This window comes from Lycium barbarum, chromosome 2 (genome assembly GCF_019175385.1).
Source record: "Lycium barbarum isolate Lr01 chromosome 2, ASM1917538v2, whole genome shotgun sequence".
Classification (NCBI taxonomy): domain Eukaryota; kingdom Viridiplantae; phylum Streptophyta; class Magnoliopsida; order Solanales; family Solanaceae; genus Lycium; species Lycium barbarum.
Genome location: NC_083338.1, coordinates 14476860 through 14604030, shown reverse-complemented (window position 1 = coordinate 14604030; position 127171 = coordinate 14476860). Strand labels below are relative to the sequence as shown.

Below are 127171 nucleotides of genomic sequence, written 5' to 3'. Positions count from 1 at the left end.
TCCGAGGAGTGATCCCTCTCTTATTTTCCCTTTTTTGTTGATAAGAAAGGAGACAATAAGCCCGTCAACATTGAAGCTTCCGCTTTTGGCAGCTGTTAGGCAAGTGATACCGTACGCAAGTCCGCACCTATATAGTGAGGGTGCGTTAAGGCGAGTTGATGAGCTAATACGGCTGGCTTACTTTTCATATGTATGTGGAAGTTTGCATTCCCTTTTTTTTTTGGGGGGTTCTTTTATAAATATTTAGTCACGCTCCGTCTTCCGTTCCAATTTGTATGACACTTTTGACTTTTCGAGAGTCAAGAGTTGTTCTTTGATCGAAATTTTTTTATATGTATTTTAAATATTTTAAATTATCTAGGGTGCATATAGTGCTTTTAGTTTCCAAATATTTTAAATTTTATTCTATGTTCAAACACTCGGTTAAAATTAAAAAGCTTGACAGAAAACGCTTTGAGAAAAGTTTCAAACAAATTGGGACAGAGAAAGTAATACCTTATTTTTTTTTTTATTCTGACTATGTATGGAACATATTAAAAAATTTTAAAAAAAAGTTTTTTAAATATATTTTGAAAAAAATTCTCATGGACCAATTTGGTCTCATATTGGACCTATTTTTAGGTGCGAAATGGGATGGGCGGGTCAATAAACGGACGGGTAATAAACAGACGGGTAATGTTTTCATGAATTAATTCTACCACGCTACCTGAAATCACATCAGAAAGTGCCTTTCCTGTTTCTGCAGTACTTCCCACAGTTTTATCTTTCTGTCCTGAAAGTGTGCCTGAAATAACCTCGGAGAGTGCCTTATCTTCATCTCGGGGCTTGAATTTCTCCGCTATGTATTCCTTCATTTTTGACACTCCTCTATCAGTTGATTTAGTACTCATCTTTCCCTCTTGGACTTCCCCTGCTCCTTTCTCTGGTTTTGTTTCTTCGTTTACATTCATTTTCTCGAATGATTGAACTAGTGGAGTAGTTCCCGCCTCCTCGTTATCTGTTACACACACATCTTATTTAATTTCAAGGAGTTTAATTTGAATGATTTCAAATTTTATATATCCTTGGTTCAAAATAATATTTTACTCCATCAGGTCATACAAGGTATACCTACAAATAATTTTCTCAAAATGTGAAATCTAGAATCTTGAACATAAAATATGTTATGTAAAGATAAACATGACCTGATGATGTAAAAGTTATGTAACACTGCATATCACTTAAAACTCAATTAGAATATACCAGTAGTGTAACCGAAAGGTCACTCATTCTCCATAAAAAAATAAGATCTACAATCTTGAAAATAAAAGAGATTACTCATAGAGGTAACATGATGGTGTACAAAAAAGAACAAAAAAAGGAATTTGGAATTGAAACTTAAAAGAGTCTTAACCATGCTATATATACTATATGGGTTATGAAAAACTCTCGAGTAAAATAAATAATTCAAAATTAAATTATTTTTTAATATATGAATAGTTTTAAAATTGCACTGATAAAAAGCATACTGTGTGCATTTTTAACATCATATTCTGGCACGGAGGAAGAAGTTCAACTCTATTTCAAATTTCTCAAAGTTTATGGACACTGTAACATGTAGTAATAGGAATTTTAGTCAACTAAGTATCAAATTTGAGAAATGACTTACTGACGCCTGATGGGTCAGTGACTTTGCTCTGATAATTAGAAGATGCCTTCTCATCTTTTGGTGCATTTGGGTCATCATCCAACGCTGTTGTTAATCCAACTTTGTCAACCAGCACTTCTTCATAAGCATGACCCTGTGGACGGTGCTGTTGAGCCTCCATAGTTAAAAAGGTTAAAAAGAAGTAAACACTGTTTTTGTTACAGAAATATAAGAGAACTATTTGGTTGCTTAGTTAATTATTGTTTGCATAAGATAAACTTGCAGTCTTATTATAGAGTGATGATAAGGCATAAGAGTATGGTTTAAGGGTAAAGGTGGCGCTCTGTGAGAGAAACACGTTATGACTATACAGGGGACACAACTATAGACGTGGCCTCTCTATACCGAAGTTATCGGCCTTTCCAAATGAAACTGGAAAATGGTTTCGGCCTTCTTATCTTTCCATGACCAATTCAGATCTTTTTTCTTTTTCTGGTTTTTCACTTTTTTTTCATATTGGGCTTCGATTTTGAAATTTCTGGTTAGGGGTGGATGACGTAGGGGTGTCAATGTGACGGTTCGGTCGGTTATTTTAAAAAATTAAATCATTTCAATTTCTCGGTTATTTTATTTCGTATAATCAAAATTAGACTTTTCGAGATCGTCCTATCATCTCGGTTTTTCTTCGGTATCAATACGGTTCGGTTAATTTTCAGTTATTTTAGTTTTAAAGTGTCACCTAAGAATACACCGACATTAAAATGTAACGATACAGACTTCTACAAACCTATTTGTTTCTTATGAAATATTTAATGTAAAAGCTATTAAAAAAACTACACAGAGTAATTAAACTGAAATGTGTTATATCTAGTAGCAAGACAACAACGATGACATCATCGCGACGTGAATCCTCACTGATTGACCAACGAGAAGAATAACTTGTCAAAGACAACAATGTTGAATTGAGCCAAAACAAACATTAGCTTGTACGCCACAGAAATCACAGCTTGAATTTGATACATATACGTCAAGCAACATAGTGGAGGAGACCAAGATGGAGGTAAACTTCTGTTGGCGCTAACTATAACCAAAAATGACTACTTGAATCATCTAAATCTATGACTGGATGACTATGTATATGAGGTATCCTTTTGAAACTAAATCCAATCAACCAAAGGCCCAAAATTTAGCAGCCAAAATTCTTTTTTATGTTTGAAACAGAACTTATAAAATATATTTTATATATTCAATTTAACATATTTGTAATATATTTCATACATGTAAGGCTATTCGATTCGGTTCAGAAATTTTTTGATTTTTTGTATAAATTAAAAAGACCACCCTAATTGTTCGGGACGGTTATAAGCTTAAATAAAAATCCACGGTTTTATTAAAAAAAACACCATAAATCATTTCGCTATGATTAGGTTCGGTCGGTTTTTTATATTTTTTGACACCCCTACCTATCAATTTTTTTTTGTGCGGATTGCCCTTTATTTGGGTTGGTCTTTAATTTTTGCACTTTAAATTAGTGGTCTTTAAGTTTTACCCCTCGCCTAACATCCCGAGGTTGTGGGTTTGAACCCCCAGCTCAGTAAAAAAAAAAAATCGCAGGGCAGAATTTCGCAAGGTAGACTTTGCAAAATTCTACCTCAAGGCAGAATTTTGAAAATCTGCTCAGCGAAGGCAGAATTTGGGCCGCACATGCAGAAAATTCTGCCTGTGCCATGTAAATTCTGCCTGAAGGGCAAAATTTAAAGACCACCATTTTGAGGGGTAAAAATTAAAGACCACCCCCAGCGAAGGGTAATCCTGCAAATTTCCCACTTATCAACCCCACCACAATTTATGTTGGTGAAATATTTAAGAAACAATGACATAGGGTACCTACTTAAGACTCTTTATTACAAAATATATAGATAACTTTCCTTATTTACAAAACATAACGATTTTTTACGGAACATGACTGATTTTCATATATTTTTCATTTTTTATTTTTTCTAGAAAATAATTGTCACGACCCGACTAGGGGGCCAAGACGGGTACCCGAAACTGACTACCGAGCACTGTATACCCTTCTAGCTATCATACTCATCTCACGCAAACATAATTCTCGAAGTTAACTTACTATGAAATGATCACCAACATCTCCCAAATTATACATATAATGTGTGTAGGCCCACAAGGCTACAAAAATGATATACAGAATATACACTGATGAGACCCCATAGGATAGGACCCCGCCATGCCCTCAATATGTACACAAAAGAATGTACCAATAAGCGGCGACTCCGGAGTAATGGAGTGCTCCTGTACAGCTGCTGGTAAGGCTCCTAGGTGTCCGGGACGTCTCCCTGTCTACCTGTGGGCATGAACACAGCGTCCATAAAAGAAAGGACGTTAGTACGACAATCTACCGAGTATGTAAGGCATACATGATAACATAATAAGGAAGTATAGAAAGCATGAGAAGAAAGGATAACTGCAACTGCATAAGAAGAAAGAATAGCTGTAACTGCTTGCCTCTTGGGGCGGAATCATGCATGCTCACTTTTACCTTTAAAACAAATCACACATACATACATAACTGTCTGAATCAATAATATCATTAGCCCGCGTTCGAGCCTCCCGAGCCCGGGGAAATCATCGCACGCCACCCACTAGTGGTGCTGTGATCATCATCCATGAGCCGCCCGTCTTAGCGGTGCTGCTCGTGCCATATAGACACGGTGTAATCATCATCATATACTTAACATGAAGCATGCATAGGAGCTCAAGTAAAATTTGTACTCCATCGGAGTGACATAAGGTCGGTAACCTCCGATTACATTATGGAACATCATGGTCGTCATGTCTCACCTAGAAGGAACTAGCATTATAAGGTGAGGTCATCAACAATGAATAGCATCAAGGAATCATGTAAAGATCATTAACATCATAATAGGATCATATCATAAGCTTTAAAATCTCTGGATATAGAATCATCATTATCATAACCCATCTCTTATCCGTATCTCGTGAGAAGCTCTTAATGATCATGGACTTGTAACTTTCGGAATGTAAGAAAGTCATGAAAAGATAGGGGAAATCATGTTAAAGGAATCATTCCTTAGAAAAGAAGGGATTAGCCTTACATACCTTTACGTCTCCTCCACAACTAACGTTCTCCTTCCAAGCTTACGATTTTACATTCAAGAGAATTCGTACGAATATTAGATAACCGGAAACATACTTAGGCCTCAACTAAAACAACTAAGGGCTAACGAAAATTAGGCAGCGTTTCCTTTGGTTCTACAACTTTCTCCATATGATAAACAACTCCCAAACATCATAATCAATAAACTTCATCAAGTTAAACATTATTCAATTCTCACAATTCCCCTTCAAGGGTATCCATAACCATAATTACAACACAACGTCATATTCATTTACATATAATGCTTCTTCAACATCCTTAATTATCATTCATAACAAGATTATGCTCATGGTACGTCAAGAGCTATGACTCAAGTCAAGTTACCATTCAAGAATCCCACTATTTCCATGTTTGAACTTCATACTCTACTTTCTTCCACAATTCAAGTCTTTCAACCACTCAATATTCTTAATAACATGAAATAAACATAAAACTCACCTTTGATTATGTAGGAATGGTCTTCGGATGAAAATACTCCACTTGAGAAGAACCCCAACTTCAATACTAAAGAAGTTCTTGACTTGTATCAACCCTAGTGAGCATCCACACACTTGGTTTTCTTGATCCTTGGTGCTTGGTCTTTGATTTTTCCTTGGATATGTGTTGATATGGTTTGGAGAGGGTTCTAGAGGTCTTGAGAGAGTTGGAGAAGATGAAAAATGAGAGAAATGAATTTGGAGGTCCTCTCTTATAAAATTAAAAAGCTGCCCGACGAGGATTATACGGTCCGTATAAGTGACCATATAATACCTCCAGTGAAAGAACCCTCTCTGGACAGGTTATATGGTCCCTTATACGGACCGTATAAGTGGTCGTATAACTCACAATTTCCGAAGTTGATCCCGTTGTTTCGTTTAACTTCCAATCCTTATGGAACCTTCTTGACACTTGTATACTACTTCATTAACCATCTAAGGAGCCTTATAACTTCTCCTTAAGCATTCTAAATCGACATTAGTTCGGTTGTTACGAAATCTTTCCGAACACAACTTATAGTTAACCTTCCTTTGACGAACTTAGTTTCACTAATTCATATAACTTCAAAATCTTATCGTACACACTTTAAAGCCACCAAATACCCTTCTTATAATCATAAGAGCCTTATGTTCACCTTAAGCTCGCGTCAGTCTATTTGCAACACAACGACATGAAATTTCCGAGGTGTAACAATAATTTTTAAAAAAAAATTAAACTTTTTTTTGGCTCAAAGGCTTACAAAATTACCTCAATTTTTGAGTATGAAAGTTATATGAAATGTGTAAGTGTGACCGAAATTTTTAATATAATTTTCAGACACAAAATTGTGAGCGAAAACTTTAAGTCTTGAATATTATATGAAAGTTGTTACAATGTTGTTGTAGTTGTATTAATTTTCCAGAAAGCTAATATGAACATTAATGTGAATGAAATTCTAAGTCTTGAGCGAGATATACACATTTCATACTATTCTCATACATAAAATTTTGAGCGTAATGTTTAAGCCTTGATCGAGATATACATATTTCATACGTTTTTCATACATAAAATTTGAGCGAACTTTATAAGCCTTGAGCAAGATATACACATTTCATGCACAAAAATTTGAGCAACTATTTTAAGTCTTGAATGTTGTATCAAAGTTGTATACAATGTTGTTGTAGTTGTATTAATTTTACAGAAATCTAACTTGAACTTTATATAAGAAAATGTGAGTGAAATTTTAAGCCTTGAGCGAGATACAAATTTCATACTGTTTTCATATACACAATTTTGAGCGGATTTTTTTAAGATTTGAACGAGATATACACATCTTATACATCTTTCATACCGTTTTCATACACTAAATTATGAGCGAACTTTTTAAGCCTTGAGCGAGATATACATATTTCATACAACTTTCATACATAAATTTTTTAGCGAAAAAAGTATTTTTTTTTTAAATAAAAATAAAAAATTTATTATTATTATTATTTTAAAATAAAAGCATGTTTTGTATAGGGTTTGTAATGTTATGTTTTGTAAATAGGAAACTATCGTCAAGTTTTGCTATGAACTATGACTAGCTCATTTGGTAAGATTGTTTAAGAATTGAGAATATTTTGATAATTTTCACAACTTGTGGGATTTTTATGTCTATAAGAAAAAATACAGCTTAAGAAATTCAAATTGCACGTCCAAATATGATTTCAAATCATGGTTTCATCTCATGGTTCAAACCATGTCCAAACGACTCCTAAATATGTATATATACACTTTTCCCTTATCTAAAAGATAAATTCAAACTATATGATTTTGAAATTTTATACTTTGATATGTTCCTCTTAGGGGTTATTTGGTACCAGACGCAACTGTATATAATTGATACCAGACACAACTATATATAATTGAAAATTTTCATTCGACTCAATCTTCTGTTCTATATGTCGTCAAGCTATTCTTCTCACTAGTTTATCCTATGTACTGAAATTATTATTATTATTATTATTATTATTATTATTACTACGGAAAAGGATTAAAATTATATTTGTACTAACACACATAGATTACTTTTGCCCTTCATTAATAGTTGAGTATTCTTTTGTCCTTGCCGTTACAAAAGTGGCACACATTTGCCTTATTTTTTTTTCTAGAATCACTTTTGTTCATATTTTCAAATCGAGCAAACGAAATCTTAAAATCGACTTTCCATTTGAATTTTCAAAAAGGACATTTTTACTTTTATTAACAAGCTCTAGATTTCCATAACGAGCAAACTAAATCTTAAAATCGACTTTCCATTTGAATTTTCAAAAAGGACATTTTTACTTTTATTAACGAGCTCTAGATTTCCATAACACTTCCCCTTTGATAGTGCACTCCACATATATTGGTCAATAGAAACTTGACTCGTCAAAAAAAAAAAAAAAATTAAAGATTAGAGATCAGAAATCAAATTTAGCATGTTGGTCATCTCATATATAGTCGTCAGGTACTTTAATAAGCAAGGAGGGGATTTTGAAACAAGATATAAACAAAAGCTAGTGGAAAAAATTTAGATAAAAATTTTAGGGCCCAACCGGGTTCGAACCGGTGACCTCTTGATCTGCAGTCAAATGCTCTACCACTGAGCTATGGACCCTGGTTTGTACTCGCTGATTCAAAGAGTTTTATTATTTTTAACATTGTTCCTCCTCTGGTCAAATGATGACACTAACAAAAAGCCGAAGCTCTTTACAGGCACAGAACATCAGACTCGTATTTTATCATTTGCCAAACTTACCGATATGTGCAGTTCGGCTAAACTTATTTATCAATATGGCCGAAATATACAAAACTTGCGCACTAATAATGTATATTATATGTATATTATATATATAAATATATGATACCTATACAATTTGTCATATTTCATAAACTGGATCACCTAAAAGCATTGTGCTGTAATTTTTCCTTTATCTTATGCCCTTGTACTTCTACAATCTCAACGTGGTAATACACCGGCAAATTGAGAAAGAGAGAAGAAAACAAGCTGCCGTCTTTATTCTTAAGAATAAGTAAAGTTATTACCAAAAAAAGAAGAATAAGTGAAGTTGTACCATAGGAACTTGGCTACTGAGGACTACCAACATAGAAAGTTTTGAACACCCTTAATAAGAAAATCATGTTGTACATATAAAAAATTATACTTTGTATGTATGTTTAAAATCTTTTTTATACATATATATTAAATCATGAACCCCCATAATAAAATACTGGTTCCATCACTGCTTCGCTAACAAAAGTCACTAGTCACTACAGGACTAATTGAAAGAACCTAAAGTGCAATAAGCTCTAGCTGCTTACAAGAACATTTAAATAAGTCCTACTCCTACTAGAGCTTCAAAATTTAAGTTTATAACTAGCAAAGTTGGAAAATTTAATTTATTACATTTAGTTATAAATTCAATTTACACTTCCTAGCAGAACCTTTTTTTTTACCCCCAATAACCAAATCCTATTTTGAACTCCCAATCGCATAAAAACAGAAATTTCAATCAATAATCCACACCGTAACAAAATATAATATTCCACTACCCCGTCACCCCCACCAACCCACTCTTATCCCCCAACCCCAAAAAATTAAAAATCCCAAATGGTACATTAATGTATGTATATAAACAGAATATGGTATATTTAAACGTATTTTGATGGTATATAATAGTAGAAACAATGGTATATTAGTGGTATATTCAGAGAAACATATCAAATATGTAATGTATTACGTATAGGTATACTTAATATACACCTTTAATATATTCTCACATGGTATATATGGTATATTATAGTATATAAAAAATTGTCACATAAATATTATATACGTACAACATAAATATACTATATACTATAAAACCGAAAATAAGGATCACATTCAACAAATTAATGGATTCTACAATACATTTAGCGGGTAAATTTCACAGATAGTCACTTAACTATCACTTTTTTTCCACAAAAGTCACTTAACTATCATTTCTAACACATAAGTCACTTAACTATCACTTTTTTTCACAAAAGTCACTTAACTATCGTTTCCAACACAAAAGTCACTTAACTTTGAGTATACTAACACAAAAGTCACTAAACCACTTTACGGTGAATAACTCATGTTTTACTCTCTTTTTTTTAAAAAAAAATCTAATAAATTAAAAATTACTTAAAAAGGCTCAACCCAACCCAAAAAATTTACTCCCTCACTCCCATTTTATGTGACACCTTTTGGATTTCGAGATTCAAACAAGTGTTTCTTTGACCGTAATTTTTTTTATATATCTTTTAAATATTTTGAATTGTCAATTATCGTGACTTAAAGTATTTTTTTACGTAGTTTTCAAATATATACCTTTTATTTTAAAAAAAAACTTAAAGATCACATGCCTAAATTCACGGTCAAAATTAAACTGTTTTGACTCAAAATCTGAACCGTATCATATAAATTGGGACAGAGGGAGTAATAATTAATTTTGGGTCGGGTTGGGTTGAACCTTTTTAAGCATTTTTTAATTTATTATTTTTCAAAAAAAAAAAAAAGAGTAAAAGATGAGTTATTCACCATAACGTGGTTTAGTGACACCGGAAAGTAGTTTAATAACTTTTGTGTTAGTAACTTAGTTTACTCAAAGTTAAGTGACTTTTGTGTTAGAAATGATAGTTAAGTGACTTTTGTGGAAAAAAACAAGTGATAGTTAAGTGATTTTTGTGTTAGAAACGATAGTTAAGTGACTTTTGTGAAAAAAAGTGATAGTTAAGTAATTTTTGTGTTATTTACCCTACATGAAAAGTTCAGGATGTGCATCAAGTTTACTCTTGTTTGTCAAGCTCGAGTTGAAAAAGCAAAGTTGTGGGAATTTTGTGAATAAATAAGGAGTAAAAAATCTTGTTTGTTAACTTAGGAGGAATGTAGGGAGACAAAAATGTTAAAATCTTGTAAAAAGAAGAGAAAAAAGTCGTGGTTAGCGTTCACGGAAGGAAGGAGGCAGAAATATTGGAGAAAAAGAAAAGAAAAATATAAAAATAAAATGCTTAAGACATAAAAATGAATAAGTTAAATAGGTAAATAAGAAAATAAATAAGGAAATGGATGACAGATGATATCTCCAATAGATGAAAAGGAAATTGGTGGTTTGCAGGCGATATGGGGTAGGCCTGTGCACGAATCGGTTCGGTTCGGTTTTGGCCATCATCGAGTTAAAATTTTGAATTTCGACTTTCTAAAATTCTCAACCAAACTCGATCCATTCTAGGTTCAATTTGATTCGTTTTTATTGTTTCGGTTCGGTTACACAAATCGATTTGTTCGGTTTATTCGAAATTTAAACAAGCAACTATTTCATTTCAGTTTTAGAGTAAATATAACAAAAAATAATGAGATCCTAAACTTGCAGCCTTATAACCAAGACATTAACCAAGAAAAAATCATAAACTTGCAAGCATAATAGCATATAAATAGCAAAACAAGAGTTTGACAACTTGTGCAAGCATACAAATCTGCCAACACCACATTACATATACCAAATTAGTCATATTAGTCACTAGTGGCATATATATTCGGTTTGTTCGGATCGGTTCGGTTGATAATTGAAGCAAACCGTATCCGAACCGTTAAACCGTAATATTTTACAATTGCATTTGTAAATCGAAATCGAATTGTATTATCCAAATTAAATTATCCGAATTGTTTCGAATCGGTTCGAAAATTCGGATTGAACCGATTTGTGCACAGGCCTAATATGGGGGAAGTATAGGTGAGAAAGTACTAGTGATTTGACTTTTGAGATGGTTTTAATAGAGGTGAAGCACCGGAGAAAGTAATGTAGGAAAACATATAGGGTGCGGGTAGGCCTGGGTGTCGAGTTAAGCCAACTGACCCAACTGAACTAAGTTTAATCGAGCTTTTTACTATACAGAATCGAGACGAGCTCAATCGAGCTTTTCTAAAATATAAACGTGCTCGAGACGAGCCGAGCCCCAATTGGCTCTTCAATGTTTAGCTTTGCATAGTGATATGCTATTAAAAAAAATTAAATTTATAATAAATTGATTAATTAAATAAAATATAAGCATTACTAGTTTAAAGTAGTAATTGCATTCAAGGGCAATTGCATTACGTGCATTATTAGTCTAAATTAGAATTCAAGTTTAGATGATGTTAACTTAATATTGAACATACAATTAACTTTCAGATGAAAGGCAAAAAACAAAAAAATAAAAATAAAGCAACAATAAATTCAAAATTACTATACAATATAATTTTTTTAAAACTTGGAATTCTTCAATTTATATATTAATTACATTTCGAATCACTCATAAAGTAGTAAGTAATGATGTCAATAAAAAGTTTAACTACATCATATTAATTAAAGAAGTACAAAATTTTAAATTTATCTGATAAATAATAATTATTGAATTGACATATTGCTAACTTAATTAAGATTAATGGATGAATTTTAATTTTTAAGTAATTATTGTTTGACCAAAGCGAGCAATCAGAGCCCAAGCTTTACTGACCTAAGCTAATTTTTGACCAAAATCAAGTCAAGTCGAGCCCTGAACCGGCTCAACTTGTTGCCCAAGTCTAGGTGTAGGAGGTGGATGATGGGGTTGAGGGATGGGGTAGAGAGGTTGTGAGGCTATGGAGGTGGGATCGGGGGCGGGGTGTTGCAGGGTTGACAATTAATGTGAAATGTTATTTATAAAACTTGTTTCTCTAATTCTATTAAGGAAGTCATTTCCTCATTTAAAAAAAAATATATTTTCCTAAAAAAAGATGATTTTTTACATTTGAAGATGGACCTAATCTGAATTGTGACGAGAGAAGCTCTGACATCAACAAATGTTCTTGAATCTTCTCCGACGAAGCTCCGGTGGCAATGGAAAGTTTGAGACATAGGAGAGAATCTAGGGCTTAGTTTGGTTGATGTCTCATATGAGAATTAGGAAAGTGACTTTACGCTTTCCTATTTACTTTTGTTGCTTCACTTTTTTCCCTTTGTATATTATTTATTTTAATAAAATAAGCCACTAACGGCTACTTAGTGGTAATTAAATTTTAAAAATAATTTTGACAACCAATTATGAAAAAAATTTATAATATTTTCTGCCATACCAAACACAGCTTAAATCCCTTGATTTTTTTTTTTTTTGCTTTCACAAACCTAGAGCCCATTTAGATTAGCTGAATAAAAGTGGCTTTTAAGCACAAATGCTTAAAGTTATTTTATAAATAAGCAGTTACGTGTTTGGATAAAAGTGATTAAAGGGTTTTTAGAAATAAGGGTAGTATTGGAATTAACAGAAAATATAAGGGATAAAAAGGTAAAGTTATTGGTCAAACTAAAATGGCTTTAAAGCCAAAAAAAAAAGGGGGGGGGGGGGGGGGGGGATTAAGCAACTTCCTAGTTTTGACTTATTTTAAGCACTTTTTAACTTAATTTAAATTACTTTTTAATTTTACCAAATACTCAAATAAATTTAAAATGGTTTATAACCTGATTTGACCAACGTATAAGCCTGCTCCTAATCACAAGTTGACTATCAACTCACTGGGAGAAGCGTAACCACAATATTATAACTTTATACTAGTGACATTTGGCTTACATAAAAGTTTATATTTGCAATTTCTTCGTGGCTACTCTTGCTTTTTGTTTTGTTTTTGTAACATTGTATTAGTGTTAAAAGTAGTTCGCCAATTTTTGAATATTTCTAAAATATTAAATTATATAAAAAGTTTTTATAAGTTAAAAAGTAATATTTTTCTTAGAATATATTTTAGACTATCCTTTTATTTTAAAACAAATGCAAGCACCATAGCTTTTCTACTAGTATTTATTTTAGTGAGATTTTTTGAAATTAAAGTCTTTAATGATCCAAATTGAGTTTTACTATACGTTGGATTAACCTTATCATTTTTTCTCAATTAAACTCATGTTGGCTAACCCATTTTTGCAAAAAATAATACTCACGTTTTCAAGTGTTGTCAAAAAATTTTGATGCTACAAATATTATTGTATGATGAAGTCAATGAAGTTAACTTATAAATAAAGATAGCATTTAGATTAAATAATTCAAAGTCTTGATATGACAAAATACTTTTGTAGATGTTCCTTCAAATTAAACCATAGAAAAGAAATTGAAAAATGAAATTTTTTATTTTCTTACTTGATCTTTCCTTTTCCTTAAAATGCATGCTAAGAAATGATGTAGGCTACTCCCATTTCGCTCACCGCTACCACGGGAATCGCTTTTGCTTTCTTTTCCTCTGTTTTTAAATATTTCTTAATTTAATTTTTTTTATTCAGAAATCTATATTGTAATTTCTTAAATCTGTATGGAACTTTAGCATTTCATGTTTAACTTAACTATTTTATCCTAAATTATGTAAAATGTGATTATCCCATATTTTGTAAAACATTTCTATATCCAAAAAAATGTGAAAAATTCGCTCTTGTTTACAATGGTTTAAAGCTTCAATTAGGGGTAAAATGAACAAAAGAATTGGCGGCATACTATGTGTTGACACCCAATTTTGTCCCGCCTTTCATCCAAAATATTTATTTGCGCTTCTAATAGTTTTGACAACTTAAGAATAGTTATTTATACTTTACTACCATTATTAGCTTTCTAGTAATATCGTCGTTTTTCATTGTCCTACTATAGTCATTAGCTATTATCATTTTATTACCGTTATTACTATTATTATTATTATTATTATTATTATTATTATTATTATTATTATTATTATTATATTGCATCACTTTTAACATCTTACGCATCACATTTATTGTATATATTTACACGATGGCATTTACTTACTTTTAAACTTTAAAAAATATTATTGCGTGGCTATTACGATATCGTATAATTTTATTTGAGTACTAATAAATATATTTTCATATTAGGTAATACTTTAGCACACGTTAATATATAATTAACCAAAGAAGTGTCTTTCATCTTAATTTAGGAGCCCAAATAACTATAAGGAAGAAAGTATATTAAGTCCAAAATAAATAGGCTTCATACTAGCCCAATTCATATAAAATATGATCCTAATAGCCCAAAGGAGAACCCAATCGACACAGCCCATTCTACATAACTTTTCCACGTGGATGCCACGCAAGCGCCATGTCAGTGCCACACGGTCAGAAGCATACAAAAATCCGAAATTCCTCATTATTGTAAGATACCCATTTTGCCCTCACTTAATCCACGTAAACATCCCAAAATACCCTTGAGTCCCTAAAAATCTTAGGGTTTTCTTTTTTGTTTGCCTCTCACCCGCCACCTTCCTCCTTCTCTGCCATGGCAGCAAAAAAAACTCTTGGCATTTTTCTCCATTTAACAATTGTTTGACCTTCATATCCCACAAGCAAAGATCATATATCCATTCCAAGAAAACCTTTGTAAGGGTAAAAACAAAACAATTCAGAGATGGCTGACAAAGCAATTCAAATTTCTTTCCTCTTTTCCATTATAGAACAAGGCAAGGTAAAAGGTTTACATTTTTACTTGATGCGTTTTCACCATATTTGGCATCAAGACCTCTGTCCCCCCGATTTTCTCTTCCATGTTGCCTCAGATCTACCAGAGAGGCCATTTTGAAACTCAAGAATTAAGCTTAAAAATCCCGCCCAAAACGTCCTAGAACCCTAATCCTATTCTATAAATACCAACGTTTGAGACCATTTTGGGGGGGGGGGGGGGGTTTGAGCAGCCACTGTATCTCACTCTAAAAAAAAACAGCCACATATCATATTTCGTCTTTTCTGTTTGAAACTTTTGGTTGATCGAAGCGGATTCGGGACCTAAAAGCCCTAGTTTGCTGCACCCGAAAAAGGTTCGGTTCAAAACCAGCTTTAAGTGTGTTAACAACAAATTGATCCCCAGTGAAGTCACCAGCACGTTGAGTAGCAAGGTCACCCCCCTACTTAGCTAAACATGTTATTTCCCAGTTTTCTTCCCTGTTTGGGTTAAATCTCTTAGAATCTAAGTATTATTTTACAAATGCTTCTTGAATTCAGTCCAAATGATTTCAAAATATACTTGCTGCGTCTTTTAAGTTACTGAGATTATGCTCAAGTATTGATCTCAAATTTGCTTGATTACCCATGTGTGTTTAAAATGGTAAAACAACAACCTATCACTTAAACCAAAACTCAACTTGGCCCTCTAAAGAGATATAAATTTCAAACTCTTTGTCGCTTGTCTTAATGTGCTATGAGAATGGAAAGAATGCTGTCATGTATGTTTAAGTTTAAAATGCCTTCCATGCTCCAGCATTTCTACAAATTATAATACTGATATCTAAGATGTTGTTTAGAGTAATCTCTCACTGTGCTGTAAAACGAGTACTTTTTTTTTATTTCGTAAAAGTACTTTCTAGTATCATGTTGCTGCCCACTAAATGTGGTATTTTTGACCTTTTTGCTGCTCTCTCATTGACTTTGATTGAGAAATGATTGGTTTAAACAGTCTCTATTCAAATACTAATCTTTATCTCCCTTTCTTTGCATGTACACTTTGGAAGCAAAAAATGGAGTCTTCATAAAAGACTCTCAATGCCACAAGGAGTCTCATTTCGAGACTCGATATTGCCGCTAGATTTAGACCCGCATCTATTCTACATTCGATTCTCTCCTCTCTTGAAAACATCCGAAGAGAGGAGAAAGGCGCTCTGTTGCATTCTTTAGCTCGTCTTAGGATCAATTAACTTTTTATTTTCCTAGCTGTGAATGTTTGTTATTGGCTTAAGATTGTCTACTGAGAACACTTAAATTAGAGGGGGATATAGGGAATATTAATTTAGTGAGTATAGAAAGTAACACTTTCCAGAACACTACTCTGAGCTCAATTTTTAAGAGTCTCTTTATTATATGAGTCGATTTTTTTTTTTTTTACTTAGACGAATAAGCATTTGTTTTAAAAGCTAATTTATTCTAAAATGTTCAAATGAAAGCAGTTTTTCGCTCAATTTGAAAGACGAGCATTTGGTCACTTTAGTAGGAAATATGTCTCTTTTCTTTATTCAAGAGGTCCAATTTTATTTTAAGAGAATGATCCCTGAATGGTTTTTCTTTATCTCTAGCTCAAAGATGTATCATGTCAAAACTTTCTAAAATTAATCTTTTCTAGCTCACCCTTGTTTTTTTTTAGCACTTGCAGTTTAGCACCATATTTTGGGTCCATTAGGCCCACCATTTCCTTAAAATATTAAATTAACCGGCACTAATTTCCTTGGCATTTCAATGAAAGTACCTTTTACAGCCAAGTTCCTCGCAAGCAAGTAAAACATTTTTTTTATTGCAAAACGAATGCCTTCAATGCTCTTTCTAATACATTCAAAATCGGGTTTTATCTAATTTGAACTTCTTTTGGGAATGGACTTTACATTCACCTCTTGTGTTTTAGATGTTGGCATTATCCTTTTAAGCTAATCTGCACTTAGCTATTATAGATAGTATATTTTTAAAATTGTTTAGTGGTATATTCTAACTCTTTTTTTAATTAACCTAAGTTTGGTCGGTAACCGTGTTTAATGGATTCTAATGGATGCTTAACACCTTTTCATTAGGATATTTAGAACCTTTACCTAGAATTTATTAGGCTCGTAAGACCTTGAAAAATGGAGTTTAGTTTAGCTTTATCCTAGTTAATAATTAGGTGTCCTAATTCACCATTTAAAATAATTAGGTGGCGACTCCTTAAGTTAAATAATTAGAAATCACCAATATGTTGTACTTTGCTTTGATCCGGTTAAAATGGGGTATAACACTATGTGTAAATGAGAGTTGGAATTATACATCATCTTCTTTAATTATACGCATTAGTGTCAATAAGCCATAATACCTCAAACTTGTTTCTATTGATGTGTATAATTAAAGAGAAGACATATTTTATGTGGTTAACTTATCTATGTAATGATCTGGTCGATTGATAACACGCGTAAAACTTTTTCAAATTTTGAACCGAAAGGATTTAATTTAAACATATTATCACGTGTTCAAGTGTTCAATTAAAAATGACCATAAATCGAGTGTCTAAATATAATGTACTGATAAGCGTAGGGGCTCATCGATAAATTCAACAATTATTTTTTATCATGTGGGATAATATTAATTTATTAATTTATTAATATAATAATAATAAATAGAGTAGAACCTGTTATCAGTTTTTTTTTTTTTTTTTAGTTTGACGTTGAAATTGATCCAAATGATGAGCTGGACAGCACCTTATGAGAAAAGATCAGTATGATTGACGAACACGTGGGGTTTTAACCAATGGTCCTTAACATTGTGGAAGGACCAATTATCCTCCGTGCGGACGATAAAAATTCTTGGATCCACACTTATTCCGTCTGTCTCAATTTATGTGACACTTTTCATTTTTTGAGATTCAAATTATATGAATTTTGATCAATATTTTAAGATGCACTTTTTTATCAAATTGATATGACAAAAATTGTAACTTATAGTACTTCTCATGTAATTTCAAATATATAAATTTTAATATTAAGATATTAAATTAATCTAATTCAATTTAATTTTAAAATTTAATCAAATTAACTCTAGATTCGATGTTATCCCATCCATTTTTCATATGCCACTATGCCAGTACCCACCAGCTGAAAAAACATAAAAACTGATCTTACTAGACCTTTAAGATAATAAAAGGGATGTACAATACCTAACAAATAGACAGAAATAAATTAAATACATCCTTTCTGTTTTATGAACTGGGAAAAAAAACAGGAAACAAAAAAAAAAAAAAAAAAAAAAAAACAGTATGAGAAGAGCTACTAATAAAATTGAGAAGAAGATACATGTCGACATTTTTGTCTTGAGGTGATGACAAAATAGAGAAGAAAATGAATTATTATGAGAATAACAAAGTGAGTCTACTATAACTTCTCATACAGTATTTTATTTTTCTTCATGAATCATGCCGTTGGGGAGAATTATATTTGGTTTTCCTCTATATCTGGATATGCTTATAGTAAAGTTTGGAATAATATTTATTTTTTAATAAGAAATAGAGATAACTATTTTAATATCGGCATAAGTTGTTTGTTGATAATATAATACTGAAAATGTACAGACTTGTGAATCTCTTTGAAGAATTAAGTATTGTATTGAAGAGTAGTTTGTTGCACACCTCACACCTAATTAAGTATGGGTAAAATTATGGGCTAACCTATACTCAACCTACCCATTAATCACTCTTATCCGTATTTTATCTGTACATAAATATGGGCGCCTGATCGTGATCCATATTTTCTCAACCCATTTTAACTTGCCCAAATTCAATTTCACTCTCTCAGTTCTCACCCCTAATATTTAAAATGAGACAATGGTCAAAAACACATACAAACTATCACTTTTTCGTGAGTTTCCTATAAAAACTATTAGGTCTACGAGTTTCTTATCTGAACTATCACTAACTATTTATTAAAACACACCTCAATTATTAGTTGTTCCTTTTTCCTACCTCAATTATTTGTTTCCTTTTCCTACCTCAATTATTCAGGTAGGAAAAGAAAAAAACTAATAATTGAGGTGTGTTTTGATAAATAGTTAGTGATAGTTAAGGTAGAAACTCGAACACCTGATAGAGGGATAGTTCAGATAAGAAACTCACAAAAAAGCGATAGTTTAGATGTGTTTTGGCCATTAATTTACAATTAACTGGTAATATACAAGCATTAGTATATCTTGTATATTATTATTATTATTATTTTTTTATTTTTTTTTGTATATCTTGTATATTAAAGTACAAGCATTGCCTGTAAAAATATCTTGTATTAGTATAATCTCAGCCGTTGATAACATTACACATTTACGAGTATCTCGTTGAATTAGGCCTTTTACAAATTTGGCCTTTCATAATTTTTTTTTTAGTTTTATGACTCTTTTACAAGATATCTTTTTTTTTACATATAAGAAATCTGAAAAAAAAAATACGTAAAAAATCTAAAAAAATTATTTTTTTCTATTTAAATTGTAAGAGACTAAGAGATCTTATCTCCTCTTCAAATTAGTCTATGCGTGGCAATAGCGTGGCAATAGAGAATGTGTTACTCGTTTTTGAGCCGCAAAGTTATACTATGAAAATCAAGGACGAGCATATAACACATCCGACAAAAATGACTTAAAATAAAACACGTTCAAAAAGTTTTTGTACTAGTAAACTGTTCTCACGAGTCTATATACAAATTTTTTTCTCTACATAAATAGGCATCAATTTCCCTTATATAACCCATAACAGGAAAAGTGCTATCTCTGCCTTCCAAAACAATCCATCAAACTTGATAACACTCATAGTGAAGATGGAATTCATCCGCTATTCTAAAGTTGTTAGCTTGTTAAGCATGAGTGTCATTTTTTTCATTATGGTATGGAAAGTATTATATACTTGTTGGATTTTGCCTAAGTTGAAGTATCGAAAGCTTAGGGCAAATGGATTTGACGGACCAGTTCCAAGTTTCCCTCTTGGAAACATAAAGGACATGAAGGAGTTGATGAAGAAAACAGCTACTTCCACTTCTTTGAGCAATATTAGCAATGACATCCATTCATTTGTATTCCCATACTATGTTCTGTGGCAGAAATTGCATGGTAAGTATTCAACACATTATTTTGATATATAATACTGTATCTGTATGTGTTTCATTTTATACAACGTGGTTGAAAGTAGCGGCGGAGGCAGGATTTTTGTTAAAGGACTTCAAAAATTAAAGAAACTGTTGTCAGTAAGACTCGAACTTGCATGCTCGACATAAATTTGGACCCCCTTTCCACTGAGATAAGCTTTTGACTTGTGTTAAGGGGGTTCAACATTTAATATATACACATAAAATACAAATTTGCTCTTATAAATACGGTGTAATTTTCCGACGAAGGGAGTTGAACCCCTAAGCTCCATGTAGATCCACCCCTGGTTGAAAGGACACGATTATGTATGTGTAGCTGAAAGGCTGCATCTGATCCTACTTTTGGCATATACCAAAAGTACCCTTAGAGTTTGTGATTTTAAACGTGTCATGACATTTCTATGGCTATAAGAGCTAGCGTGTCATAAATACTCATATAACATGTTTAAAGCCATAAAAAGTTTCAAAGGTCGTGTTCCTTTATTTTTTAAACTCCGTATCGAGTCATATTGATATTCTTTATGTTTGTGCAGTATGCCATCAAACTGAACCAATATTTATTCGTTAATATCTTGTAGGTAAAGTATTTATCTACTGGCTGGGAACAGAACCATTTCTATACATTGCAGATCCTGAATTTATCAAGAAGATGTCTGGGGTTGTAATGAGCAAAAGTTGGGGAAAACCAAGAGTATTTAAGAGGGATAGAGATCCAATATTTGGGAATGGACTTGTTATGATGGAAGGTGATGAATGGGTTAAACGCAGGCATGTTATTAATCCTGCTTTTACCCTTGCCAGCTTGAAGGTACAGTCGGATCTCTCTATAACAGCAATTCTCTATAATAACACTTCACTATAACGCTTACTTTTTCTTTGAAATCAATTTTTCATATTATATTATATGATATCTATAAAAGCATTTTGCTATAGCAATAAAAAATATTGAGGCAATGTACTTCGTTATCAAAAGTTTGATTGTATCTCTTACATTCTTAATTAGGAACCCAATCAAAGACAGATAATGGGTACTCTTAGTATCTTCTGTAAGAACCATTTTCATCTAGTCATTCTTTGAGCACAATCAAATACATATTTACGTACACTTTTCTTTTTACAGTATCATTGTAATTAAACTGAATAGTAATTACATCATGACACTTATAATTAAACTGAATAGTAATTACATTTAATTACATCATGACACTTATAATTAAACTGAATAGTAATTACATCATGACACTCATATATATTTTGTATTAAAACTGGATAGTAACATGGTACATATCATATATTTTATAGTATCGACGTAAACCATGCTTCATCATGATATAGACATTTTTTATTTGGCAAGTGTTAGACTAGATAAGGATAAGGACAGATGCAGGCATTATTTCATGTGATATGATATTCTAGTTCAAACTTACCCCTTTCACACGTGTATATATGACACTGTAAATACAATACACAGTGTGGAAAAATAGGCTTAATACATAGACAACCCTTCATTTTGCCAACAAATTTTATTTAGACACTCGAACTAAAATTTATTACAATTGAGCGCTTGAACATATAATAAGGTGTTCCTCTTAGACACTTTCAGTTCAAATTTTGAAGAAACTCTTGTGCGTTTTCTCTAGCACCCCTTACATAGATAATTTAAATACTTAAAATATATCACATCCTTTAGTTATATGTATTTTCCTCAATAAACCATAAAACCTCGGACCTATTCCAATTAAGACTATTGTGTATATTTAAATGAAATGATATATTTTATACGGTTAACTTAACTACCAAATAGACACTTGAAAACACGCACACGCACAAAAAACAATTGAAACTTGAACCGAATGTGTCTGATAGGAATACTTTATTCTGTGTTTAGGTGTTCAATTGAAATAAGCCTTAATTCGGATGTTTAAATGAAATTCATTGACAAGTTTAAGGGGTTTTCTATGTATTAATCCGGAAAAATATTCTCCTTTCATTACCATATCAGTCAGGACTTGACAAGCTTGCATCATGTTGATCGAGGAATATTAGCGCTTCAACCACAGATTCATGTGGGAAATGGCTAATTAAGGGTTAAAAATCACTCACATTAATAGCGTAAAAATGAAAATGTATTTCAAAATCAAATATCGTTAATGTTCTGAACTAGCTTTCCCTTAGAAAAGTATTGCAAAGATCACTAATTCTTATGTATACTGTCAAAGCCATTGAAATTACTACTACTTTGGTGCCAATTTATGGTATTCAATTTTGAAAGTCAAATAGTTAAGGTTTTCTTTGATCCCAAATTTTCAGATGTCTTTTAGATATTTTAAATTGTTAATTAATATGACTTATCAAGTATATCCTATATATTTGCAGATAAGTTTTATCGGTGGTCATTCAATTTTGACTTTATCACACAAATCACTTTTCTATTTTTATTATGTAAAAGACATCCAACTTTAGAGTGTGTGTCACGCAAAAATCACTGGCCTGTCTTTTGACAGGGTATAGCAAGCTTGATGGTGGAGTCTGCCACAAATATGTTAGAGCGATGGGCAGCCCTCATCGACTCCGATGAGAAGCTAGAAATGGACGTGGAGAACGATATCATGAGCACAGCAGCCGAAATCATCGCAAAATCAACCTTTGGCATCAACTACAAAAACGGAAAAAAGGTGTTTGATAAAATAAGAACAATGCAAGTCACTCTTTTCAAGTCCATACGGTACGTTGGAGTACCATATGGCGAGTTGATGTGCTCTAAAGAGATCTTGAAAGTCAAGAATCTCGGTAAAGAGATCGATGTTCTCCTTGGATCGATCATTAAAGATCGAAAAAAGATGGACAAAAATCATGACTCAGATGACCTTCTGAGTCTATTGCTAGGTCAAGTGAGTAATGGCACGGATGACCCGTTAAGGAAGGAATTGACTACGAGGGAAGTAGTGGACGAGTGTAAGACGTTTTTCTTTGGAGGTCATGAGACCTCGGCATTGGCACTCACTTGGACAATGTTGCTTCTGTCCTTACATAAAGAATGGCAAACTCAGCTTAGAGAGGAAATCAAGCAAGTTTTTGGAGAAGGTGAAATTGATGTTACAAAGCTTAATGGTCTCACAAAGGTAATCCGATGGACCTATTTTTAAGTATTACTCCCTCAGAAAGGTTAAAGCTATTTTGAAATCTTAATTAAGAATGATATTGACTACATTAACCTTTATTTCTTCTAAAATTTACTCATGCGAACTTGTGTAGACTTTTTAAAAGTTTGTTCAATCTCTTATTAGACAAGGGTAATTTGAAAAATTAGTTAATATATTATTTGCTTCTTAAAAATCACTTATTTTCGACCAAATTATAAGAGCTAGAAATCACTTAAAGGGGAACAGAAGGAGTATTTATTTTTAGCTTTAATCAATCAAATTCGGTCCAAAATATTGCGGTTAGGAAACCAAGAACGCATTGATTTTTTTTTTTTTGTTTTGTAAATCTATCTTACTCTAATATATGATCTATATATAGTCTATAAAGTCCACCAATCTTATCAATCTTCAAGAAGAAGTACGAGTGATAAATGATAATTTAATCAAACAACACTTATAATTAATTTTTAATGCACTTAAATAATTTCTTAACGAATTTGGCAAAATCTTAAACGACAAAGGAGTTTGGGTGTTAGGGGATTGGAAATCTCGTCTTTGGGGAATAAACCAAACATAGGACCTTGTCGTGCTAGTACTAGCATAATGTTGTGTTTACAAAAAAAAAAAAAAAAAAAAAAAAGTTGTGACTGTAGTTCACACATGAGTCATCAACCACGTGCCTCAATGTCTCTTTCCAAATTTTTTGTCTTATTAGTTTTCTTCCTCTCTTCTTTCCTTTCTTTTTTGGTTAATCTCCCCTTCCCTTTCCTTACCTCTGCCCACAAAAGAATTACTTCATCTATTTCATATGATATGATAACTTTTTCTATTTTAAGTATATCGTGAAAAGAATGAGACACTTGTATAAAAAATTTAGACATTAAATTTTCTATTTTACCCTTAGTAATATTCTCTTATAGTTATAAGTGGTGGAGCTACCGCAAAAAAAACGGATATAATTAATTTAGTTGGAAAATTGTACTGCACAAATAGAACAAAAGATATTTTCCTTGTATGTATAAATTTTTGAATCCCTTTGACATAAAAAGAAATAACTAAAAAATTGCTTTACGTCGCAAGTTCGAACTCCTTGGAACACCTTGTTCAAATTCTTGACTTTGCCAAGTATTTAATATCGCTATTTTTAAGATTATTTTTTGTATTTATCAAAATTCTCTCTTTTTTGTAGTATATATCATGGCAAAGTCAAACACTATCACAAATGGAGGGAGTAAAAGAGAAAATTCCGATTCATTTTTTTTTCTTACGACACAATACTCAAATCTAGATTCTTGTCGTAATTATGAATAAAGTTCATGGTTTACTTGTTTTGATGTAGATGGGATGGGTGTTGAACGAAGTGCTAAGGCTGTATTCACCAGCACCAAATGTACAAAGGCAAGTTAGAGAGAACATTCAAGTGGACAACCTTGTCATTCCTAAAGGAACAAACATTTGGATTGACGTTGTGTCTATGCACCATGACAAGAACCTTTGGGGTGAAGATGTCAATGAATTCAAACCAGAAAGGTTTAAAGAGGACATGACACATGGTGGATGCAAGCACAAAATGGGATTCTTGCCTTTTGGATTTGGAGGAAGAATGTGTATTGGTAGGAATTTGTCTATCATGGAGTACAAGATTGTGTTGTCCTTAATATTGACTAGGTTCGCCTTCGACATATCTCCTAATTATAGGCACTGCCCTTGTATCTTGCTTTCTCTTAGGCCAACACAAGGGTTGCCTCTTATAATCAGACCCCTTTAAAATGTTTTATACTTTATGTCTCCTTTTATATGTCAAGCTGATCATGTACTGAGTAACTACTAGGTGACATATTGAAAGGTCAAGCTTTTTTATTTTCTGCACCCTATATGATCAATTTTATGTAACATTTTTTCTCTTTTATTTTGTTTCAAGAATAATGATGCATTTTTATGAAATAATTTGACGTTAGCCTTCTCATTTAATTTTACCTTTAATGATACTCCATGTTTTTATAACCACAAAATATCATGTCATGTTCATAAACCACAAGTTTTAAAAGTCTATCTTTTCTTAAACTTAGTATACAATCAAATACCTTCACATAACCACCACGGATTGTGGTATCCTGGCAAGCTTTTCCCTTTAAGGGGCCTTATCCATTGCGGTTACCGATCACCGGGTGGGAAACTGAAAAACACCTTCACATAAAATGAAACTGAGAGATTATATTCTTAATCTTCAAGTCACAATCAAATAAATACATCATTGATATAGGAATGTTTTCTGAGGAAACATCTTTGGAAGAAGAACAGTGTAAACGGACTCTGGAGGAGCACATTTGACAAGTGAATTCCAACCTATGTTACTCGGGCTCTTTAAAAATATCGACAGGTGCATGTCGGATCCTCCAAAAGTAATGTATTTTTAGAGCATCCGTCATGAATGCGGCTGCATTTTTGGAGAGTCCGAGCAACTTAGATTCCAACAATATAAGGATTGATGATTGAAAAGCTTCGTCCAAAATGAGGACCACTTTGATGTTTCGTCTATTAAGAAGAAAAAGACTACAAGTAATAGCTTAGAAGGACTTTTGTAAATTATCTAAATTAATATTATCTCTCAATTACTAGTTTAATCGGATAATATTGGACTAATAGCGTGATGGAGTTTGAGTTGGTTATGCAATTTTATCCACTAGTTTTATTGATGGAAGGAACTATGAAATTTTCCCTCGGAGTCTCTAGCTTACCTATATAACGAATATGACATCCATTTGCCTTTTCTATAGCCTGGATTCTATCTATCAGTTTTATCAGGGCTAGCTGTTAGTGAATCTAATTAATGGGATTTTCAATACACGGACTTGAAGAATTACAAAGGCTGAAAGTATATTCATGTTCATATATTCTGCTGAGATGACTCTTTATATGAAAGTCAAGACGCACGCTTGTGTATAGTAAATTGATTTTGTCTTTGAGAAGTCAGGGCAATTCGCCCTGATTTTGGGGGGTGGTCTTTAAATTTTTCCCCTCATATTTAAAATCTTTAAATTTTGCCCTTCGGCTAAACTTCATGGGTTCCAGGTTCGAACCCCCACACGGTCAAAATTTAAAAAAAAAATCGCAAGGCAGAGTTTAAATTCGCTATGCCCCCACCGGCATACACTTCTGAACGAATTACCAAAGTTATGCTGGACCCGACATACTTATGCCTTATGGGCAGACTTGGCATAAGTATGCCGGGTCCGGCATAACTTTGGTAATTCCTTCACAAGTTTATGCCGGATCCGGCATAAAAGTTTGCCCATTAAAAGTATGCCCCCAACGGCATAAACTTGTTAAGGAATTACCAAACTTATGCCGGTCCCGGCATACTTATGCCTTATGGGCAGACTTGGCATAAGTATGTCGGGTTCGACATAACTTTGGTAATTCCTTCACAAGTTTATGCCGGGTTCGGCATCAAAGTTTGCCCATTAAAAGTATGCCCCCACCGGATGAGGGTACCTAGGAAGAATTTCATTGTCCTCCTTTCAATATTATTACAGAACTAAAAGGCTTCATGATAAAAACTTTGTGCGTGGCCTCTTCCACTCATCGTCATGCAAATGCTGTCAACAATTATCATAGTGTTAATACTCATGAAAAACTAGGCTTAGATATAATGGAACAAAATCACGACAACTACTCTTTTGTAACACTACCCCATAATATATTAACAAGAGCACTTATAATATATCCAATACAGGAAATGTAGCAAAGAAAGTCTTTAGGCCACATTAACACAAAAACCACTTGAATTTTAATAGAGCATTTTGATGTCACAAAATCTGTAAAAAGTTGACATGAGATCTCAAAGTTATGCTGGACCCGGCATAAACTTATGAAGGAATTACCAAAGTTATGCCGGACCCGACATGCTTATGCCAAGTCTGCCCATACGGCATGAGTATGCCGGGTCCGGCATACGCGCGACCCAAACCTTGCCTTGCAGTTTTCTTTTTTAATTTATGCTTGAGCGGGAGTTCGAACTCAGAACCTCATGATTTCTGTGTGAACGCTCAGTGTTGCAATGCGAAGGGCAAAAATTAAAGACCAGCAATATGAGGGGCATAATTTAAAGACCACAAATATGAGGGGCAAAATTTAAAGACCACCCCAAAAGAAGGGCAATCCGCGCAAAAAATTGGAGAAGTCATATAAGATAAAAGAGATAAGGGTAAAAAACACACCCCAACTATCACTTTTTTTTTTTGTAGTTTCATACTTAAACTATTAGAAAGTTGAAAAAACTACCTAAACTATCACTATCTAGTTTGGAAAACACACCTCAAATTATTCTTGAATGACATGTGATCTACACTCTCTATTTTATATAAAAATGTTGCCAAGTGTTGTCCACGTGGATAAATAATGTCACAATGGCACCTACATGGAAATTTAAAAAAAATAAAAACTATTTGTTTTAAAAAACAAACTGAAAAATAATAATTTTTGTAAGAAAAATATCAAAAATTATAGAAAAAATAAAATAAAAAATGGATTTTTTTAAATAAAAATAATTATAACTTTTCCATTTTTAAATCATTTTTTTCTGATTTTCTAAATTTTTTGATATTTTTTTTCAATTTTTTTTAAAAATCCAGATTATTTTTATTTTTTAAAATGCTGATTTTTAAAAAAAAATATACAATTTTTTTTTTTAAAAAAAATATATATTATTTTTTAATTTCCATGTAAGTGCCACCATAGCATTACTTATTCCATGTGGACAATTTTTTTGAGAAAATTATAGCTTCACTTGTTTTTTGGAAAGTGAGTTCACACATTTAGTTCAGGTGTGTTTTGCAAACTGGATAGTGATAGTTTAGGTAGTTACTAGATAGTGATAGTTTAGGTAATTTTCTCAACCTTATGATAGTTTAGATATGAAACTAAAAAAAAAGTGATAGTTAAAGTGTGTTTTTGACCCTTATCTCTAAGATAAATGACAATCATGAGTTTTAGAAATTTGGATCCTCAAAATGGATCAGCCTGGAGATAGTGAAACCCCTGGGTTGGGTCCATATTTTGTCCAGCCCATATTAAAATTCAAGAAAAGATCCAAATTTCCTCCCCTATTATCCAAAAGGCAAACTTACAGTATGTTGCACTTTGAGTCCATTCGTATCCTCATCATTAACATATTCTTTCACATTTTCCCTACGATTAGTGAGCTCCAACGTGAAATAGTGTACTTCACATATTCAAATTCATCGAGGGAAAAATACAAATTTACCTATCAACTTTTGACTTTGGTTTAAAATTACCCTCAAGTTGAAATCCCGTTAGAAGTCAAGAGCAAATGCCGCACATAATCCATCTGCACCAACTAGGTAGCAAAAGAATAGATGTACAAGGAGCATTATGTGCTTTTGATGTTTGGTAAAACAATGATTGATAAATACAAATGTGTAATGAATTTCATAGAATGCTCTGTAAAACAGAGGATTCATAAATAATACAAGATCAGTCCCTTTGTGATTTAGCAACTGCATCAACCAAAAACATAATACAAAGTTGGAAGATCAGTTACCAGTTGACAATTCTTTGACATGCCAGTTAGTCAATTCATCAGAACAACATTAAGAAAGCCACAAAAGGAATATCACTTCCACCCCAAACCACGTCCACAAAAAATAAATTGAATTAAGAACAAGCTTAAATATTGTGATAAATAGTTAATGAGAATCTATGTAGCACAGCTATCTAAAAAAATCCTTAGTCTTTGAGATTAGGAGGAAACACGGTATCGAAAACAACCACTGCAAAAATATGTCTAACTTCACGCAATTTTCCTAATGCTAGGGACTCATAGTCGATTTTACTGCCTCGTTTTGGTCGAAATCCCTTCTCCTTTCCCCTTCTAACACACTCAAATATTGTAGAAACCTTTTGCGACAGTGTCCATGAGATAAACACCTACAGATTGAAACGAAAAGGTGAGAGGAAGTATCATATAACCATGTACAATTCCAAACAGCTGCATGAAGACATAAAATCACATCAAATTCTGTGAACACCAGCTTGAAAACAATGTATCCTGATACTCAGGGGCGGAGCCACATGGGGCCGAATAAAAGACTATTTATACATGGTTAAAATTATTTTTTATGTATATATAGTAGATGTTGAACCCCCTCGGCGGAAATCCTGGCTCCGCCACTGCTCCTTAGTGAAAATCTTGATTTCCCCACTGCTGATAATCGTGACAACGATGAAAGGAAACATTATACATGCAAACTACCCAGCTATATGGTGGAAGAAGAATGAGAGATGAGGAAGTTCAACGAAGAGGTATGAAAATGACAATAAATGACAGCTAAATGTTCTACTCCTGAAAGGAGATTAGTTCACTTCCCTGCTCAAGCATAAATGCTGAAATATCTTGTTGGTAGAAGTAGGAAAGCAATACACAAAAACCTCCAAGTTGTTTACCATCATCTTTTACTTTTCTAAATGAAGCTCCTAGTCTTTAACAATTATTATGGATAACTGTGGTGTCTAGACCAGTTTGCACACAACTCGGCTAATTCAATGGTTACCTGCTACCTCCGCTACAAGAAAAGAGCGAATTATATGTGAATTTTCCTCGGGATTATACATGAAAAATTGCAGGGTAATTTAGTTTCCTGCAGATTTGCGGATTTTCATATATATATAAAAAAAAAAACTGGTGGAAAAACCTTCGTAGGTAATTATTACCTGCGGATTTCAAAATCCCAAGGTAATTTACATGGGGATTTTGATTCTGCATGTAAGTTACTTGCAGATTTTCATGCGATAAATACTAAAAGAGTTCGCAGAAACATTTTGGTAAAAATTCTTGCAATCTGCACTTTTTTTAGTAGTCCTCCCACCAACATAGGAATAGGGAAACTTTGTCCACCAAGGTTTAGACAAATGAGGAGAAATGAGCAATAGTCTTTTGCCTCCGCTCGGATTTTTTTCCCCTTGCATGCTACGCGAGCGCGCTACCATTTGAGCCACATCCCCTTATATTAGTCTTTATTAATTAAATTATTTCGATGCATGCAACTCATGCAACAAAACTAAGGGAAATGAGTTTGAAACCACTCAAGAGAACCTCTATTTGATTATGCAAGAGATACTACAAAAATCCCAGCCAGATCATGTACAACATTTCTCCGCCTGGACGCATGAAGCTGGAGGTCAGAATGAGTAAGGTAATCTGTATAGAATTATAGCAAATGCAGTGTAGCCCTTGTTATTTATTTAAAGTAACTCAACTAACTATTAAAAAGCGTTTTGCATAGAAAATTCTTACTCACCATATCCGACTTTGGTGCTTGAGGATACTCTATCAAAGCTCGGGAAACAAAAAGCTCATCGGTCATCTTTTGCAATGCAGCTTCCACGTAAGCGGCAAGATCCATCATCTCATCCAACAATGCTTCATCTGACTCGATATTTCGGATGTCTAAGAGCTCAGAAAACCGTGTATCATGTGGTTGTGAGATCTTTTTCACAATTCCTAACACATCTGACAAAGATCCACCACAGTGGACAGCAATGCTAAAGGCAGCAACAACCAAAGGATCCCTAGGTCTGTCCACCAGTGCTTTATGGAACGCTAAGATGGCAATCCTATCAGAATTATTTTTTAAGGTGATGAGTCAGAAGAGAAAATTTTTAATCTATAAGCAGATGCAGTAGATCAAACATATATATGCAGCCCAAAATATTGATAGCACAGGCAAATATCCCCACCAAACCCCAAAAATACGACAAAAAGAAACTTCCAATTCCTCTTCATACCAACCAGCAAAGAAAAGTTCTTCTCGTTCTGTATTCTTTTCAGTTTGGGGGAGCCAAGACAGGCGCAAGTAGCTGCGATTTAAGATAGCTAGATAATAAAAAGAGAAACACAACTCAATGGTCAAATGTTGTCACATAATGCTATGGAAAAATCCCTTTACTCTGAATTCTTTATTCCCCATGACTACAAATAACATTCGAGAAACTGACAAAAATGATCCCTTAAATAAATTCCTGAGCAGTTTTAGTCCTCTTAGTCTACAAAAAGTGAGCACTTTTGGTGGCAATTAGATTTAACGAAAATGTGGGGGAAAAGAAAAAAAAGAAAAAGATAACCAGTAGCACCAGGAATGTCCCATCAAATCTCAGAATCGCAACACCAAGAACTTTACCAGACACCAAACATTGATTTTAAAAAAAAAAAACAGAGAGCTTAACCTCAAAATGGATTTATCTTAAATCCTTTTTTACACTTCACGTTAAATATAACAACTAGAGTTTGTTAAATATTTGATGGAAACCAAATGTGCTTACATTTCTCAAATTTAGAAGGGCCAAAACTGCCCTGGAGTAAATTGAAGGGACCACTTTGAACCTACCCCCAAACATAAGGACCTGTTTTTGTCATTTTCTCTATAACATTCCATATCTGCAGTTTCAAAAATAAGTCCTTACATTCTCTGCATTATCTTCAATTTCCATCTCCCAATGTGAAAGATCTAACATTTAAAAGCTGCTACATTTCATTTTTCTAATCGTTAAAAGCAATTTTATTGTTGACCAGCAGCAAGAGAATGCTGGAAGGTATTTACAAGGATAGCATCATTAGAAAAGCTGTAACATTTCACCAAACTCATTCATATTACGAGTGACCAAACAAATTATCCCATGTTGCCTCGGGCTCCTCCATCAGAATCTGATCAAATACTGCAGCGCAAATTAATGCTTTAATAAGTAATTCTCTTTAAAATATATCTTTCAGTTTTTTTTTTTTTTTTTTTTTTTTTATGACATGGGAATCCGGCCACTACCCTTCGGGTGCGCACAGGGTAAACCCAGCTCTTGTGCAATAGCTCGCAAACCATACAAGAGAGATAACCCGCACTAGGCAAGCCCCGTGCGATGAGCTCAACCCAGAAAGCAAATCCCCTACTGTCGTAGGTGGGGGTTTCGAACCTGAGACCTCCTTTATGAAAGCTCCATGCTCAACCAACTGAGCCACCCTTGCGGGTCGGTACAGTTTTTTTTTTATCTACGGAAAGTTCATATTCTCAATGCTATTCAACAAAATGTTTTAGTTTTACTACAGTTTTCTTTTACAAGATGCAGTAAGCGCGGCTGAGATGGTTTGGGCATGTGAAGAGGAGAGACACAGATGTCCCAGTGCGGAGGTGCGAGAGGTTGGCTATGGATGGTTTCAGAAGAGGTAGATGTAGGCCGAAGAAGTATTGGGGAGAGGTGCTTAGACAAGACATGGCGCAGTTCTAGCTTACGGAGGACATGACCTTAGATAGGAAGCTATGGAGGACTCAGATTAGGGTAGAAGGCTAGTAGATTGTCCCGCATATCCCTTCGTACTAGTAGTCGCAGTTTTGATCTACAGTTTATTGTCCTTTGATTCTTGCTACTATATGTTGTTTCTTGTACTTCGACTGTCTTATTTAATTGTGGTAGCTACTGCTTCTTTTTCCTTAGACTGCTTTATCAAGGCTTTTTCGCTTTCGTTAGTTGCATTTTCATATTGCTTTGAACGATTCGTGCTTATCTGACCTTTTCTCGTCATGTTTTCTCTTGAGCCGAGGGTCCTTCGGAAACAGTCTCCCTATCTTCCGAGATAAGGGTAAGGTCTGCGTACACTTTACCCTACCCAGACCCCATATTGTGGGATTTCACTGGGTATGTTGTTGTTGTTACAGTTTTCTTTTATCCAACAAAATAAGAAAATATTCCAGGGATGCAGACAAACATGAAATATTTGCAGCATCGTCAAAAGTTTCTTTTGTAATGATTATGTTCTAGATTGCTGCCTTAAGATTTAAAAACTATAGATGATCTTTTGAATTTGAAAATGGAAAAGGCAAATAACAAGTTCACTAGAAGAAATGACAAATAACAAGTTCACTAGAAGAAATAGTCTCTCACCATAAACTAGAGTGGCAAGGCCGGTTGGGTGCCAGAAGGTTGTCCAGTGTTGAAAACAAAGTCTGCATAACAGCAACTTGAAGATGTGATTGCATTGCTACAACAACCGCATAAGTGATACAACTGGAAAATTCAATTTTACTCCTTTAATTCCTGCACCTACAGATACTATTAAGAGAACTACATTTTCTGGGAGACAATTTTACTAGGGGAAAATTACATTTTTGGACCACTCAAAAGAATAATAGTCAGCAAATGTATAGGTTTTGTATATTAAGTATAAACATACATATAATATACATATTATATACAACAAATATACATATAATATACATAATCAGTGTATAGGTTCTGTATATTTTGGCTAGCGCCCACAATTAATTTCGGCCAACGGGCCAAAAATGAAAAAAGCCCTTTCATTAGCCCATTTCTTTATTTAGCTATTTTGAACAAGAGAATATATTTCCTGAACGCATATTAGATGCAAATAATGATAGCAACATAGAATCCTGTTTACCAGAAGCATATTTGATCTCCTATCACGCCTTCGAAAACCCTGGGAAATAAAGTAGGAAGCCTGCAAAATAGAGTGATACATCAGATACTTAGTATACAAACAACAACATACCCAGTGTAATCCCACAAGTGGGGTTTGGGGAGGGTAGGATGTATGCAGACCGTACCTCTACCTTTGTGGGGTAGAGAGGCTGTTTCCGATAGACTCTTAGCTCAAAACGTATACTTAGTATAAGTAGCATAAACGCAAAAAGGTTTAACTTCCATACTTGGATTGGTAGAAGAATTTCTAGAAGTCCAAATTTCCACAATAATCTAAATGAAGCTTCTGCAGAACCATATGCCAGCATGTAATTCATTTCCAACAAGATCCTTCCCTGTATTATGGGGATAAAAGAATAAGAACCTAAGAAAAATTTTTTTGCTGACAAGAAAAAGTAAAGATATATAACTAATGTAATGAATATTCTTAGAAAATTAGAACTCGTACCTTATCAAGTCTAGATATGGAAGATGCTAATTCTTTTATAAAATGGGCTGTTTCTCGAGCAAAACGGAATCTTAAACGGCCTGCTATCCTTACTCCGCGCAAAATGCGAGCTGCAAGAAGTCAAACTGAAGTTAACGCGAAGATTAATTGGATAAACCACCTACAACTGGCAGATCATGCAAAATAAGGTCCAACGAGCATTGCAAGAATTTTATGGGATAACTACACTTTTGCACCAAAAAAAATAATAGCTAGCAAATGTATAGGTTTGTATACATATAATATACATAATTATGGTAGACGTTTTGTATATTTTGGCTAGCACCGGTAATTAATTTCGGCCAACGGGCCAGAAATGAAAAAAGCCCAAATATCAACAAGAAAAAGGATAGTCTAGATTACCGCAGTCCTCAACGAAAGACGCACTTGCAGGAATCACACATCTCACCTGCAAATGAAGTTAGGCTAAGCACAATTTACACTATTACAGGAGGTTGAACAACAAGAACAAAAAGCTGTAAAAGATACATGCACACTTTAGCCCTTCTAATATCTTCCAGTCCACCCAAGTAGTCATAGACTATCTTTGCAAATGGATCAAACATCAATCTACAAATCAAAAATCATTCTTTAGTTTTTCTAAATTAAAATACACTGAAAAAATTGTTTATGGCTAACATATGAAAATTAATAATTTCGTCTACATCTACTTTATGTACCCATTGATAGTAAAATCTCTCCCCAAGCAATTTTTCCAGCGAATGAAATCAGCGTCACTGCATGCTGGAGGTCTTCGAACAACATTATAGGAATTCCTCTTAAACTTCCTCATGGTGGTGGTAAAGCTAGAAACCTGCTTTGGAAAGAGATCGAAAGACGTAAATATTCAAAAAGATACCTCAGAAACTTTCACCACTCTTAATGAGGTTTACTTGACTACTAAAAAGGGAAAAAATGTCAAACCAAGAAAAAGATGTTGCTTGAGAAAAACCTCCACGATGGTATCATCGATATGCACATGGCATATAGGAAACCTCCTTCCAACAATTTCACACCGCTGAAATGTGTTTAGTACCTGCATATGATTGATTGCATCAATAGCCAAATAGCAACTTCATAAAAATTCCTACTCAGTACCCTTAAAAAAATTGGTTGACAACCCCATGCTGATAGATTCCTAATAACTCCTTGAGGACAACAAAAGTCCATCTTGCCATAAGAGTTCGTAAAGGATGAATCTAACATTCAATTTTCAAGAGCACACAAGAGAATATCATTACTCCCTCTGTCCCAAAATACTTGTCATTTTCAGTTTTCGAGAGTAGAACTACATGAACTTTGACGAGCTTTTTAAGAATATTTTTTCGCCATATTAATCTGAGAATAATTGCAACATATAATACTTTTTTTTATAGTTTTTGAATATCTAAATTGTAATTTTATAATATTGAACTAATTTATCCAATTTAGCTCCGAAAATTAGTCAAATTGAATCTTGAGAAGCGCAACATGACAACTAATATGGGATGGACGGAGTACTAGTTAGAAGCACTAAAAATTAAGATAGAAGGTTGCAGATGTAAGAAGTTAGGATACCATATGAGCGCTATGTTTAGCCTCCTTAGCTACCTCAAATTGACAGTTTTTCTTTTCCTCCTATTTCCTATCTACTTATAAAACAATCTTCAGAAAAAGAAAGAAAAATGCAGTGCACTTCATGTACTTCATGCAGTGATAGTTCCTCTGTAATTAACTCACATTACTTTCTTGTTGCATGTTATCATATAAATTACATTTAACAATTAAAAAAAATGTGATGCAGCTAACCTCTCTAAGTTCAGCTGATGTTAATATATCGAAATCTTTTGGAGTTCTGTCCAGTATAAGATCTCTAACACAACCCCCTACAAGGTAGACCTCAAACCCTGCCAAAAGAGAGTTAAAAGGTCAGGCCACAAGAAGGATAAATAAGTATCATCATGTTCCAAAGTGCAACACTAAGGGTGTGTTTGGTACAGAGGAAAACATTTTTTCCAATTTTCTCATGTTTGGTTAGTCAAAATATTTGGAAAACAATTCTCTAGGAAAAGAAGTTCCTTAAAAATAAGGAAAATAACTTCTCCTGTGAAACTGGGAAAAACAAGTTCCACAAGTGGCATTCTAGATTAATTGTCTTCTTCCCACCATCCAACACACCCAACCCCATCCAACCACCCCCACACGTTACTTCCTACCCGCATAGTGTTTGACTAGACTATATACAAATGATTTTGGGACAATATTTTCTGCTTACGTACCAAACACAAGAAAATCACCTATTTTCTAGGAAAAGCGAGAAAACATTTTCCGTCATACCAAACAGAGCATAAGTGCAAATTACAACAAACTCCTTCATAGATATATTAATTAGTGAATTGGTGTGGTATTGCACATTCATAAAAACTCAAACTTCAAAAAAATTCTCATCTTTTTCTAACTGGTAAGATTAGAGAAACTTTATGTATCAACAAGAATAGAATAAAGATTGCAAGGATAATAAAATAATATCATCTTGAACACATACCCTTTTTCTTTAGCCCATTCAGAACCAATCTTGTTGGTTTCGCAATCATTGAAGTACGAATTCCGAGCTCTTCTGAACTCAATTTCTTCCATTTAGGGGCATTTTCATCACCTATTCAATGAAAAATTAGCATTCCAAAGTGCCAATTCACCATAATACAGCTCAAATGAAACCAAAAAAAAGGGGGAAATTTCAAAAATATACAGCCCAACATAAAATATTACAAGCATTATACATAATGTATCAACTTTGCATAAAAACGTATAGCAGTGTATAAAAGGTGTTTATACACAAATAAGGGCTAAACCGGGTAACAAACTCAAATTATGGGCTACGTGACGTAAATATTTTATTAGTTTGACTAGCCATGGAGTTTAAGAAATAAAGAGAGACTTTTGAGTCATGTGGTCCTAAATTAAAAATGTGTATAATGTCTTAAAATGTCCTTTGAATCTAGTGGTTTTAAACTTGTCATGTAGATTGTTTGAATTGTCAACTGACTATATATAGAAAGAGACACTCTTTTGGGGGCAGACCAAAAAGACAAGTAAGACACTTAAATTAGACGGACAAACTTGCCATGTAAATTGTTTGAATTGTCAACCGACTATATATAGAAAGAAACACTCTTTTGGGGGCAGACCAAAAAGACAAGTAAGACACTTAAATTAGACGGACGGAAACAAACTTTACTCTCAAAATTTTACCTTTTCGATCCAAAGTGTCATAGGATTGATTCTTTAATACCCTCCATCCCATGTGACGTTATTTGACTGGGTACAAAATTTAAAAGTAAAAGAAAGACTTTTGAAATATATAGTCTAAAATAAGTCATTAATATTTGCGTAGCTATAAATTATCTCATTAAGGGTAAAATGATTATTTTGAAGTCAAATTGTTACTCCTTCCATTTGACTTGGCACGGACTTTCACAAAGAATGGAAGAGTTTTAAAATTTGTGTGTGGCTATAAGTATCTCATAAAATTAAATTATTTTTACATATAGAAAGATCATAATATCTTTGAAACATACTAAACTAGACAGTGTACCATGTAGATTGAGCCAGTGGGAGTACTAAATATAAAAACATGTCATTATTTTTTACACGGACTAAAAAACAAATTTGGGACCAACTAAAAAGGAAAATGTGTCAGAGTAGATTCTCAAAATATTACCTTTTCTATCCGAAGTATTATAGGATCGATTCTTTAATACTTTTACCGGTTCAATAAGCGGTTCAAGATCCACTGCAGCAATAGAGCTTCTCTTTTTGACCTGAAAGTAGAAAAAGTATATGAAATTTAAGTGAAATTATAATATGAAATTTTTGGTTTTTCATAAATAATTGTGAGTAAGTAATTAAGGACCTTGTGAATGCAGAAAATGAGAGGGCGATGAAAATTGAGTTGGGTTTTAAAGACAAGAAGTTGTACTGCAGGTATTATTGCCATTATAATTCAGGTGAGAAATTCGCTGTTTTGGTTTTTAATATCTTTGCGAGGGAAAGGATATGGATATGGTTCTCGACTGCATTCCGGGTATATGCCAAAACAAAGTAGCTTATACGCTGTTGCAGCTTATAAGCTAAATCTGACTTATTTAGCTTATAAGCTATTTTAAATAAGTTAAGTTAAACGGGCTCAATTAATTTTTAGAACTTATTATAAGTATAAAATGACTTTAAGCTGGTCAGTCAAATACTCAAAAAAACTGAAAACAGCTTATAAGCAACTTATAAGCCAATCCAAACAGGCTCTTAGGCTCGTTTGGTGCAAAAAAATAAGAATAAATAATTTCGAAATTATATTTGAGATAAATTTATTTCACGTTTAGTTGGAATAAAATGATAGTATAACTAATCTCAGGATTAGTTATCTCAAAATTGTAGTGTTATTTTATTCCTGTGAGAGGATGAAATAACTAATCTCGGATAAATTATCCTGGGTTAACTTGTTTCCAACGAAACGACCCCTTAGACATTAGTTCACACCTTTTTTTTTATTTTTCGGACTCAACGTATTAGAAATGATTAAATTTGGGCAATTGCCTACAAATATCATTTTCATTGTTTTTAGGACAACAGAGTCACTAAACTATCTCAATTTTTCTCAAAATATACTAAACACCTCAAAAGTCTTCTTTTCTCCTAATAGGCATGTCATGTCATTAAAACTTTTTTTTTTTACTAATAAACCTGTTTAACTCACCATTTAACCAAACTCATGTCTTATACCCAATCTGACATGAGTGTGGTTAGATGGTGAGTTAAATAGGTTTATTAGTAACCAAAAAAAAAAGATTTAATGACATGCCATGTCAACCAGGAGAGAAGAAGACTTTTGAGGTATTTAGTATATTTGGAGGAAAATAGAGATAGTTGAGTGACTTTATTGTCATAAAAGAAACAAAAGTAATATTTGTGGATAATTTCCCAAACTTGGGTGATTATCCAGGGAATTAACTCAAAAGATTTAATATGTTAAGGACATTTTTTATTCAACAGGTGAAAGCAGGGGCAAATTTGAATCATTTCCAATAGGTTAAGGGCATCTTTGATCCAAATGGGTGGAAGGAGTGCCAATCTTGTATCCAATAGATGAAATAAGGGCATTTTTGAGTCATTTCTAATATGTTGAGGGCATTTTTTATCCAATAGGTGGAAGGAAGGAAAAATTTGATCCAATAGGTGGAAAGAGATCATTTTTAAGTCATTTCTAATATATTTGACCCTTTTCCGTTGATTTTTACATCCCTAAGGTTGTGGCTTATTAGACACCTAAAATATACTCCCTCTATCAATATTTACTTGTTTATGTTTGACTTGACACATTCCTTATGTAAGCAATAAATAAAATGATAACTTTACTGTATGACCTCTAATTATTATATATTGGAAAACAGTTATGGTACTTAAAAATAAGGGTAAATAGGTATAAAATGATAAATTATATCTTGATTTTTCAAACTGGATAGGTAAAAATGGACATTTATTTTTTATATAACGAACAAGTAAAAGTGGAAGGAGGGAGTATCTAAATGTGCCTATTGAATACCTCATTAATAATTTGGGGCTTTTGCTTAGATATACTAAAATAAATTCCTCTTTATAATTAACTAATAATAAGATTACATTTTCAAAATATAGAGTGTGTTTGGTATGTCGGAAAACATTTTCTTTACGAAAACACGTTATTTAAAAATGAGAAAAATGACTTTCCTAATAAAAGTATGGAAAACAAGCCCCACAAGAGGCATTATATATTGATTGTCTCATCTCCAACCTCGAACTACCTCATCTTCACCCCACCCCTAAACCCGCTCTACCTACTCCGCACCCCACCCCACTCCCCCACCCCCACCTCCGTAATATTTTTCTAGATTATATACAAGTACTTTTAGGATAATATATTTTTCTTACATACCAAACACAAGAAAATAAGTAAGAAACCCAATTATTTTCTTGGAAAACATTTTCCTTCATACCGAACACACATAGCAATAATTCCTTTATAAAAACATATACAATCTCCAATAAATCCCGCAAAATTAGAAATTATGGAGATCTTCCTTTTTCTCTTTCCTCATATATTCTTTTTCCACAAATCCTAAGCATTGTTATTCTGCCACCCGGTCGCACTGCTCTGGCACCATCTGTCGCTGCTTAACCCTCGTTTGCCGCTTCCCCTCCTAAAATTTGCCAAAGTTCCGCTGGAAGAGATATCTCTCCTTTAGCTTCCACAATTCTTCCCTTCTTGTACACTTGTATATTATTGTATGTATATGTGTTGAAAAAATAAACTTATTCACATTATTTAATTTGTTCACATTATATTTAACTTGTTCACATTATATTTAATTTAGTTCATGAACTAGTAGATTAATTTATTAGGAGATACATAAATTGGTGGAAAATTCTAGATTAGTCTAGTGAGTTCTTATTCATGTACTTGGAGGATGTGAAGTGTGAAATTATTAATAGTGATACATGTATGCTAGGCTAGATACATGTATGAATTCACCTACAAATAGTCATGTAAGCTAGCCATTTGAATTAAGTCAAGTTAAATGGAAAATCATTTTTCCTCCATTCCTCTTCTAGTGAGTTTTGAGTGGTATTTGTGTTGTCTTGCTCTTCCAAATTTCCAACATTTGGTATCAAAGCCGGTGTGTTTGAGAGACAACAAAACGTAGAGAGAAGATGACTAACACTAATGGAACTCCATTCCAAGTTCTGATGCTCACTAAAGAAAATTATGGAAGTTGATGCATCCGAATGAAGGTTTTGCTTGGAGCATATGATGTTGGGGAAACTGTGGAGAGTAGCGTTGATGAAGGAGATGATGCCACTGCCACAAAGAAGAAAGACCAAAAGGCACTCACACTCATGCATCAAAGTTTGGATGAAAAAATGTCAGAGAAGGTTGCAAATGCAACCAACTCCAAGCAAGCATGAGATATTCTTCAAACTTCCTTTAAAGGTTTGGACAAGGTGAAAAAGGTTCATCTCCAAACTTTAAGAGGAGAATTTGAATCGCTTCAAATGAAGGAATCTGAATCAGTTTCGGATTATATTTCAAGAGTCTTGGCGATTGTCAATCGAATGAAGAGATATGGTGAAGATTTGAATGATGATAGGGTCGTTGCAAAAATATTACGATCCCTAGATTCAAAATTTAATTATATTGTTGTTGCCATTGAAGAGTCCAAGGACTTGGACACCATGACCATAGAAGATGAGGAAGAGGTGGTAGTCAACCTCCGACCAAAGAAAATAGAAGTCAAGACTCCAACCAAGGAAGAGGCCGCGGAAGAGGTAGAGGATGGAGGTCAAATCAAGGAAGGTATGACAAATCAAATATTGAATGTTATACTTGTCATAAATATGGTCATTTTTCCTTGGAATGTAAAAATAATTTGGAGGAGATAAATAATTTTGTGGATAGCAAAAATGAAGATGAAGATGACACTTTACTCATGGCATGTAAAGAAGAAGAAAGTGTAGAAAGAAATAAATGGTACCTTGATTCCGGTGCAAGCGGCTATTTGCGGGAAGAAGCATTTATTTGCTGAGTTTGAGGAGTTTAATGGTGGAAACATCACTCTTGGAGACTCTTCAAAAGTTCAAATCAAAGGAAAAGGTATGATTTTAATTCGTTTGAAAGATGGAAGTCATCAATTTATCTCCAATGTGTATATACCGGAAATGAAAAGTAATATTCTGAGTTTGGGACAGCTTTTGGAGAAAATTTATGACATTCATTTGAAAGATAAAAAGTTGACTATGAAAATGGGAGATTGTTAGCCAAAGTTCTTATGGCTAAAAATAAAATGTTTGTTTTGAATCTTTAAAGTGATGTACCAAGGTGCTTATTTTTCATGTGTCAAAGATTCATCTTGGCTTTGGCATATGAGATTTGGCCATTTGAATTTTGATAGTCTAAGGTTGATGAAAAAGGAAAATATGGTGAAAGGGTTGTCAACCATTAACCATCCTAATCAGCTTTGCGAAGGATGTCTCTTTGGAAAGCAGTCAAAAAAAAAAAAAGCTTTCCCAAATAGTCATTGACAAGAGCACGGTGTCCTTTAGAGTTGATTCATATGGATGTGTGCGGACCTATCAAGTAGCCTCACTTGGTAAAAGTAATTATTTCCTTCTCTTTATTGATGATTATTCTCAAAAAACTTGGGTATATTTTTTGAAGGAAAAATCTGAGGTTTATGAAAACTTCAAGAATTTTAAGAGCATCGTGGAGAAACAAAGTGGCTACCAAATAAAGTCACTTCGGTCCGATAATGGTGGAGAATTCACTTCAAATGAATTCAAGACTTTTTGTGGAAAAACTGGAATTCGTCATTTTTTTACCGTCCAAGATCACCCCAACAAAATGGCGTGGTGGAGAGGAAGAATGGGACTATTCTCAACATGGCAAGAAGTATATTGAAGAGCAAAAATATGCCAAAGGAGTTTTGGGCTAAAGCAGTTGCTTGTGCGGTGTATTTATCAAATCGGCGTCATACCAAAAGTGTTTGTGGCAAAACACCGCAAGAGGCTTGGAGTGGTTTCAAACCAAAAGTTGCTCACTTGCGAGTGTTTGGAAGCATTGCTTATGCACATGTGTCGGATGAGAAGAGATCTAAGCTTGATGAAAAAAGTGAGAGGTATGTTTTCGTTGGTTATGCGCAAAGATCTAAAGGATATAAGTTACATAACCCAAGAAATGGCAAGGTTACCGTAAGCAGAGATGTTGAAGTTGATGAAGATAGTGCTTGGGAATGGAAATCTAAAGAGCAAGATTACTCTTTTAGTCCATTTCTTGATGATGAACATGATGAAGAAGTTATGGAGCAGCCTAATACACCACCTAAAACACCTCAACTGCAAGTTTAAAAAGTTGGAGAATCAAGTTCAAGCAGTGTACCTCGAAAGTCTAGAAGTCTTCGAGGACTTGCATGACGCAACAGAAGAAGTAACAGAAAATTTAAGTGATTTAACTCACTTTTGTTTATTGGTAGACAATGAGCCTGTAAGTTATGAAGATGCTGCCGGTAATCCAAAATGAAGAGATGCGATGGATGAAGAAATCAGGGAAATCAAGAAGAATGACACTTAGGAGTTGACAAAACTTTCAAAAGGAAAAAGCACCATTGGAGTCAAATGGGTTTACAAACTAAAGAAAAATTCCAAAGGAGAAGTAGAGAGGTACAAATCAAGATTAGTAGCAAAAGGGTACAAGCAAAAGGCTGGCATTGATTATGATGAGGTGTTTGCACCAGTTGCTCGTTTGGAGACAATCTGCTTGATCATTTCTTTGGCAGCTCAGAACCAATGGAAAATCCATCAAATAGATGTGAAGTCGGCTTTCTTGAATGGGAGTTTGGAGGAAGAAGTATACATTGATCAACCTTTGGGCTATAAGGTTGAAGAAGATGAAGATAAAGTGCTGAAATTGAAGATGGCTCTTTATTCTTGAAACAAGCTCCACGGTCTTGGAATTGTAGAATTGACAAATACTTCCAAGCAAATGGTTTTTCAAAATGGCCACATGAGCATGCACTTTATGTAAAAATTAATGAAGATGGTGACACATTACTTGTTTGTTTGTATGTGGATGATTTAATCTTGACAGGAAATAATCCAAAGATGTTTGAAGAATTCAAGAAATTAATGACAAGAGAATTCGAGATGACGGACATTGGCCTAATGTCATACTATCTTGGCATTAAAGTGGAGCAGAAGAGTGATGGCATCTTTATTTCTCAAGGAGAAGATGCAAAGGAGATTCTCAAGAAATTTGAGATGGAGAATTGCAAGCCTGTTAGTACCCCCGTGGACTGAGGAGTTAAATTGTCCAAGCATGAAGATCGAGAAAATATAATTCCCACATATTTCAAGAGTCTTGCTGGAAGCTTAAGATATTTAACTTGTACGAGACCCAATATTCTTTTTGGTGTTGGACTTGTCAGTCGCTTTATGGAAACTCCAACAACTTCTCATTTAAAAGCAGCCAAGAGAATACTCCGGTACATCAAAGGTGCGCTTGATTATGTATGGAATTTTCTATTCACCTTGCAAAGACTTGAAGCTTGTTAGCTATTGTGATAGTGTCTGGGCTGGTGATGTTGATGACCGGAAAAGTACTACCAGTTTGTTTTCCTTTTTTGGAAATTCTGCATTTACATGGAATTCCAAGAAGCAACCAGTTGTGACTTTTTCAACACGTGAATCGGAGTATGTAGCAGCTTCTTCTTGTGTTTGTCATACAATTTGGCTAAGGAGCTTGTTGGAAGAACTTCACCAAACGCAAGAAGATGCAACTAAGATTTGTGTCACGACCCAACCCCGTAGGCCGTGACTAGTGCCCGATCTGGGCACCCAAACCCATCTATCAAATGCATTCAAGTATATAGCAGAAGCCGACAAGGCTATATTCCAAATTTACATAATTTCCAGAAAAATTTTGGCAAAGTTTCCTTTGTTTTACAGACTATACGAAATAACCCTGCGCACAGAAAATACCAACAAAGGCCTCATCGGCCAACAAGGCAACATGTAAACATATGCGGACCGGCCGTCGCGGTGAATGGGATCGCCCAAACACAACATATACACACATCCGTACAGAAAGACCCCAACCCATAAACATGTCTACAGACCTCTAAACAGACCGACATAATCATATGACGGGACAGGGCCCCGCCGTACCCAAATAGTCAGATATACAGAAATATATACATAGCAAAAGATGTATGTACCAAAAGTGGACTCCGGATCAAAAGGGAGTACTCCGAAATAGCAGAAAGTGGAGCCTATAGTGGTGGATCACCAGTGCCTGTACCTGCGGGCATGAAACGCATCCCCCGAAGAAAGGGGGTCAGTACGAAAGATGTACTGAGTATATAAAGCATAGAGTACAGAAACATAAGCCACAACTGAAAACAAACAGGATATAAAAGGGGGAATACCGAACAGTATATCAAAATCTGTATCAAAATCATATATACATAATGCAAACAAAATCATGCGAAGCTCAGGAACGTGGTCACCACTCCGACGCTGGTGCCACACAGCATAACACCAGAAGGTTCAAATCTCCGTACATCCCCGAACACACATATCATCATAACGCATCACCAGCCATATCACAGCATAAATCCAAACGGAACCCGACCCTATGGCGAGGTCTCGGGAACCGTAACACAGCATACGGCCGAATTTATCATAGTGCGCACGAATCATAACCGGCCCGGGAACCGGTGAACGAAGTCATAATAAGGGCACGAGCGGAGTCGTGAGCAAACAATGCAATTTGTATGTCAAAATATTCTTTGAATCTTGTTAAGATCATAAGTCAAATCTTTAGTCAAGGTAGTCGACAATTAGTTAATACGGAGTTCGTTTCACAAAGGTGTTCCCGAAATGGTGTTTATAGCCCAAAATACAGTTTAACATATTGTGGTAATCAAGACATTATTTTATAATAGACAATTTCATAAACAAAGGTCTCTTATCGAAATATTACAAAAAGAGGGCCTAATAGAGCAAACAAAGGCACCTCGGGGTTAGCGGGCCCACCTCGGGTCAAGTCGAGGCGGCGGACATGAATCACGGACATTTGAGGTCTATGGGACCATACGTGAAGGTTCCGAAGCGATTTGATTACATTTGCATAAGTTTCGGACATTTGGTTACTTTCCAGCCAAAATACGGTCTTTAAGATTCAATTCGATTGAATGAAAAGTAGACATTTTCTAATTCGGATTTCGAGAAACAGAATTGCTCCCGGGGTTTCGATATCGACCTAGCATACCTAGACATGCCAAAAGAAGGAGTGGGTAGCCTTACATACCTTATATGCGTCTTAGGCTCGCCCAAAACTCAAGTCCCGTTTCGCTCAGAATCTGCAAATGGTCAAAGTTACCAATTAGGGATTTCAAGGCTTAAGAATTCACTTAACCTCATTTTTGTCTACCGAAATTTCGGCAGCATTTCCCCTATATATATAACACCCCGAGACTTAGCTCGGCTCCATATACAACAACAACAACAACCCACAATATCACAAACATCACAAGTCATAACAAAATCACTCTAACGTCAATATTCTTTCTTTCTACATAAATCAACAACTTTCATCCAAACTTCACAACATCAAACTAACATCCACATTATCATATTCATTTACTCATTCAAAGTTATTCAAACACATTCCAATAATATTCCAAGCGATATACATGAATTTAAAGCAATCCGCTACTTTCCATATTCTATTCAAAACTTCTACGAATGCAACAAAACTTCCCAAATCACATTGTCTTCCTTCCAAATTTATTAACAACCATAATCCACATTTAAAGTCTTACTTCCACAATTATATAGGAATGTGCAAAAATCATATAATTTCCCACAAAACCCGCAACCATTCCCAATGCCAATTCAACTCGTTAAACATTCATTTACGTCATAAATGCCACAACGACGCAACTAGCAACTAAACAACAATCAAATTCGTCTCCTTCACCATAACATGGCTCACGGCCACTTCACCACACACACACACACCCACGGTTTCACACACACACCAAAACTACGAAATTCTCGTCTATTCTCAATCCTTATAATATTCATACAAATTCCATAACACAAAAGTGGCAACATTCTTACCTTTTCTTGAAATTCCGACTTGCCGCAAACGTGATTCTTTCGCCAAACAAATTGTATCACATTGGAGAGCGTCTTGAACTTACTACAAATATGAGAAGAACATGATTTCTAGAATCAAAACAAGGCTAGGATTATTTTTTTCTTTCTCTCTATGGGGTTCGGCCGAATAGGTTCAAGAACTCCAAGATGAGTTTTTAATTTGTTTCTTGATCCTTCTATAGATAAACATGGATATATACATTGATTAAGTGGTCACATGTTGATCACATGACCACTTAAAATGGGGCTTGGGTCAAGCCTCTTGGCCGGCCACCCCCTAAGGTTTGGGCCTCAATTTTCCTTCAAATTTTTCTTGGCCCAATTCGTTGAAATCTCGTTTTGTAATTCCCGAAACTAATTTCCGAAATTCTAAATTTGCCCTCGGCCTTCCCCGATGTCTTTACACCAATAATTTCATAAACGACATAAGCATATTAACTAAAATCAAATTATTGCCTTGTAACACACAAGTCTTAATTATTCTCAAGATTTCCAATTATGCAAAAAAAAAAAAAAAAAACACGGGACATAACATTCTCCCCCCCTTAAGAACATTCGTCCCCGAATGTTAAATTAAACTTATAAAGTCTTATGAGCATAACGGGGGAGTCTCGCTTTAATAATGGCATACGTAATTCATTTTTTCAGTCAACTCAACAAACTGAAAAGTTTAGATTACCTATGGACGTCGGGAACAAGTGGGGGTATTTCTTCTTCATCTCATCCTCCGCCTCCCAGGTCATCTCCTCCCGATTGTTGTTGCGCCACATGACTTTAACAGAAGGCACTTCCTTAGTGCGTAGTCTCCGTACCTGTCGGTCCAGAATAGTTACAGGCTGCTCTTCGTAAGACAATTGTTCCGTTACCTGGATATCATTTACTGGGAATATTCTGGAAGGATCACCAATACATTTTCGCAGCATGGACACATGAAATACCGGGTGTACTGCCTCCAAATCGGATGGTAAGTCTAACTCATAGGCGACCTCGCCTATCTTCCGAATGATCTGATATGGCCCGATATACCGCGGGCTTAACTTATCCTTTTTACCGAATCTCATAACACCCTTCATAGGCGACACTTTCAAAAATACCCAGTCGCCAATCTGGAACTCTAATGGTCGACGTCGTCTGTCTGCATATGATTTCTGTCGACTCTGTGCAGCCAATAATCGCTCCCGAATAAGTTTTACTTTATCAACTGCTTCCTGAATCACATCTGGCCCAATTAATTTAGTTTCGCCCACGTCGAACCAACCAATAGGAGATCTGCATTTCCTGCCATAAAGGGCTTCATACGGTGCCATCTGAATGCTGGAGTGATAACTGTTATTGTAGGGAAATTCAATAAGCGGCAAATGATCATCCCAGCTGCCTCTGAAATCAATAACGCAGGCCCGCAACATATCTTCCAGCGTATGAATAGTGCGCTCGGCCTGCCCGTCGGACTGAGGATGAAAAGTTGTACTGAGGCTCACCTGAGTCCCTAGTCCCTCCTGAAATGACCTCCAGAAATTTGCCGTAAACTGGGCACCTCGGTCGGTAATAATAGATACAGGGACTCCGTGAAGTCTGACTATCTCTCTGATGTATAATCTAGCATAATCCTCTGCTGAATAAGTAGTCCGGACTGGGAGAAAGTGGGCTGATTTCGTCAATCTGTCAACAATAACCCAAATAGAATCATACCTGCGTGGAGTGCGCGGTAACCCAACAACGAAATCCATATTAATCATCTCCCATTTCCAGGCTGGGATTTCCATCTCCTGTAATAATCCACCGGGCTTCTGATGTTCAATTTTAACCTGCTCACAATTCGGGCACTGACTAACGAACTCGGCGATATCTTTCTTCATACCGTCCCACCAATACAAACACCTGAGATCATGATACATTTTTGTGGAACCAGGATGAACAGAATACCGTGCATTATGCGCCTCGCCTATGATTTGTCGCCGTAAGCCTGCAACATCCGGTACACAGAATCTGCCTTCATATAACAATACCCCTTTGGGCGAAATTTCAAACGGAGTCTTTTCTTTATTAAGGGCCACATCCCTGTACTGAACCAGAATAGGATCTTCAAACTGCCGCTGCTTTACTTCTTCTGTAATAGATGATTCAGCAACTGCCCGAACAGAAATCACAGAGTCTCCAGAATCTGCCAAACGAACTCCAAGGCTGGCCAACTGATGAATTTCACGAACCAAATCTTTCTTACCAGGTGGTACATCAGCCAAACTGCCCAAAGACTTGCGGCTAAGTGCATCCGCTACCACATTGGCTTTCCCAGGATGGTACAGAATATCAACGTCATAATCTTTCAATAATTCAAGCCATCTTCTCTGCCGCAAATTCAGTTCCTTCTACTTAAAAATATACTGGAGACTCTTATGGTCCGTATAAATATCAACATGGACCCCATATAAATAATGCCGCCAAATCTTCAAAGCATGAATCACCGCGGCCAACTCAAGATCATGAGTGAGATAATTCTTCTCGTGCGGTCTGAGCTGCCGGGAAGCATAGGCTATAACTCGACCGTGCTGCATCAACACGCAACCTATCCCAATACCAGAGGCATCACAATAGACAACATATCCATCTGACCCTTCTGGAAGAGCTAAAACTGGAGCTGTAATTAATTTTTCTTTCAACGACTGAAAGCTGCGCTCACAGGCATCAGTCCACTGAAATTTCGCTGCTTTCTGAGTAAGCTTCGTCAGTGGTGCTGCTATAGAAGAAAAATTCTCCACGAACCTCCGATAATATCCGGCTAACCCCAGAAAACTGCGTACCTCTGTCGGTGTAGTAGGCCTGGGCCAATTTTGTACAGCCTCAATCTTCTGTGTATCGACCCGAATACCATCTGCTCCGACAATATGTCCCAAGAATGCCACAGAGGTTAACCAGAATTCACATTTGGAAAATTTAGCATATAATTTTTGTTGCCGAAGAATGCCAAGTACTGTTCTCAAATGATCTGAATGCTCCTCTGCTGATCGTGAATAAATCAAAATATCATCGATAAACACAATCACGAACATATCCAAGAAAGGCCGAAATACCCGATTCATCAGATCCATGAATACCGCTGGAGCATTAGTCAGCCCGAAAGACATCACTCTGAATTCATAATGCCCGTACCGGGTCCTGAAAGCAGTCTTCGGGATATCTGATTCTCGTACTCGCACCTGATGATAACCCGAGCGCAAATCTATCTTTGAAAAATATTTAGAACCCTGCAACTGATCAAACAAATCATCAATCCGGGGGAGGGGATATTTATTCTTTATAGTCACCTTATTCAATTGCCGATAATCGATACACATTCGCAGTGACCCATCTTTCTTTCTTACAAATAGTACCGGCGCTCCCCAGGGTGATGTACTAGGTCTAATAAAGCCTTTATCTAACAAATCTTTCAGCTGCTCTTTCAATTCCTTCAATTCAGCCGGTGCCATTCTGTACGGAGGAATAGATATAGGCTGCGTATCCGGCAACAAGTCTATAGTGAAATCTATCTCCCGTTCAGGCAGAAGACCCGGAAGCTCATCTGGGAACACATCTGAGAATTCATTAACAACCGGAACAGACTGAAGAGTAGGTGTCTCGGCTGTAGTATCGTGCACACGAACCAGATGGTAGATACAACCTTTCTGAATCATCTTCTTAGCCTTGAGGTACGAAATAAACTTACCCATCGGCGATGCCGTAGACCCGAACCACTCTATAACTGGTTCCCCTGGAAACTGAAAACGGACTACCTTTTTCTAGCAGTCAACATTAGCATAACAGGAAGCTAACCAGTCCATACCCATAATGACGTCGAATTCCAGCATATCTAATTCTATCAAATCAGCTTTAGTACAACGATCACATATAGTCACAGAACAATCCCTATATACCTGCCTCGCTATAATACAATCCCCGACCGGTGTAGCCACCTCAAATGGCTCTATAGGCTCAGACACTATCCCAATTTTACTAGCAACGAGCGGGGAAATATATGATAAAGTAGAACCAGGATCAATCAGTGCATATACCGATCTGGAGAAAACCAGTAATATACCAGTGACGACATTCGGCGAAGCCTCCTGGTCCTGGCGACTGGCTAATGCATATATGCGGTTCGAGGGACCGCTAGAACCCGAAGCACTACCACGGCCTCGACCGCATCCCGCCGGTGCCGTCATAACTTGCCCCGCAGGGCGTGCAACTGATGGAGCAAATGATGAACCAGCGGCCGATCCCGTCGGCTGAGCTACACTACCCGAACCGCTCGCCAACGGACAATCTCGCATAATATGGCCCTGACCGCCGCATGAAAAACAGGCTCCAGTAAGTCGATAGCACTCCCCTGGATGTGATTTCCCGCAATGGGAACAACGGGGCCTGGGTGGTCTGGGCTGACTGGGACCTCTGGATACCTGTGAACCTGATGCTCTGGAACTCTGACCGGCCCCAGACGGTCCTGCACTATCAAATCTCCTGCCGGCCGATTGTGTACCCCGGCCTGACGGAGGAAAATGTCTGCCTGACTGCTGCTGCTGAGGCTGTCCGCCTCGAGAGTTTCCAGAATAGCCTGCGGATCTGGCCCTCTTGGGCGGCCTCCTGTCCCGATCTCTGCTGGAATAATCAGCTCTATGTCGGTCCTCCATACCCAGAGCATAAGCCTGTAGTCGGGCAATATCCATGTCTGTCTGCAATGCCACCGCCATACAACCATCAATCAAGTAGCGGTCTAACCCCATCACATATCTGTGCATCCGATCGGCCATATCTGCTACTATGGCAGGTGCGTACCGGGCCAGAGAATCAAACGTCATATTATACTCACAGACGCTCCGACCCCTCTGCTGCAGATGCAAAAATCGGTCAACCCGCGCCCGCCGTAACTCTGGGGGCAAAAAGTGGCGAGTGAAAGCAGTCACGAACTCGTCCCAAGTAGCTGGGGGAGCACCCTCACCCCTGGATAGCTCCCAGGACTCATACTAGTGAGCAGCAACATCCTGTAGTCTATGCGAAGCCAACTCAACAGACTCAGTCTCTGGAGCCCTGACCAAGTCTAGTGAGCGCCGCATCCCCCGAATAAAGTCATGGGGGTCCTCGTCGGGCTTAGACCCGAAAAACTCTGGAGGGCCACATGATAGGAACTCTCGAACCCTCAGGCTGTCACGCCTGTCGTCATCATCATCATCTCTCCGCCCGCGTCTGCGAGCCTGTCCCGCTAACAGAGTGTCAATAACTGCACAGCCTCTCTCAGTGTCCTGTCCTCCGCCCCTGGGTGAGGAGCTGGAGGCTCGGGTGCGGGTACTCGGGCCCCTAGAGCTGCTGATGGACCTGCTCCAGGCTCCGCCGGTGGTGTAGCGGATCCCTCTGAATGGGGCACCACCTCGGGCAAATCATAAACACGAGCCCGGGTAACTCGCTGTGCCTGACTAGCGCCTGCCATCCCTGGCTTGCCCTTCTGGGCCGCCGTTGCCTTCTTCGGAGGCATCACTGCAAACACAATAACGAATCAGATCAGAATCATCCTATAGCACAGCTCTATCGCACGATCTAAGATTTCAAAGAAAGGTAACACCCTAAATGCCCTGTAGCCTCCTGTTTATAGATGTGGTGCACAACACACCGATAAACAAGACTCTACGAGACACGGCCTGTAGACATTCCGAGGACAAACCGCTCTGATACCACTTTTGTCACGACCCAACCCTGTAGGCCGTGACTAGTGCCCGATCTGGGCACCCAAACCCATCTATCAAATGCATTCAAGTATATAGCAGAAGCCGACAAGGCTATATTCCAAATTTAGATAATTTCCAGAAAAATTTCGGCAGAGTTTCCTTTGTTTTACAGACTATCCGAAATAACCCTGCGCACAGAAAATACCAACAAAGGCCTCATCGGCCAACAAGGCAACATGTAAACATATGCGGACCGGCCGCCGCGGCGAATGGGATCTCCCAAACACAACATATACACACATCCGTACAGAAAGACCCCAACCTACAAACATGTCCACAGACCTCTAAACAGACCGACAGAATCATATGACGGGACAGGGCTCCACCGTACCCAAATAGTCAGATATACAGAAATATATATACATAGCAAAAGATGTATGTACCAAAAGTGGACTCCGGATCAAAAGGGAGTACTCCGAAATAGCAGAAAGTGGAGCCTACAGTGGTGGATCACCAGTGTCTGTACCTGCGGGCATGAAACGCAGCCCCCGAAGAAAGGGGGTCAGTACGAAAGATGTACTGAGTATATAAAGCATAGAGTATAGAAACATAAGCCACAACTGAAAACAAACAGGATATAAAAGGGGGAATACCGAACAGTATATCAAAATCTGTATCAAAATCATATATACATAATGCAAACAAAATCATGCGAAGCTCAGGAACGTGGTCACCACTCCGACGCTGGTGCCACACAGCATAACACCAGAAGGTTCAAATCTCCGTACATCCCCGAACACACATATCATCATAACGCATCACCAGCCATATCACAGCATAAATCCAAACGGAACCCGACCCTATGGCGAGGTCTCGGGAACCGTAACACAGCATACGGCCGAATTTATCATAGTGCGCACGAATCATAACCGGCCCGGGAACCGGTGAACGAAGTCATAATAAGGGCACGAGTGGAGTCGCGAGCAAACAATGCAATTTGTATGTCAAAATATTCTTTGAATCTTGTTAAGATCATAAGTCAAATCTTTAGTCAAGGTAGTCGACAATTAGTTAATACGGAGTTCGTTTCACAAAGGTGTTCCCGAAATGGTGTTTATAGCCCAAAATACAGTTTAACATATTGTGGTAATCAAGACATTATTTTATAATAGACAATTTCATAAACAAAGGTCTCTTATCGAAATATTACAAAAAGAGGGCCTAATAGAGCAAACAAAGGCACCTCGGGGTTAGCGGGCCCACCTCGGGTCAAGTCGAGGCGGCGGACATGAATCACGGACATTTGAGGTCTATGGGACCATACGTGAAGGTTCCGAAGCGATTTGATTACATTTGCATAAGTTTCGGACATTTGGTTACTTTCCAGCCAAAATAAGGTCTTTAAGATTCAATTCGATTGAATGAAAAGTAGACATTTTCTAATTCGGATTTCGAGGAACAGAATTGCTCCCGGGGTTTCGATATCGACCTAGCATACCTAGACATGCCAAAAGAAGGAGTGGGTAGCCTTACATACCTTATATGCGTCTTAGGCTCGCCCAAAACTCAAGTCCCGTTTCGCTCAGAATCTGCAAATGGTCAAAGTTACCAATTAGGGATTTCAAGGCTTAAGAATTCACTTAACCTCATTTTTGTCTACCGAAATTTCGGCAGCATTTCCCCTATATATATAACACCCCGAGACTTAGCTCGGCTCCATATACAACAACAACAACAACCCACAATATCACAAACATCACAAGTCATAACAAAATCACTCTAACGTCAATATTCTTTCTTTCTACATAAATCAACAACTTTCATCCAAACTTCACAACATCAAACTAACATCCACATTATCATATTCATTTACTCATTCAAAGTTATTCAAACACATTCCAATAATATTCCAAGCGATATACATGAATTTAAAGCAATCCGCTACTTTCCATATTCTATTCAAAACTTCTACGAATGCAACAAAACTTCCCAAATCACATTGTCTTCCTTCCAAATTTATTAACAACCATAATCCACATTTAAAGTCTTACTTCCACAATTATATAGGAATGTGCAAAAATCATATAATTTCCCACAAAACCCGCAACCATTCCCAATGCCAATTCAACTCGTTAAACATTCATTTACGTCATAAATGCCATAACGACGCAACTAGCAAACTAAACAACAATCAAATTCGTCTCCTTCACCATAACATGGCTCACGACCACTTCACCACACACACACACACCCACGGTTTCACACACACACCAAAACTACGCAATTCTCGTCTATTCTCAATCCTTATAATATTCATACAAATTCCATAACACAAAAGTGGCAAAATTCTTACCTTTTCTTGAAATTCCGACTTGCCGCAAACGTGATTCTTTCGCCAAACAAATTGTATCACGTCGGAGAGCGTCTTGAACTTACTACAAATATGAGAAGAACAAGATTTCTAGAATCAAAACAAGGCTAGGAATTTTTTTTTTCTTTCTCTCTATGGGGTTCGGCCGAATAGGTTCAAGAACTCCAAGATGAGTTTTTAATTTGTTTCTTGATCCTTCTATAGATAAACATGGATATATACATTGATTAAGTGGTCACATGTTGATCACATGACCACTTAAAATGGGGCTTGGGCCAAGCCTCTTGGCCGGCCACCCCCTAAGGTTTGGGCCTCAATTTTCCTTCAAATTTTTCTTGGCTCAATTCGTTGAAATCTCGTTTTGTAATTTCCGAAACTAATTTCCGAAATTCCAAATTTGCCCTCGGCCTTCCCCGATGTCTTTACACCAATAATTTCATAAACGACATAAGCATATTAACTAAAATCAAATTATTGCCTTGTAACACACAAGTCTTAATTATTCTCAAGATTTCCAATTATGCAAAAAAAAAAAAAAAAAAAAACGGGACATAACAATTTGTGTCGATAACAAATCGGCCATTGCGTTGGCCAAGTACCCGGTGTTTCATGAAAGGAGCAAACATATTGATACTAAGTATCATTTCAGTAGAGATTGCATATCGAAGAAGGAGGTAGAGCTTGAGTCTGTGAAATCTCAAGACCAAGTTGCGGACATTTTCACCAAACCGTTGAAGATTGATATTTTTCAGAATTTGCGTATGGCTCTTGGAGTAGTGAATCAAGTTTGGGGGAGGGGGGGGGGGGGGGGGGGGTTGAAAAAATAAACTTGTTCACATTATTTAATTTGTTCACATTATATTTAATTTAGTTCATGAACTAGTAGATTAATGTATTAGGAGATATATAAATTGGTGGAAAATTCTACATTAGTCTAGTGAGTTCTTATTCATGTACTTGGAGGTAGGGGTGGGCATGGTACGGTATTTGAAACTTCGGTACGGTAATTTCGGTATTCGGTTTCTAAAAATATTATACCATTACCGTACCAAACTAATTTGGTATGGTTCGGTATTTTAAAGTTCGGTTTCAGTATTTTACGGTACGATAAATGGGTACCATAGTTTGTCCGACTTCGACTTACATATACTCATATCATGGGGAATTATGACTTCCGCTACTTAAGAAATGTTTCAATTATTATGTACTAAACACCTTACACATGAAAAAATATTCAAAAGAAAGTACAAGCAATGCCATTCGTAAATCAATTACATAAAAAGACATTTAAATCAAGATAGGGTAATCAAAGTTCCAACGTTTAAACAATTAATTTTCTAATAATACTAGTTTATATATTTGTTAGTATTATAATACTAAGATATATGAATTGTATATGTAATTATATACTTTGGTATGGTTTTCGGTATTTTCTTTATGAATACCGAAATCATACCAAATACCAAACTTTTTAAAAATGCATACCAAATACCATAACACCGAAACCGCGGTATAAAAAAGTTCGGTTTCGGTATGGTAATCGGTATCTACCATACCATGCCCACCCCTACTTGGAGGATGTGAAGTGTAAAATTATTAATAGTGATACATGTATACTAGGCTAGAACATGGATGAATTCACCTATAAATAGTCATGTAATCTAGCCATTTGAATTAAGTCGAGTATAAAATCATCTTTCTTCCATTTCTCTTCTAGTGAGTTTTGAGTGTTATTTGTGTTGTCTTGCTCTCCCAAATTTCCAACAATATGCATGTCAATATATACAGTTGATTTCCGCATGAAACACAATGATATACATTGACTTACACAAAATATTCAAGACGTATACATGGCATACACATATCATAATAATATACATGCTTGTATATCGTTACATGTACGTGTCATGTGCATATCACGGTATATACAACGATACATAAGACATGCAGTAATTATACACCAGATATACAATGAGAGATACCGAACATACATTCATTCAACTTCAAACCACCACTACAAAACATCATAATCACCATTCATTCCACCAAAATAGTGCAAAAATCATTTCCATACAAGAAAAAAAGAAGAAGAGATCAGAGTCTGCTGGAGCTAGATTTGTCCAAATCGATCTAGAAACTGTTCGAATTAGAAACAAATTAACTCTATGTTACTAGCTTATGGAATGAGATGAGGAATGTCTTTCAAATTGATCCTTGGCAGTTGGTACGTACCTGTGATCAGGAATATTTAAAGACTCTTTAGCTGCCCCAAATTGAACTATTCAACACTATTTTAGAGAATCTAATCAGGTAGCTGATAAGCTTCCATCCTTGAGTCGTCTTGCACTTAATCAAATTACCTATCAGATCTTTGATGAGTTGCCTAGACAAGTGAAGGTACTTTAAAAATTGATTACTGGAGGATTCCTAATTTCAGAATTAGGACTAAAAAGTATCGTGAGCTTGTATATGCTGATGGTTTCATGTGTATTTGTGTACCTATTTTTGTATACTAAAAGGTGTAAATGGGGGTATCTCATAAGTAACTTCCTAGTAAAATATGTGTACCTTTATGTATTTTAGTGTGCAAAGGCGTGGCCAAAGCAATACTTTGTACAGAGTTAAACAATGTCCAATCTCGATCTTTTTAAGAGGATAGACATTACATACCTCTCGTAAATGTAGTTTGTTATTGATTATTAATACACACGGTAGGGATCTTGCCCACCATTAAAAAATTATTATTTTTCCGCTGAATTTTCTACTGAAAAATGTTCAGCGGCTATTTCCTATTTCCTGCTGAATGTCGGTGGGAAAAACCTAAATAATAGTGTTTTCACAAGAAAAAATTAGGAAGTTCCCCACCATTTCAATGAGAATCTGTTTTCCACCATGCTTTTTCTTAGTGAGATAATTCGGTGAGAATAAAGTGAGAAAATCATATTTTATTGCACAAATTTCCTACTGAATGTCGATAGTAAAAACCACTATTTCTAGTAGTGACCTGACCTCCGGCCTGATCGAAGATTACTTTTGATTGGAAAAAGTAGACTGGAGTAAAGTTTCCCAGTATGTTTCTGGGGCACATCTAATTGCCACGAATTAAATGCCCTTTATGAATAAAAAATCTCCATGCAACAACATGACAATAAGATAAAGTACAAATTGAGGAACACTATATACGATAAAGTAAAGAGGTAAGGGTCAAAAATACACCTCAACTATCACTTTTTTCTTTTTGTGTTTCATATCTCAACTATCCAAAGTGAGACTTTCCTACTTAAATTATCACCAGATAGTTAGTAAAACATACATGAACGCTGACTAGACTAAATGTTTGACCTCAAACACCAAAATGCGCGTGAAACATAATTTTCTCAAAAGATTGCGTCCATTTGACATATGTAACAGCTATATATGAGCTGACTCATTATTATTATTATTATTATTTTTAATTTCTAATTAATTCTTTAAAACCCTAAGCTCTCCACCTTCTTCTTCATCATTTCTCAACCATTTTTCTTCATTTCTTCTTCTCTTGTGCAGATTTTCTCATTTATTTCTTCTTAATTATCAGCTTTTTTCTTCATTTTCTTCTTCTGTAAGAGCTAATCATATTTTCTCCTTCATTTTGTTTCCCTTCATCTTCTTCGGTGGTCATATTTTCTTGTCAAAATGAGGGAGAATGTCTTTTGCAAATGTGGGCAAATTATCCACGTGAAATTAACTTTCAACCTAACAATTAGTTCTGCCAGGGTGGAATTATTTATCCATGTGGAGTGCTACGTGGCACGATTTTTTTTTTTTTAAAAAAAGAGAGTGTAGTACACACACCATCATATATAAGTCAAGATTTGTTGTGCTAACTAAAGTGATAGTTGAGGTGAGTTTTTTACCCTTATCTCTAAAGTAAATCGAGACAACCAATTCGCAAGGGGAAAAAACATGTTAACTCCATACTCTTATGTTTTAAGTAATACAATCTGGTTAAGCTGTCAGCCAAAACTCTATAATACACATGGTTTTGGGGTAAAAACATATTGAAATTATTTTATTTTCTTCATCTAATTAGAGAAGAAAATTGACCTCACCCCCTCCCCAAATAGAGGAAATACAATTTCCAAAAGAAAGAAGGAAAAAAAAAACTACTCTTTGTTGGTGATAGAGATAATTAACAAGACTAGCCAAAAGCAATCAATAAGGTGAGTAAGGAAGGAAAAGAAAGTGGAGGGAGTAACAATAGTTTAACAATAATACCATGAAAAAAAAATTAAATAATTTAGCACCCTTTCTTGACGATTATAAATTCTCGTCGTCGGCTTCCTCGAGAAAGGGGAGTGCCCTGTCTGTCCAGAGAATGCAGGCAAACTCGGAAAAAAAAGGAGTGACTCTCGTCCCTAAACAAAGCATCAGTCAACTTTTGTCTAACGTTAAATATGTAGAGCTTGTTTTGTAATAGCCAATAGGAGTCCTGTTGGGCTTTCGCGTTTCCTTCCTTTTCTTGTTAGAACTGGAAATCCTGTATTTTGCATATCCATACGATAAAGTCCTTGAGTTTCTGAAATAGTTTAAAAAAGTGCTTCAAATCATTGCTATTGACTCGGACCTGTTCTAGAAAAGTCGAGATATTTCTGTCAGTTAATTTTGAGCGGCACTTCTACCATAATGTAGAACCATGACATGATTAGAAGTTTCTGAAGGAAGCAAAGTGAGGATATTGTCAGCAGCATTAGTACTCCATATATGATCTCTTACATGTTGCAATGTCAAGAATGGTTGTAGCTGTTGGCCTCTACATGTTATCTCTATCTGAAGTAACAAGAGTCAAATTTCCATCAGTGAAATTAAACAACCATAAATACAAGTGCCAAAAAAACATGCAAGTAAACTAAATAACATAGAATACACAAATTGATTGATTCTTTGCCATGGTTTAATCAAACAATAGTAATTATGATTCACTGCTTTGAATTGCTTTTCTTGAGTCAGGGGTCTATTGGAAACAACCTCTTTACCTCTCAAGGTAGGAGTAAGGTCTGCGTACACTCTACCCTCTCCAGACCCCATTTTGTGAGATTATACTGAGTATGTTATTGTTGTAGTAATTATGATTCATAATTAGAGTATACAACTGTGTAATCAACTATTTGGGACACGTAGTTGGGCCTTCCTTTCCTCACCCATTGTTGCAACAAGTTTAACTTCAAAGAATATGAACTACTTTTACACCGTCAGGTTATCTAAAAAATAATTAAAATTGCTCATAATTGATGGAATTATAATATTCTGAAAGTTAAATCAGATAATTAACATGCTACTAATCTCTTTTATACTATCAGCTATACACGTGTGAAATCAACATGCAACTTATAAATAAAAGTAAAAATAAAGCAAATGAGAACAGACCAAATGGGTCGAGCTGGGCAACCCACCAATCCCATTGTTGAAAACTACAACCAACTTTAATCATATTAGAGGTCCACTTAGACTTTGCTCCTAATCCAGAATGATTATACCTTAGACTTCATCAAATTATAAATAAATATGTTACTCCCTGATTATGATGTAAAGATTTCCCATATCTTATTAATTGAGAGATAAAAATTTATCTTTAGAATTGACAGATAAATATTTGAGGGAGAAAAAAAAAAGTAAGAGAAGGCGACGAGTCCAAATAGTACGGCAAGGAATCAGCCTTTATCTTTATACTTTTCCATAATTTATTGAGTTTTAAGTTTTATAAAAAGTCCGTCTAAACAATTTTATATAATCAGATCATTCAAAGAATATGTATGGATAAATCTTTTTTAAAATGTGATATTTAAAATCTGATAAAGAAAAATATAATTTGTTACAACAAGTAAAGATAACCTGATGATAGTACGGCAAGGGATCAACCTTTATCTTTATACTTTTCCATCATTTATTGAGTTTAAAATATGATATTGAAATTTGATAAAGAAAAATATAATCTGCTATAACAAGTAAAGATAACTTGATGATAGTTCGACAAAGGATCAACCTTTATCTTTATACTTTTCCATAATTTATTGAGTTTAAGATTTATACAAAGTCTGTCTAAGCACTATTTACAAAATTAGGTCATTAAAAGGGCATATATAGATACTCAAAAATACGAGATTTGAAATCTTGAAAATAAGATATAGGAGTATAATCTACTACAACAAGTAAAGATAACGAGATGGTGTAATTTTTTTGTCCTAACAATGTATATTACTTAAACTCTTTTTTATTCGTAGTTATCAAAATCAAATACCTACTTCTACAAAAAGAATAGAGAATAAAGAAGTTCTACATGACTTGTACATATCACTTAGCTTTATTGTCCTATATTCATGCACGTCTCATTCACGTTGCTTTTATTTATGTCTTCTTCAAAAGAGAATAAACATAGAAATAAAAAATAAAAAAAGAATATAAAAATGTGAAATGAAGGTCAATATTCCTTCATGAATCATGAGGTATCTCTCTCCCACTTTTAAAATTTAAGCATAATAGGACTTGGTTTCATTATGTTTAAGATTTTATCCATCCTGATTAAACGGAACTAAATATCTATTAATTGATACTCTTACTTATTCCTTGTCTTAATCTGTCGACTATTAATTATTTAACTAGTCACTTCTTATTTTGTCTCTTTTGAACCATTCGTAATGATTCTTGTATTGACTAATAGCTCATGCATTGCTTTTCTCCGACGTGTTCTTTCTTTTATTTTACTATTTTCTTTAGGGTTTCTTTTTTTAAATGGACCAAAAGTTTCTTTTTGATTCTATCAAAGTGCAGCACTTACGAGGAAAAAGAGGAAGAAAAGAAAGGGTTAAAATATTAATCCATGAAAAAATAAGAGGGAATTGGGTCCTACAATCCGCCATGAGAGAGTCGAGTTGAAACAAACGAAAGCATGACGAAACTCATTGTCACATATAGAGTCATGATGATAACTTTAAGGGCATGCAAAATTAGGTTATAGAGAATATAATTCATTGTATTTTGCTCTTAGGTAACGTAAGACTCAAACTCTGAATCTCTATCTGCTATGATATCATATGTTGATCAGTATCAGACCATCTAATTTTAAGTTTAAGATGTTAAAGAGAATGCACTTTTAAATATTTAGTAGGCGTTTTCTCCTGAAAATCAAATATTTTTCATTTTATTTGGAATTCTGAAGTTGGAGTTGAAGATGAGTCGTGTTTAATTATAGTTTTGCAAAGAATATTTGGTTGTTTAAATGTATTGAAAGTGAAAACAAGATTTTAGTTATTTTCCAAATTTCAAATACAACTTTAAGCTGTATTTGGAATTTTTATGACCAAATGTTGATTTTCAAATAAAGTAAAATATTTTTTCGAAAAAAGTGAAGAATGCTCACGGCCAAACGGCTCCTTAGTTATGTTATGTCTCAACAATATGATATGGCAGGCTCAATTTTTCATGGGCTAAGTGCGCATGAATTACATAACAAGTGAGTTGTCATACTTAATTTGAATCTAAGATTTCTACCTACTCGAAATACTATATCGTAGTGACTATGCTATCTAAAACTTCAAATTGTTTGAAAAATCATACTTCTATTTATCTAATTACATTTCAACATTACCCCCGTCCAAAACCGCCCAAACATTGAGCATGTTCACTTTCTCTTTCCCTTCTTAAAAGTCAATGCACTATTCCACATTTGTGCTCAACAAAAATCATTATTAAGCTCAAAATAGACCGTAGAAAAAGGGAAAGAAAAGTAACCTAGTCTTCATTTTGAAGGCTATATTTTGCTTTCTCATATATTGATCATTGCTTAAGATTGTTATCCTTAATATCTATATGTTTCTCGCGTACCATGTGGCTAATGATTGCGAGATATACAAATTAAATACTCACATGATTACATAAAAACACACACACAATATATATATATATATATATATATATATATATATATATATATATAGGGCAGCTAGTATGAAAAGAAACACTAATCCAAAGCAAAAATATAATGTTGTCTCATTCCTAAGTTAGTAAGCTTTTTGGGAGTCTGTCTTTCTATGTGAAAATCTTAAACCCTACAATTCTTCCCCGTCTAAAATTGAGTATAAAAAGATGTGTTTATGTGAGTTTTAGTAGGTTCAATTCATGATATGGTCATATGGTCGTGTGGAGAATAGAATTAAGTAAATTAAAATGTGCTTTCGAATAGTTTAAACTTTTAGATGAGATGGGTACACACCGCAACATGGTATCAAAGTCAGCAAATGTCTTTCGGTTCAAGTCTCACCACCACACTCTTAATCAAAAACAATTTTCACTTGCTTGACTTTTTAAAAAGAATCCCAGCACATTAGTGACATTCTATAACAACTTAAACTTTTAGATGAGATAGACACACACTTCAAATTCCAATGATTAGGGCATGCAAATTTAAAGGGGGAGAGAGAATTATATATGCAAATTGCAAAGTAAAGAACGAAAATATGACCTATGACTATCATTGATATCCTATTCCCTACCACTTAAAAACTTTAATAATTGGTCACTTAGTTGCCATGACGTGTAGAGGGTCGGGATTTTGGAAGTTTGAGTAACATAGACATGATAACCAAACCTCAGGTCAACTTAGGTAGGACATACAAGAATAAAGGCCAAATAATAACATTAAGACGGCAATGATATATGTAGCCATTCGTGAATATTAAGAAGCAACTATTAAACAAGTAAAAGCTACATTCTACGAAGCACGCCACTGCTACATAATTTGATGATTACAAATAAATATAAGCAGCGAGTAACACGTAGAAGTAGAAATGGCTCGTTTCTTATTAATTAATGTTAGGTCAATAACTTAGATTAGAATATTATTTTCGTTGAGTTTATCGTTTTAGATAGAGATTGTTATTGATGCATATAGGTTCTTTATTTGAGCTAAAGAAAGGTATACTTGAGTTTACGTTATGAATCGTAAGCAGATAATATGTCTTATTTTTAAAGTTACAAATTTCACATTTTAAGAAAATTTGTATATATATAAATATCAAATAGATAACCTGATAACTTAAACTCTATTTGTACTAGCACTTCTTTTCAGGATAAATATGTTATTGTGTAGTGCAAGGATAGAATAATAAATCCACATGGCTTGGTATTAGTCGGGGTACAAGGGTTGACCTTCGTAGATACATATAATGAATCCTAAAAAATAATATGGAATGTTTCGGGAATAGAATGTTATATGTCATACATCCTAACGTTAATCTATACAAAGTCGTGTTTCTTTAGTATGTGTTTTTGATAAAACCCTAATACAAGTTATTTGAGGTAGTTGAGGAAAAAATAATTTATCCTACAGAACTTAGAAAGAGAATTGCAGCTAATTATTTAATAAACATTTTGATGTATATGTATCTCGATGACTCGATACTCAAGCATAGCTGGTTGTTTTCGGATATTATTATCAATCATTAATATGGAATGAATCTTAACGATTCTAACATCAAATAAAATAAAAAGTTCAAGAGGAAACAAGTAAATGAGCGACGGTTTCTTTTGTCTACATGCATGCAAGTAACATACTTTTCCATAATAAATTGATTTCCTATTTATGTTATTAATTAATTTTTTTGTGGTTATGTCTAGTGGCGGAATCAGAATTTTCACCGAGGGGTTCAAAATATGTAAAAGTGAACACACGAGAAAGTCAAATGGGGTTTAACATCTACTAAATATACTTAAAAAATAATTTTAACCATGATAAACAGCGAATTTTTCGCCGAAGAAGGTTCGGATGAACCCCCTTGGCTATACCTGACTCCGTCCCTAGTTATGTCTATGGGTTAATAAGGAGAAGATGTTGGGATGTTAAGACAATAAGAAGTAAATATAACTTCCTTTCATTCCCCATTTTGGCTACCTAGCTAATAAAAACATTACAAAAAATAAGCAAAAAATCATATGCATCTATAACACCATATAAATTCATATATAACACAAATAGAAATACAAATATGGCCATCCTTGGCTCCTCTTTACTTGAAAATAATTTCCAATATTTTCTAGATCATTAAGCACACGCAGTAAACAAAAAGAGAACCTTATTTATGTTTTTTAAAATTTATTTTAAAACCATTTTTTATCATTATGATGAGGGAAAGAATGCATATAAATAATATCTAACACTTGAAGCCAAAACAAAATTTCTCACTAATAGCTAAGTTATTTTTTTTCTTTCAAAAATATAACTTTATTGTTTTCTTCATAAGAAAAAGAAGGGGTTTCCATTTACCAGACTTTTGGAAACTTTACGCGATCGACTTGTTTGGTATAATGACTATAAAAAGGTTTCATCTAAATAGAACTGTAATGTGCTAGGCAGATATATTCCATTCGAGTATACCGCATTAAAATGGAAAAAGCATAAAGTTAAGGAACCAGCCATGGACGAATAAAGAAATGTAAGTGTTAAGAAATGGATCTTGAGACTAACTCAACCTCAAAAGCTAACTCATGAGGGGACGATTATCCAAGTCCATATAAAGAGACCACCAATCTCATTAACCACCGATAAGAAACTTTTTCGTTTTTCAACTGTTAGCGAGTCATGGAATGTCAGTGCAGAAAATTAAACTATGATTTCACTTAGAGAAAAAACAAATTGGTTAAAATATCATGCAATTGCTTTTTTTTTTTTTTTTTTTTTTTTTGTGAAATGTAATTGAATCCGTAGATTAGATTGAAGAAATTTTCCCCCTACCTCAAGAGTATTTTCTATTCGCTTTTCTCTAAACTTACGACTCAAAATCTCTATAACAAAGCAAGCAACTAATTCTGTGCTTTCACAACAAACATACTCAATTAACGCCATATATACATCCCTGCTTGTTTCTAATTGAAGTATTGATATATCTCTTAAATAACGGCTTCATTTGCTAATACTTGATTATATCGTAAATCCAAGATTAAGGAGTTAGAGTCAGTTTCAATAAGTATGATATTAGTAAATGTATATATTTTAATTGCTTTTCGTACATATACATACAATCTGAATCAAAAGCAATAGGTTCAGTTTGTTGAAGTGTATGATCATTTCATTTAAAATTTGTAGCTCTTAGAGAGATTATAGTTTGATTACTTAATTATATTATGACCCGACACGCCCATCAAGTGTGGGCATGGTTCTTTTTCATCGACCAAACACGTGACATCTTTGTTTTTACTTTTTGAGAGGCAGTGAGATTTACACCCAGACCTTTTGCCTGCTTTAATACCATGTTGAAGTGTATGACCATCTCTCTAAAAGCTTAAGCTAAGCTTTCAAAGCTTAAGTTTTTTGAGAGAGCATACTTTTAATCGACACAATTGAACCTACAACACTCGCTCGATCTAAATCTGCCTATATGAGTTTCTATTCGTCTACTTAGATCTCCAATTGGACTAAGTTCTCAAAGATGTTCTAGGAAAAAGGTAGATATGTTAGCAACAATGAAGTCGTTCCAGAAAGATTGGAGTGTTACTTTCTTTGTAGTAAATAGGACGAAGCGAACCATGAAAGTCATCAAATTAAAGCAATGTGCAAAGGCTTATTCTATAAAGAATATATATTTGAGTGATTTTGGGGCTGATAAGGTAGCATGTAGTTTTCTCCTTGGATTTCTGACTTTGGTCATACTCTAAAACCACTAAGCAATAGAATAATAAGCATGGAGGTATAGTTTTAGATGTGCTTTTCCTTATAAGTAGACAAAACCCACAATAGTTTTTTTGAGTAAACGTAGAACAAGCAAAGAGCTAATAATACAAAAAGAGAAGAATTAATGAAGATGGCTACCTAGAAATATACTTCCCACCTAATTATGAAGTTCTTTCAATCCATAAATATTATCCTTAATAAAACCATTAATTAGTTCTGCTGTTTCTTTCATGTTTTTCCCCCCACCAACCATTGTAATTAACATGTTATGGATTTACTGGTCCAAACATATTAGTCTTAATTCTTCTTGGAGTCCTAGAGTTAACGGTTTTCCAGGCAAGTATGGAACATTTATTCAAAACCCATAAGGAGAATTTCAAACAAGAGAATATAAAAATATTTAGCAATGGTGGTTTTTACATACCTCTGATTCATTTTCCAATTGGAGCTTATTGACCAAATACTTCAAGACTAATCGTATTGTCATCCTCCCATCTCTTGAACAATTATGAAATGACCAGAAAAAGAAAAAAAAAGTAAGTCAAAATGAAAGCAAATATTGAAAGAAATATGAATTTCAAAAAAAGAAACAAATAAGAAGAGAGGAAAACTTCAAAGTATATGACTTACTTGATTCTAAGGTAGCTCTTGGATATCTGCGGCAAAAAGGGTTCTTTTGTTCTGCAACATAAGGCAAAGTACACAAACAATAAGTCAGGCATATTTCGAAGTTAAATGTCAGAGAACAAATAAGCAGGAAAAATACACTACTAAGAAAATAGTAGGAATTAGTGACTAACACATTTTGTAGCTAAATCGCAAAATTCATTGCTAATTCTATCTAATGATGGATTAAAGACGGATTATCGAAAAATTCTGTTAATTACGAGCAATTTAACGACAGATTAGCAGCGAAATTTGTAGCTACTTCCAGTTTTTCTTATTGGGAGGAAAAGCAAAAGAATCAAATTGTTTTTTGTTCTGCACTTACTGGTTTGAGGATGGTTGTAGTGAAAACCATAACCCGGAATGTGGTCTTCGAGGAGGATGAATGACCCTGAAATCTATAGAACTTGGTCCTGGAACTCCTAGTCCAGGACCGAAATGTGAGCTTGCTGCTGGAATTCCTAGTCCAGAACCAAAATGTGAGCCTGCTGACACTAGAGACAGATTGAAATTATGTTGGATTGGCTGCATAGGTCTAAAACCCCAGTTAATAATCTCTTGCTGATATTGTTGTTGGAACATTGTTGAACTAGTTCCTCCCCCAGGATGTTGCAAAAACAAAGACGAGGTCGTACTAGGAGTAGTCATAAGCTGTTGTGTTCGAGGTGGTGGTGGTGCTCGAAATTCATGTATATTATGATGATGAGGAAATGTATGTACTGCTGGAAAATTAGCAACAGTACATACATTAGTACTAGTTCCTTGTTCAGAACTAGTACCAATCATGCCATCTGCTGGTAATAGATCAAGTTCCACTAATCCGCCTGATCTTCTTGGATTTCCTTCTGGCTTGTTATCGGTGGGCATATATGTATGCCCACCAATACTCAACTGAAGCCATCCTTTTTCCTCATCCTCCTCCTCCTCGACCTTATCTTTAGCCTTTTCTCGAATGTTGTTGTTGTTGTTAGTATCATGAATGTTATCCTTGGAACTCGAGCCGGTTTCATTAATACTTCCGGTTCTAGACTCATCTTCAGCCATTGAAGAATTTTGATGAGGTACTCCAATCAGTGCTAGATCAGATCCTAAACAATCTTGTAATTTGCTATAACGTTCATATCCCCCTTGCGCGAATTCGTTCATAAGACTATAACTCTTGTAATCACCAAAACCATAAACATAAACACTGCTTTGAAGATTCTGTTTAGAAAGGTTTTGAGAAGGATTAATCATGGTCATATTGAAAGCCCCCCAAAGTAATTACCAAAACCTTCATAAGCCATGGATATATGGGAACTCAATAATCTTACTCTTGATATTCTTCAACTCTACAAATTGGAAAAAAAAAGGAGAGATCTAATTTAGTTGTTTTGGGAAGAAAAACATGGTTTCTTGGAATAATTATGGAGATGGAGCTATCCATAGACTAGAAGAAGAAAAAACTGCCTGAATTTCTTATAAATAATAATATATATGTGCTGCTTTTATCCTCGACAAAACATCAACGGACAAGAAGGAGAATAATACCTGCGAATCTCAATTTCCATTAATTCTCTTTGTTTGGAAGCTGGCTTGTAAGGGATGAGTTTCTTTTTATTTTTCCCTAGGGGTAAAAGTAGATGGTGGTCAATCACTTGTAGGCACAGTATTTTTCCTATTTTATATTCTTCTTGCACATCTCTATGTGTATAAAATAGCATAACTTATAAATATTGCCGTTTATGTGGCACAATTCAGAATTTGAATTCAGAATTTGAGAGTGAAATAATTTAATTTTGATAGTGAAATTAGGAATAAAATCTTCAAGTTACTTGAAATAAAATTTACATATTTGAAAACTACTTAAAAAGTACTATGCTCTCCGTTTCAATTTATGTGAACATATTTCCTTATTAGTCCATGCAAAAAAAAAATGATTCCTTTCTATATTTGGAAATAATTTATCTTTATCCGATGATTATAGCCACACAAAATATATGTGACTCATTTAACACCACAAGTTCAATAGTCTTCTCTTCTTTTTTAAACTCTTTGCCCAATCAAATAGGTTCACATAAATTAAAACGGAGGGAGTATAAGTCATAAAGTTGACCATTCGAAAAGTTAAAAAATATATGAAAAAATTATGTTAAAGAAAAACTTGTTTGAACCTCGAAATTCAAAAAATGTCACATAAAGTGGAACAGAAGGAGTAAGATTTATACTCCATTTGTTTCAATTTATGTGACACCATTTGATTGAGCACGTAATTTATAAAAGAAAAGAACACTTTTGAAATTTGAAATCTAAAACTAGTCTTAGACATTTGTGTGATTATAAATCATCTCATCAAGGTAATTAAATTGATAATTCTAAAAGTAAACGTGTTTCTAAATATAAAAAGGTGAAATTCTTTTGGGGACAAATTTAAAAAAAAGTGTTGCACATAAATTAGGATATACCTAATAAAATAAAACAAATATTTGCAGTATATATGCTATTAGTAAAATTTAACTTATATTATCAGGTTGCTTCCTTTATTTAACTAATTCTACTTATTATATGAGCTGTTAATTGTATTATTTTCAATGACTTGATAACGGGAAAATTCATTCAGCATCAATGTATCAAAAAGTTAAGCAATGTTTATACCCGTCTTTCATGTATTTTTTAAGGTCTACCACTAGCGATTTTTTGACTTAATTAATGAGCAAAAATACATGTTCCACCCGTATAAAAAAATGCATTAGCCTGCATGTGGTGTGCGGTGGCGGGGTGCGGGGGGGGGGGGGGGGGGGAGGGGAGAGAAATGTCAGCCCCAAATTATCACAAAAGTTTATCTTTTTCTCCAGATATCACATAAAGGTTCCTTTTAGCTTTTATTCAATGTCTTTTGGGCATCCAAGCCTTGCTTGGAATTCGCAATTCCTTTTTTGCACTCAATTCATGTTTGATTAGAAATCTAATGTTGCTACTTAATTTTCCATTCCGTGTAAACAGATTATTGATGAAGTTTTCTTATAGATAACAAAGTACTACTTTGTAACCTTTAATCTATTTTAGAAATTTGAACAGGACAAAAAATACACACACAAATGCAACTGCTACTAATTTTTTTTGCTGCCTTCTTTTTGTATTACAGTATTTAGTACTTATGATTTATTCGCTTCATTAAAAAAGAAACGAGACATCCAGGGAAAAAAAAAAAAACCGAAATATACAGTGCATAATCGAAAAGATGCATTTGATCTTAATTGGGTAGACTTGACTAGACTTAGCTAAATTTTTATTTTTATTTTCAACTCTAATCTTAACCTTCTGAGCATTTTGACAAAAGAATAATTTTGTCATTATACTTGTTTAAACTAGGTAGAGCTAATCATTAAATTGTTAGCTCACATTTGATGTAGTATACAGTTATCCCTATTCTACTTTTAGTGAAAATAAAAATGCGACCAAATGAAAAATAAAATGATACCAAATTTTGTATCGAAACTATTTTAATGCTCATCATAACCAACGGTCCCTAGACTTTTCTTCTTGTCTGCAAATAAAAACTCAGCAATATACATAGTCTACATAATCTTTCTATCCAATAATTGTTTTAAAGGTATTACTCCTTTTGGTCGTCATTTCAAATTTTGGTACGTCTATTAAAAACCAGTGCAACTTTTACTACTTGTGCATGCTCTAATCAAAAGAAAAAAGTAATTTATTTTTATTATATGAGAATAATTTAGTAAACTTCACATTACATTACTCCTTATTATGGGATGAAAGGAGTAGTATATACACTATATATGCGTGCAAAGAAAGGCTCAAATTACTAGTAACTACAGTAGTTATGATTAAGTGTGCAATTATAAAGAAATGAATGACAGAAAAGGGTGGGTTTTGGAATACATGATGGCATTTTCTCAAAACACTAAATCCAATAAGAATAGCAGAAGACATTCCCTTCCTCCTCTGATTTCGTCTTTTACTATTCAGAAGCATGGAGCATGTGCTTCCCACCCTCCCTGCAAACCAACTGTAACTGTTTTCTCTAATGACTTGTCTAATTAATTAACTATTTCTACAACTTTAGTGTACTATCATTCTCTATTCAAGCAAGTAGTAGAGTTATCCTTCAAAAGTTTAAATTGTTATACTTGAGATTTATTTTTAAGGAGTGATCTCAGAAATGGAAGCCATTGCTGGTCTGTGTTGTCTCTCTTGCTGAAAAGCTGAATCCTATTCTTTTCCAGCTAGTTCCCTAATATATAATTTCTTCATTTGTAACTTTTTATCTGTTATTTTAGAGTTCACCTATACACTAGAAGGGGGTGAATTGTGTATGTCTGATTTTCAACTTGTTGATCAACAGTATCAAGTAACACAATCACACTAATAATGCAAAACTAAAGACACACGATTTTAAGTGGAAAATCTCCTTGATCTAAGGGAGTAAAAATCACTACCGTGTAGGATTTGTCTCAAAAGTTCACTAGACAACAGGAGAAGTTTTAGGTTATAACTCAATAACCAAAGGGACTAACTCTAGTAGCTCAACATCTACAATCAACTATGATTGTAACTACACACTTTCAAAACTATAAACTCTAGCCTAGAAAACAAAACAAACTCTCAGAATTATTTACCTACACAAATGTTACTCAAAGAAAAAAGGCTACAACTTAAGAATAATAGATCAATGTAATGACCCGTTTGGTCGTTCTGGCACTTTTGACTCATTTGCCCCCGCTGGCCTTTTCCCGAGCCCCGTTAGTGTGATTTGGACCCGCGGGGATGGGCGACGCGGTTCCCCGAGGTCATCGGGCGAGTATTAGCGTGATTTGAGGAAATTAGAGCTTTAAAGTGAAAAAGGTGTGACTAATAGTTGACTTTTGGGTAAACGAACCTTTTTCAGAATTTCGTCGATTCCGTGAGGACCGGAGGGTTGATTATGACTTGGTGGGATATTCAATTCGGTTCCCGAGGCATTCAGGAGCATTTTGTACCATTGGTTAGAAACTTGATCTTGGCCGTTTGAGGGTTAACCCGGTCAAATAGACCTCCGTTGAGAATTTTGAGGGCACGGTTGTGTTTGTAGCATGTTTGTACATGTGGTTGCATATCCAGTTTGTATCCGGGAGGTCTCGGATGGATGTCGGGATTTTTGGGTGGAACTTGGTGAAAACTAGATATCTTTGAGTAAGTTTCTCTTACCTTGTTTTATGTTTATTTACCTTCTAAGCTTGAATCTATAGTCAAACTAATGGAAGTAGTTGGGGAAGATGAGTTTAAAAGCCCAATAGTTCACTACAAAAAAACAGCCTAAATGCGGGGGTTATTTTTAAGGTTTGCAGCAGTTAAAAACCCCCGCAATATGTTGTTGCGGCGGTCGACAAAACCCCCAAAATAACAGTTGCCGCAATCAATTAGCGGCGGTTTTTTGCTGACCGCCAGAACTAAAATAGCGGCGGTTGTTGACCCCCGCAATTCTAAAATTGAATCTTTTTAAAATAATTATTAATTACGGATTGTGGCGGTTTAAAACCTCCGCCATATTTTTTTTACTTTTTTTTATTAGCTTATATTTAAAGGTCCTGGCAGTTATAACCCCCGCAATTCATTGAATTTTTATAATTTATATATTATTGACAGAATCACTAATTAAGTTGTAAATCATAATCAAAGCAAAAAAGCATTCATAAAGTTTAAGAGATATCGATAATATATCGTAAAATCACAAAATGTTATCATATAGTATCATTAGTTTTGCAATAAATTGTTAAGTAGCATCATCAGACTCAAAAACTAAATTTAAACACAATACACACTTCAACGTTCTAACATCTGTTCTTACCATACAATTACAATGAAATCAATGATTGTCACTAGGATTACTATCACCGCATGATCTTCTTGCATCCATGGGCGAAAGGGATCCACTAGCCGCATCACTTGGCTGCATAATGAAAACCACATAAACATAGTGTTAGCTACTAGAATTAAATAATTAGTTGTTCAAAATTCATATGATTAAATTCAAAAACTCTAATCCACTAATTCATCCAAATCTCACTAGAACCTTAGTTCGAACTTCGAACTATAAAAGGAGAAAGCTTAGCTTTGTTCAAAGCGCACAATTAACCATACAGAAGACCAAAAAAATAGCGATAACAAACTCAATGCAACTAAAATAATATGGCGATTCAGGAGATGAATACCCCAGCTCGAGCTTGCTGGATGGTGAGACAAATCTTGGAAGCCAAAAACACACTAGCTCTATTGCAGACCAATTTTCACGACAAACATTGCATATATATGCAAGCTCTATTTCTGGTCATTTGTTTTTGGCAGCAACATTAGCAATGTTAACTTTCCTGGTAAGCTTCCATCTGTTGGAACTTCTCTAGCCACATCTTCCAGTGATATTATTCTTGTTATGTTTTCACTATAAGCAAACTAAGATGGCTTTCCCACTTTGTGCTTGAGTTGGTATCCAAATATTAGAGTATGGTAGGTGTTAGTATAAAGTTAGTCCCTCATCCATTAAATAAGAGATGTTAATTGTATTTCACACCTATTTATAGATGTGTCTTATATTCTCTTATCACCAAGTCTCACCAAGTCTTTAATATATTTATCTCTTTTACTTCTTCAAGGAAGAGAAATAGATACTAATTCTAACTTGAAGGAGATAAGTTAATACCTTTCGAAACAAAAGGTAACATAAAAAGGTGTCCTCGGAAGCTAACGAGTCTCTAGAATAATGTCAAAGTTCAAAAGCCTTAGCATATTTGATAAGTCAAAGCTACGTTTCCAACTCCACAGCTGAACTTTTCCGGTAACGCTTACCATCTCCTAAAGATAGCAAGGCTCCAAGTAGATTGATGTAGCACATATCTAGATCAATGAAAATTGATGTAAATTTTGAAACCTACTGCAAAATCCATTTAAAGGGAAGCAGAAATGATTGGGTCAGCAAAAACCAGGAAACTAATTTCAAACTAGAATATTGTCAGTCTCAGAAACAACAAATACATTGTAGTAAGAATTTTCACAACTCTACTATAACTTTGCAAGTCCTAGATCAGATGCAGATATACTTTGTTGGAGCAGTCGAACAATATTAGTAACGTATACAAGTCAGTGAAGCCAATAATCACTAGCAACTACTAACCTAAAGCCACTCTACTCTATCTTTGTTAACAGACAAATTTAAATGAAAAAAGAAATAAAGAACTTTACTTACCATTGTAGGAGGAACCGCCGAAGGATAAGCAAAGAACCCCGCAAACTACTCTGGTATCGTCCCTTCTTTCATTATCATATATGCCTTGAAAGCATTCATCATTTGATCATGAGCATTCATCATTTGCTTATGGTTCTGTTGACATTGGGACGAGCATGAACCTTCACTACTTGAAGCACTTGTACTACCAAAACGAGGTCTTACTTGTTTAAAAACTCTACTGGGGACAAGTCTTAATCCCAAGCACCTCACCCTTCCAGAGTGCTCTTCTCCTAGCTCCTTGCCGACGACATCATTTCGTAAAATTTGAGACTCGTCCATGGTGCTTTGGCTTAAAGCTAACTCAAGTTTTTCCTACACATACAAAATTATTGTCAATAAACCAATAAGAATGCATCAAATTAAAAAAGAGTGTTCGAGTTTGCATCAAATTAGAAAATAAAGAACTTTGCTCAGTTTATATGTTATTGTAAACTCTATTTCGAGTAGTGTCAGCCCACTGACATTTGAAGAGAACAACCCTGAATCGGCCATAGTAATTAAACTCAATAATATCTTCCAACTTCCCATAATATGGAAGGTCTGCTTGTCTTGCATATCTATCTGTACTAGGTGCAACACAAGAAGTGTCAGAGACAAGAAAAACTCCGCTATTTTGAGCTTTTGATCCTTGTTCTCTAGACAACGTCCAAAATTTGAATCCATTAATGTTATAAGCATTGAATCTTCTTGCATCTTGTGCCGGACCTTGTGCTAAGAACTTCATATCATCCGAGATAGTGTCTGCTATATCCGGATTCATAATCTAAATAAAAAACACATTTCTGTTAGAAATTGTAAATTGATACAAGAAAGCTTATGAAACCAATCAGGAAACATTCTAATAATATTCACTCACTCGCTTAGGAAACCAATCAGGGAACTCTTTATTAACTCTCCTCTCTACCTCTGTTGGTGAAATTTTTCGACCTCTACTTCTTCTGATATGATTTCTAAATTCACTACAAAAATGTTATATGAATCAATTCAAATCCAATTACTCTAAATGTTTATTATAAATCAAATCAATTTAAATTTATTACTCAATAAATGGCTTCACTATTGCGCAATTAAGTAACACATATCGATGAGCTTGCATTTTCTCCAAAAGAGTTAATGGTTCTATTGTGGAGCCTCCAACAGGTTTACCTTGTTGAGGGAACATTGATGACTTTTCAGAAGCCTCATCACAATTTGGTTCATCGTTTGCACGTTTAGGTCGATTTAACCTTGACTCAATTCCCTCAAAATAACGAGAATAAAGAGTTAGAGCTTCTTCAACTATGTAACCTTCAGCTATCGAACCTTCTGGCTGTGATTTATTCCCTACAAGGGACTTGAAGTGACCTAGCAATCTATAACAAAAATAATAAGGTGTTAGAAGAAGCATTTACATTGAAATACTATTACAAGATCGATTAAAATAATTTTGAATACTAAATTTATGATTTCTTCCCAAAAACCGACGATGGACAATAAAACACCACTTTCTACTATGACGGAGTCGACAAGGTTCTGCGTCAAAATTACAAGAGGGGCATGCAAGGCCAGTATGTGTGTTCCAACCAGATAAGATATCAAGTCCAGGAAAATCGCTAACTGTCCACATAATAGCTGCTCGCATTCTAAACATTTCATCCTTTGATGAATCAAAAGTGTCCACACCTTCAATCCACAACTCATTCAACTCCTTAATAAGGGGTTGTAGGTATACATCGATGTTATTCCCTGCCGTACGTGGACCTGGAATGATCATTGAGAGGATGAAATTTGGTTTCTTCATACGCAACCAAGGAGGAAGGTTATATGGAACCAAAACCATAGGCCAAATACTATAATTAGTACTCATTGACCCAAAAGGATTGAAACCATCACTAGCTAGGCCTAATCGAACATTTCGAGGATCAGAAGCAAATTCAGGAAAAGTTATATCAAACTTTTTCCATGCCTCACCATCTCTAGGGTGTCTTATGTTTCCATCTTTGTTACCATCCTCCGCATGCCAGCTCATATGCTCTGCAATCTTAGAGCATATGAACAATCTTTGTAATCTTGGTTTTAATGGAAAGTAGCGCAAAATTTTTGCAGGCTTCTTCCTTTTCTTCTTCTTTTGTTTCTTACTTGTAGTAGGTGCATGATCTTTATTGCTCTCCTTATCGGGCTTCCATATAGAAGTGTGGCAATACTTGCATGTTTCTGCATCAACATCATCTTCCCAGTACAACATGCAATCATTTGGACAAACATGTATCTTGATATAATCAAGACACAACTTCTTGATGGTTTTCTTGGCCTCATAAAAAGAATTAGGAATCTTTGCAAATTTAAATGCATCTCAAAATAGATCTAGTATCATAGTCATTCCCTTGTCACTTAACCCCGACAAACACTTTATGTAATAAAGCTTTAATAAAAATTCCAACTTTGAGTACTTCGACCCTTCATACAATTCTTGGCGTCCATCACTATGCAACTCAAAAAATCCTTTATTATTTGAAGCAGGCATATCATGTAACATTTCTTCTTCTCCCACCACTTGTGACGGACCTATGTCAACACCCTCATGCCTTGAGCCCCCGAATGCTTCATTAATCAACAATTCTACAGGATTTTCAATGGGTTCATCTTGAGCAACCTCTCTGTTTCTAAAATTATGCAATACATTCGTTTCCCCATGCATAAACCAAGTGACATAATTTTGAGGAAACGGCTTGTCAATCAAATGATTAAACACTATTTTTCTGATCTGCCACTTTCAAGAACCACATATAGGACATGGACATTTTATTTTATCTCTTATAGCTCCATTGTTAAATGCAAAATTCAGAAATTGATTCAAACCAATCACATACTCTGGGGTGTTCCTTGTCATTCCAATCCAAGATTTATCCATTAAAAATTAGATTAGTGTGCAACAATATCACCTATAAGAATTCATGAGAAAGAAAATGAGTTGTCTATTAGCATAAGTGAACATAATAGAAAATGTAAAAATAATGAATTCTAACAGAGAACATACGTAACCAAAAAATGATTTCTACACAACTTGAAGGTGCAGAGAATGACGACTTGAGAAATAATGGCTCTATAGACTAATATATGACTAAGACATTTGTTGTATGAATTTTAAAGTCCATGCTAATAATACTTTGATTTACCATAACTCTCCTAAAAAGTTCAGTAATTCAATTTTGTCACTGACGGGCTTACTGGAGAATACAAAACAGAGTTTTTTTTTTTTTTTGGTGAATTTTCATATAGAATTGGATATCACTTTTAATTTTTTCATTTTTGATCTGCCTTCCTAAAGCAACTGGATTTAGTGAGGTAATAAACTACTTCCTTTAAGTTTTATCCTTTAAGCAGTTATTTAGATTAAGAATGTGTTCACCCTCTTCCCATCTCGTATTTCCTTATTGAAACAAAAAAACAGAGAAGTTTGTAAACTTGGATAAATGCTACATGATTTTTCCCTCTCAATTATGATTCTGTAGCAGTTATTCCTACTATCTAGGAATAGTTGTATTGGTTGTCATCTAATATGGACTAGAATGAGCAGCTTAGATTTAAGAAGTTAAAATAGTGCCCAAAAGAAAAAAATATGTACATCATAAGTCAAGAGGCAAACAAACTGCAAGAAAGTGAAACTAAGAAATATATTTATCTCCAAAGGGCACACAAGCAGTTGTCTTTCCAACAATGAGAAATCCAAAACAAACCTTGCACCTAACGAGAAGTTTAGCGCAGAAGATAAATACGACAATTTCAAACTGCTACACAAATGAATATAAAAAAGAAACTTCAGCAACAAAAAAAAAAACCAAATAATTACAGAATCATTTAGGGACAAGTGAAGCCCTTTGGAGCCAACTATCACTAACACCACAAGAAATTCACAAAAACCTCTAAATCCTAAAACACACACACACACACATAAAAATCTTTAAAATATGTAACATATGAAAATAGAACTCCACAAACAGAAGTAAAGGGTGCTCGAAAAATGTTTCATTTGACAAAATAAGGCCAACAACTCCAATCACTATCACCACAAGAAATTCATTAAAACTAAAACACAGACATACAAATCTATAAAAGATGTAACAAATGAGAATAGAACTCCACAAACAGAAGTATAGGGTGCTCGATAAATGATAAATTTGACAAAGTACCACTATCACCACAAGAAATTGACGGAAACCTCCACGGCCTAAAACCTCAAAGGCATAAAAATCTTTAAAATATGTAACAAATAAGAACAAAACTCCACATAGTGAAATCTTGCTGCAAACATTGAGAAGTAAGTTAAGTGAAATCTCTATTTTAGAGTTGCAGATACTACACCACCAATATTCAAACACCACCAAAGTTAAGTGAACTATACCTGCAGCTTGGTCTACTAGAATACAATATAGAATTATAAGATTAGTGCAGATTTAACCACACCTAAAAAATATGCTTTGCGACATAACATAATTTCTGCAAAACTTGAAGGTGCATAGAATGACGATTTGAGAAATAAGCAGCATCGACTAAGTTTGAATGTCTCATTATGGTTGTGAGCCAACAGAGACAAGCTATAAAATCTCTAAAACTGAAGCTTTAATTAACTAATCTGTTTAGAGGATTTTAGGTTAAGAAAAGGAGTCAATATACAATAGCGATACACCAATTCAACAAAGAAATCTAAAATAAACAGAGAAAACCCACATCCAACAGATAGTACCCAAAAAACCCGCGGAAACAGATTTACAAGCCATTCAAAAATACACAAATTACAGATTACACAAACCCAAAAATAGGGAAGATGAAAGACCCATTTGTAGAAATAACTGTAATTGAAGAGATACCTGTCGATTTATATGCCAGAGTGAGTGATAGAGACGCCTTAGCCACTGCTAAATCAGGGAAACCGAAGAAAATGAGGGCAAAATTCACACAAAAAATTCAATTATGAGAAAATTAAAGTACAAGGAAGCACGAAATTTGAGCTAATCTCTCAAAAGGAAGCATGAAATTACCCCGAGGGAAAAAAATAGTGAAAGACGGAGCTTTTTGAGAAAGGGGTTTTGTTATATTCAGAGAAAAAGAGGCAAGTAAAAAAAAGTGTGGGAAAAATGCGCGCTAGTATTTTTTTTTAGATGGAGGAGGTTTTAAACCGCGGCTAGTTTCTTTTAATAATGTCTGTTATATAAACCCCCGTTATTTAATGAGATTTGTGGGGGTTGGAGCTAACCCCCGCTATTAAACCCCCGCAATTAGGTTGTTTTTTTGTAGTGGTTGATGTTTGAGTTTTAAGCAGTGGAAATGATTTTATTTGATAAATCTTGCTAGTCTAAACATGGAATCTTATGAATTAGTGGATAATAAGCTTGAATCTCTATTTTGGAGTAAGGAATTGATTATGGAATGTTAGAGTTTGTCCTAAATTGAGGGTTTTTTATTTGATAATGATTTTGATGACTAATTGAGCCTAATTAGAAATTGGGGAGTAGTATTAAACTTATAGAACATTGGGTTAGCATTTCCAATCTTGAGATTCCCGTTTTGCCCTTGTGGGTCCAATTTCCTCTTTTAAAGTTTGATTTTAAATTCGAACAAATTTATAGAAATATGGGTATCGTTAGTCTCATGTTATAACTTAGATTACGATGTTGAATAGACTTTGATTATTCAGAAGTTCTTCAGAAAGGCAAGGCTCACGTTTGACGGTTCGTAGCAGCAGCTCGACATCGAGGTAGGTTACGGTTTACCTTTCGTTTAGACTCTAATTAGTGAAACATATGTAGGAGTTTGTTATTGACTGGGAAATCATGTTAGGTCTTCAGGTATAAAGTGGGGATGGATACTTTTGGGTTGGTATTATTATTGACTATGTGGGCTTGTGCCTTGTTATCTTGATTGGGCTTGTCGTCATATGTGATATGTTGGACGAGTCACCATAATTGCTATGTTGTGATATGTGTTGCATGCATCTCTCCCTTGTTATTCACTTATCATCTAAAAAGGGAGGATAATGAGATTAATAGTGAGATGGTGCTGTATACTTATGATAAAACATGCGTAAGATCCTGATTATGATTTACGGTCAATGAGGTTGTCATGCACGGCATACATTTTCATTTCATATGATACATTGGTTTGAACTGTGACTTGATATTAATAATGATAGGTGAAAAAGTGAAACATCTGAGCCTTCTTATTGTGATGTTTGCTACATGCGTATTTCATATGGCATCTCATGCATACATTATTTGATGTTACTTATTTGGTCCGAAGGGAAATTGTTCCGGACGTGGCAATGCACAAATTTGGGGATAAGTTTGTATTGGTAGTTGATTTACGAATGTTGTTATGGTTATTTACCCCCCATGATTATTGTTGAATTCGGTATTCGTGCATGCATTTCATCCTGCATTTCTCATGGTTATGTAATGTGGTTCCAAAGGAAAAAAGTGATGAAAAAAGATTATGGAAGTATGATAAGGAAGTGGAAAATGAAAGCCACCTCTATGTTGTGTGCGGAGTGGCTAGTATTATGAAAGTCACCTCTGGGCTTTGTGCGGAGTGGCTAATATTGTGGAAGTCATCTCTGGGATGTGTGCGGAGTGATAGGTGCATGGACTTCGCAAGTCCCTCATGGGTCATGCATATCGAGACGTGGAGGGTTTTCGTCTGTAGCATATATATATTGTAACAACCCGATTGGTCGTTATAGTGATAATGACCCTTTTACCCCTGTTGACCTTTCTCTAGGTCATCGGGCGGGTTTTAGAGTGACTTTTGGAGGTTGGAGCCTCAAAGTGGAATTCATTTGACCCAAAGTTGACTTCTGAGTAAACAGACCTTTTTCGGAATTCCGTTGATTCTGTGGGGTCCGGACAGTCATCTATGACTTGGTAGTGTGTTCGGTTCGATTCCCAATGTAATTGGGAGCATTTTGAAACTTGAGTTGGGAACTTGACTTTAATCCATTGGGGGTTGAATTGGTCAAATAGACCCCCATTGGGAAATCTGAGGCCACGGGTGAGTTTGTAGCTCGTTTTTGTGTATGTTTGCAAGTTTGTTTGGTATCTGTGGGGCCTCGGGTGATAGTCGAATTTCGGGATGAGAACGGTCCAAACCAGAAATTTCTGGTTCTAGTGTAGGCGCTGCAGTAGTACTATAACCACCATAGTGGTCACGCTATAACGTTTGGGAAACGGCTATAGCAGACTGGGGAGTTTTGGTGACTAGCTGCCGTAGTGGGTTTCTTGTCGCTATAGCGACATGCTGATTTTGGTGAAGGACGCCATGGCGAGCCATCTATGCGCCGTAGCACGTGTGAAGCAGCGGCTCCATGACCACTGCAGTCGTAGTCGGGCAAAATTATTTCTCTTTTCTCAAGTTAAGACCCTTAAACCCTATCATTTCTTCTCATCACTTTTCTAAGCACTCTTTGGGGGAATAGAGCTACTTGTGGACTGATTCTTCTTGGAGGTAAGATCTATGACCCTAGTCTTTGTCATTTGCCTTCCTAGATTCCTATTTCATGCCTAGAATTACTAGAATCAAGATAGAGAAGATGAATCTTGTGTTAAAGTTCTTAAAAAGGGTTTAGACTTCTAAAATAGAAATTGGTGGTGAAATTGACTAGAATAACCATAGAGTTTGATGAATTCCTTATTGTTAAGCTTATTTCTTCCATTATTAATGGTTAATTTGAGGATTCAAGAATTAGGGTTCATACCCAAATTTGGGGGTTTTGCTTTAAATCCGAATTAGGCTTAATCTTGAGTTGTCTTAGTAAATGATTAGTGAGTTTGATCACCTAGAGCTTGAATTGCATGTTCCATCTTTCAATTTTCCGTTTTACCCATGTGGGTCCTTTCCCTAATTTTCTTGGCTTAGAATTTGACCTAGATAGAAGTATAGTAATATAGGTGTCGTTATTCATGGTTTTTAATATAGAATTCGATTATGAATAGACTTTGAGTACATAGAGGAATTTCGGAAAAGCAATGCCAAGATGTGACGGTTCGAGGGTCTTGTTCGGCTTTCCAGGTAGGTTACGGCTTACCTTTCGGTTAGACTTCGGCTAGCGGATTATATGTGTAGTTAGTGATTGCTGGAGAAAGCAGGTAAACCTTCAGATATGAAGTTGGGATGGAAGACTTAGGTTGGTATTGTTGTGATTTATGGCTTGTTGCCTTATTGTGTTCTATAGTATTATTGCTTATTGTGAGTGTTGGCTCGCCGCCACGTGATTGATTCTAGAGAGTTGATGCTTAATGGTTACTCGTGTGTCGGAATGCATATTTATCATGAATGGAAAGGAAGTAAGGATTATGATATTGTTGCTGTGAGTGAGATTTGTGTCAGTGTGTGGCACCATTGATTATATATTCTTGTTAGCATTGCTATCATGCATTCACTTATTCAAATATATATTGGGATCGGGTTGCGCGCCGCATCACTAATTGGGATCGGGTTGCATGTAAAGTAACACTGACTGAGATCGGGTTGCACGTTCCGCAACACTGACTATTGGATCGGGCTGTGCGTTCCGCAGCAGGTACATGGACTTAGCGGTCCCCCATGGGTCACGACTGTTGAGACAATGAGATATTCCGCCTGAAGCGTGTGTGTATCATTGCATATGCATTGCATTCATCTCATATTGATTGTTGGCATTGTTTAGGACTTGTTGCTTGATTCTTGGTGATACGTGTACTTGATTATAGTTCTTGAGATATGGATCGAAATTATAATAGACTTGAGATGATTTACATATCTTGGTGGTTTGGTACTGGATTCAGTAACTGGATTGTGTTGAGTTTTATCTGATTGTGAGCATGCCTACCTTTTCAGTCTCTTTCTTATATATATGATTTTCTATCTGTTGTCGGCCTATGATGCCTACTCAGTACGTGTTGTTGTATTGATTCTACCTTGATGCATTCTTTCTAAGTGCAGAGTTTGTGATCGGATCGATTTTTGCGCCCCATGACTGAGTCCCGAGGCCTTCTGTCGAGTATTCCAGGGTGAGCATAGGATGGATTCGCTGCCCAGATGCCTTTTCTTAGTTACTTGTGTTATTTTGATATTCTGAGATAGTATTACATTATCAGACATGTATTCATATTCTAACTTGTAGTATTTGTAGTAACGACTCTTGTACGGCCTTAGACCAGATTCCTTGGGATTGTTTATTATTTCCGTACTTATTCACTATCCTTATTATTATCTATGTTTGAGGCTTATGCTTGTTTGCCTTGATTAATTTATTATGGTTGAATGAATGATTTGGAAAAGGGTTCGCCTATCGAGGTGGGAAATAGTAGGTGCCCGCACGATTCCCCTAGTTGGGGCGTGTCATGTACTATATGAGGCAGTTGGCCAGTGCATTGCATTGTATCGTACGTGCATTCTTATTACATCCACTTATATTATTAATTCTGTTTACTGCATTTATATCATTGCATAATACGTTTCTGCTTTGATTCCTTATTGATTTGAGTTGTTATATGCTTGATTAATACATACTTAGTAACTTGATGGATTCGAGAACTAGAGGCTTCCACCTAGGCTATGACTTGAGATTACTGAGATCTATTGTGGTTCCTAGTACTATGGGTTTTGCGTGAGTATGCTTAGTGACTGTACTTGACGGCTTATATGTCTACTTGTTGATTTCTTTCTTCATATATGTGAACTAATTGTTGTCAGCCTATGATACCTACCAGTACATAGTGTTTGTAATTATACTACTTTGTTGTACTTCTGAGTGCAGAGTTCATCGTAGGATCCACGTCAACACCTTGTGGGTGATTCCCGAGGCTTCATGTCCGAGTTTCCAGGGTGAGCCATGTTCCAAATCCGCGGCTCGGAAAACTCTTCTCTTATGATAGCTATCTTTTTATTTTCGAGACAGTATTTCAGACACTTACGTATTTTATTAATTCAGACTTATGTAGTTTTGTCAGTGGCTCTTGTACTATGCCTTGACCAGATCTTTGGGGTGTTGTTTGTATTTCCGCTCTTAGTATTTATTTATGATATTGAGACTGCTTTCATTACTTAACTTCCGCATATGATAATTCAAAATGATTAAGTAAAGGGAAGGGTTCGCCCACCCGGAGGGTTAGTGTGGGTGCCCGCTCAACCCACGAGTTGGGTCTTGACAATCAAAATACTACAACCAAAAAACTAGACAGGATCATCATCCAACAAGGTTCTTCAGCTCCACAACTCGATTCCTGGAGAACACCTTCTTGTAGTAATGGCTATTTGCAGTGAATGAATCTCAATGATTGTTTGCAATAGCATCAGTATGATTGTTGGAAATATTGTGTTTAATATATATGTTGGACCGAAATTACTCTTTAATTTTTGCTCACAAACCTAGAAAAATTCGGTTAAGGAAAACAATCCTAATAGGACATGGTTTCCTTAATCAACTCCTCTAAATACACTATTTCTTCAATGCAATTCTTCCCCTAAGGCCTTATCTAACACAAATTTTTACAGCTAAGAGATCTTCACTATCTCATAAAGCCAGGTTGCCATAAGTATTTGCCAAATAGTTCTACTTGCATATGAACATTTTTTGCAGCCTTTGATCGAAGACCTGTTGAGAGGCTTGGTTCTTCAACATCTGCTTGATAGTTCATCACGTCTTTATGATAGCAGAAACATTACTTCGAAGAAGATGGTACTTCATATAGTGTTTACTGATCATCAAAATCAATTTCACCGTAACTCAACAATCGTCTAAGGATTTCATAAAAGGTTTTATAATGTCCTTGGTCACTCTCGTCGTTGAGATAGGAATTCTAATTAAGAGATTCATGAAAATCCAAAAATACTGCATTTGTGATTTAAACATATATTTCACTTATGCTGAGGGAACACAAAAGTATAGGATTGGATTCACAAGCTTATGAGCAACTCGTTCATGTAATTTATTTAGGAATTTTGTCTGGTTGACCGAGGATTGACTTTGACTTTAACTTTAACTTTTCCCAAAATTGAGTATATGGACCACCTAGCCTAATTTAATACATTGTTCAATACTTTGCATGAATTGAGGTGATTGAATTTCATTCAAGAGAAGATTGACTAGTGCTAGATTAGAGGCAATTTCACCGACTTTGAGGCAAGTGAGACTTTAACTTCTGGATTGCTTGCTTTTTCAAAAACATGATTCAAAATACGCACTACTGCTTTCTAAACACTTGGTACATTGTATAGCGTATGTTTTAGGTCTTTTATGCTATTTTGAGATACCATCATGAGATTTAGACTCTTATTACGGTGACATGCGGACATGCCTTTATTGATACTTAAAGCATGATTAAAACTATTTTCCTATAAATTGAGTATGACATTCTAGAGATTTTGTTGTTAAATCATGCTAGGGATAATTGGCAATAATGTATGCATTGTGTTAGCTAGTCTTATATTGCCACGATCCGATTTCTAGTCGAGTTGCGACTAGCATTTAATGCCTTAACTTGATCAAGCTAACCTTCTTGGCTTTTCTATTATGGATCATGAATGTAGTATGATAAATAATGAATAAATCTAAAATTATTCTTTCTTTCTTTTCGGAAACTAAATCACTTTATATCAAAATAATGTCGTCGTTATTTTGTTCAAAACTTAATGTAAATATGAAAATCATAAACCAATTAAAATTGTCTATGAAGCATCTACGAACAGATTGCAAAATGCTCAAGACATGGGTTTCTTGAGCCCGTTTGGATTGGCTTATAAATTGCTTATAAGCTGTTTTCAGCTTTTTTGAGTGTTTGGCTTGCCAGCTTAAAGTCATTTTGTGCGTAAATAAGCCTAAAAAAATAATTGGGCCCGTTGGACTTAGCTCAGCTAAATCAGCTTATAAGTTGAAAACAACTTATAAGCCAAAACAAATAAGTTAACCTACCCAACTTATTTTTTTTTTGCTTATAAGCTGTTTCCAACTTATAAGCTGCTTATTTTAAGCCCATCCAAATAGGCTCCTTGTCTATTTCTCAAACACCACAAGGGTGCATCCTAGCCTATGTCCTGCTCGTATGTAAATATTGTACCTACGTTGACAAAATATTCTGAAAGAAATTTAAGATATAAAGCATTTAAAATAAATTCTGAAACTTTAGCATAAAAATAGCTCTAAAATATATTTTATTCAAATTAAACCTTTCTTTTCTGGGAGTACAATTAGATTCTAACATTCATTTTTTTCTGCTATGGTCACCATGTGATCAGCATGAGGTCGATTCCATCTCGATTGGTTGGAGTACCCTACTGCTGTGTGTGCAACACCGTTTAAGATATTAGCATGCTCACGCTATGTATTACTAGGGAATTTCTGTTAGAGTATCCAAACCAACAGTACACTAATCGCACTACCAAAAAAGCGCCTTTTAGTCACGGTTTCAAAAATTGTGACAAAACAGACTAAAATTTTTAATGTTATCTACGATGTAAGAAATCGTGGCTAACATTTCGTGGGTAAATGGGGTGGGTAGTAAATTTCACTCCCTCCCTTTTGTTTTTCATTTCCACCCCCCCCCCCCCCCCCTTCTTTTTTTTTCTTTTTTGATTTTATCTTTTAACAATTAACACAATTCAATTCACTGTTACCAAAATTCGCCTTTGAGGTCCGATCAGAAATTTCTCGACCATCGTCCGATCAGAAATTTCAAGTCTATATAGCTTATTGCTTAGTTCCAATTCAAAAAGTTCTGAAGAAATTTTTGCGCCAACTCTTTCTTTAAGTGATTTAGGTATTTTCTTTCCAGTGATATGATTCTTCCCATTAATGCTTGTTGATATTTGATAGCGGTAGATAGATGGTTTATTAGGTTGAATATTTGGAAATTTTATTGCTTCAGGTAACAACTCTCTGCTACCTAGGGTTTTCAAGTCAAGTTTTTGTTGAATCTTTAATGGGTTCCTTTTAGAGTTTCTGTTTGTGCAAAATTTTGAAAGAAAATTCCATTTCTTCACCTTTGAATGAATGCAAAAGTAAGTTTATGCTTTGTAGTCTCTGAAATTTCTATCACTTTTGTTGTTTTATTAGTAGAATTTCTGGGTACTTTGGGATATTCTGACAGATTCAGTTTTTTTGATTGTTAATTTTAAGCTTTTGTGATTAGATATGCTCGGTTAGATTGTATAGTCGGTTCACAAGTGTTTGCTGGTTTATAGAAAAATCAAATGTAAAGTATAAGGTTATGTGGTTTATGGTCAATTTGCAATATTGCCCTATGTGTTATAATTTCTGTGTGGGAGTAGTAGCTTAGTGAATTCCAAATTGCAATATCAGTGAAATGTGCCTTTCAAATCATTGTTATGGAGCCAAAAATGTTAGGTTTCGGTGTAAGGACCAAACGATTAAAATGAATCGTGTCCACCAAGTGTTTGCTACGGCAAAAGCGAGGTCGGACCTTCTGCTATAGGTTTCGGTGTAAGGACCAAACGATCAAAGTGAATCGTGTCCATTTAGTACTTGCTACGACAAAAGCAGAAGGAAACAAAATCCTCATATATACAAACACTTTGCAATGCAAAATTATCGAAAGTTTGGACAAGCAATGTCTCGGTTATCTTCCTGTTAAAAGACTTTACCTCGGTGATAACCGCCGTATTTCGGCGCTACTTCATTGACACACCCTATACCGGGCACTACGGTCGAAATTCGACTAAGGCAGCAAGGTCACAACGATCCAATCCGAACTTTTCTAACCACCCCAAACGGGGACCGTTACGTCAAAATTCAGCCAAGGCTGAGATTCGGGTGCCCGAATGAACACCGACCCTAAAATACTGCCGAAAAATACCGGCCCTAAGGAAATGCCTATCGTGATTCGGAGGCGTCTGAGTTCACAAAGCATTAGGTAAGTCCTACGGGCATAGTGAACTAAATGACTACAAGTCAACTTGTCCTTAAAACGGACCAACAATTCGAGCAAAAATAATAGTGAACATTCAAACGAAGAAACAAGAGAGATGCGTTTTTTATTTATACGAGGAGTGTTTTTACATCAAAAAACCAAAGTCCTACAAAGGCAAAAAGTAAAATAAAGATAAAAGCCAAGTACAGGCCCTAATCTACCCGGAATGGCTGGACCCAGAACGTTCGGACATTGTCCGTTCAGAGTCATCGGAGTCAGAACCGAGAGCATCCTTAGCCTCTCCCTCGATCCTTTTAGCCTCGGCAATAAGGGTCGGAAGATCGGTGAAGCCATGCTCGGCTTGCTCAAGAGTGATCCTACGAGATTTCCATTTCTCGTACTCAGCAACAATAGTAGACTGAGCCTCGGCGGCTTCCACGCTCTTCCAAGCTCCGTCCAAATCAGCCTCGGCCCGGGCCAACTTCGCCGTTAGAGCATCCCGAGCCTCTCCAAGAACATTCTGCATTTGGATGGCCGATTGAAGCTCGGCTGAAGAGTGTCATTTGCATCGGCCGTTTCCTTAAGTTCGTTCTTCAGATCATCACACATCCGGGCCCTGCTCTCCGCTTTCTCTTCGAACACCCTTGCACGCTCTTGATATCGGGCACTCTCAAATTCGAGCAGCCGATTCCTCTCGGCCAAGCTCGCAGCATCCGACTTCACCGAATCCAGCTGCTCCCGGATTTGGGAAAAGGTGGTTTCAAGCTCGCCGAGCCTCGAGGAAATTTGAGCGTTATCCCGGCTAAGGCCGATCTTCTCAGCTTCGAGGCTCCGATTGTATTCGGTCATGGCGGCTAGGTCACCCCTCAGCTGACGATTCTCGGCCTTCGCTGCGTCAAGCTCGGGCCAAAGATTGGAAAGAGCGACTGCTCGGTTCAACTCCTCATCCTTCTCCTGAAGAAGGTGCAGATACTTCTCAGTTTCCCGGCCCTGGGCATCCAATTGGCCCTTAAGATCGTCCATTTCTTGCTGGGCGCGGACGAAGGCCTCATTGACGAGCACCACACTCTGCAAAAGAAAGCGAGTTAAAAACTTGAACGAGACAGGGTTAAAATTCTCAGTAAAGATGTGCAGAGACGGCCAAAAATCTTACCCGGTTGCCCACATGCATACCCTCGTTGATGAGGCATTGCCAGGAGACCCCGGTCATCTTCCGCTTGTCTGAATCTGAGACAAGAGGACTCAGATAGCTCGCTACGCCCACCGGGCAAGAAAGGAAGCTGCAGTCCTCGGGGACGGTGACCACGACCGATTTTGTTCTCCTCGGCTCCACGCTTGGGGCCGGAAAAATACGCACCAAGCTGTCCCTGGCCCCAGATTCGGAGGACTGGCTGGCCGACCTCGTGGACCGAGGGATAGGGAGATACCCGAATCCCGCAGCTTCGCCGGTAGCGGGAGGGGTGCCCGAGAACATATCGTCAAACTCGTCAGGCCTCGGAGCCGGAGTATAGGAACTTGGAGCAGCCTCAATATCTTCGGCAAAGCTCGGGGGCTCCGTATTTGCAGCAGGCTCGTGCTTGGGCATCAGATCAACGTCAATGGGGACTTCGATCTCTGGGACCAGCTCAGTCCTTTGACCTACTTCAGCAGCGGCCGCCTCCCCGGGCCTTCTTGTCCTTTGCAGGGGACCTTCCTCGGAAGAAGTTTCACCTGAAATGTCGATGAAGTCAATCGACCTTAGAGGAATCGGGGAAAGAATTTCTTCCGCACCTGTGTGAGAAACCGGAACCAAAAGTCCTTCACCAGCAGAAGGAAGGGGTGGAACGACAACAACCTCCTCCGGGATAGGAGCCACGGGAGCATCGGCATCGACTCTCCGAACAATAATGTCGGCCTCTGTTTCATCCGTGAGGTCCGAGTGACGCTCCTCGCCCTCTTCTTCGACTGTTGCCCTTTATCCGAGGGCCTTTTCCTTTTGGCGGCAGCAGCAGCAGCAAGGGCACGAGATGCACCCGCTGAGTCAAACTCGGGTGCCGATGTTGTGGCTTTGGCAGCCGACTCCGGCCTTGATCCACCGAGCCTTTGGGTAAACCTGAAAGTCAAAAGACGCAATGAATACGTATAGCAGAAGGTGCAGTGAACACAGGAAAAAGCAAAATACTACCATGGTTCTGGGCGATCCATCGGCCACGTGACAGGTGGCCCCATGTCCGGTTATCGTGAATATGTTGGCTGAGAAGTGCAGTGACCCATTCGCTCAGGTCCCGGACGACCGGAGGAATATACCCATTGGCTGATATGCACAAGAAAAACGGTGAGAAAGTGGGACCAAAATTTAACGAAACGTACAAAAGCAATCACTTAAGGGTTCAGGCTTACGCTTGTTGTTCCACTTCTGTGGGAAAGGCATGTAGTCGGCCGGGATGATGTCCTCGGTCCTCACCCGGACATACCGCTCCACCCAGCCCCTATCTCTGTCTTCGTCCATTTTGGAGAAAAATGGATTCCGGCTACGCTTGACGAGTTTTATTACGCCACCCCGGAACATCCTCGGGGAGTATAGGCGTATCAGGTGGGCCAGCGTGAGCTCCTTCCCGGCATTGTTGGCCAACAACCGGAGGCATGCTACGACCCTCCAAACGATCAGACCAATTTGTGCCAGGGTCACGTCATAGGTCCGGCACATGTCCAAAATGACCGGATCTACAGGAGGATCGAGCTTGAGAGTGAAGGGATAGGTATAGACATACAAAAAACCCTCCCGATGGTCGGTGAATGACTCATCAGGCCCAAGGGCAAAAACTCGTACCGGGCGATTGTCCCATCCGCAGTCGGACCGGACAAGGTCAAGCCTATCCTCGGTAATGGAGGAGGGGTATCGTCTCACGTCATACCCTCTGTCGGATACGGAGGAAGGTTTTTCAACCTCTAAGTCTTTGTTGAAATTGTTTTTGGCCGGTATGATATCCGAGGCCGTGGGCTCGAAGGGGCCCTTTGCCTTAGAAGGGGAGGCAGCCTCAGTTCCTTGAGACGAAACCGAGGGAATATCATGGGAAGTTGTTTCAGACATTTGGAAATATGAAAAGAAGAAGTTGAATGGATTCGAAAGAGGAGTTAAAGAAAACGAAGGATAATAAAGGAACAGACGATACAGGAGAAGTCAGAAGATGAGATTCAACAATGAACAACAACAGATTAGTGTAAGGGAAGAGCAAAGTTGCTTCCTTTTGCGTAGAGTAAACGGTGAATCAGCGACAAACTTGGTATAGAAGGTGAACAGATGTGATGAAGACGAAGAAATGGAGTGAAAAAACCCAAGGCAAAGAGGAAATGAGTTGAAGATTTGAAAGGTGTTCAAATGGAAAAATGAAGGGTTAGTGGACATTTTATAGTTATGGGGTTTAGGCGGTTACGGTTTTTGGCCAATCGGGAGGCGCCACATGTCCCATAAATAATGAGGAATGACTTGAAATGACGTGCGTGCGGCGGTTGTCAGGGCGGACCATCCGGGATATGACACGTGGCCGATGGAAAGAAGACGTGACGCAACCGTTCCCGCCAAAACGAGAAGGTAACTACGAACAAACGGAGTCGACGATTTCTTGATTCATCCACTCCCCGTCACTCCGAGAAACCTACGATCCGGGATGTGTGGGGACTATCTGTATACGGTAAAAACCGGGTATACGTTAGACCGGTGAGACCGGAGAAGAAAGGGACAGGAACGTGCATGAAGGCTCCCATTCTGAACTAGGGAAATGCTTGGACCAGAGTAAAGGAAGGGCGTCATTTGGTCCGGTTCTTCCATGGCCGGTTGTTCGAGGCCGTATGTCCGTTTGACCGTGGCCGGTGGTCCGGAAGATCCGTTGCGCGGTTGCCACGCGTCGATGACGTCCTGCTGTGTTCAACTGCCAATCGTACGGGTGTCAGATCGTACGGTCTACCTAATCTAACTCAGAACTTTGTCTTTATTTTATTATTTCTTATGTTGTATGAAGCCCATGGGGTAGCACTATAAATAAGGGGCATTGGCCTCCTTTTAGGGGGTTGACTCCTTCTTATCAAGCATTCTTGTAATAGCAAAATATATACAAAATCTCTCTCATACATCAGATTCGTTCCACATTTGTTGTGTTCATTCCGTATATTTCTTAAATCAAATAACGCTTATGAGCTAGTAGAAACGCGTGTTCATAGAAAATCATTGATAACCGATTTCTCCCCATAGCATACTTATATATTGCTTTTCTCCATCAAATAAGTTAAAGATATAGCCACATATCTTATACCTCATCCACAAATTTAATTGATTATCCAAATCCGGGGTAAACACACAAACATTTTCACGAGTGGTTTAAGGAATATGTAAGATTGCAAATATTTCATTCTCTTTTAAATTCAAAAGCTTATACAGTTTATATAATTGTCCTAATACATTTAAAAATAATAGGTTGCAAGAAATGATGGTGCGGATATTACACTTAAAATTTAACGACTTGCAAATGGACCAAATAATGTTGTGAGGAGATTCAAGGAGTATAACATTCATGGATTTAACTTTCGCACTGTGAGGAAGGAGCAGGGATTGACAACGCAAAATAGTGGTTTTTTTATATCTATTGTTACCAAGAGATTTTCAAGTGGTAGAGAATCTATTGAAAAGACAAGTGATGATATGTACTATGGCAAATTAGTTGACATCATAGAGTCACATTATTACTGTAAGTTAAAGGGTGTGTTATTCAAATGTATTTGGGTAGACACTACACTTAACAAGGGAATAAGATAGATCAATTTGGGATAACAAGTGTAAACTTTTCACGTTTAATACACACTGGTGAAAAAGAAATAGATGAACCATTTATACTTGCAACTGATGCTAGAATGGTGTACTATGTTGATGATATGCTAGAATGGTGTACTATGTTGAAGATACAGTTGATGAAGATTGGTATTGATACCAGGAAAATGCAGGAAAAAATTATATTTTTTTTAAAACTATATATTTTTGTCATGGTGGAACCGTGGGTAATTCTTTTTTTTTTTTTTTTAAATAACTGTATATTATTGCCACGGTTTTACCATGAGTGGAACCATGGCTAATTTTATATGATGAATTAGTTCTGTGGTCAAATTACCCATGGAATGACCGTGGCTAAATGTACACCAAACTGTTGCTAACACTACTTAGCCCCGGTTTTGGTACCATTCAGTCACGTTGTTGACCGTGGCTAAAATGCGCGTTTTTGGTAGTGTCTCTTATGCTGACACGAGTAATCTTAGAGTAAACCGTAACCCAACTATAGCTACGAACCCTTCTAAAAAATCTAAGAAAACTCCCAAAAGCGTATTTTGAAAAGCTTTCTGTGACCCTGAAGGTCTAACTCTATTTTTGAATTCTTTCTATGATCTCTTGGATCAAATTCTTTCTATGATCTCTTGGATCAAATTCTTTCTACATAATTTCTTTGATCAATTTATTTTCTAAAACATTTCTATGATCCCTTGGATCAAATTATTGTAAACCATTTATGTGATCCCTTGGATTAAATTTTGTTCGACTCAACAATATAATTGAAGGGCGGCAACTATTTCTATATAAATACAGCACGAACAAGCTTTGGAGCTTAAGCACTGTTAGATTATGTAATATTATTTAGTCAAATATATTTTGTAATCTTCTATTTTAGGATAGCATATGTTAGAATTATTTAGTCAAATTAGTTCCTAATTTGTAGCCTACAATTATGTTGTAAATCATGTATATCAACTCATTAAAGGGAACAAAATAATCAAGGAAAACATTATCTTACATGGTATCAGACTAGGTTCTCCTAAAAACCCTAGCATCCTAAAACCCTACCCCTTGGCCGCTGACCTCCCCTTGGGCGCCGACCCCCCCCCCCCCCCCTCTTTTTTTTTTCTTCGTTTTTCTCTTCTTTGGCTATTACCCCTTCTCTTCTCCATGGCTGACACCTCCAAGTTGCATCCTGCGACTACCGTCACCAATATCAAATCATGCATTCCTATTGTGATTGACTACGAAGGAAGCCAATACAATAACTGGGCTACCCTCTTCAAGCTCCATTGTCGTGCAAACTTGGTCATTGACCACATCCTACCTCCTGCCTCCCCCACCGTGCCACCACCGACAACTGCAGCCGAAAAACTTGCTGCTAAGGTCCTATGGGAACAGCTAGATGACATTGTTCGGCAATGGATATATGGTACGATTTCGAATGATCTTCTCAATACGATCATTCATCAAGAGGACACCACAGCCGAAGCTTGGGACCGTCTTGTTCGTCTCTTTCAGGACAACAAATCGGCTAGGGCTCTTGCTTTTGATGCAAAATTCACCAACACAAAATTGGTGGATTTTCCGAATGTGAAAGCATACTGCACCAGGCTGAAAGTTCTTGCAGACAATCTCGCCAACGTCGGTCACAAAGTTTCCGACGAACGACTTGTGCTTCGTCTTCTGCGAGGGTTGTCGGAGGAATATAAAACTTTTCGCACGACTGTGCAACACCGTACTCCTCTCCCATATTTTGACGTTGTCCGGTCGATGCTTGAGCTTGAGGAGGATAGCCATTCCGAAGACGCTATTCACGACTCCGACTCGAATGTTGCTCTTGTTTCCCACAATGTTACTCCTCAGAATTTCTCAGGAAATGGACAGCCCAATAACTCTGCAAATAACTTCAACAATCGTGGAAATTCGCAAAATCGTGGAAAGAAAAATAACCGCTATCGCAGCGGCGGGAACCGCAATAACCGCGGTGGCAGCGGTAATGGACAAAGCAGCGGCGGGGGCAGCCGCACCAATGCACAGGCATATCAGCCCACCGCGTCACAACAGCAGGGACCCGCTGCCCCGTCGTGGTATTTTCCACCGTGGGCAGCTTGGGGGCAACAGCCGTGGGCCACTCCACCGTGCCCGTACCCCACAGCTGGGTGGCAGCAGCCCCGCGGCTGGCAGCAGTCGCGTCCTGCTCCTTCGCAGCAGGGAGTTCTTGGTCCTCGTCCTCCACAATCGTTCTACTCGTCAGCCTCGTCATCACATGGTGGGTATGCGCCCACAGATATTGATCAAGATATGCACACAATGTCGTTGAATCTGCCCGATGACAAGAATTGGTACATGGACACCGGAGCCGCATCTCATATGACCAACTCCCAAGGTACTCTCTCGTCTTATTATCAATTGAGCAAAAATAATGGCATTGTTGTTGGTAATGGTAGCATGATTCCAATTCGTGGTTATGGTCATACATCCCTTCAAGGAAATCCCTCTTTAAAACTGAAAAATGTCTTACATGCACCTAAACTCATCAAAAACCTTATTTCCGTTCGTAAATTTACTATCGATAATATGGTTTCTGTTGAATTTGATCCTTTTGGTTTTTATGTGAAGGATTTACGGACGGGGAGCAAACTCATGAGATGTGAGAGTTCGGGTGATCTTTATCCATTCTTCAAAAATTTTCGAGCCATCTCGCCTTCCGCACCATCTGCTTTTAGTGTCATCTCTCCTCATATATGGCACTCCCGTTTAGGTCATCCAGGGGATGTTATTCTTAGTTCTTTACGTAGTAGTAATTTGATTGAATGTAATAAGGCTCGAAACAATGTTTGTCATTCTTTCCCTCTGGGGAAATTAATTAAATTGCCTGTTTATGACTCTCTTTCAACTACTACTATGCCCTTTGACATTGTTCACAGTGATTTATGAACTTCACCTGTTCTTAGCTCTTCATGTCACAGATATTATGTTTTATTTCTTGACAATTACACTAATTTTCTTTGGACTTTTCCCATCAAAACAAAGTCCCAAGTTTATAATTGCTTCTTGTCTTTTCGGACTTTCATTCGCACTCAGTTCGAAAAAGAAATCAAAACCTTTCAATGTGACAACGGGCGTGAATTTGACAATGGTCCTTTTCATAAGTTTTGTGAACAAAACGGGGTGCTTTTCCGCTTTTCTTGTCCCCACACTTCCCCCCAAAATGGTAAGGCGGAACGAAAAATTAAATCCATCAATAATATTGTTCGTACACTCCTTGCCCATGCATCTATGCCCCCCTCCTATTGGCATCACGCCTTGGCCATGGCAACGTACCTCCACAATATTCTCCCTTCTAAACTCTTAGCATATAAGACACCCACTCACATTCTTTATCAAAAGAATCCATCCTACTCTCATCTCCTAGTCCTTGGCTGTCTATGCTTTCCTCTCTTTCCCTCCACACAAATTCATAAGTTGCAGTCTAGGTCCACTCCGTGTGTCTTCCTAGGATATCCTTCCAATCATCGGGGGTACAAATGCTATGGCTTAGCAAGCCGAAAAATAATCATAGCCCGACATGTGTGGTTTGATGAAAATTCCTTTCCATTTTCACAAATAAATACTCCATCTCCTACCTCATATGAATTTTTGGATGATGATAATTCCCCATTGAGAATCCAATTATTGCATGACTAGGCCACTGCTCCGCCAATGCAGCCCCCTCCCTCTCGTGCAACTCACCACCCGACCCCCCCCCCCCCCCACCTCCTCTTCGTCATTATCGACTGCCCAGCAGTCCACCTCCACTGCCCCAGCTGCCCGCCAGCCCCTTCAGCCCACTTCCACGGCCCCCACGGCAGTCCCCCCACTGCCAGCCCCTCCCTCTCCCACGCTGCCCCACCACGGCAGCAGCACCCACGCTGCCAGTGTTGAGTCCATCCCCTTATTTTAGGGAAGAAAACACTTCCCTTGTTTTGAGGAAGAAAACACTTCCCTTGTTTTGAGGAAGAAAACATCTTCCTTGTCTTTGGCAAATTGTCAAGTGCTTGCTTGAGTCACTAATGACATCAATAGGTTCATCTCATACCTATAAATAGGGAAGCTTTCTCATTTGCTAGATACACCAAAAATTGAAGAAGACAACACATCCCAAAGAGAGAAAAATCTAAGAGAAATACTCTTAGTGAAAGGCCAAAGTAAGAGAAGTTTTTTTTAGAGAATTTTTAGTAAAACATTCTTGAGTGAAATTGGGATTGGGGTTGTGAGGTTGAGTGTTGTAAACACTAGTAATATTTCTTCTTTAATAAGATCTGCAGCAGCAACGTGGACGTAGCTCTCACATTGAGGGTGAACCACTATAAATATGTGTGTGCTATTTATTCTTCGCTTACATCATGGCGTAAGTAGGTTCTGTCTAAGGAGGTTGGTATTTAAGTGGTCCAGCTGTGACCCTCCAATCTTTCCTGGGAACCTGCTTACAAAGGTCGGATTTGGGATTCAAATCCTAACAGCCAGCCCCCCACCCGTCCATCACATGACTATATGTAGTCAACATGGGATTTTTAAGCCGAACTTGAAATACTATAATCAAGCCTTAAGTGTCACCAACAATTCCATCTCACCCATTCCTCGGAATCCCGTTGCTGCCCTTAATGACCCGAATTGGAAAAATGCTATGCAAGATGAATATAATGCTCTTATTGATAGTAAGACTTGGGAGTTGGTCCCTCGTCCTCCAAATGCTAACATTATTCGGTCTTTATGGATTTTTCGGCATAAAAAGAAATCTGATGGTTCTTTTGAGAGGCATAAAGCCCATCTTGTAGGTGATGGCAGGTCTCAACGGGAAGGTGTTGATTGTGATGAGACTTTCAGTCCGGTGGTCAAGCCGGCAACTATCCGTGTGGTTCTTACTATTGCTTTATCTCACTTTTGGCCTATTCACCAGCTTGATGTAAAGAATGCTTTCTTACATGGCAACTTGAATGAGACCGTCTATATGTATCAGCCTTTGGGATTCCGGGATCCGTCTCGTCCCGATCATGTTTGTCTCTTGCGTAAGTCTCTTTATGGTTTGAAGCAGGCACCACGGGCTTGGTATCAGCGTTTTGCTGAGTATGTGACAACTATTGGTTTCTCGCATAGTACATCTAACAACTCTCTCTACAACCACAATCACAACATTCCAATGAGAGGTGGAGTGAGCGGAATCAACACTTAGTCTCAAGAAGAGCCAACTACATATCGACAAAGAACTGCAGTGTATCAAGATTTATCATTAAGTTCTTTAGTTGTAATAGTTAGGTTCTGTTTTGGTTCCATCTATTTACCTTTGCAAGTATTGTGTAATAGGTGTTCGTTGGTTATCGGGTTGTAAGAGATTTCTTGATTGGGTAGAGTCTTGAGATAATTTGTTAAGAGAGTAGAGGCGGAACTACAGAAAAACAGTTCCTCAAGTGTTGTAACCTTACACCTGCTCAAGTTTTAGTGAAGTTGGGAAAGTACTATAGGAGAGATAGGTAGGTCGTGGTTTTTGCCTTTCCTTGAATAAGGAATTTTCCACTCAAAAGTTCTTGTGTTGACTTATAATTCCGCAACTTTACCTTCTTGCATAGTTTGAGTGCATAGAAATAGCTTAATACTTACAAGATGCCCTATCGGACCGCCTTGATTTTGCTATTGTTTGAATGGACGAGCCGAGATTGGTGCGGGCATCAGCCTCTTAATTGTTTTCTCGTGCCACCTATTCCAATTAACCTCCTCAAAAAGACTAATGATGCTCTGTAACACTTGCAATTAAGCTTTTATTTTCCGATTCTTTGCGTCGTACGATCCTTGAATACTGAATTATTACAAAAAGACCTCTAGTTCAAAAAGGATCCCTTTATGGACCATGTTTATATTACTTTGCATGAGAGTAAGTGGTATTGGCTATCCTTATTATTTCTTTAGTAATTTTTTATAGTTCGTGGTCTGTCCCCGCTTGAGACAGTTGAAATGAGACTTGACTTGAAAGCAAATTCATTAATATATGCATTCGATCAATTGGATTATTCTAAAAAGTTGCACTCCATCAAATTAAAACGATGGAGCGAGCTTTCTATCTCGTCATCATACCATCATCATGACTTCTTTGTTCTATTTTGGAAGTGCTCTTCGAATTCCCAACTCTTAATTCTCATATATATATTATTATTATTTTGCTTTATGTTAAGGAGAATGTTTTTTTTGATACCCTTACACAAATGATACTAATTCTATACGGTTCTACTCCCAACTCTTAATTCTCATATTTTCTTTTCTTTCTTCTTTATGTTAAGGATAAATATTTCATTTGATACATTACGCAGTTAAAACTAATTCTGTTCTAATCTTCTGTAATCTCATAAGTTGGTGGACCTATAATATTTGTGAGCTCCGAAGTGTAAGACTCAAATCTATTAACATGTGGATGAAAACAAGCCTTACACAATTAAACTCCCTCTGTCTCAATTTATGTAGCATAGCTCGGATTTCGAGAGTCAAAAAATTTAATTTGATCGTGAATTCAGGCATGAAATTTACAAATTTGAAAATTATGTAAAAAGTACTATACGTCATAATATATAAGGGAAAATAATACTCTATGGCTTCATCCCATTTTTTTTTTTAAATAACTACCCGAGATAGCCACCCCCCTTCCCCCCCCCCTCCCCCCCCCCCTCCCCCATATCAAACTCCAAGATGCTATTTTTCCTTCCAAATCTCTTTCTAATGTTGGTGTTTTTTTAAGGTTAAAGTGTGTATAAACAACTCTTATACGTTATTATACATTTTTATATAAGATTTATACATTGTCTACAGTAGGTGTATAAAATTGTATATTGTTGTATAAAGTTGTACATTATTGTATAATGCTGTATATACAAGCTGCGGTCATAATTTGTTGGGTCATAGGTTTGTAATTTAAAAATATGACTACGCAAATGTAATTTTGTGTGCTAAATTGTACATTATTAAAATCCCCCCAATGTATAATTGATAATTCAAAATATTTAGAAAATATATGAAATATTACTATTAAAGAAAAACTTACCTAAATTTCGAAAATTGAAAAGCCTCACATAAATTGTGACGGAAAAAGTAACATTTATATGAGGACAAAATAAAAAAAATTGCACTCTCACTCAACAGGGGTGGGGGTGAAGACAGGGGACATAGATTTGCATGTGCATGTGGTATAATGAGTAGTAATGTCAGTCCATGCATGTGATTGAAACGAAATGACACAAGTGGACTTTTTAGTTTAATCAACTCTTAAGTCACAACTCATCATATACTACTACGACTCCTCACTAGCTAAATCAGCTAATACTTTATTTCAATTTATGTATCTCTTTTAGGCTATTTGGAAAAATATTATTTTATACGGAAGATGATAAAAAATACACTTGGTCTATTATAAGTAGAATGCTCCTAAGCTATTAGAAATAGGATATCAATTCCCTTACCGTTAGTAAACTGATACAATCATGCCCCTATTAACAGATTTCTATGTTTGATAAGTACCTACCCTTCAACCAATTATTTCATGAACTAAAATAATAAGCCAAAAGTTAGCAGAGACTAAAATCGAGAGAGTACTACTTCCAATATTTACAGAGAAACAGAAGCAGAGACAACAGAAATTCCATGGAATCTGCAGCTTTACATCATATATAGGCTGACCCGACTTTCAAATAAAACGTTAGCATGCTCTATGTTAATTTGTGAATAGCTATGAGTTAGTTCTTCTGCTTTCTTCTTATTTTCCCTTTGAATATCTTGTCCACTTTCCCAATTGGAAAAAGAAAGGTGCATGAAAAAGCTCAGTGTCTCAAACAACAAAACATGCTAGGAAAGTCTTGTAGCGTTTTGTAATTTGTTTTGTTAAAAGAAAAAATAAACGCACACACATAAGTGTCGAAAAATAACAAAAAGGAGGACAACGTCACAAGTCTTGTACTTTCTAAGGGGGGAGTGTTCCTGTTAAATAAAGCTTGATGTATTCTTATTTACTCCGTGCGTCTTAATTTATGTGCCACTTTTTTCGAAAGTCAAGTTGACTAATCTTTGAAGCTATAATGGATTAGATTTACTCAATAATTTAAAATTAAGTCTTTAAAGATTAAAAAAACTATACAAAATGTACTATAAATTGCAATTCTTCTCATGTTATATGATCACAAAAAAAATTATTTTAAAATATTGGTAAAAATTTACATAGTTTGGATCTCCAAAAATAAAAAAAGTGCTACATAAATGGAAACAGGGAATTAATCAACACATTTGTATCTGCTCACTACTAAAAAATCACTATTTTCCCATTCAGATCCCACTAAAAAATGTTCAGTGGCTATCCTCATTGAATATCGGTGGGAAAAACCTAACTAGTAGTGTTTTCACACGGAATAATTAGAAAAATTTTCAGTATTTTAATGGAACTATTTCCCACCATGGGTTTTCTGTGAGCTGGTTCGATAGGATTGAAGTGGGAAATCATGTTTTATAGCACAAATTTCTCACTGAATATTGGTGGAGAAAACCTTTATTTCTAGTAGTGGTTGACAACAGTGGCGGACCCAGGATTTTGAGTTCGGGGGTGCCGGACTCAGGAATTTTGAGTTCGGGGGTGCTCTATTAACTATTTATATCTGTTTCCTTTATATTTTTTATACAGCTATACACTCCGTGATTGAATTTAACGGGCGCTGGAGCACCCAAAATTTGTACATGGGTCCGCCACTGGTTGACAAGCTAACAATTTAAAGTAGACTCAACATAAAGTGAAACTAGATTATAAGTGAAAAAAATTAACATAAAACTAAAGAAACAAAACTTTGCAAAAAGCTCTTTATTTTACTTCAGAGCTTTTTCAAAGACTCAACATAAAGTGAAACTAGATTATAAGTGAATATATAGGTTGTCTTTGATGAGTTGCATTGCTTTCACACGTAAAACCTCATTCATCATGAGTTTCTGGCATTGATCTTGATGGAGTCACTGTGGTTGCTATATTTATGTATGTGAGAATCTTCAATTATTCCATTTTCATCTTTGTCGTCCACCAACACTTGGAGTTCATATACGAAAATGTACAGGTGTGGGAACCTCCAAATGATACCACATTTAACTTTTGTCACTTCCTTTGATTTGGACTTTTTTTTTTTTTTTTTACTATGGTTTTGTTATATTTTTTCTTTTTTCAACTTGAGCTTCACTGAAATTAAACTAAAGGATATATGGGAGTTAGGCAACTCTTACTAGCTAGTTTATTAGAGATGACTGATGAGAAGAAATCATACAAGTACAATGGATTTCTTTCTATGATTAGAAGAAGGAATTACGATAATCATGAGATTCATTTAGTCCAAGTATTATGTTTTTGGTAGAAAATATAGTTAAATTAATAGTTAATTTGTATCATAATAAAATATAAGATAATGGTGGACCTGTAACGACCCTCCCGGTCGTTATGGAAAATATAGGATCACCCTACCAAATAGAATCATCCCAAGGGTAGAACGAGTTAATAGAAACTCGATTGTATAAGTTTAAGAACTGAAAACTTGACTTGTTTGTGATTATTGTTTGATTGTGTGGAGTCCATTGGGGGGTGACGTAGGGAATTAGAACTTTGTTGGGAATTCGGAGGCCACGGGTTAGTCCGTATGTTGTTTTTATATCTATGTGCATGTTTTGTTTGTGTTTGTGAGGCCTTGGATGAAATGTTGAGTGATAGAGTTGAAAAACTGTGAAATTAGCGAGCATATTGGTTTAGCGGGACCGCTGTAGCGGCTGGCCTCTCGCCACCGCAGTCGTTTGGGAAAAGGGGGTGTCCGCTATGGCGGACACTGGACCGCTGTAGCGAGACCAGGCTCGCCATAGCGGTGGGACGTTTTAATTATGGTCCGCTGCAGCGACAGATGGACCGATCCAGCGGTCGACGGGGACAGAATGTCGGCTTTTAAACACTTAGTTCCGAATTCTTTATTCATAAAACTCCAAAACAGTTCCCCACAAGCACCTATGCAGCAATTCCAAGCTAGGGCAAGAATATCCTTGAGAGGTAATGTCATGGCCCGAACCATGGCTTGGGCGAAACACGGCACATGATGCCTTACTGCATGTGGCCGAGCGAACCACATGGCTTGCTGAATCATCACGAGGCATAACATGAGCAGAATATAACGTGAATGCATGATGAGCCTTTATAAAACGTAATAAGTCATAATACTTAATAAAAATACTTGTTTAAACATGAGTGCGAAAATAATATGAATGAGCCAAAAATGGTTGTACGACTCCGAAAGTCTGACATAACATTTCTGACTTATCTAATCTATGAAACCTTTAACATAAGTCTGAACATGAAAACATACCCGCTGGGAAAAGGCCCCCAACATACCTTTAAATGCACATCTTATCATCAAAATAAATAAATAATAATGTCTAAACCCCGGAAGAGATGGGGCCCACCCAAAAGCTGATAAGTGTGTCCTACTAAGCAGATGCGTCGTCCTGTAAATCAGTACCTGCGTCGTGAAATGTAGGCCCCCGAGCAATAAAAGGGGACGTCAGCACATTGAATGTATTGGTATGTAAAGCAACAGAAAGAAATAACATGGGACATGGAATAACATGATAAGAAGTGAAACTGAAAACCTGGACATGAACATGAGCATGAATATATATATAACAAGAGTAAAACATGGTAAGTAGGGAGAGCATTTCATAAACCGACAACATGATATCACCACGTGGATACGTGGAGTCTGGTACCTCGCTGGACCAGCAGAGCCCCCATACCTTGCTAGGGTATAAGGTGTAACATGCCTGATGGATCCATTCAGTGAGAAATTAAGGAATCGTTCTAACTGGGCAGAGTGATCCTTATCCTACGGTGGCTACGTAGTTTAAGACTATCTGAGCCTTCTCGGTAATTTGTGCAACTCCCAAAAACATGAACATGATATAGTTGGCTAAGAAGCCCTTGATTTTCATGACATAACTTGTAAACATGGTTTCATGAAAGCATGACTTATATTTAGCATGTATGTATCTTGTATCATGGCATGAGAGTAATTATATAATATAATTGTATGAAAACTTGTAAAACATGTAGTATATTTCTTAAAAATACCATAATAGTCATAACTTGCATGTAAGAACCCATAGGATGCAAAACATTGGTTTTTCATAGATTAGGACAGATTCTCAATAACCATAAGGAATTATCAAGAACTTCAATGAAGAATTACTAACAATTTCATACATATTATAATCATGGGACATGGGCCTAGGGTTGTCATGATCATGGTCAAAACCCTAGTTTTCGTATAACTTCATAATTTATGGAAGAAGGGCGTGGGGCAGAACAATGATGTTCCCTCACGTAGATAGAAACTCTACATACTTGGTAATGCTATAAACTTGTAATAAAAATCTAAACTTGAAAGAAGAATTCTAATCCTTGGTCTTGGATTCCTTTAGGTGGGTTTTCTTGAAAACCCTATGTTAAGAACACGAAATTCCTACTTAGAATTCATGGGTAATTGATGGAATTCGCTTAGGATGGTCTTAAGGAGCTTACCTTGATGCGTGGAGAAGTTGAGAAGAGAGAACTTTCGTGTTAGGGCTTGAGAGGATTGAGACTTATGAAATAAAACTGAATTCCCGTCATTTAATTGTCCAAGTCGCGACACTGTTACGGACCGTGTTACGATCCGTAACTCGTGTTATGGTTTGTAACACTGGATCGTAACGCGTGTTATGGTCCGTAACGCGAGTTATGGTTCGTAACACTAGACCGTAACGCGTGTCAAATTTCCAGAGAGGGTCTAAGTTTTGAGGTAGGGTTACGGACATGAGATAAAGATCGTATCTCGTGTTACAGTTCGTAACAATGACCGTCCTTTGGTCAAAGTTACGAGACAGTGATTTTCGAAGCCATACCCATTACAGTATGAACGACAGTCCGTAACACATGTTACGGTTCATCTGAACATTCTTTTGCGGCTTATCCATTCTATAAGAGAACGGTTCAACTGCTTAGGCGGTCTGGCGCATTATTCACTGCGCTTTATTTAAAGCAGTGTGCGTCATCCGGGGTGATAAAAAAGAACCATACCCTGTTGACAGTGTCCCTGTCCCTTAATCATCAGGCTACCCTCGGATTCTTCCCTCCAGATATTAATGAGGTGGGCGGGAAGAATAGAGCCCAACTTATTATATAAGGATACGGATATTCCTTGTCATTCTAATCTTGATATAGTTCCAACAGGCCTATTCTTTGACTCTCCTATACAGCCTTGAAGCCGTAACGTTGGGTTTTCCGAATTGAAATATATTTTAAATTCCAACACTCTCCTTCTTGGGTTTCTAACCTCCTGAGTCATGAATATGGTTTAGTACGGATATACGAGGTGTTACAAGTAAGTCTCAACCATTACTTCCATCATTACGCTTTCATTTTCATGATTATCATCCTTTTCAATGGTGAATTAGAAAATGGAACCCTAGAACCTAGTAGACTTTCTATAGTTGATGGGTTATGATTGTTATCGTGTGTTTATCATCTAATGTCTTGGGTTATCACTTTTTAATCAAGGATTGAACTATTAGAGACATGAACTAAGTGAACTGAGACTTAGGGTTTCATAAAAATGGTAGCTTGACCATGGAAACTGCTTGTAATAGATGTTTTGATTTAATAACCTTGTAGATTGATAGTTGGTAGTTGTTAAGGCCAATGTTAAGCTGATTTACACCTAGAAATCATTCACCCATTGGAATGGGGCTAAAGCGAAGGGTGTTCTTTGAATAGATTTTGTGACTAGAGTGATTGTGACTCATTTAGCATTTTAATTGCTAGACTTTGGGTGTTCCGAGGCTTTACGGAAGGGAAAGGCTGTAGCGGAGTAATCTGTATTGTTCCAGCTCTACATTTGAGGTAGGTTAGAGTCTACTTGAGTTAGACTTTGATTAGTTGATTGTATGTGTTGTGAAATTGATAGGAGAAACATGTCTAGTCTTCAAGCATAATGTGTGTGGTTGAAATTCCTATATGCTATTGATTGAGTGATTATGTGGGCTTCGTGCCACTATTCAATATGTGGGGTCCTACAGGTTAATGACGTTGTGGTGAGAAGTTAATATGATCTTCTTGGTGGAATTGAGGTACAAAATAATAAATCGACTATTGAAAGTGATGTAAGAATAAATATGAATATATATATGAAAAGGCTCATTTGACCGGGGGTGAGGATGAGGCCTAGATATGAATAGACACATTTGACCAGGGGTGAGGATGTGGCCTAGTTGTGAGCTCGGGTCCGAGGAGTGAGTTCGGAACGAGTGGTACATAGACACCATAGGTCCCCTGCAGGTCATGACTACTGAGCAATGACATCAGTTAGCATGTGTGTACAGCGTGTATATGGCTATTGTTGGTAGACTTTTTTTCGTTGTTTGCTTCCGTTGATCTGACTCTTGATATCATTGGGTGACTTGATTGTTAATATCCTTGGTTTACTTGTTATTGGGTTATTTGATTATGTGTTGTTGATTGGCTTGTCTATTTTATTGATTTTATGATTTATGCATGATACTAATCTTAGTCGACCTATGATATCTACCGATACATAGTGTTTGTGCTGATATCACCTTGCTGCATTCTTTTGAGTGCAGACTGTGATCCAGAGACTGCTACCCGACCTCATATCTAGCGTTGAGGTCGTTTACTGATAGATTTAGGGTGAGCTTCTATCCATGCCAGGCCGCCCGAAGATCTTCTTTTCTGATGTCTATTTCCATTCCAAACAATTTTTGGTTATTTAGTTAGACAGCATACATTCCTTAAACATGTTTTGGATTAGAGTCCTTGTACAGTGACTTTCAGATTTTGGGGTTGTAATAGTTAGGACTTATGCATTTACTTCCTTATTTTATGGCATGACTAAATTTTTTATTTATCTTGTGCCTGAATGGTTAATAACTTATTGAATTGGTTAATATAAAAATGGACTTGAATAAGTAGATGGCTTACGAATTAGTTCGCCCACTAAGAGTTAGTGTGGGTGTCAGTCATGGCAGGTTGGGTCAGGACAGGACCAATAGATCATGCATGACAGAGTCATTCTGTAGAAAACACAGTATAGAAAGGAAAAGAGGAACTAATTGTATTGATGTATTTTTATGCCTGTATAGCTAGACTCCTAGTTACAAAGCACTTATAAAGTCCTAATCTTAGTTATACCACTAGATTAGTCTCGGTTGATCTCTTGCTCTTATCCTAATCTTCAACATTTTCCCTCAAGCTAGTGAGAGGTAGTACAACAACTCCTAGCTTGCTTCGAAATCCTGAAAATTATTGTTTTGTAAGTGTTTTAGTATGAATATCAGCTAGCTGATCCTGGGATCGAACAAATTTTGTTACAAGCTGTCCTCTAGCCACTCTTTCCCTAACAAAGCGATAATCCATCTCCGACATGTTTAGTTCTGGCATGTAGGACTGACCAGTTCATAGTCATATATAATGCACTAAAGTTGTCACAGAACAATATTGGAGTTGCCTTCAGAGTTACACCAACATCTCTCAGTATGTAGATTATCCGAGTAATCTCTGCCAGTTGAGGCTAGTGCTTTGTATCGACTTCAAAATTTGACCTTTGCAATTGTATGATAGTTGCACCCAAATAGATTGTACATTATGTAGCATGATCTTCTTGATGTACATCCTCTCGAGTATGCATCAAAGTATTCCTACAATCTGAAAGGCGACTTTCCAAGCACTTTGAGTCCAAGTTGGATGGACCTTTTCACATATTTGAGAATTCTTTTCACCGCCTGAAAATGATCACCATTTGGAGTCCATATGAACTAACATACTAGATTTATTGCATGGGCTATATCTTGTCTAGTTAGTGTGAGGTACTGGAGACTACCTATAATGCTTCTATACATTAAAGCATTAACTGGATTACATGCAGCTTCTAATAAGTCATTTTTCGTGCCAGTGGTGTGTTCACTTATCTAGTTAGGGCCATATCAATTTTCTTGAGTAATTCAATAGCAAATTTACTTTGATTATGCGACCTCAATTTCAAGAAAGAAATGTAAGGAACCAAGATCCTTCATTGCAAACTCTTTCCTAAATTTGTGATTATCTCTTTGATATTTCAAGAGAACTCCCTGTAACTACTATATCATATACATATAAGAGAAGCAAAATGGTATCTCTCTTGCAGTTACAAATAGCGATGATTCTGCTCTAATGTATTTGAAACTAAGAAAAAGCAACCACAAATTGAAGCTGTCAAACCAAGATCTGAATGACTTTAGGATCATATGGTGCTTTGTTAGGATCATGTAAACCTCATCTTGAAGATGTCCATGCAAAATGCTTTCTTGACATTTAGTTGTCAAATAGGCAATTGTAAATTAATTGTCACTGATAATACTACTCGTATAGTTATAGCTTTAGCTATAAGACTGAAGGTCTATTCAAATTGAACTCCTTCAATTGAGATATCCCTTGGAAACAAACCTAACATTGTATCTGTTTATGAAACCATCTTATTTTAGCTTTCTGAAACATCTACCTTTACTCAACTATATTCATTTCTGCAATCATAGGTACTAAGGTCCAAGTGTTATTCTTATGTAGTGCATCAACCTTTTTCTTCATTGTTGCATGCCAATGTGGAATCCTAAGTGCTTGATCCACAGTTCTTAGTTCAATTTCTACAACTCCATTTGTTGTTACCAGGGTTGTGTGTGCAGTAGACATTTTCTTCGCCTTTAGTCGTGTCACATTGTGGTGTCCTTCCTCATTGCCAAAGTTATGAGTATGAATTTGTGCTTGTGTTTTCTCATTTGTGGGTAAGGAAAGTTCCAGGTTCTGATTGTTCCCAGTACTTAACCATCCTGACGAATAAACTTCCAATTGTATGCCTTGTGGGTCAAACATTGAAAGCAAATTAGGTGCCTACACTTTAGCTGTTGTATCTTCATTACCCAGGCCTTTTGTATTATGATCATCATTGCTCTCACTATATGTGTTACTTTTAGATAATTCTTGAGGGTGACCTGCATTAACAGGTCTAGCAAGCTAGTCTTAAAGCTGATTTTCTGTGTGTTGACACTCAATTTTGTCCCTCCTTTATTCCAATTTATTTCCTTGGGCTTCTAAATTTATTAACGAGCAAAATACTTTATTTTCACTACTATTGTTATTGCTACTACTATTAATATCGTTATCCCTCTTATTACTTACATCTTCACTGTTTTACTATCAACATTACTAGCATTACTTTATCACAAATTTTAATGGTTTGTCATCATTTCATTTTAGGATTTGTACTCGTTAAATTAATTATAAGTCAATACTTTAGTAAGTCCTTTATTTTCTACATATTAATCACTAATTGTCATCACATAATACATATTATACAAGTTAATCACTTAGAAGTTGTAGAAGTTAATTACTAAGAAGCCCAAAAGGAATTAAGTTGAAGGAAGAAAAGGCCATAAAAAATTCAGCCAAAATTGAGCCCAAATTAGCCATTACAAGACCCAACCCACGTTTACACCCCAAGCCAAGCCCAACCAATGCATACACACTTTAATCTTCCTAACCTAATCTCAAAATCAGCAGTCATGCCTCCTTACTACATCCTTCCCCCTTTGAGCAAAGTTCCAAGCTCTTCTCAGCCATGGCAGACTTTGTTTAAAATTCAAACGGCTTTCACTCAAACAGCTTTGTTCAAAATTCAAACGGCTTTCACTCAAAATCCCGCCTAAAAAATATATATCATTGCATAAACCCTACCTTTCTCATATAAATAGTTCTCTAACTCTCAGTCGGGGGCATCGCTTTCGGGGGGACAGGAGATCCACCATAGTTTCATTGTTAAAACTATTATTTAAAGGAACTTTGAGCCGTCTTGAAAGAGACCTCTACTCTTCCTCCGGTTGTCATCTCTAAAAACTCAAAGAAATTCTCCTTTCTGTTTCGGTAGACTCTAGCTGTAACAGAGTTATTGTTTGTGTCGAGGTTCCGAGCTGTTCTTAACTAGAGAGTAGATTCAAGGCCCCGATGCCCTATTTCACTACACACAAAACAGGTCGGCGCATTCTCTTTTGTTTCAAATCTAAAATTTCTGATATATTCATGTTCTGTTATGTGTGTTGAAACCGTTGGTTTTCTTCAGATTTTTATGTGTTAAATATCATAAAAAGTTTAAATGTCAGCTTTCTGATTATCGATGATGTTTAAATATAAGATATAAATCTGTACTTAGTAGCTTGATTTATGTAGCCGGTGCCATTTAGGTTATGGTATCTAACATGTTTGTGGTTAAATTATTTATCAACTTTATTACTTGTATCTCTTGTCGAGTCCATGAGAGCATGGTTATCATATCAGCGTGAGCTTCCCTTTCATGTTCGTTTCTCATATATTTGTTTTGGAACCTGGATTAACTAAGTTAAGGTTTTAAGTTTCTCTGTCAATCTGTTCTTTGAGTTTTAATATGTCATATTTGATATGTCCAATTGCTTGATTCTATTTCGGACAAATGATAAGTTGAATAAAACAAGATGACTCGTTAGTAGTTGTTATAATACGGGGATATCATTTTACAGCTTAATTGTCAACTGAATCTTGGTTGAATCTTGTGTTTGAATATGAAGGTATTTTGGTGTTGTATCAGTAAACATTGATATAAGTTTGGCCTTTTCTTTCACTCTCATCTGATAAGAATTCTATTTTAGGGAGTTGTAATGAACCTGTAATACTAACCTTTACCATTTTAAATAGAGATGAAATTATGTGAAATCAAATTTCCATATTCGTTTAGATAAAAGTTGAGTATGTTTTGTTCTTCCTTAAGTACATGACCCTGTTTAGTAGAATAAATGACTCCATGAGTAGGATTATTCTACTCTAAAAGTCACGTTTGCAATGTTTGTTATGCGCACACAACACACTGCGTGTTTGCTGGTTTGGTTTATCTCTTGTGCTAAAAATTGTTCAGCTCATTGTAGGAATTATATATAGATTACTGTTACTGTTTGTATGAAAATGCTCTGTCATACTTTCATTCCAAGTTTGAATGCATTCCCTTGCTAGTTTAATCAGTGCATAAAACGTTGCATATGTGATTTGCCCGTTACTGTTAAAACTGGGGTGGGATTTGCCACTGCTATGTGTATTTCATCCCGCTATAGTGTTAATGTTTTTTTTTACCCAGCTAATCGTTATTTCCCCTTCTTTTACATGTACACTTCGGAAAAAAATGGAGTCTTCATAAAGACTCTCACTGCCCTAGCAGTCTCATTTTGAGACTATGCCGCCGCTAGATTCGGGACCAACATACAATCCTCACTCGTTCCTCGTATCCAAACAGAAAATGAAGAGGGACGAGATTAGAACATTCTGTCACAATCCTCTTTTGTTGCTTACCACACGAACATTATGCTTGCCTGTTCTGTGTTCATTATGAATGTTTTGTTTGTCATTGGTAGTTTTTGTTTAAGGAGAGAGCTTGAAGTATTTGTCTTCTGTTTGATCACTTGGAAAATCACTAGTAAAAAACAAAATCTCTTAACCTTGACGTAATTCAGAAATAAACCAATTCCACCCTTTTTTTAGTTCTAAAGAAGCTTTGCTTGAACACCTGTAGGGCATTTTGAACCTAATCCCCTTCTACGTTTAAAAAAAAATAAAAACATTTGGCAGAAAGCAACTTTGGTTTTCTTTATTCACTTTTTTTAACCTTGTTTCTTTTTATACATAGTTACAAATTACTTTCCTATCATATGATATATTCGTATTTTGCACTTGACACATAGCCTTTTTAATTAACTTAAAGTCCGGTTGGTTAACCATTTTTAATGGATCTTAAAGGATGCTTAATACCTTCCCTTTAAATTAATTGAACTCTTGCTTAGAATCTTAAGTTAGTAGAATTTAAAACGGAGTTAACTTTAGAAAATAACTTTAATCAACGTTAGGTGTCCTAATTCACCATAAATAATTAGGTGGAGACTCCTTGACTTTAATTAACCCCGGAATTATCGAAATGTTGTAAACCTTTTTTACTGCGGTTAAAATGGGGTATAACAGCTTGACGACTCTGCTGGGGAGTACTTAGGTTCTAACCATAACGGACTTAGTTTTTAATTAGGCTTTATGTGCTAACTTAATTACTTTACTTGCTATAAACTGTTTCACATGCTATAAATTGCTTGCGTGATATATTGTTTTGTTTGATATAATTGTTTATGTGTTACTTGCTTTGATAAATTGTCATTCCGTTCATACTTCCTGCACTCCTGGAAAATTCACACAAATTCACACACTTAAAGCGGTTTCGCGGTTCGCTGCCGTGCACTATTAAATCACCCTCTTGTCGGATCGATCTTGTGGATTTAGTTGATCAGCGGTGCAGTCGACAGCCACGGACTTTCCACTCCCAAATTGTCCACTTGGGAGAGCCTTGTGTCATAGGAAACCAACTCTTAGTCAGCCTAAGATAGAGCTCAACCAAAACATCTCTTTACGGACATGCATCATGCAAACTTAGGCAGTTTAATACCCTTGGTGTATTAAACCCATTAGATGATTTTACCTAAACGTCCAAGTGGGTCCACGACCCCAAGTGACACTAATCATACTCTATGTGCATATTTGAAGGATAATTGTGCCTAAACATTGACTATTTGCTCTAACTAATTAAACTTTAAGAAGGAGGGAATGACTAACATTTCTGTGACAGGTATGGATTTTACATTGGAGTACATCTGTGATCAACAATTAACGAGAACCAAGGACATCACAAAATGGAGCTAAAAATTTAGACATAGGAAATTGTATTTACTTTACTTAGATTAGAAACACTTTATGTTGTATTCATTTGATATGTAATAAATATTACATTGCTTTTGTACTTTATTTTGGGAAATAGAATTTGTTTAATTAACCAAAAGCAATGGGATGACGTATTTATGGCACATTTTTACCCTTCAAACAAACGTTAGGCCTACCTCTGGCACAAAGAGGTCACATGCATATTAGGACGCGTTATTGTTATTTGATATACTTGTTTACATTTCTTCTTGACAAGTAATTTGCCTTTATTCGATGAATTATTTGCTACATATTTGACTCTGCATCTTAATATGAGACTAATGTAATTTGCATTTTATGTTTCTTCTTTTTTATTCCTGAAAGAGTTGATTCGTGTTGACATTCGAACTGGCCGACCATCCTTACTTCACAAGATCAAAGACGTCAGCATTACCTCGACGTAGTTGGGCTATCCAAAGAAGGAAAACTACTATGTCTAATCCAGCCGCATCTATTTCAACTGGTTTGGAAAACATCGTGATCTCTAGTGATCCCCCCAAGACTTCCGAACGTAGAACTACTATTCAACACGATGAACATATCACCCGCCTGACTCAAGAGATTGAGGATCTACGTGGAGAACTGAATCGGGCTAGGTGATGTGGCGTGATTTTACACCACAATCGATGCTTTTTAACTATAAGTTTTACTTGTTTTTAAGCAAGTCTATGTCATTTTACGTAGTTTTTGTCATGTTTCAGGTAATACGAGGTCCCTAGAGCCTAAGTGTGGAAAACAAGCAAAAAAGTTGCAAAACTGGAATCAACTGGAAGTTCTGGAAAAGAGCCGTGGAAAAATACTCTACGCGATCGCGCAGAGTACCCACGCGGGAATTGTACTCCACGCGATCGCGCTGGAATGTAACACGATCGCGCCTACGCGCGTTGTTAATTCCACGCGGTCGCGCAGGATCTACACGCGATCGCGATTAAGGGAGCAGGGGAAGCTGACGTCATCCACGCGATCGCGCATACACATGGCGCGATCGCGATGAAGGATTTTCGGCAATTTTCAACCAGAACTCGGATTTTGACGATGCCTTCCATCCCAGTTCATATAAATAGAAAACTAGGGCAAAATATCAGATTATCTTTGGCAGCTCCCACAAGTTGGAAGCTAGGGTTCCTACACAAATTGTTCTTTCTTCTTTTTAATCCTTGTTGATGGAAATCTCTTGGTGACAATTAAGATTGACACTCTTGTTGTGCTTATTTATTCATTTGCATTGTTCTTAATCAAGTAAGTTTTTGCTATTTTAATTATTCTTGTTCATGAATGTTTTCAAGGGATTAGCTAACCTTTGAACTCGCCCATTTACTTTGTTTGAAACTCGGAAGAGGAAAAACGGAGTTGGGATAGGATAATTAACATGAATTTGGGGCGTTAACCCTCATCTAATGGAAGTTGACCTAGGAATAGGCAATACCACTTGTAGCCATATTCGGGTGTTCTTAATGCTCCTAATTGCTTGAGGGATCTCCAATTGGATAGTCTAGTTAATCTTCGGAAGAAGTTAATTTAGAGTCATTATCCGAGGCTAAATAACATAAACTTGCTATTATTTACAATTCGTGAAATAGATTGGATCGTTACTTGAGAAGTAGTTTCCCTCCTTCCATTCTTGTTGCCATTGATCAATTTACTTGCTTTCTAGATTAGAATTTATATTTCCGTATTTTATCAAAACCTTATAAAAAACCACCATTGATGCGTTCGGGCATAGCTATTGTTAGTGATAATTCCTAATCTGCTTAAATCACCTACATATTGTTCTCTGTGGGATTCGACCCCGACTCATAGTTGGGTAAATTATATTTGCATACGACCGTGCCCATTCTAATTAATAGGGTGGATTTGGACGTTATCAAAAATGGCGCCGTTGCCGGGGAACAATTGGTGTATTTTGGCTAATCTAGGAAATAAGCTAACTTGCTTTGATCCGAACCCGTAAATATTTGTGTTGTTGTTTTCTGTGTTTTATTTTATATAAAAAAAAAAATGGCATCTTTCCATGAAAACTTGTTTAGTAATGACTTTTATTGTGAGCATGGCCAAATTGGTGAATTCAAATTCATGATGGAGTGTCTACTAGGTGAGGGTAATGAAAACCAAAAAGCTTTTGAAGAGTACTTGGAAACTAGTCTCCAACTTGGTTTGATGAAAGAAGAAGAAAATCCTCCACGGGCAAATCATTATGAACTACCCAATGCTCAAGATAAAAGGGTAAATCATGAAGATGAGTTTATTGGGAATGCCAAAGAAAAAAATGAATGGGAGTCAACCATTGTTCTGAACAATATGGTTGGTGTTGACCCCAATCCGGGGGAAAAAGAGGATGTCATAGTTCAAAAAGTTCAAGAGCCTTATATTCTGCAATTTGAAAATTCAACAAGGCAAAATGACATTCCTCACTTGAAAGCCAAGAAGCGTAGAATGAACAATATTTTACTTGGCGTGATCAGATATTTACCACCCCCCACTGCTCGTGGTCACAAACTTGATTCCAAGTTAGGTGCCCAATTCATAAGCTCCAAATGGCGAGAAAAGCGGTAAAGTTGGTATCCGTCGTGCCGCGACGTTAATTTAAGCGCTTGGTGGGAGGCAACCCATCGTTTTTAATTTTTTTAATCATTTTTGAAATTTGATTTTTTAGAATTGTTTAGTTTATGATTTGTGACTAATCTGCAAAATTTCACAATTTTTGGAGTTGTTTTGAATAGGTGGAGTTTTCAGAACAGCCACAAATCAGTAGCTACTGGTTTCTGTAATTTGTTAGACTGGTTTCTGTACTTATTTTCTGAATCTGGAAAAATTTGGGCGAATTTTACTCTTCGCGATCGCGCAAAGAACCCACGCGATCGCGGTAAAAAAAAAAAAGAAGAGAAATTACTCTACGCGATCGCGCCACATCACCACGCGATCGCGCAGAGGCGCGTTTTCAGTTTTCAAAACAGAGTAAAGAAAGGCAAAACGGTAGAAACCCATCATTTCCTTCACTTTTTCTAAAAAATTCTCTCAATTTTCTCTCAAATTCAACTTCAATTTTTAAGAAGAATTCTTCAACTTGCAACCACAAGGTATGTGATTCTTTCATTGTCTTGATCCTAGGGTTGTTTTTATCATCTTTCCATGTTAGAAATTGTGAAAGAAAAATTTTCTTCCACTTGTTTAAGCATGAAAATGTGATGAAATTGCTGAATTTCTTGTCATGTGAAGTGTTGTTTGTTGTGAGTAATGTGAGTTGAGAGATGGGTGTTGATATGAAAAAAAAAATGGAGCAAAATACAAGCTTAAAATCGTTGAATTGAAGGCACAAAATTGATGCCCATAACCTGTTTGTGAAAATGCTTCGCTGAATCTGAAACGATTCAGCGCGATCGCGGCCTGTACTGGCGCGATCGCGCTGAGTAAATGACCAAAACTGACGCGAACGCATAATGTTGAACCGCGATCGCGGTTAATGAGACAATAAAAATGTCGCGATCGCGCCAGTTCATCACGAGATCGCGCTGGAGGAATACCGCAAAATGCCGCGATCGCGCTGCCTTGTCACGCGATCGCGTTGAAGGAAAAGTCCCAGTTCACAGACAGAATGCTCGCACAGAGCTGTTCCAAACTTGGGTGCCCAAATGTCCTTAACCCAACTCCTCATTATACATCATTATAGGTGTTCATATGCATTGTGTTTGCTTTGTAGGTACTTAAACTCAAAAAATGGCTTCATCATCCAGTGCTGCCCAAGTACCATTGATTGAATATTATGACACCACCACCTTCCCGTCAGCAAAATGTTCAAAGCTATATGATAGACTGCTGGGAAAGAGCTTCATTGAAGAGAGGGGCTTTGTAACAGAAAGTTTGGAAGAAAAGATGCCCGAGTTCTATGGAAGGTTGGTGACAAGCGGCTGGATACGCTTTGCAGATGAACCAATCAGGGCAAATCATACCCCGGTGCGGGAATTCTACGCAAATGCTGCAGAGGCAGACATTACACATAGGGCAATTGTCAAAGTCAGAGGTGTGGATGTCCTGTGCAATGCCTCAAGAATCAATGCCTATTATAATCTGCAGGATGGTGACAACAGCGAGATGGCACAGATGTACGAAAACCTGCGGCAACAATGGTTTGTGACCCACCTTCACGGTGGGGAACAACCAAAGTGGCTAAACACAATGCAGAAAAGGATTGACTCCGTAGAGTTCACCGCTGAAGCCAAAACTTGGCTTGATATTGTCACATCCAGGGTGCTGCCTTCAAAACATGATTCAGAGGTGCCGCTTGAGAGGGCTAAAGTAATTTGTGCTGTGATGGAAGGATTGCCTGTTGACGTGGGGAGACTCATTATGCAGGAAATCCGGGAGGTGGTGCTTGAACGGACCAAGAGCTTATTCTTCCCATCATTGATCACTTACTTGGGCTCCACTGATGGAGTGCCCACGAGACCAGGCGACAGAGAAAAAGGGTCTGCTGGACCGATTTATCCGTTGAAAAAGAGAGGGCCTGGTAATGTACAGAAGAAGAGGAAGATTGATATAGCAACATCATCATTTGAGCAGTTCACATCTACTGCATCAGATTCTATTGGTGGGGCATCAGCCCCTCCCATGGCTATACCAATCTTGCCACCACTGCAAGAAGCCGCCAGGCCTTTCCAATATATCTCCACCCAGGTCCATGGGGTGGACAATCGGATCCAGCAGCTAGTAGCTAGTCTCCCTGCGGGCCCACATGGCGAAGGCACATCTATAGCTCCCTCTGTTCCTATTGGTCCGACATTAGCAGGTGTGGTGGAGGACATGAAGCATATCAAAGAAAAGCAAGGAAAAATAGAGAGGAGGCAGAAAAAGGCAAGGGAGCATGCCAAGAAGCAAAGCAAATTCCTGAACAAAATGATGAGCATTCTGAGGAGTGTATGCGGAGCACAGCACGACGAGGAGGAAAATGAGGACGATTTTGTCCTGCCAGAGCCCAGCAGCTCCAGTTCAGAGAGTGAGCAGAGATGACAATAGCACGCAGTGCTGGGAGGTATGAAAAAAAACAAAAAGTTTTTTCTGTGTTGATGTACTGCAGTGAGGACACTGCAAGTTTTTTGGTTAGGGGTAGGAACCTCCTCGGCTTTTCTTTGCCAGAGTTCTTTTCCTGAGGAGAGTTTTATTTTGTTGAAACTGGCATGTTTAGGATGTTTACTTAGGTTGAATAGAGTAATTTTGTTTTATTTGGTACTACTTGGCAACTAATGGCATGTATTGTGTTTTGTTGAAATTTTTGGACCCCTCGAAATTTTCAAAAATGCATACTTAGAACAGTTATTGTCTGACATGATTGATTCTTTATATGACATTGTGATTATTGGGGTGTTGTGTGTGATGAATTACTACTTAGGAAGTCACAAGTGTAAAAATTATTGTCCTTATGCCGATGTGTGTGTGAAGTATTAGTTTGATTCTGTTTATGCATGTATAATCTAGAACCTGCCCGGTTGGTCTTGTTTGAAATGCGAAAGTTAGTTTGGTTGTGAAATGATCTTAGGCTTTCTTTGTTGAAATAGTCACTTTGCCTAAATAAGCCTTACCAAAAGTGTTAAATACCCTTAGTTTCCCTTTTGAGCCTTTTTGACCTTTTTCTTGGCTAGCAAATTATGAAACCTTACCCTTTGTGAAATTAATCCATCTTCGCACCCGTTCCCTCCTTGATGCTACTAGTTAGAGGAGGCAAAATGCCTAAGTTGGGGGTGAATTAAATGTGGAGTACATGTTAAAAACATAAGTTGGGGGGTGGTGGAGTTTGCTAGTGGAGATTCGATGTGGTAGTTGCGTATAAATATATATATATATATATATATATATAATGAGAAAAAAAAAATCAGAAAATTGTAACGCAAAAAGAATTGTAAGTTGGTTAGAAGTAAAACCACATCGAGGTCGAAAACTGAAAGAAAATAAAGGGGTGGAAAGAAAAGAGGCGAATTAAGGTGACAAGATGTTGTAGTGTTCAAGGAGGGTGAGTCACTAATTTCCAAAAAGTATCCGACCCGTCCCTAAACCTACATTACTAGCCGAAACAAGTCCTAATGTGATCACAACCGAACGAGCCTAGGATGAAAACATAGAAAATAAGGGCAAGCCTATGGTATTTGCATGTGTAAATATGAATTGTCGTTGTGAGTGTGAGTGTCTTTCTCTTCTCTTTCGTCTTCGTCCCATTCTTGTCGTATATATGTGTGTTGGGACATTCTTTGGTCTATGTGAGGGCATAAGGATGAGAATTGAACAAAATAAAGTGACCACCTAAAGTAGCGTTTGTGTGCACCATAATATGTTCGATAATGTAATGTCATTCATTGAAGCTTCATTGTTAGTCGTAGTGTTCTTGAGTTATGCATATTGTTTTAAAGTAGAGAGTTGGGGGTGGTCGTTTAAAGGAAAACATGCATGCCGGTAGTTCAGAGTCAAAACCAATGTAGACATTGTTATTCTATAATATCTAGGTGTTAGATTGAGTCATGGTTTTGTATGGCTTGCTTGAGGACAAGCAAATACTTTAAGTTGGGGGTGTTGATGTGGCGTGATTTTACACCACAATCGATGCTTTTTAACTATAAGTTTTACTTGTTTTTAAGCAAGGCTATGTCATTTTACGTAGTTTTTGTCATGTTTCAGGTAATACGAGGTCCCTAGAGCCTAAGTGTGGAAAACAAGCAAAAAAGTTGCAAAACTGGAATCAACTGGAAGTTCTGGAAAAGAGCCGTGGAAAAATACTCTACGCGATCGCGCAGAGTACCTACGCGATCGCGCCCACACGGGAATTGTACTCCACGCGATCGCGCTGGAATGTAACGCGATCGCGCCTACGCGCGTTGTTAATTCCACGCGGTCGCGCAGGATCTACACGCGATCGCGATTAAGGGAGCAGGGGAAGCTGACGTCATCCACGCGATCGCGCATACACATGGCGCGATCGCGATGAAGGATTTTCGGCAATTTTCAACCAGAACTCGGATTTTGACGATGCCTTCCATCCCAGTTCATATAAATAGAAAACTAGGGCAAAATATCAGATTATCTTTGGCAGCTCCCACAAGTTGGAAGCTAGGGTTCCTACACAAATTGTTCTTTCTTCTTTTTAATCCTTGTTGATGGAAATCTCTTGGTGACAATTAAGATTGACACTCTTGTTGTGCTTATTTATTCATTTGCATTGTTCTTAATCAAGTAAGTTTTTGCTATTTTAATTATTCTTGTTCATGAATGTTTTCAAGGGATTAGCTAACCTTTGAACTCGCCCATTTACTTTGTTTGAAACTCGGAAGAGGAAAAACGGAGTTGGGATAGGATAATTAACATGAATTTGGGGCGTTAACCCTCATCTAATGGAAGTTGACCTAGGAATAGGCAATACCACTTGTAGCCATATTCGGGTGTTCTTAATGCTCCTAATTGCTTGAGGGATCTCCAATTGGGTAGTCTAGTTAATCTTCGGAAGAAGTTAATTTAGAGTCATTATCCGAGGCTAAATAACATAAACTTGCTATTATTTACAATTCGTGAAATAGATTGGATCGTTACTTGAGAAGTAGTTTCCCTCCTTCCATTCTTGTTGCCATTGATCAATTTACTTGCTTTCTAGATTAGAATTTATATTTCCGTATTTTATCAAAACCTTATAAAAAACCACCATTGATGCGTTCGGGCATAGCTATTGTTAGTGATAATTCCTAATCTGCTTAAATCACCTACATATTGTTCTCTGTGGGATTCGACCCCGACTCATAGTTGGGTAAATTATATTTGCATACGACCGTGCCCATTCTAATTAATAGGGTGGATTTGGACGTTATCACTAGGGACTTGACCAATTTGTCCATCACACTCCAAAGTCCACCTCCTGAACCAAGAAATGTCGCACCAAACCCACCTCTTTTTCCATCACTTGAATCTCCAGTTCCTGAACATTTTCCTCCACGAAATAATGCACCTACCAACAATAATTTTCCTCCAATCACCCTCACAAATCCACCAAATCCATCATCCATCTATACTCCTCCACAAAGTTAACCACCCACCTACACTACCTATGCTACTCCTAATCCACCACCTGTCAACCCACCAAGTCAATCGCTAGTTCACACTCCTTATGTTCCTTTATCCACTAACACTAATCCACCACCTACAACTACTCCTCTAAACCCACCAAACCAACTACCTATAAATACCACTTATAACACACCACCTCCAATCCAAAACACTCCCACCGTCCAAAATTATCCAATCCAGCATATACAAGGGGCACATTTTGTCACTCCTAATGGGCAATATGTTCCTCCGGCATATGCAGCGGAAACACAAGCCTTTACCAACCCAGTAACGGTCAGGTTCCAACCCGAGGTGGATCAATATGAGGAAATGGAAAAGGATGCAAAAGCAAGGGTGGATGATCTATTGTTAAAAGAGATCCACAGTCTCAAAGAGGCAATGAGAAACCTTCAAGTTGCTAGAGAAAGCAAGAGTGTAGAATATGAAGATCTGTGTGTTCAGCCTGACGTTGATTTACCCGTAGGCTACAAGCCGCCGAAATTTGATACATTTAATGGAACAGGCGACCCTCATATGCATTTAAGGGCCTATTGTGACAAACTGGTGGGAGTAGGTAGAGATCAGAATATAAGGATGAAGCTATTCATAAGAAGCTTATCTGGTGAGGCTCTTACATGGTATACGCAACCAGATGTCCGTAAATGGCGTGGTTGGAGTGATATGGCACAAGACTTCATGGACCGATTCGGTTTCAACACCGATATCACACCGGATAGAGTCTGCATGACTAAGGTAACCAAGAAGTCAACTGAGTCGTTCCGTGAGTATGTGCTACGTTGGAGGTCAGAAGCAGCCAGGGTTCAACCCCCGATGAGTGATAAAGAAATGACTGCCACCTTCATTGAATGTCAAGCTGGCATATACTATACGAAAATGATAGGCATGATGGGACAAAAGTTCATGGAAGTTGTCAGAATGGGAGAAGCCTTAGAAGAAGGAATCAAATCAGGAAAAATTCAAGATCTTACTGCCTTGCATGCTGCAAGCAAAGCTATTCAATTTGGTTCTATCAGCGGGGCTAAAAAGAAGAAAGAAGATGTAGCTGCAGTCATGAATATCCAAGGATGTAAGCCGAGCCAAGTCGTTACATACTTTAACCATCCACAGCAACCTTTCTACCCTTACCAATATGTTGAACCCTACCAAGCTCCACTAACTCCTTACCCGGTCTATAACGCCCAAGCAAGCTACTACCAACCTTGAGCACCTCTCTATCAAAATCCACGTCCATATCAATCCGTTCAAGCTCCAACTTACCAAAATCGACCACATGATACACCTAAAGCCCGTTCAAACCCTGAAATAAAAAATACCCGTAATTACACTCGATTCGCTGAACCCTTGGCTCAATTATTTGAAAGACTGAAAGCAACAAGTATGATACAACCAATTGAAAGAAAAATTCCCGATCCTGTTCCGAGATGGTTTGATGGTTCCAAGCGTTGTGCATATCATTTTCGAGTTGCTGGGCATGATACGGAGGATTGCTATGGTCTCCAAAACAAAATTGAAGCCTTGATTAAGGAAAGAGCGATCCAACTTACTGGAACTCAGCCCCATGTAGAAAACAACCCTTTACCTACTCACGAAAATGCCAATGTGAATATGATAACTGTCGAGGAATAATGGGATTTGAAAAGAGCCATCATGCCAATTGGAAAAGTGGAAAAGGGCGCGTCATCAACTTTTGTTGCTCCCGTAGGAACAGTCCAAAGACAAGCACCAACAAAGATTACCTCTATAACTACTCACAACACCAAGACACCGACCATCTGGGGTGCCGAACCAGGAGAGAATTTGAAGAATTGGACTTGTACTTTGTCTCTGGTTCGCCGGGAGTCTTGAACGTGTAGTGAACTTTTGAAATAGCACGATTTTAAAAGAATTGGACTTGCTTTGCCTCATCTTTTGAAAGCTTAATTGCAAAATCTATGAATGCATTTCTGATTTTCCTTAACTGTCTATTATTTGTTATTTTATTTAGTATATAAATTATCAAATCTGCCAATTTTATGATTGTGACACGAATTAATAAAGTTTACGTATCGAACACGATTATGCAGAGCCGGAAGACAACATGCATCTCGAGAGAATAACAGAGAAATTTGAGGACAAGACAAGATTCCACTTGGAAGAAATTGAAATAGCCGATAGATAACGACACAAGCATGAAGGCTATTAATTCTAGAAGAAATCAAACGACAACATTAGATTAGATTGCCTAGTTTGTAACATTTCCTTTAATGTAATTACGAACTACGCCGACCTGATTCCCTCGGCGGGATACCTAGGCAGCCCACATAGGGTTCGGTTGCATTATAGCAAAAAAAAAATCCCTATTATTTGTATGTAAGGAGAACTACGCCTGACCTGATTCCCTCGGTGGGATACGTAGGCTATCGACAGATAGTTCGGTCATATTTAGGTAGAAATCCAACAAACCTTTTGCCATTTATGTAACGGAACTACGCTGACCTGATTCCCTTGGTGGGATACGTAGGCAATCCACATCGGGTTCGATCCATTTATTAGAAAATTGCAAACCATATTTATGTATCTTACGAACTACGTTCTGACCTGATTCCCTTGGCGGGATACGTAGGCAACCTATATAAGGTTCAGTCGCATCACAACATAAGTTTAGTGTACCCTCCCGAAGTCAAAACTGGGGAAGATTTTGAAAAAATATAGACAAGAGAATGGTTGGACATCGACAAGATTAAGGCTACCAGACATGAAGTATTATAGACAAATGACGTTTCAATTGTTTCAGAAGTGTCACAATCTAAAAGTTAGCAGAATTTTTTTACAACTTATATACATATAGTTACATATATATCTTTCCTTATATACATATACTTACATATATATCTTTCAAATGAAACATTTTCTTTCAATTGTTTTCACTACTATTCATCTACCAAGGCTTGAACGGAGATCACAAGATCTAAACAAACAAGACGAATGGAGCGCCAACAACGTCAAGCTTCGAGTCAACACGAATCAACTTCCCCCTCCCAAACTAAGAATTTTTCTTTGAGTGCAGGAATAAAAGACCGCGAGACCAACAATCAAGTCTATTAATCATGGCCGAAAAGCATCATTTGGCTCATTATGGCCTCGCCTTAAAAGCCAAACGGCTTTATTTCCAAATTTATCTTTAATTTTATTTTTATCACAATAAATTTATGACTTTATTGACAAATACACCTATTTTTGTAGGTTGTCGAGATCGAAGGTGAATTAAATCAGGATTACATGTCGAAAATCGAAGACGTCATTAATTTGGCTTGTCACGATCTTATCAACATCAAACGACTACGCTATCACTTTACTCTATACTTTATCAATTACTTTATCATACACTTTACCTACTTTAACCACTTCACCCTGAACTTTACAGGAATCAACATTAAGTCCCCGAAGACAACCGGAGACGTCATTCGGCTATACAGCCTCATCTGCATAAGCCAAACGGCTACACTCTTACTTTACTCCCTGCTTTATCAATTACTTTATCATTCACTTTACCTACTTTAACGACTTTACCTTGAATTTTACAGACATCATTTATCATCAAGTCCCCGAAGACAACCGGAGACATTATTTGGCTATACAGCCTCATCTGCATAAGCCAAACGGCTACACACTTACTTTACTCTCTACTTTATCAATTACTTTATCATTCACTTTACCTACTTCAATGACTTTACCTTACATTCTACAGACAACATTTATCATCGAGTTCCAGAAGACAGCCGGAGGCCTTTTTTTTTATTTATCATTAAAGTCTCCGAATACAACTGAAGATATTATTACGTCTTCGGCATAAACACCACGCATTCATTCAAGTCCCTGAAGACAACCAGAGACAACATTTGGCCACACAGCCTCATTATAAGCCACACGGCTTCATCCTCATTCTCACACACATATTTATTATCATTTTTACACTCTTTAAAAGTTTTACACTTTCAACTTTACCCCAGACTTTATTAATGATTTTGACATGAATTTCAGTTTTGACAGAAAATACAATCCACATACAGAGACACATCACAACTTGGAACTTTATCTTATGCAGTGAACTGGGGAAAATATGCTGAAGAGGAATATCAAACTCACAAGCAAAGGTCACGGATCTACTCTCGAACTCGACTCCCCCTACGTCCACAAACATGTGATACGTAGGTTATCCAAATTTTTTCTTTCATATCCACCGCTAAAAATCTACTTAATCAACTCTTTTCACAATCTTGTATCCCTTTCTATATCTAGTGTCTCCATAACTCGATACTGGGGCAACTTTTGGGAATCCGCATCGTGGCTAGTAGAGTCCTACTTATGTGTGTGTTGCGCGCCACATTTATGATTACGAGGCTACAAACATACGGTCCATTCTCAAACATTTTTGTCATCTGTCTTCGACTTTTGTCATTGTTGCAGGCCAATGTGGAATCCTAAGTGCTTGATCCACAGTTCTTAGTTCAATTTCCACAACTCCATTTGTTGTTACCAGGGTTGTGTGTGCAGTAGACATTTTCTTCGCCTTTAGCCGTGTCACATTGTGGTGTCCTTCCTCATTTCCAAAGTTATGAGTATGAATTTGTGCTTGTGTTTGCTCATTTGTGGGTAAGGAAAGTTCCAGGTTCTGATTGTTCCCAGTACTTAACCATCCTGACAAATTAACTTCCAATTGTATGCCTTGTGGGTCAAACATTGAAAGAAAATTAGGTGCCTACACTTTAGTTGTTGTATCTTCATTACCCAGGCCTTTTGTATTATGATCATCATTGCTCTCACTATATGTGTTACTTTTAGATAATTCTTGAGGGTGACCTGCATTAACAGGTCTAGCAAGCTAGTCTTAAAGCTGATTTTCTGTGTGTTGACACCCAATTTTGTCCCTCCTTTATTCCAATTTATTTCCTTGGGCTTCTAAATTTATTAACGAGCTAAATACTTTATTTTCACTACTATTGTTATTGCTACTACTATTAATATCGTTACCCCTCTTATTACTTACATCTTCACTGCTTTACTATCAACATTACTAGCATTACTTTATCACAAATTTTAATGGTTTGTCATCATTTCATTTTAGGATTTGTACTCGTTAAATTAATTATAAGTCAATACTTTAGTAAGTCCTTTATTTTCTACATATTAATCACTAATTTTCATCACATAATACATATTATACAAGTTGATCACTTAGAAGTTGTAGAAGTTAATTACTAAGAAGCCCAAAAGGAATTAAGTTGAAGGAAGAAAAGGCCATAAAAAATTCAGCCAAAATTGATCCCAAATTAGCCATTACAAGATCCAACCCACGTTTACACCCCAAGCCAAGCCCAACCAATGCATACACACTTTAATCTTCCTAACCTAATCTCAAAATCAGCAGCCACGCCTCCTTACTTCATCCTTCCCCCTTTGAGCAAAGTTCCAAGCTCTTCTCAGCCATGGCAGACTTTGCCATGCCACTTTTATACAAATTTCACCTCTCTCCTATCTTCAACGATTGAGTCAACACAAGAGGACAAAACACTTTTTCTCTATCTGAAGAATCCATTGTTAAGAGATACGAACAGCTTTGTTCAAAATTCAAACGGCTTTCACTCAAAATCCCGCCTAAAAAATATATATATCATTGCATAAACCCTACCTTTCTCATATAAATAGATCTCTAACTCTCAGTCGGGGGCATCGCTTTTAGAGGGACAGGAGATCCACCATAGTTTCATTGTTAAAACTATTATTTAAAGGAACTTTGAGCCGTCTTGAAAGAGACCTCTACTCTTCCTCCGGTTGTCATCTCTGAAAACTCAAAGAAATTCTCCTTTCTGTTTCGGTAGACTCTAGCTGTAACAGAGTTATTGTTTGTGTCGAGGTTCCGAGTTGTTTTTAACTAGAGAGTAGATTCAAGGCCCCGACGCCCTATTTCACTGCACCCAAAACAGGTCGGCGC

General features: G+C 36.6%; 4 protein-coding genes, 1 long non-coding RNA gene and 1 other non-coding gene across 7 annotated transcripts in view; 2 read left to right on the top strand and 4 right to left on the bottom strand.

Moving 5' to 3' along the window:
• LOC132626239 (low-temperature-induced 65 kDa protein-like) overlaps window positions 1–1892 on the bottom strand; it is a 2615-nt gene extending 723 nt beyond the window's left edge. Inside the window, exons 1-2 of the mRNA XM_060341043.1 lie at window positions 1649–1892; window positions 707–997 (exon numbers count right to left, since the gene is read on the bottom strand). Coding sequence (XP_060197026.1) covers window positions 707–997; window positions 1649–1808 — 451 coding nt within the window. The 5' untranslated portion in view covers window positions 1809–1892. The remainder of the gene's footprint in view (window positions 1–706; window positions 998–1648) is intronic.
• A 5956-nt stretch (window positions 1893–7848) lies between these two features.
• Window positions 7849–7920, bottom strand: TRNAC-GCA (transfer RNA cysteine (anticodon GCA)). Its single transcript has one exon. It is a non-coding gene; the product is annotated as a tRNA-Cys (tRNA).
• Window positions 7921–14372: 6452 nt separating this feature from the next.
• On the top strand, window positions 14373–16317 carry LOC132626238 (uncharacterized). The gene is made up of 2 exons (XR_009577208.1): window positions 14373–14798; window positions 15838–16317. It is a non-coding gene; the product is annotated as an uncharacterized LOC132626238 (long non-coding RNA).
• A 3222-nt stretch (window positions 16318–19539) lies between these two features.
• Window positions 19540–25006, top strand: LOC132626237 (cytokinin hydroxylase-like). The gene is made up of 4 exons (XM_060341042.1): window positions 19540–19921; window positions 20535–20764; window positions 22461–23078; window positions 24439–25006. The coding sequence occupies exons 1-4, from the start codon at window positions 19633–19635 to the stop codon at window positions 24865–24867; spliced, it is 1566 nt and encodes a 521-aa protein (XP_060197025.1). The 5' UTR covers window positions 19540–19632; the 3' UTR covers window positions 24868–25006.
• A 3749-nt stretch (window positions 25007–28755) lies between these two features.
• On the bottom strand, window positions 28756–38177 carry LOC132626235 (uncharacterized). Its single transcript, XM_060341041.1, has 14 exons — window positions 37985–38177; window positions 37793–37892; window positions 36617–36727; window positions 35881–35978; window positions 35045–35128; window positions 34773–34906; window positions 34590–34662; window positions 34456–34501; window positions 34054–34163; window positions 33833–33940; window positions 33565–33624; window positions 33048–33109; window positions 30419–30734; window positions 28756–29048 (listed from the first exon to the last, which is right to left on the bottom strand). Exons 1-14 carry the CDS (start codon window positions 38066–38068, stop codon window positions 28848–28850), a joined length of 1587 nt encoding a protein of 528 aa, XP_060197024.1. The 5' UTR covers window positions 38069–38177; the 3' UTR covers window positions 28756–28847.
• Window positions 38178–59060: 20883 nt separating this feature from the next.
• On the bottom strand, window positions 59061–68903 carry LOC132626234 (uncharacterized). Of its 2 annotated transcripts, none has more exons than XM_060341040.1 (5): window positions 68777–68903; window positions 67572–68577; window positions 67211–67261; window positions 67005–67077; window positions 59061–59688 (listed from the first exon to the last, which is right to left on the bottom strand). In XM_060341040.1, exons 2-5 carry the CDS (start codon window positions 68486–68488, stop codon window positions 59518–59520), a joined length of 1212 nt encoding a protein of 403 aa, XP_060197023.1. In that variant the 5' UTR covers window positions 68489–68577; window positions 68777–68903; the 3' UTR covers window positions 59061–59517. The 2 variants fall into 2 exon arrangements, with proteins under 2 accessions (XP_060197023.1, XP_060197022.1); XM_060341039.1 differs by having other exon boundaries at window positions 59061–59398; window positions 59486–59688; window positions 67572–68891.
• Between the last annotated feature and the right edge of the window lie 58268 nt (window positions 68904–127171).

What these genes read in the sequence shown, in the direction of transcription:
- LOC132626237 (XM_060341042.1), top strand. Translation starts at nt 19,633, where the DNA reads ATGGAATTCATCCGCTATTCTAAAGTTGTTAGCTTGTTAAGCATGAGT. An exon ending in TTACCCTTGCCAGCTTGAAG is followed by an intron (nt 20,765 to 22,460) that starts GTACAGTCGGAT and finishes GTCTTTTGACAG; the next exon opens with GGTATAGCAAGCTTGATGGT. An exon ending in AGCTTAATGGTCTCACAAAG is followed by an intron (nt 23,079 to 24,438) that starts GTAATCCGATGG and finishes GTTTTGATGTAG; the next exon opens with ATGGGATGGGTGTTGAACGA.
- LOC132626234 (XM_060341040.1), bottom strand. Translation starts at nt 68,488, where the DNA reads ATGACCATGATTAATCCTTCTCAAAACCTTTCTAAACAGAATCTTCAA. An exon ending in AAGAGCTACCTTAGAATCAA is followed by an intron (nt 67,078 to 67,210) that starts GTAAGTCATATA and finishes TAATTGTTCAAG; the next exon opens with AGATGGGAGGATGACAATAC. An exon ending in AATTGGAAAATGAATCAGAG is followed by an intron (nt 59,689 to 67,004) that starts GTATGTAAAAAC and finishes TTGTTACTTCAG; the next exon opens with ATAGAGATAACATGTAGAGG.
- LOC132626235 (XM_060341041.1), bottom strand. Translation starts at nt 38,068, where the DNA reads ATGGCAATAATACCTGCAGTACAACTTCTTGTCTTTAAAACCCAACTC. An exon ending in TCATTTTCTGCATTCACAAG is followed by an intron (nt 37,893 to 37,984) that starts GTCCTTAATTAC and finishes TTCTACTTTCAG; the next exon opens with GTCAAAAAGAGAAGCTCTAT. An exon ending in GTCTTTCGTTGAGGACTGCG is followed by an intron (nt 34,164 to 34,455) that starts GTAATCTAGACT and finishes GACTTCTTGCAG; the next exon opens with CTCGCATTTTGCGCGGAGTA.